This window comes from Pimephales promelas, chromosome 13 (assembly GCF_988280905.1).
Source record: "Pimephales promelas chromosome 13, fPimPro1.hap1.1, whole genome shotgun sequence".
In the NCBI taxonomy this organism is placed as follows: Eukaryota; Metazoa; Chordata; class Actinopteri; order Cypriniformes; family Leuciscidae; genus Pimephales; species Pimephales promelas.
Genome location: NC_142781.1, coordinates 16,640,867 through 16,785,045, shown reverse-complemented (window position 1 = coordinate 16,785,045; position 144,179 = coordinate 16,640,867). Strand labels below are relative to the sequence as shown.

Here is a 144,179-nt window from a genome sequence, read left to right as displayed (position 1 = left end):
ACATGACAAATCCAATGCAATGTAGCTTCTCCTATCAGTAGCTCCCCTGTCATAGTTCTGTGAATACGTGTTTAGCCTATATCTGGTGCGTTTTGCTCCACTTAGAATATGTTAGGGTCACTGCCACATGGAGTGGAAACATCCATGCAGGAATACTCGTGTTGTGTTCACTTATGATGAGTATGGCTCTCTTTGTGCTGATTGGATACTGATAATCTCTTATAAATACACTTCAATAATCTGATATTTTGGGGTCTCTTTATTTGGCCCAAATAAAAAAATTCTGACATTTCATGCACTTATGTCTTTTGAAACATGCATAACCATGTTTACAAGACGGGCTATTCCCCAGTGGTGACATCAAAAAGTAAGCATCCATGTATTTCACCCAGAGAATTGTATAAAGCATTAAATGAATAAGCCTAGAGTATTTTAAAACGTCATAAGGGAACTTGCAAAAACTCTTTCTCCTCTCATATTTGAAGTTTCTACAATTGTACCACTTTTCCTTTGGCTGCACAAATATCTGACTGACACAATACTTTACAATAGTAAATAATGCATTTCCAAGAACAAAACTTATCTGAAAATTTGACAAAATTGGTCCAAATGATTTCTTCACAAATCAAACCGATTCAGTTCTTGAGTTTAATTCAATCTCAATTCGACACATTTATGAAAGTTTGATGCAGCTTTTATGTCCTTTTTGAAGCTTGTAAACTCCAGACCTCATTTGAATTCCGATATTTGTCATTTTTCAAATACCTATCAATATTGGTTGATACGTTTTTCTGCGATTTAAAATAAAGGTATTAAAATTTTAAAATAGGGAGGGATGGAGAGGGGGGTCTATCAGACTAATCGAATAAATAATCGACAAATTAATGGACAAAATAATCATTAGTTTAGCAAAACTTTCAAAGGATGATTTTCAAAGAATAATAACTTGAAATATCTTCTGAACTTAGAAAATAGTGAGTGTTTTTTTTTTTTTTTTTTTTTTTTTTGTGAGTTTTACAATCCATGATCCCCATCCACTTTCATTGTGTGACAGCTTGGATATTATTTTAAACTTGTGCTTTTCCATGAAAGAAAATGGTTTAAACAACATAAGGGTGAGAAAACAATGACAGATTTTTAATTTCTGCGAGAATTATCCAGCTATAATAACCACGCTGCAAGCTCTGGTGATGAAAATATAAAATTAAAAGACCTCCAAACAGAAAACTGTTTAATTAGACTGAATAAGCTGGGATCAATTTATTTCACTATAAATGAAAACAAAGACTTTGAGGGCTAAGGAAGGCATTGATAGTAAACCCAAGCACTCCCTCATTGATATTCTTCAAAGTTTCAGTCAGAAAATAACCACTTTGAAGTATTAGCATAGCATGTTAGCATCAGAGTGCGAGGAGAACAATTTGTGTGGACAACATTAAAATGATCATTAAAAAATCATTGCAGGTTGAGAAGCTCTACCGCATGCCCTACCTTCACCGCAGTCATTATCACAACATTTATGCCACCCGCTAGCGCAAATGCTAATGCTTTTTAATTACGCTATTATCCATCAGGGAGACAGGCCATGCAGAACACAACTGAAGTCATTATCTGATCGAAACCTGGGAGCTAGACAAGTGTCCATCCATCACCTACCAAATACACACATGGCAGTCTGAAAAGGGCATTTATCTTAAAGATGAAACAAGCTAGAAATACCCAGCACACACATTTATACAGCTGTGTTAATGTATCTAAGAAACATTGTTAAATTGCAATCATCTCTCTCTCAAGCAGACAGAGATATTGATGAATGCCTTTATTACTAGACTTCTGCAATGCATGAATGCCAGAAGGAAGTCTAGGAGAGTTCACTTTACACTTTGTTTGTAGTCCCTTCAATGTCTTCCTAATCATTTTAGAATTAATTTGAAAAGTCTTTTTGTGGTGTTCAAACTCCACTCCATATATAATAGCAGCCATATCACCCTGTAGCCCAAGACTGGTTGCCCACTGAAGCTAAACAGGGCTGAGCCTTGTTAGTACCTCGATGGGAGACCTTCTGAGAAAACAAGGTTGCTGCTGGAAGATGTGTTAGTGAGGCCAGCAGGGGGTGCCAACCCTGTGGTCTGTGTGGGTCCGAACTACCCAGTACAGAGATGGGATACCATACTGTGAAAGAACAACGTCCTTCGGATAAGCCGTTAAACCGAGGTTCCTTACTCTCTGTGGTCACAAAAAAAAATCCCAGGATGTCTTTCGAAAGAGTAGAGGTGTAACCCCAGCATCCTTGTCAAATTTGCCCAGTGACCTCTGTCCATCATGGCCTCCTAATCATCCCCATGTATATATACCAATTGGCTTCTTCACTCTGTCTCCTCTTCACCAGTAAGCTGGTGTGTGGTGGGTGTTCTGGCACACTATGGCTGCCGTCGCATCATCCAGATGGATGCTGCACATTGATGGTGGTTGAGGAGATTCCCCCTTCCAAATGTAATAAATTATTATTATTATATCTACCCAAACTACGAGTGGCCTTATCCAAAAGTCAAAGGATTTATGGGAAACAGACTTTATTGCCTTTAGTCTTCACCAATAGGGCTAGCCTGACTTACTGCCGTCATTCTCATATTGTAGTTAGAATGTGAGTCTACTGCTCCATAGGGCTTTGATTATGAGGCTGGTCTTAACTGAACCAGGAAAAAAACAAAAAAAAAACAAACAAACAAAACCTCTCCACTCAATTGGATAGACCTACAACCAATCACAGCAACACAGTAAGTATGTTGAGCTACGCATGGAAGAAGTAGTAAAATAATGAGTGTTGATTCTTTTATTTGATCCTCCATGAGTGCGACCAAAGGAGAAACCACAACGACCACATCAGGGCTTTCATTGCGTGCCATCTTCTTAGTGACCATCGGAGCCAGCTGATAAATTAAACTTTGGCCGAATCCTGTAAGAAGGACAGAAAACGTATCTTTCCATCTTGCCTTGATTGCCGTTCTTTGTCTGCCTTCTAATATTAATGCGCTGTCGATTTCTTTTACAACAGACGAGATAGCGAAATCTATACATCTTAATTCTCCTGCAGTCATCTTTGAGGGAAACCAGTTCCTCCCAAGCGCTCTTTGATAACGTGAAGATTGCGTAACTGCAGATTGCAAAGGTTATATATTTTGTTCTTATCTAATGTAGATCACAAAAAAAGTGAGTTTTTGAAGAATATCTTTGCGTATGTGGTCACTTATTTTAATGTTGTGAAAGAGAAAGGGAGCTTTTAAGCTCTTACAATTTGACCTAATTCCTAAAAGAAACTATAAAAGTGTGTGTGAGTGTCTATTATGTATATTTTGTTTGTTTGTGTGTGTGTGTGTGTATATATATAATTAGCCAAAACAAATTCTTTACTTTTAAATACCTTAATGCAAATTATTCATTTACTGACTCACGTTCTTACCTGGAAGGCTCTGGGATTACCTTTCAATTGGCATCTAGGTTATCTCCGCCCCATAGACATCTTTAATGTACTCATTGATTGGACGAAACAGTAGAGACGGTAGAAAGCAAAGTAGCTCTTAACCTCCCGATCCCCTTCCTCCTCCTCCTCCTCCTTCCTATATCTCGCCCCGCTCTCTCCCTCATAACCAGCCATTCAGCCAAGGATAATCACTTTTGTACTCCAGACAGAAAATGATGTTCAGTAGAGAGCAAAAGCCTGCAAGAGGAAGAAGAGAGAACACTGATATTAGGTTCCTGCAGTGCATAGCAGGACACTCATCTCCTCAAGTGGAGAAGATGCAGTGGGAGTAGAGGTGTGCACTTCTACAGGAGAAATGGGGGATTTATTGACAGAGCTTTTGAGGACAAGTAGAAAAGGGGCGACTAGGGCAGGCAGGAGGGCTTCAGTGATGAGAAGCAGAAGTTTTGCTGTCGAGTACAGAGCTTGTCCCCATGGTTACAGTGCTTACGGCTTTAGAACGCCATGGGGAGTCATGAGTCCAATGGGACTAGATTACCCGGGCCTTCTTATTATTATCTGACCATTCATCTCGCTTTACACTCACACAGACACACACGACTTGAGCTTGTACCTGCCCTGAGAGTAACCCTCTGATCATTCTAACTATACAGTTACTGTACCATATAGGAAGATATACCTCACTTACTAGGGCCCATGTTCAGATTTGTTATGTGGACCTTCAGAAGGGATTAAGGAAGATGCTGAATTGTGGACCGTTTTATTTTCTCAGGAAAGGTATTAAGAGACGGACTCGACTGAACGATAAGTCTGCCAGAGGCTTATTTAAAAGGACAAGTGTAAGTGGGGCGACTTCATCTAGAATGCAGCCTGCACACACAACCGGAAACACGTATGCATGGACTTGAACAACATCAAATTTTGTCCACAATTAAACAGAACAAGGTTCTTAAGCACCCAGGTCATTGATCGGTATCTTTAAGCGCTTTGTTCTTTAGTAGTTTATGCCAGAATACTCATTTGATGGATTTTTTTTTTCTGAGCCTTGAAACTTAAGAGTCATGTGCTTTCCAGTTTAGTTAGTTGATGTTGGGAAAAAGGGGAGATTAGATCTGCCAAAAGCAACCCAGGCTCTTTGGAAAAGCATTTCTCTAAAATGACATTGCGTCTGTGATTGGCGCTAAAAGTGCGTCCAGTTTTATACCATGAATGTGAATCTGGCAACATTTTATTACTTTGGTTGTTGTACTATCATGGCAGTTCTGAAATGAAATGTCCAGTGAGTGGAGCTAAAAGGTTAATGCATTATTGTGTTTGAAAATAATGTACCACCCCAACCTAAACCTAAGGGTCGGGAACCTATGGCTCGCGAGCCATATGTGGCTCTTTTCAGGATTTTACATATCTCTCCAAATTTCAAATGTTGACTGAAAATACACCCTTAAACATGATGATGAAATTATTTTTAAACTATTACTGTAGCATACCTGATTAATGTATAATTATGAATGTGTAAAATTAAATAAAATGTGTTCAAAATATTCAAGTTAATCAACTAACTAGCTTGTTAAATTAAAAATCACCATTATTGAGAGCAAGATGGTGAAAAAGAAAAGAAAAATGTTTACTGTTCATTCCAACCGGAATGGACTGATCAATTTGCATTTGTGGAGAAGTCGGGGTGTGTCTCATTTGCAATGAACATATTGCATCGCTCAAAAAGTCAAATGTTAAGACACATTTTGAGACACACCATCCAGTATTCGCCGCAAAATATCCCGATAGGGAAAGCAGGAAAAAGGTTTGCACTGAGAATGGAGAATGAATCAGCAGAGAATGGAAACCAGACAGCAGCAGTACCAGATACTGCTAGAAACCAGCACTATGACGGTGAACAAAATTGTGCTTTTTATGTAGTATCGTGTGTAGTAGCCTACAGTTAACTTGGGTGTCACTGAGTGACATGTTATTGCCATGTTACACGTGTTGTTCTTGGTAAAAAGGTTCCTGACCCCTGAGTCTTGACCTAACCAATAGTGTTAACAAAAGCAATTTTATCCCTGAAATAAAGTTATTCTGCCTATTTCTTTAAAAAAAAAAAAAATAATAGGATGAAAACGCATTAATTAAAGCTACCATGCCATTTTAGCTTGCTTCTACAAGTCTTTAAACTCATTTATCGAGTGTTGTTTGTGTGAAATGTCTAGTGTTTGTCACTATAAGTGCTTTCAATGTTGTGTGAAACAATGATCGTGAATTTTCCAAAGTTTTATTGCGTTGGTTGTTGTACGTCTCGAGGCAGTTCGGAAATGAAATATCCAGTGAGTGGTGCTAAAATGTTGATTGTGTTTGGAAATAATGTACCATATACCCTAAACCCTAAATGAAAATACATTTGTTGAAGAGTCTTTGAGCTCTTTTACCATGAATCATGTTTCACAGGACTCGTATAAACGAGCACTTCACATCACAATGCTGTACCGGGTGAGCTACTGAGCAAAGTAGAAAATCTATACATAATAATTTGACTGTGTAATGCAAACCATGCACTGATAAAGTGTTTTAAAGTCAAAGCATTGTGCAAGGAACCATGCATGTGTAATTCTTTACTCTTTATTAATCGAAAATCTACCCCTGCAATCATGGTTTCAATTAAAAGAAATTAAACTTTTTGGTGTTTTACTATTACGGGTGTTAATTTTAGCTGTACACTGCAATGAATATATAATGAGTAAATGTATGAGTATGAATTTTTTTTTTTTTTTTTGGTGTAGTTCCAGCAAAAATCTAGGTAGAAACATGTCTTTCTAATTAGCCTATACAAGTTGGCCTAAAGAGTTTAAAGAAACAGCACACTGATCACCATGGAAATGTGAAAATAATGAGGGAAATACTACACACATAATGATACAAACAGAAAATACATAACTCAAGAGTGCAAGGAGAAAATAGTGTTTGCCAACAACTCATCAAAGCTTTCGAAGGAAAGCTTCCATGTTTGGGTTCGCAACTGGAAATAGTTTGATCACTTTCTGTCTTTTATTTATTAGTTATTTATTTCCCTTTTCTAGGTGATGAAAGCAATCAGGATCCCCTGTGATCGCAAGCATGCAGGTTAAGCATGCAGGTTACCCAAATCATGTAAGAAGCCCTGTGATGGCAAATAATTAAACCAGCCCTGCACTTCATAAAAGCCACAGTAATGAGATGCAGTCTCCTTGAGCTAACCAGATTATTAAGCAGTGGTGTAGCAATAATAGAAACCAGCAATCTACTCATGTTCTGGAGCTACTTTACATATTTGCAAAATTGCATTAGTCGACAGAATCATGCATGCCCTCCTATTAGCAGCAAAAGCACAAAGTACTTGGATGAAGTGTGAATTCTGTCTGTGGGGTAAAACAATGCTGTATCAAGATATATATAGTATTAGAGCAGTCAGCTCATTCCTGCTCAGGCATGAACACTCACAAGCATAAGTAAAAATAGTGTTTGGTGGGTTAATGGGATTGTCCGCCTGTTGGCTGGTAATTTGGAACTGCAAAATAGTAGTCACAATTGAAGTGGAGCAATTGAGCGATGAGCAAATGAGCGATTCAAATCAGTCTGGAGAAGTAAGTGAAGCAAACAAGCTTAGGGTACATTTACATGCCAACAATACTAAAACCAGAAATGTTTTTCCTTTGCATTTTTCTCACGTGCAGAAATCAAGGTTATCAAAATGACAATTTGATAATTGTCCCCCCCCCCCCCCCATCAAATGGATCCATCAAAATTATTAAAAACACTGTATTATGGTGACAGGCCAGTAGTTGGCGATGTCATTTTGTAAAGAAACACTATGTGCCTATAGACTGCGTGACGTTTTACATGCCAATAGCGGTATTATTTTCCAAAACTTGCACCTATTTCAAAAGTTTGCTTTTCAGGCCACCGAAATCGAAAATAACATGCACGGGATAATCAATCTTTTAAGCCTGATCTTTTTCTTCCGGTTTCATCCCTTTGAATGGAAACAAATACATAGATGTTGTTCAATTGTATATCGACAATGTACTGACAGTGTACATGAAATCTTTGAAATTCTTATCGATCATTAAATGTTTATCCTTAGACCCCACAAAAGCATGTTTTTAACTTGATAGATATGATTATAATTTAATCCAGATTAATATTGATTGCCAGATACGTGTTAAAGTGTTAAACTGCATGCATTAGTAATCATACAGACAGCATATTCTCATACAGTATAACCACCTGACACCAGGTTTTACAATTACCCTATACTTTTATATTTTGTGGAAACAATAAAAACAAAGTGTTCTGTTTTTGTCAAATAAAGAAAAGTAAACATGATGCAAATTTTGCCTTCTTTCTGTCAGTGAAGTTCTTTCTGAATTGCATCAGAAAATGAATTGTAACTCAGTAAATACTTGTCATACAGGCATGAACGATTTTTCGTTATGAAGCTGAAATTCTCTTATTTTAAATGAAGTATTTTATATAAAAAAACAAATATTATCTGTTTATGTGACCACGCCCACAGAAAGCACCTGTGTCTGTGTAAATGAATGAATGAATAAATGAATGAATGAACGAACGAACGGCACAGACACGCGCGCAATGTTGTTTAATATAGATGTCCATCGCATCTGTGCATTCATTCACCTTCACTCCTACATTAGTAAATGTTATTTTTACATGAACACATCTAAACTATATTGTATGGAAGCTCGTTTCCGCCAAAGTTGAGTAAAAAATATATAATTTTGTAAGTCATAATAATGAGAAACTTTCTCATGATTATGACTTAGTTTTGTCATTAACTGCTCGGTGGAAATAGACAGTGATCCAAATGCAGGCTTTACAATGCAGGGATTAGGCAAACGGTAAAAACAGATAGAGGCAGGGAGTCCAGGAAGTGTGAAACTTGAAAACACTCGGAGACACAAGGAAACAAGAAACTAGGAACTAGTAAAGCGCTTAGCATGCAGTATGACATTTACCACGCCATGGTACAAAGGGCCACCCAGGCTTAAGACAGGTGCACGAAACAAGATGATCAAACACAGGTGCACAAAATCAAAGGTAATGAGACCGGGTGGAGAATGAGAGAAAAGATGCAAATAATAAAACAGGGAAGAAATGTCCTCATGAGGCTCTCGAGGGCACTACAGCTGTCGATCGTCACAAGTTTCTACTTATACTGAGAAAGTTTCTCATAATAATGACTTAGTATCTCATCTCATTATGAGATGTTAAGTCATTATTACGAAAAAGTTTCTCATTATTACGAGATGCTAAGTCATTGTTACGGAAAAGTTTCTCATTATCACGAGATGTTAAGTCATTATTACGAGAAAGTTTCTCATTATTACGGCAAAGTTTCTTATTATTATTATGATTTAGTAACTCATTATTATGTGAAAGTTTCTCATTATTATGACTTAGATAATCTTTTTTTTTTTACTCAACTATGGTGGAAACGGGCTTCCATATGACACAGATAAACGTTGGGACACTCTAATTTCGTCAGCCTTAGGTAGGTCAAAACAAATTATTATTATTATTATTATTATTATTTTGGAGTATTCTGTGGGTGGGGATTACTTAAATGAGTAACATGGTGACTTCATAAAGCCCAGAAAAAAAGTGTTGTAGTTCAAACCAGCAGTTCATTGTAATTCTTGGAAAGCGAATTCTGTTCAATGAAATATCTTCCTTTGAGCTTTGCAACCTTGCAGATCTTTTTTATACTCAAACAGAAAAAAAGCAAGATAGGAGTCCTTTAAAGGGGAACAGTTTACCCAAATAATTTGTCATCATTTACTCACCATCATGTTGTGGCAGCAAGTTTTGGACAGACAAGCAACGTTCCAATTGTCTACAGAAAATGTAAAGAGCTAGTTCTACTAATGGCTTCCCTTTCACATTAATGTGTCATAATGTTTCCATTATTCAATTATGATACAGGCAGATCTATTAAGATATCAACATTTAATTCACTGAACTCACAGATTTAAACTTAAGCTTTATAAATCTTTGACTATCTTTGATAAGAGTGTTGAAAAAAAAACAGAGAATATAAGCTTTTTGCTCTCTCAAGTCAAGTCCAAGTCCAACACTCCTGCCTTTATATTCAATTCCATCTGAGAGAGAGAGAGAGAGAGAGAGAGAGAGAGAGAGAGAGAGAGAGAGAGAGAGAGAGAGAGAGAGAGAGAGAGAGAGAGAGAGAGAGAGAGTGAGAGAGAGAGAGAGAGAGAGAGAGAGGTGATTCTGACTGAGAGTTGGCTGTCTAAACGGCACACATGTGGGGCTTTACACATTTTTGGCAGGTTCAGATAGAGAAGAATGCACAGCTTGCAGTCCAGGTGTATGTTATAAATTTTGTTCTTTTTTTTTGTACCTTCCACAAACGTGCCAAATTTCTTCACAGATAAAAACCTGTGTCAGAAATGACAAATCCTCCAAAAAACCATGAAAGTATATGGAACAAATCCATCTTCCAGAAATATAAAATTTTTGATAGATAGATAGACAGACAGACATTAATACTATGGATATGTAGATATCAACATTTCTATTTAATAAAATGACATATATCTATCACAGTGTTTACAGTATGCTGTTTGTAGTTGGTGATCAATGAAATTCACAAATATGGAGTCTGATTGGGGTAAAGGTTTCACTGCCTCATTAGTGTTAAGGGCTTTTGAAGGAACATGCTTGTTAACATGAAAGTGTATTAGTGGTTCACTCTCAAACCAAGTAGCTGGACATCTGCACCATCAAAGGCAATCCATACACACATATGCAAACAAGGATGTAACCTGTGTACCTGTGCCAAACATGAATGGACTTCAAGGCAAGATCAATGAAATAACTTGTTTGCACTTGCGTAAGTGTGTGTATGTGTGTGTTTGTTTGTGAGATCTTTAAGGACCCTGTTGGTGAAGGCTGATTTCACCAGTAATGAGTTTGGTGTAGAGAACACATGCACACACGCATACACGGCACGCACACACACACTTGCTGCATCTGTCATTATATGAGGACATATAGGTGTAATGATTCTTACACAGTACAAACTGTATATTTTGTCCCCTTACACTAACTCTACCCGTAAACTACCCATCACACAAAATGTTCTGCATTTTACATTTCCAAAAAATATTGCTTAGCATGATTTATAAGCGGTTTTCTTCATGGGGACCAAAACATTTCCCCACAAGGACAAAGATTTTGTATATTGCCATCTTTGTAGGGACATTAGTAGTAGTAGCCATAATGTAGGGTTTACCAGGAGACACACACACACACACACACACAAAGCTTATAAAACTGGCATTCTGCTTTCTCACTAGAGATTTTGGTGTTGACTTGAGATCGATAAACTATAATGTTTTTGACCTTGGGTTTACACCAAAGAACCGCAGCATAGAGTTGTATACTTGTATGCTCAATGCTGATATAGAAAACAGGTGCCAAATATCTCAGTTTTGACTTTGGGCTGCACAATTGTTTTCTATCTATCTAACTACAAGTAACAAAATAAATAAATAATTAAATCTCTAAATAAAAAGCTAAATAAATAACAAAAACTAACTAAATAACTAACTTGCTAAATAAAACATTTAAATGCAAAGGAATTTATTTGATATCACAACTTATTATCAATGCATTAACCAAATATTTTTTTTTCTTTTTTCTATTATGGCTGCATGTTTATCCACTTTCTTCAATTTCCACTGGAAGCGGATTTTGGGATTTTAAGTTAAAGTGTCCCTATTAGGTTTTTTTTGTATATCACCTTTCATATAGCGTCTATATGCAAAATAATATATGCAAAGTTTCAAAGATCAAAGTGCTCGATAAATAGTTATTGTCTCCCAAAAGAAATAATTGATTCTGAACTGCTGAAATTAGTCATCAGTGATTCCAGTCTTACTTCCTGTTACCAACCTACAATACATAGCTACCAATTTGCATTATGCCGGCCAACGTCTGCTTTGACCCTCAAACCCTGTATTGTAGCTGAGGCTTGGAAGATTGGTTCATGTTGTCAACATGTTGAGAAGATGCTGTTTTCTGTGCTGTGAAAGCAAATTCACTTTGCACGCACTTCCAAAAAAGGAGGACTCGGGCTCAAATTGATACGGTAAAATCGACACCATTGTGACTGTTCGTATCACAGTGTATTTAAGTGCTGAGGAAGCCTCTGGAGCTGAAATTCAGATATGGTGATGAGCGGTTTGTTTACGACATGCACTGTAATCAGTCGACCAATCGAAAATGAGGGGTTTAAGAACAGAGTTGATGCTGCAATGTTTTTATGATAAAATGTAATTTTTTTTTTGTTTTAATTTGCACGCATGTAAACCTTTTGTGGAAGATTTTATAATAGGGGAGCTTTAAACTTTTGTCAACTTTGTTGCTGGCAAAAGTCCCTGTCGCTCATGTTGCAAGAAATTGCCAATGCTCATTGAAAATAAATGATTTTTTGGTGCTGGCAATGAAAATGTGCTTTTACTTTTCGATTTCAAGCTTTGATGCCTGATAATTGTGGCAAAAAGCTTTTGGCAGTACTCTCAATGGTACTGAAAGAGATTTGAAAATATTTTATCCCACAGATTGGAACACAACATTATAAAAGCAGATTAGCAAGGACAGAGGTGCCATTGAATTAGAGTTTGGATATTATAAAATCATGCACAGGCTTCACATAATATTTGAATAGGTCTAACCAGCTTGTTTAAACGGAGCTAAAAATGCTAAAAAACTGAGAAATATAAAAAGAATAGGATTTTGTATATATTCCTTCTGTTCATAAAGAAGACTGTAGGGCTATGAAAAAAATCTATTTCAGCCTTGATGATTGTACTTCATTTGCCATTCATATACAGTACCAGCTCAAAACCACTCAACTTCTGGAACTTTTATAGACATGGATGGTTGTTTATGAATGGTTGTGTAATGTTTTTTTTTTCTCCTTGTCCACATCAAGGTCACACACCAAAATGAAGAACAGACAAAATATTAGAAATATCTGCACCACCTCCACTGTCTGCTAAACCTTAGCTTCTTTTTTTACTCTTAAAGGGTTAGTTCACCAAAAAAATGAAAATGATGTCATTAACGACTCACCCTCCTGTCGTTCCAAGCCTGTGAGACCTTCGGAACTCAGTTTAGGATATTTTAGATTTAGTCCGAGAGTTTTCTGTCCCTCCATTGAAAATGTATGTATGATATACTGTCCTTGTCCAGAAAGGAAATAAAGACATCGTCAAAGTAGTCCATGTGACATCAGTGGGTTAGTTTGAATGTTTTGAAGCATCGAAAATACAGTTTGGTCCAAAAATAACAAAAACTACGACTTTATTCAGCATTGTATTCTCTTCCGTTTCTGTTGTCAATCCACGTTCACGAGTCTGCAGTGACACTGAAGGACGTAAGACGCTGCTGATGTGTTATCTGGTGCGTCCATGTATTCGGGTTTAAATAAATATGGCTGGGCAAAAAAAATTAAAAAATGCAAGTCTTCCTCTGTAAAAATCCATAGACATGTTTGCAAAGATTGTTTTGTTTACAGCGTGCATCTCCCTCACACTGTGAACGGAGCTGTTTCTCACCCGATAACACGTCAGCAGCGTCACTGAACTTGGATTGACAACAGAAACGGAAGACAATACAATGCTGAATAAAGTCATAGTTTCTGTTATTTTTCGACCAAAATGTATTTTCGATGCTTCAAAACATTCTAACTAATCCACTGATGTCACATGAATGACTTTGATGATGTCTTTATTTCCTTTCTGGACAAGTACAGTATACATTTTCAATGGAGGGACTCTCAGACTAAATCTAAAATATCTTAAACTGTGTTCTGAAGATGAACAGAGGTCTTACGGGCTTGGAACGACATGAGAGTGAGTCATTAATGACATAATCTTCATTTTGGGTGAACTAACCCTTTAAAAGCACAACAATGTGTACTTTTTCAATTAAAAACGTAATTAAAAGCTGTCTGCATTTTTTTAAATCAAGGTTACTGAGGGGGCAGCCGAAGCTTTTCTGCAGAAAGAACAGTGGCTTTAAGCTTTAAGTTTCTTTTTTTTTTTTCTTCATTGAAAAACCTTTTCTGCCTTTGGTTGGAAAAATAATTACTTTTTGTGAAGAGTGGCAAGTGTCAAGAGCTTGTTTTGATGCAACACTTCTGAAGGAAAGTTTCCTGCAGCCGTTTCAGCAGATTTACACACTCACGGTACACATGAACAAACATACACATTTCATACTGCAGGAAAAGGCAGAAGTGTTTGAAGGTGCTGCTTTTTGATAGGGCGACAAGAAGAGAAGATAAAATAGACAAAACCGTTTTCTTAGAGACACACACAAAGAGAGAGAGAGGATGTCATTGAATGACAATTTGATCCAGAAACATGTTCTTTCTTTTCTACGTTCTTAGAGATTACACAGCTACTGTTTGCCAACACAAACCTGTTGGAAGACAGTCATTATTTTTAGCAATTCGGTTGGTAAAGCACACAAAGCAAACAAAATATAGGCCTACAGTGGTGGAAATCTGAGAAGATGACAAAATAAGGATTTGTTATCCTTATTCTTTTTTGTAGTTTTACCTGTTGTTTTTTTAAGGCTCTTTCGGTTGTGTTGTTCATGACAATGGACTTTTTTGATGGTAAAAAACAAAATCAGCCCATTTTCACTCAGTTTCCTGTGCATTTCATTAGAGCAGTTTTTCATTTCATTGTTGCTTTGTTAAATAGTGTCAAGAGAAAAGCACTTAAATGTTGAACTGTGAGTCTGTTTATCTTGAAATGTTTACGGGCACCCAATACATGTGTTATAATGTGTCATGGTAGAAACTGAATTTATGTTTAGAGTGACATTAAAACTCATTTAATTTCAGCCTGCAACAGATGCAATGAAGCCGTATGTCACTACAAGCCAAAATCAAAGTGATTGCATCTCAAAAGCATTTTAGTATTTAATTCAATGAATAATTTAATTCAAACTTACTCAAACTTTGGAGATTTATTACATTTACACATCTATATTGCATACACCATTATTTTACACAAATGAGCACACACTCCTACACAGCTGAATCACTTGAAATTTGAGATTTCATTTCCTGCACGGAAAGAGTCAGAGTGAATATTCTGCATTCCCAATTCCATCACAAAGAAACTACAAACGAAGAAAGAAAGCAAAAAGGAGCGGCAGACTTCATTCCCATGTTTCCTGTTAAACAACACAATGATCAATGGAACTCGTCTCCTCTCCAATACCATGCTATCACACAGCTCCTTTCTTTTTTTCCCCTTTAACTCTGTCTTTCAACAGAGTAATTTCAAATCCTCTCTTGGTTGAAATGCACACATTCTCTCCGACTCCTGCTGTCTCTTCACGGCTGGTTCTTTCAGATTCGAAACCTGTTAGCTATCCATGATTTATTGAAATGAACAAGAAAGAGCATGCACACGTTCACAAGAGAAAAAAGCATTGTTTTTGAGCATGTAAATCATCGCCTCAGCATATGTGTACAGTCTATATGCATCTTAAAGTTCTTAAAAGGGAGATAAGCATAAGCGTAGGCATATCTGTTTGAGCACGTCCGTGCACCCGCATGCGAGATAAAACAGTTTGAAGTCGACACAACTTCAATGTTTTTTTTTTCTCCCCGCAGCAGCTCTTCACAGCTGATGGAACGGCACGATGAGACCATCAGTCTGACAGGCCGACCAATCAAAGCTCTTGTTTCAAGACCATCTGCTTCAGGAACATACTTGCTAGCACTTCACTTTTTTTTTTTCTCATGGAAAATATCAATATTTCATTCTCATTCATACAGGATTTTTATTCTAGCAACCTGTTCAGGTGTTCTTTGATCTGTTTGGCTCTAAGCCCTGTAAGTATTTTCCTCTGAGCCTTTGAAAAGACGCTATAAGTGATGCTAATTCCTTTAGCAGCGGTTTATAATTGAAATGAATCATATTTAATATCCCCATTAGCTCTCAATGGTCATCGCATCTACAGTGGAAGATTTTCGCACGTGGCTTGTGGAGTTGACTGCAGTCCAATTATCGCGATCTGTGTTCTGCTTGGTGTGAAGGTGCTGCCATGCTGGGTTTGTGGAGAACATTGCAGGGCATCTTGAAGTCTCATTAAAAGTACCTCACAGCAGATCCAGAAATAGACTGCCGTTACTTTTATAATACCAGTGCTAAGCTATATGTGAAATCTATATTCACAAATTGTGATATAGTTGCAATCGCTCATTTGATTCATTTATTTATATATTTATTTTTGTAAATGGTGGCCAAAGGACACCTAAGCCACATAAAAATGCATGGATTTATTGGCATTACCCTATATAACAAAATTTCAAACAAATTGGTATTTATTTTAAAGAAAACCAAAAAAAAAAAAACATGTTTGTAACCTTTGTTCATATTAGTTCAACATGTTCAACATTTTAAATATTTGATCTAACAGGAAATATCCAAGTTATAAAACATAAAGTCTTCACTTCATCAATTATAAATTAAATATAGATTTTTTTTTATTTAAGCTACAAACGTTATTCAGTTAAGAACAGTTAATGATTTCCTCTGTTTTTGTTCTTTGATCACCATTAATGACACAGAGCAGCAGGTTCATTTGGCTGCTGTCACTTTAAGATGACGCACGATGTACTAGAACTTCACTTTGGATTTGTCAATTGGGGATAAGGGTAACGTTTGAATGGGTTCTGGCACACGTGGGGGTAATGAATGCAGCTAAGACGCTGCTGACGTGTTCTCTGGTAACCAGTAACCAGAGAACAGTTTTGCAATATCTGAATTCGGTTTTTGCAATATCTGAATTCTATTCAGATATTGATGTTGCGTCAATGACGTTGCGTTGGTTGGTATACATAAAAAAACACAACAACCACAACATGGAGGGATTTGCAATAGAGTAGAGATTTTGTCTTATTTATTTATTTTTTATTTTTTTATTAAACAGTCAAACATACATACAACCAACGTAGTGCGGTAGTGAGCCATCTTGTTGCAATTCCAGAAGTTACAGAGTGATTTAAGTGTTTGATCTAAGTGTGTATGTGAATGGGTGTGAGTGTGGGTATGTGTATGTGTGTGTATGCGTAAACAAAGTATCCATTTATTATTTATTGCCATTGTCATTACCATCACCACCCCCACTCCCCACTACCACCATATTGCCAATATTGTATTAGTCGATTTTTATCCTTTCTGCCAATTGCCATTGTCAACCCTGTATAAAATAAAAGATGATATAATAAGATAATATATGATAACCTTCCCCCACATCTCTTCAGTCCCTAACTTCTCCTTTTTTGTGTGTGTGTGTGTTATGTGCAATGTCTAAAGTGCATTTAAAAAGGGTGTACAGTGCGAGAGTGTTGTAACCGCACATCTAACCGCATGTTGCCGTTTACATCGGGATATTGCAATTCCATGTATACAAGAGAAAGTCTCTCTGCTCACGCATGTAAACGTGTAATTCCTAACGTCTCAGAAACCCGAATAGTGACCTTAACCCAACCATAACCAGAAAATTGGCTGCATGTAAACGTAGTCATTGAAAATAGAAAGTGAGAAAGTCACATAAACCATGCAACATCCGGCCAGAGCTTTCAGATTGATACGGATTTCCAGAAATGTGCTTTGAATATTCAAGCCATATTTAAATTGATTTTTGCTTATTCACACTCAGTAAATCTGATCTAATTTCAATTGCACAAAAATGTGGAATTTGACTGACTGTCCAAACTACATCTGGTAAGATATGAGACAGTCTGAATGTATCCATACTCTAGTCTAGTGAGTCTGTATCCATAGTCTATATGCAATAAGAATCAAATGTCATCAGCATGCGCTAGTGATAAACAATTAGAGCAAATGGTAAATGCACTGCATTTGTGTGGCGCTTTCACAGACCCAGTGGCCACCAAAGCGCATTACATATTGCCTCACATCTCGTGAAGATGCAAGATGAGCAAGATGAATCGCACTTTGGCAAATGTGGTCTTTATGTGTGCTGAAGAAAAGAGCAGGAAGCCAAAGAGGAGAACATGGATGCGGTCATGGCTAGATAAAGAGGCTAACTTGGCATGCCAATTTTGTAAATGGAGCTTGAGGTAAGTAGTTTTAAGTTTTAGCACCATGTAACGTTGATCAGTATATACAGCAGCTATATATATATATATATATATATATATATATATATATATATATATATATAAAGTGTAATAGGATGTAAGAAAATCTCTAGTAGAATTTGTTTGCAGATGCCAATTGCTTTGACATTTTGGCATCTCATAAAATGAAAATCATACATTTTTCAGTGCAACTTGAGTGTCCCTAAGTGTCCAAATACTTTTGGGAAAACTGTCTTTGCTCTGTCCACATCGCCTCAGTTAAATGCCAGTCAACACATCAGTAAACATCCTCGTGACAAGAACGATTACATCACAGCTTTATAGCCAAATATAGCATCTCCGGTTTAACCCTGTCACATTACGGAGGTCAAAGAGCATATCAGTCAAATCCTTACGTCAGCTAACCCCTCATGACAGGACACATCCACACAAAGTTCTGTTTTTATGCCATACTTGCTCACACAAACAAGCGCAAGCACGCACACACACACACTTTGAGAACCGCGAACACCATCAATCACCTTGTATCAGTCATCAATCAAGCTTGGCGGGAGACATCCCTTTCAGACCAGTCTCCGTGGTTACGGTGAGGCATTATGCCTCCATATTTCTGGTGATAGGCAGCCTAGGAAGACTTGCAGTGATGCCTTTAAATGTGTTTTTTTATGCGTGCACACCTGTGTGTGTGTGTGCCTTGCTTTCTCTATCCCATGGTCCTCTTTCTCACCATCTATTCCCTGCAGTCCACATCCAGCTGTCACTCACAGTAAATGCACATCCATGTTTTAATCAAGCGCAGGCATGTTTTTAACTGCCTAGTCTTAGAACAAACAACTCAAGCTCAAACTTACTTTGTAAATCCGATGAGACTGGTGATTCTCCACCAGCAGTCGTGAGTGTGTGTGTGTGTGTCCAGGGGGATTGTGCGGCCCGATAACACAATTAAACGATTAAATGTCACTGATAGCTTGAAGGGCTTGTGCTTTACATACTACATTAATGCAGACATTGTCTCCATAACAAGTTTATATACGTAAATATTCATTAGGAGCAGCTGTTCGACATTATTTGCAGGATCTTCCTTTCGACCGTAAACACTATTAATGTTCAAATTGTTGGGAATTATAAAACCTATCGATGTGCTGTCATTTCTTTTAACATGCCGTAAAGGACAAACGGTCGCGATTGGATGGTGAGTATAAAAAATTCAGGCAGTTGTCGAAATTAATTAAGACATCTTGTGGGTGTCTGTGAGAATTATATTAACCCTCATGTTCTATCTGGGGTCTGAAAGAACCTAAGGCTGTTTTAATAGCTGAAAAATGAAAGCATCAACATTAAAGGATCTGCTTGATACTTTGAGTAAGATTTTAAAGAGGACCTATAATGACCTTTTACAAAGTCTTGATTTTGTTTTTGTGGTCTACAAGAATAGGTTTTCATGCGTGAATATTCAAAAAACATTATTTTCCCCATATTTTACTTTGTTGCAGCACCTTTCTTGCAGTCTCTCACTCTGGGGTGCATTTCCCGGAACAACGATGGAACCGGCTGATTAACTGATACAGTGCATTATATAACTAACCAACTAGTCAGGACTGTTTCCCGAAACCACAGTAACATGCTCGCCTCTCAACCATAGATATCATATAGAGACTAGATGTCCTATTGGCCACTAGGCACTGAGAATGGCATGGCAGCAGTAGATGCCAGAGCACTGTGCAGCCTATTCCTGCACAAATCGGCGGACTATCGTTCGGGAATTACTTTACACAAGTGAGTTGTGATTGGTCAACTGCTTCAAGCAAGGGTGTTTCAGAAATGTCACGACTCCTACCATAACCGAGAGATTCAAGACACTACTGACACAACTCAACCAGCCTCATCCCATTATTTGTGTATGGGACGGGAATTATTTAAATGAGGCATATTGTGATAAGTACGTTCCTAGAAGAAAACTCAAGACTACAATCGATGTGTTTCGGGGAGGTCAGAAACCATGCTTAGGTTATATAATAACTCCATTTGGAGTGAATAATGTTGCAAACAGCAACATTACAGACTAAAGAAAGAAATCTATAGCCTAATAATAATAGCCTAGGTACATATTAATTAGAGAGAAGAAATTACATAAAATAAAGTTGCCACTGTAACATAAAAGTAGCAATTTCAAGAAATATATTGCAATATCAAGATATAATATCCTATTTGTGAGCTTTAAAGTCACATTTTGATCTATAAATCACAATTACGATAAATAAAGTTGCATTTCCAAGATATAAAGTCTGATTGTAAGATATAAAGTTACATTTTAATATATAAAAGTAACAATTGCAAGACAAAGTTGTATTTTCAAGACATAGTCATATTGCGAGATGTAAAGTCACATTTTTAGATATAAAATTAAAATTATGATAAATAATTACCTATTTCACAATAGAAAGTCTCATTTGGCTGTATAAAGTAACAATTTGGAGATATAAAGTTACAATTAAGAGAAATTATTCTGTTGGATTGTAAGAAAATCCAAAAGGAGGACACAGATTCAATAATGTCTTTCTATTAAATGGGTTCTTCCTATTAGGTTCTGATTAGGTCAGAAAAATTTGTGTAAAGTACAAAAAGGGAAGAGAAAAAAAAGAGAACAATTTTGTATTTTCTACTACTACTACAAATCAGTGGGGTGGTCTCTGGGAATTCAATCTGAGAAAAACATGAGAGTAAATATTTGCTCTTTCAGAGATCTGTTCACTATACTCCTGTTCAAAATTTGGCCTGGAGTAGAGGTCAAAGGTCAAGGTTAGGGCATGAGCTACTGCTGCCAGTAATTTATTTATAATAGTTAATAATGAACTGCTGAGCCCGTTCTCATCCCAAAGCGCCATATAGGACGCTTTTGCAAAAGCGTAAATATCCAACGCACATGGCACCCTTTAACGTGAAATGAGACGCATATATATTTGGGCAGAAGGCGCCCCCTAGTGGTCTAACCCTTACCCTACACCATACCTAAACTTAACCATTAACCGAAGCGTCTCATTAGACGTTAAAGGGTGCCATGTGCGTTGGATATTTACGCTTTTGCAAAAGCGTCCTATATGGCGCTTTGGGATGAGAATGCGTTGAACTGCTCTGAGTGCTGAGTGTCCTGATTACGCAAGTCCTAATAAATGAGGAGAGTTTAAACTGAGGCAAAAACTCACTCAAACTCATTTCCAACACTTTAACCCAATAAAAAATCTGTTCATAGCTCCATTAAAAAAAAATCAGCCTTCCTCATCCCTCAAATCCCACAGCTAAAGGAGTGAGTAGAAACTTTACAAACTCACTCTCTCTGTCGCTTCACTTCTGTCTATCTCCCTCTACGGGGAGTATCGGCAAAGAGATGAAGCAGCATATAAAGTAAATGTGATTGTCCTCCTCTCTTCTAGAACTTGTTAAAACCTCAAACATTTTACATTTTGTGCTTAATCCTGTGGGACAGAGCTGTACCAATGGAGATAAGGTAAATGTATCTGATTGTGTTCCGAGAACAACTATAGGGTTATCTGGTTGGCAGAGAGCAGCTGCACATAATTCTGTTTGGTGTTTGTTTGTTTTTTTTGTTTTTTTTTTTGTTTTGTTTTTTTGTGCACCTGGTCTCTTGAACCTGTCCGTTGCCATTTAAAGCAAACTGAGCTTCTGGTGGCACACACAAAGGTTGTACTACATGGAGAACATTAAGCATTTAACACCCACCTGACAACAAATGCTGCTGCATTTAATGCTGTCACTTTTGGGTTGAGCATAAAGTTTGGGTTGAGTTTTGGATAAAACTAACGAAAAGTTTGCTTGAAAACTTCTCTTTTGCTTCTCTCTTTATACTAAGGGACTAAGATGAACTGGCCATCATGAGAAGTGGAAGCTGATTGGTTGTGATGCATTCTCCACATCCTTTGATTGGTTAGGACCAAGCGGCAACCTCCCCGTCTCTCTCTTGAAACAAACACGGAAGTGAATTAAACTGCATCGACTAAAATTCATCGACTGGCCGCATCTCCCCCATGTTAAAATGGCCAACTTCACAGTAAAAAAATGTGTTTACAGCCTGGTGGCAAAGTTGTTTTGGTCTATATAGGTAATTTTGACCTTGCCTTTTCATGACGACTGTGAGGGGGGTGAATTTTTTTTAACTCATCTGTTTAAATTACATTAAGCCTTAAAGTTCTGCATAATTAAGGGCATGGCCACTTGAATGACAGCTGCTGTCACTGCTAGTCTTTTGTCTGCTGTCTGTTAGCGTCACCCTCAGCTGTGTTTGTGCTTTTTTCGGGATTATTTCATACAATTTAATAACGCATTATACCTTCGCCCATGCACGCCGTTGGATTCCGTCTTTGTCGTGTATGAAGAGAAAAGCCAGCGCTGTATTTCCAATTGTTTCCCTCGCATGCACTAATGGATGTCCAAAGTTACGACATCACTCTATAGGCCAAAACGCAGAAGTGAGTTAGCATTTTAGCACTACCGGTGGGTTTTTGCTAAATCGCCTGAAATAAGGTCTGTGGTGAACAAAGCCTCTAAATATTTTCATGTTTTGACCTATGACATAGAACACACAGTTAGTTTTGATCTATGACATTGAACACACAGTTATAACCTGCTTGTGTTTTTTTTTCAACTTTATTGTGTCTGCTTATGTTTTTAAAGGACTTTATATAAGCTTCAAAATGTATACATTTTGGATTAACTTGTAAAAATTATCTTGATAGACAAAACGTAAAAGGGTCACAACTCTTTGTTAAAAACAGATCTTATTTTTTGCAATTTTCCGAAAGTCTATGGGGAAAATGCATAGCTTTTCGATCGAGGCAACCCATGTGCCGCTGGCTTCCGAGTTGTCCTACAAAGTGACGTCATCACTTTGGCACACTATATTGTACAATTTTAAATAGCATAATAATAATGCATCACGATACACATAGTTGACTGCTTGTATGCTGTGAGAAATGACTAATTGCTGCTCATAACTAATTGCCCCCTGTGGGATAAAGTTGATAAAAAAAGTAAAGTAAATAGTCTCACTTTCGAATGGTTAAACATTATCTTTAACTATTAGCTTTACTTCTTCAAACAGCTGTCACTTTAACACGAGGCCAGTAGCACCTCAGCTCCACCCACGTCTCGCCTCTTTGCCCATTTTAATTTATTCGTGAGTGACGAGAGGTGACACTCTGCCAAGATGGCGACGGCCGACCACGCCCACTTTAGGCTTCATTTTTTTTTTTTTTTACTTTAGGCTTCAAAAACGCTCTTTAGAAACCTACAGCTGATGTCATGGATACTACATCCATATTTTTTACAGTCTATGGTTGGGACCCAACTGTTTAGCATGGCAAAGTAGTCCCTGGTATAGATGCTGTAACTGCAGTTTTTACAGATGAATAGGATCTTCCTCCATTGACAACCTAAATAAATTAATAGCTGCGTATTCTAACAAAATACATTTGTCTGCATGCTACATATACATTAAATAATTGTATTATATTAAAGGTTACGGATTATAATTTAAGTAGGCCTGCCCCCTATAATAATCTAAATACTAAATAAAAAAAGAACCAATTCTAATCGAAAACTCTCTGGTTGTGTAATCTGTATGAGAGGTGCTTCTCCAGGTGAATCAGACAGGACCCATTCAAACCATTCTTGGTTTCTAGAGCTCAATCTCTGCAATATTTCCCTTAAACCCTCTATTAAGTTATTTTATTATTGAGCAAACACAATAATCAAGCTAAAACTGAAAAACCTTGGTGGATTTAGAGGTCCTCCATCTGATTTACATACTGAATATAAATCACTTCCAAGAGCATATTTCCACTTATTAACATCTTTGATGTACGAAGCAAGCACAGTATGAACGGAGGTGGGATGCGTAAACACTCAATAATTTAAAAAAGCTTCTCTCTCTCTTCCTCTTATTATTTCTTATCTCCCCCTCATTGGATGTGAAGTTTCAGGATGATAGTTGGATCGCAGCTGTCACCACTGAACCTCTGTAACATCTGTGAAAGCTGAGATTGTGGATCCATTTGAATTAAAAACACTCGCAAATTGTCCAATTCTTATGAATTTGTATAAATGACCTACCCCTGACTCCGCCCCTAAACCTACCCATCACTGGGGTTTAGACAAATGTTAGACAAGTTCGTACAAATTAGCCACCTCGTACTCACTCGTACGCATTGGTCGTGAGATATTGTTGGCTTGAGCTAGTCCAAGACAGTTTGCTGGTCGGGCTGGTGTATTTTGCTACTGGTTCTGGGGCCTCATTTATAACCCTTGCGTACGCACAAAACAGGCCCTGAAAGAAGCGTACGCTACTTCTGACGCATAAATGGTGATTTATAAAAATAAACTTGACTGGACAATTTGTGCACCTGCACACAAACTCTGACACATGCATATGAACGTTTTGGAGATCAAGGAGTTTGGCGACACCGATGGTGAGCTACAGTTAAATGTCTTTTAGGTCTGAATGGGGATCAACCATTGAACACGCCACTAAAGCTGCCACATTCCAGTATCTAGTCAAAAAGCCTCCTTATCCCCCCGCAATATAAGGCGGAGAAGGGACAGGGCTTTAGGAAGTCACTGCTGTTCCTACAGGCTCACTGGTAAAGTGTTCCCTGTACATGGAAGGAAGCGACGCTGCAGAAGCCACATTCTGCCCGAAGGGAGGTAACGTGGAGCACACACATGAACTGGGCAGAGACCAGGCAGTAAAACATATGGAAGGTCACTGGGGTGGCTCCAGCCTATGACGGGGGGGGGGGGGGGGAGACTCAACCGGCCAATGAGGGAAGACACGGGCTCACCGTAGGGAGCCGTACCGTGGACGAATACACATATGGGACCACCATGGGGCAGCAAGCCAACACTTCGAACCGGGCTCACAGTGAAACTGGCTTCATGAGAAGGGAGCCCGTGGTAAGTCACGGTTCGACTAAGGTGTTGCCCAGCCCCCGACTCTAGAATATCTGTCAGCGAAGCACTCTGTGTCAATGCCTAGCCGGGAGCACACACATTTAAGAGGAGCTCACCACCTAAGTGGACATGTGCATCTCGGGACCAAGATGAAGGCAACCACATTCAGTGGGCCAACCTTGCTTGGAAACAGCCTTCCCTCTCTGCTGACTTAACAGATAAGAGCTGGTCTGAGGTCCCATGGCTTGCGCACATATAACCGCAATGAAGCAGACAGACAGAGAAAGTCAGGGCTGAGCTCACCACCTGTTCCTGGCTTAAGGGAGAGGTAGGAACCTAGGGTACATATCCAGACCGGGATCTCAATAGTGAGAGTTAGCCAGTCCAAATTCCAGGCACAAGTCATTGACCGAGAGCGAGCAAGTCCCTACCCTTTAGTAGAGACCATGCGAGCAGGACAACTGTTTAAAAACAGAATTTTTAACTCACTGCCAGCCGTGGCTCAGGGGCGGTCTCTGCAGTGCACTGGCACCAAACAAAAGGCCCAAGAGGATAAAGAGGGGAGCAAGGCTATTGTAATATCCTTGTTCCCTCAGGAACCTGATGGTCAGGACGTGCTTCCAATGCTTCTGCATCATAATGTGCATCAAGTAATAACTGTGGCACATCACTTTGAGCTTGGAGGAAAACAGCTTACTCCAACCCATCTTGCAGGAAAGAGAGCAATTAAATGCTCTCAGGATCTTCTCAGTGGAAAGAAAAGACTCACTCAATGAATAGGTACCACTTCTATTTGGGCGTAAGCACAACTTTCTATTTTCAGGGATTGCTCGCTGAAATGATGGTAACTACCACATATTCCTGCGGTAGCCACCTGAACCTCTGCGTCCAGTTAGGACCGGCTTGGAATCTCTCCAGAGGAATCTCTCTCCAGGGGAATCTCTCCATCCCTGAAATGTACTCAGGGCAAGTCAGGAAGGCTGTCGAGGGGAATTAGGTCTGGTTGGTATCAAGACCTGTTCCACTCCTGACTTAGCACAGTAGGTGTAAGCAACATGCACACACAAGACAGGAGCACTGCTCAACACTACATGTGAAGATCACTGAGCTTCAGGAGCATCTCTGCTCAACACTTGAGTGTGATAAGTTTACTGAGCTCAGGAGCATCTCTGCTCAACACCTAAGTGTGATAGTTCACTGAGTTTCTGGAGAATTTCTGCTCAACACCCGAGTGTGATGAAATTCACTTAACTTGAGCCTGCACACAGTGATAATAAACCGCATAGACGATTTCTTAGAAGGCTCACAGGGGAACGCATTTCTGCGGGGCCCCCGGGCCAGCTGGGAGTCAGCGTCAGGGGATGGAGTCTCCACTCTCACTAGCCATAGTTGTCATGAGGCTAGTTGGCCGCATGAATGAGGAGAATGGAACAGTGGGAGAAGCGACCTCAGATGCTTCTGACTCCAAGGAGAAGGGGACGGTGAGTTGTGACATGCGAGGGAAGCTTAGCGCAATGCAAGGTGGACTGCAACAACTCAATGCACGAATACCCATGCAGTTGGAGGTCGCCTAGGAGGTCTGTTAAAGCAAGCCCTTTATAGGGGATTTGTGAGAAGGCGGATGACCGAGACCTCGATCTGGCAACCAAGAGGGGGCCGAGGGGTGCAAGGCTGTCCTACAGGGTTGCACACCATCAGCCTCGCCCTCTTGGGACCCAGGGACAGAGGTCTGCCTTGTCTGTATCTGCCATCTCAACCAGGCTGAACCAAGGATGGCGCTCCTGAACCACTAATGTGGATATTGCTAGATCCACCACGCACGATGCAAGTCATGCAACAATTGTGCCCCAGAGGGAAGGTCAGTAGCAGTGCGGAGGTCACTCATGAGTGCACGGTCTAGCCCACCCTCGTACATATCCATGTGTGTTTTGGCCTGATAGACCAGCAACAATGCCATGGTATGCAAAGAGGAGGTGGCTTGCCTGCAGGCTTTGCAAGCTCTGACCGCCAAACCTGACGAGAGCTTACAGGCCTGCAAGTGGAGAGAAGGATCCTCCAGATGCAGCGACCGTCGGGCACAGGTGCACCTGTGTCGCGACAGACTGCTGCACTGGAGGGACAGCCTCATAACGCTTCACCGCTCCTCCCTCAAGGGTAGCGAGGGGCAAAAGCTATTCAGGCAGTTTCTGGCAGAGAAAGGTGCTGTCCACAACCTGGTAAGCTCTCTATGCACTTCGGGAAAGAAAGGCACTGGGGCGGCGAGCTGAGAACCAGCACGGCCCACCCTGAGATGGCAATCCTGGACACAGACACAGCCCAGCAGCCTCGGTAGCCCATTTCAGCATAGCTGACATTTCTGGATCTGGCTAAGGCAATTTTACACTTCCAAAGGGCGATAACACAGCCGAGTCGTCATCTCCAGAGGCCAGCTCACCCTCCGATGCTGCTGTCGACATCTTATCCTCCTCAATCTCAACACCGCGACAGTCCTATTTCCGCAATGGGAACATGAACCACACACAAAAGCTGCTTCAGCGTGCTGTAAGCCCAAACACGTGATGCAACAATTGTGACCTTCAGAGAGGAAAAGGGAACAACCTCATCCAGAAACGCACAGGTGGAATGACATCTTGAAAAAGATGTGAACGCACCCGTGTTGCTCTTTTGCTGGAGCACACAGGAAAATGACCACGTGACCAAGTGAAACATTTTTATATTTAATAAATATAAATATTTGTTGTGGATGCAATGCTTTTTAACACTTTTCATCTGGCATGCTGTGTTTTAATGTTTTAACAACATAGATAATTGCTTACCATGATATAGCAAATTGTCTGAGAATATAGTTTCATGCAAATAATGCACAACACGCTCTATATTTATATTTCCATTAAAATATAAATCAATTAAAAATACTATTTCGGCCAGTGGAAAAGAGTGAGAAAAACTTTCTCTGAAGTGTATTTTACACTATTTAATTTATTTATCCAAAAACAAGGCAAGGATATGCTACTTATTTTTTTTATTAATGAAATGACGGCACATATTTTATATTTTCCTAATGTCTGGTACAGTTAAACATTTTATCACGTGAATAATCATATGCAAATGATATGCAGATAAGGATATTTTCGTCATATCTCAAAAACACATAGTGCACACAATCTTACGCTGCCTTGGATTTATAAAGTGAAATCTGTGCAGGTTGTGGTGTATGCATGGTTTTATAAGTCTGAATATTTTTTTTGCCTACCTCATTTTTGGCCTTCGGGCGCACAAACACTTTTAGTCAGGATCCTACGCACAGTTTTATGAGACCCCTGGTTTCGATTATGCACAGGATATATACATAACCAATATAACTAAATATTACTTTTTTGGGGATAAATAACCCTGACATTTCACAACCTGACCTAACCTTGCGTCATAAAAAAAGTCTAATTACATTCTTAATAATAAATGTTCCAAAGGAAGGTTTTTACAGTGATTCCATAGAAGAACCATTTTTGGTTCCCCAAAGAATCTTTCAATGAACAGTTCACCATTTTATTTTATTAGTATTTTTTTAATCTAAATAACTTTTTTCCACTTTTGTGCAATGAAACAGTTCCATGGATGGTAAATGTTCTCCATGCCAATAAAAATCTTTATTTTTTGTATCTGATGATTTAAGGGATATTTTTAAGGTGCATGTTCCTGCATATTGGCACACCATATGATTTTGATTTGGAAAACAGAGGTTTATCAAATATAAATAAGCAGCTCATCAGTTTTGTCATACGTTTTCCCTTTTGGTGCACAGTTATATCACCCTGACATTTTTACTATATGCCCCCCTCCTAATATTTTAAAAGAGATTTTTGGGGAAAAAATAAATAAACACAACTCAGCTAAGACCAGAAAGCCAGCTTACTGTTTCAGCAAGGAATGCCTACACAGACATATTCACTATTTCAGACGTCTGTTCAGGCTCCGTTCTCTTTGAATGCAATTTGAACATTATTCAAATGGCTTCTGATGAGACAGCTGGGGTGATCATGTGAAAGCCACCCATTGTGTCACTGCAGGACAGTACATGCTTGACAGAAGCAGTCTCCATTCTGTCTCTCGGGTCGGCTATGAAGGGTCAGCAGTGTGTCTCATACCACAAAAATAACCAAAAGAGGAACCAAGTCCTTTTTATATATTTTGCGCATGTACTGTTCTTGAACCATCTGGAGTGTTCACTGTGGCAAAAAATAAACAAACCACTTCCCCAGATCTCCTTCAGAGTAAAACACACATTATGACCGCACTGCAGATTGGGTGTTCGGATTTTCCCCCAGTACAAGCCACGGCACCAGGAATTCATTTCCTGTTCTTGTCCCTCAAAAAGACTATCACAGCCTCAGGGCCAGCAGACGTCCACACACACACACACACACATACAACACAAAAGAACATGCATACTCATATATGTAAGGCTCAGGGGACACAATGATGGTTATTAATTTCAGTCCCTGAATAATGAAATCCAGAGCAAGAGAATGGGTTAGCAGGAACGTTCTAGGAGGTTGTTGAGGTCACCGCTGGAGTGAATAAATTACCGCTTTGTGAAAAAGTGACCCTCACACCTTAGTATCTGACAGTGGAGTCCATCACTAAGGGGGTTATTTCAGCTCAAACTAGAGCAAAAGAGTGTCGAGAGACAGCAAAAACAGTGCAGCGGGATTCTTTTTGGAGTCACCATTGCTTGGTACCCTGCAGGCATTGTGGGTATTTGACAGCTATGATGGATAGTGGTAGAGGCAGAGTGTACTGTCATGACTAGAAGTGACACAATCCATAATGTTTCAATCCTGACAACCCACAAAATGGACCTTTTCAGCATTGTAAATGGGAAATCGCTGGCGAAACTTGTATGCTGCCTTGTAAACCCGAACAATGTGTAATCACTGTTTAATTTTCATGGTCAGCAGAAGCTTCTAAAAGAACGGCCGGATTGTCAGAGGGTGAAAAATTGGGCATTGACGAATCACTTGTTGGAGAGGAAAAAAAAAAGAGCTTCTTTTGTAGCCTTGTCCTTGCAAATTTATTAAAAACACTGCAGTACTTATGATGAATGCAATGAATATTTTCAGAGGTCAGAGTGTTATTGTAGCGCTTATGAAAGACGTTTCTCAAAATCTCATTTCGTGAAAGTAAACATAATTATGGAAGCAAGTCAAGTGAAGAGGTCATTCCGCAGTCTACCTTGTAATGTATTGGATAAATTGAAGCAAAAATATTATCATTCTGCATTTATGTAAATTGTGGAATGATCATAAACATACATATCAGCATAAACATCGAAAGAAAGAAATAGTTGAGAAAAGATTGAAAAAACATCAACAAGGCATAGCGATTCTGGAGTTCTTTCCACAACAGTCGTAATAATTGTTCTCGGTCTATTTAGTCTTGAATATGTTTGTTTACTATATTCAAAATGTCTTGCTCAGCCAATAAATTCTTGTTAAGGCAACTGTTATCTTGATTGAGACATTTTCAATAAGTAACAAGAAATTGGCATTCTTATATGTGGTTTCACATTACTTTTAAAACAAGCCTTTCATTCTTACTATTCAATGACTTTCAGATGTATGTTGTGTTTTTTCTTGTCCGACCCAAACATTTCCATCACTAGCAGAGTTAAGTAGTGGCCACATTAACAACATTTTGTAGACAAAAAAAAGTTTCTTTGTCTATTTTGAAAATTGCAAAATTAACACCCTTTTTTATTTTAACACAAGAAATCTTACACCCAAAATTTCTCTCAATGAAAGTAATACGTTAAAGTGGATACGAGATGCCACGGGTAACCAGTGAAGGTCATGAAGCACCAGAGTAATGTGAGCAGAACGCCTGGTGGAGGTGAGAAGTCTTGATGTAGAGTTTTGGACGTACTGTAATCCTGCAATACGTTTTTTTGGGAAGGCCAAGAAATAAAGCATTGCAATAATCCAGACGTGATGTGATTAATGCATGAATTAAGAGTTCAGCGTCAGCTAAAGTGAGAGATGGTCTTAGTCGAGCAATATTTCGAAGATGAAAGAAAGAGTTTTTAATAAATGGAAGAAATATGAGAGCCAAAAGATATAGTTGAGTCAAATAAGACACAGAGATCATGAGTCAGTGATGAAGGCTTACTATGTAAACCATCAATATGGAAGGACTGGTCCATCCTTTTGACTGAGGCTGGAGAGCCAATCACTAATATCTCAGTTTTATTATCATTTGATCTGAGGAAGTTAAGGGACATCCAATGCTTGATGTCCCTGATTCATGCAGTGAGTGAGTCAGGCAGGGATGGCCTATCGGAGCTGGTGGTTAAATAAATTTGGATGCCATCTGCATAGCAATGGAATTGAAGTCCATGCCTGCGTATGATGTTACCAAGTGGGTGTATAGATGATGAACAATAGTGGACCAAGAACCGAACCTTGAGGAACACCCCATGTAAGTAAATTGGAGGCAGAATTATGACCTTGTATGGTGAAATAAGGCAACATTCTATCAAAATAAGAATTGTTTGATTCCGTAGTGACAGAATCAAACGTAATAAGCAACATAAGCCCCTTTCACACAGAGATTCCGGAAAATACACAGAATGTGACCCAGCATTTCTCCCGGGATTGTACAAATACACACAACCCGTAAAAATCCCAAGAAGACACATGACGTCAGGATGAAAACATGTACACGCGCATAGCATACCGTTCCACAAAGCTGGTGAACGATCTCAGGTTCAGCGAGGATAGTGAGGAGCTTCTGGTCTCTGCTTCGTTCCAGTTTGCAGACATTTGTTCGTCCTTTCTTTGTTGATGACGAACACAAACTTTCTTCTAAGAGCAACAGAGTCGCGCGATGGCACGAGCGTCATCACTATGGCACACCCCTTACGGCATTGGTCCTGGCTTTTGTTCATCCAGCGCGCGTTCCCGGGACTGATTCCGGCAATGTTACTAGGTCCCCAACCCGGCATCGATGCCGGTATCAATCCCGGGTCTTGTCTGCGTTCACACAGAAGCCGTTCTGGAAATTTCACTGCAATTTCCCGGGATCAACGATCAACGAAAAGTAGTTTACATTTCTTAGTATTTATAACTGAGAAAATCTGTGATCTAGTAAAAGCTTTTACAGATAGTTTAATATGCACTAATAATAATGATAACCAAAACATATTTTTTAATGGTCGCCATTCAACAAAATTGGATTCTTTAAAACGGTGTGCATGTTCTTTCATCTTTCTGTTTGTGTCTCTCATATCCCAGTATAGATTCATTGCCTTCCATCACTTCACTCGGCTTCTTTAAAACCCTATTCTAGGATCCCATCACACATGTGCGTGAGACTGAGTGCGAGATTGTGAGGCAGTGGTATGAGAGCGAGGGTGGGTTCTTCTTTGGAAGATTAACCCTCTTCAAATTCCTCATGATAAGCTGAATGATTAGTAGACACTTTCTGCAGAAACACGCAAGTGTTCTGTTTTTCCTCACCGCCCACAACAGAACTAGAAAGAAACACCCACATGTTAAAGCTGTTAATGGATTCTTCTGAAGTGACCCCAACCAACAATCTCCAGACAGGCAAGGAGGCTCATAACAAATACACAACCTTCTATATACACTCACTCGCAATATTCCAGACCCTGTTAGCTATTCTGCCTTTCCTAGCCTCGGGTGAACAGAGTAGAAGAAAACATTGATTATAAGTGAACCTTTTGTGATTATAGTTGTAGTTGAATGTCTTTGTCTCCAACTCCATGCTAACAGTCTCTCCCTCTCTCTTGCTGTGTTTGAAATGGAACGATATCATACTAAAATTTGAAAGGAAATCAGCATGTGGTAATTTCCAGATGATATATAATGACACTTGCTATAGTGGCTTGCTCTATACTAGCAGAGCTCTCAAGCAGCGGTGCTATTCCCCGAAATGCAATGTATTTTCTTAAATTTCTGGGTTACCTTTAATAAAAGAGTTGAAATACTGCAGCAATATTATACTATAATTTAAACCATTTATGGTTTGATATTGCCATTTGATACTGCTATTTACTGCTATTACATGCCAATGTCTCTTTTCCCCAACATTCTTACAGTCTTTATGGAAGACCAGGGTTTTTTTGAGCCTCAAATATGATGAGCTCTCTTGTTAGGGACCCCCAGTCTAAAATGTTAAGGAATATATTATAAAAATTCATAAGGGCATATATTTACATGTATGAAGGCCAATTTGTGTCAATACTGTGAAAAAGTGTATAATAATATTATAAATATGTATAATGTTACAAGCAAAATATTATCAGGAAAATATGGTAACACTTTACTTGAAGGGGTGTGCATAAGACTAGCATGACACCTTCATAATCATGACATGACATATGTTATGAATATGAAGGAAGTTTTATGCATGTTTGTGACAACTGCCATTAAGTCTCATTCGCTCAGTTATGACATTTCCAATGCAAAAATGACATTGTTTGAGATGTCTTTGTTATGACACCTTGACATAAACCATAACATCATAACCTGTCAATGTCCTTGTCATGACAACTTGACATCACTAAGACAACACAGCAGATGAATTATCAAACTTAAGAAACCACCTAGCTTTACACTATCAGGTGGTTGGTTTTGACATTGGCTGTCATGAAGCCAGTATAACTTTTTAATGAAAAATTCAATTAGTACCACTGTAGTTGAGGTCACGAAAAATATTCATGACACAGTTATAATGGCTTCATGACGGCCGGGCCAATGGCAAAGCCAACCACATGACAGTTTAAGTCAAGTCGTCATGAAAAAGACACTGACAGGGACAGGTTATGATGTTATGGTTTATGTCAAGATGTCATAACAAAGACAGCTTAAACATATTTAAACTTAAATGTCATATTTGCATTCAAAATGTCATTATTAAGCAAAAGACACTTAATGACAGGTGTCATAAACATGCATAAACCCTACTTCATATTCAAGACATAATGTCATGATTATGAAGGTGTCATGTTAGTCTTATGCACACCCCTTCAAGTAAAGTGTTACCAAAAATATTTATTTTCTATTAATCTTTTTAACCCAGCATTAAAAAAACCACTACGCCTGTCAATATAATACAATAATTGTGATTTTAAAGCAGAATGAAACAGTAACAATGTAAAATTCTGTAAATTGCAGGTTATTTTTATTTATTTATTTACTATTATTATTATTATCAGCAGTAGTATTTTTATTCATGTATTTTTTAACATTATTTTTCTCTGAATTTGAAAACCCCTGTGCTAGATTATCGTTGCAAACCACTTCGAAAACACAAAAGATACAGCGAATAATGTTAAATAACAAATATCTCAAAGTCAAGAGTGTCATGCCTCTATTTTCTGTTGAGAGATAAGCCATTATTATAAAACCGCTACAACGACCCTGCAACAACCAACAACCTTAAACGGTTGTTGACTGTCAAGTATGCAGCATTTTATTCCAAACAGAATCATGCTTTTTCTGTCTTCGCATGTGCCAGGCTAACATTTTAGAAGATTACAAATGAAAAAGAAGAAATGACACAAGTGGAACAAAGGAGGCAGATACAGTATCTCATCATCTAGTGTGTGTGTGTGTATCATCTCATGTCTTAATAATTCAAAATAGGGTAATCAGACTTTAGAACTTCTTTGTTCCTCTAATTCCATAGCAACCACATGCCAGAACGTTACGCAGGGCAGAGAGAAAGTCTGATAAATTAACTATAGAGAACTGTGAAGCGCTCTCACACATGCAACCTCTCGAGAATGTGTGAAAGAATCGTGCTTCATTTCAATTCATTCTTCAGCCTCAAAATGAGATTAGTGTTTTATTTCTTTGTGAATATGAATGTGTTTGGAATTGCATAAGTGAGTGAGCGCGTGTGTATACAAAAATCATATTTTACACCAGAATATACCCATAGCATCACCACTTGAACAAAGAATGAATTAGTTCTGCCACTGTAAAACGATGATACGTTCAACATCTCGTGAACTCTCATGCAACTGTGTTTGTGCATGTCAGCTTAATTGGCTGTGATCTCTACTGCCTAAAAATTGATTGGCTTTGATAAGATCAAGTTCTTATCTGCATATCGTTCTAAAACCGTGACACGTACGTTGTCAGAATGTTGCAAGCTGGTGTCGTGCAGTCTGCACAAGGGACAAAATGGATTTTTCTTCAATCACTCTCTTTTGTCTTACTTGAAGCATTTCCATGCATGAGTGAGAAATAAAAAGGCCTTCATGTTAAAGACAGGTTTAATTAAGAAATGAAGGACAAAGACTTGAAAACTCCTCCTGTGATGAATGCATGCCTAGAACTCAATGTGCAGCAACATAGCAGAATAAATAGGATAAACGAATGTTATCAACTTAATTAATTCATGTTATAAATGTTATTAACATTTAATAATCATGCATACGGGGGTCTAATAGATCTGTGTATTTTCAAACATTATATATGTAGATGACATCATATTACTGCAATGTTATAGACCGTACGTCATTCGTTATTTTTGATGCCAACAATGGAACTGCATCACAAGGAAGTAAAAGCTATGAACTATCCAACCCAGTATTTTAAACAGACAAATATACAGTAATTATATGGATAGTTCACCCCATTTTTTCTTTTTTTTTTGTTTTGTTATTTACTCACCTATTTTTAGATTCAACTCTTCTGCTATAAACACAAAGTGAGAGATTTTGAATGATATACTGCTCATTCATGAAGATTAATGAAGACTGCAGTTATTAAACTTCAAAAAGGACACAAACATACTATAAAATATCCTAAAGGTTAAAAAAAAGATACAAATGTGCTGGTATTCTCTGAAAATCTTGATCTCTGTTTCTGAATGAATCACTCATTTTTTCAGTGAACAGCATTTCATTTAAAAGGTCAGACTCAAAATTAAATAGTTAATTCACGCTAAATTTAAAATTCTGTCATCTCGCCCTCATATCGTTCCTAACAAGTCATCTTCGAAACACAAATGAAGATATTTTACTATTCGATCATCATTTGTCCATCCACTAAAAAGTCCACGCAACCAAAATTTTCAAAAAACACTAAAATTATGCATATGAATATAGCAGGACTATGCAAGTCTTCTGAAGAAACACAATAAATGATTGAATTTAGGCTTATATTTATCAATACACATAATATAAGGTAAACTGAAGATCAACCATATTGATGTGCGAGAACAAACTTCATTGGGTCTCATGTTTCTAGCAAGTAGCCTATGGTTGAGCTTCTGTCTCACCATATGTGATGTGCTTTATGTATGTGCGTTCAACAATATTGAACAAAAAAAGGCAACACATTCTCATCCCAAGACGTCATCTAACTGACGCTTTTGACCATACGTCAACATCCGACGTTTTAGGATACCCTTTAACGTCAGTTAGATGACGATCCTAGGGCATCATCCAACTGACGCTTTACCTTTAGCGTCAGTTAGATGATGCGGGTAGGTTTAGGTCTGGGATAGGGTTAGAGTTAGATAGCGTCATCTAACTGACGTTAAAGGGATACTCCACTTTTTTTGGAAATAGGCTCATTTTACAACTCCCTCAGAGTTAAACTGTTGAGTTTTACCGTTTTCGAATCCATTCAGCCGATTTTCTGATATTTAGAATAATAGTAACCAGACAGTTTCTGGTCTCATTGACTTCCATAGTAGGAAAAAATATATACTATGGAAGTCAATGAGACCAGAAACTGTTTGGTTACTGATATTCTTCTAAATATCAGAAAATCAGTTGAATGCATTTGAAAACGGTGAAACTCAACTGTTTAACTATTTCCATAAAAAGTGGAGTATCCCTTTAAAGGGTGCCCTAAAACGTCGGATGTTGACATATGGTCAAAAGAGTCAGTTAGATGACGTCTTGGGATGAGAACGGGCTGAACACTGTAAAAAATATTGATGGTTTAACTTAAAAAAGTAAGTAACCTGGTTGCCTTAAAATTTTAAGTTCATTGAACTGGAAAAAGTGAGTTAATACAATAAAGGAGATTAATTTAACCATCAGAAACTCAAAATTACTGTATATGTTATCTGAACTAAATAAATTATTTAAGTTGATTTGACAAAAGAAAAAATGTTGTGATTAAAAAAATATTGTTGGTTTAACTTAAAAAAGTAAGTAACATGGGTTGCTTTAAAATTTTAAGTTGATTGAACTGTAAAAAGTGAGTTAATACAATGAAGAAGATTAATTTAACCATCAGAAACTCAAAATAATAAGTTATCTCAACTAAATAAATTATTATAAAGTTGATTTGACAAAAGAAAATATGTTGTGATAACAAATCTTGAAAATATTTTTTACAGTGAAAACGGATGACAGAATTTTTATTGTTGTACTGTATAAACTAACCCAAATTATTAAGTCTCTAAAAGGTAACAGGGTTTCTAGTTTTACAGTATGTGATTTGACATGGTGACAAAGTAATTTTTTTTGAAAGCTTAGGCTTTTTAATTCCAATGCTTTCCAAATATCTACTTTTCAATTACTGATTGTTTACTCTCCAGTAATGGCTCCCTAAGACCATTCAATACTGACAAACATTAAAAGATAAAGTGATAAAAAGAAGAGATTTACTTGCTTGTCCTTGAAGTGCTCTCTTTTTAAAAGAACGCTGGTGTCCGTCTGTCGTTTATCAAAATGTGCATGCTTGTGTATCAAGGAGAACTACTACTGGATTGTGTTGATGCATTTAGACAATGTCCACATTAACACAGTATAAACTGTCATCACTTTTTTACACACATGACTGACACAAATGGCACTCGTTCTGTAGAAACTGTCGTTTAGTAGGAAAAAATCTTTCCAACCGCATGAGTATGTCATTGAAGAGATATAACCGATTTTGACATCTGACAAAAATATGGCTTTCATCTATGGACCAGAGTGTGTCTCATGAACACACGAAAGACATCACACATAGACACGCACTCTCTGTGAGAACTAATCCTATTTTCGGCACATGAATACATGTGTGCTGAGACATGAAGGACACAGGATCAGTCCTCTTCAGCTGTTAGTGCTGCCCATGTGATCAGACAGACTGTTGCCATGGGGTGCCACCAACAATCACACAAATCGCTGCAGTCAGAAAGAATGAGATCGACGGTTGGTTAGTTAAGACATGTCTTCTCATGGACACGCAACTAATGCAAGCTTATTGTCAACACACTAGAGGATTTGATGGAGCAAGAGACGAGGAGCGATTTATTAGCCTTTGCAGATGGTGCAGAACTCTCCAGAAACACAACCCTGCCATCTTTACCACAGACAAAAATGTGAAAAGTCCCAACAGTTCATTAACTGGTTTGGGAAAAATGTAAAAGAATATAGTTTATTTCCATTAATAATTCTCACATTTGACTCCACAAACCACTACATACAGTAATCTACAATAGCACCACCAATAAAGTCTGATTACAAACTAAATGACTTTTGGGATTTATTTTTCTCGATTCAAAAACATACAGTGCAATTAGTGTAGTTGAATGAACTCTTGAATGAATGACTCTTAAGAGCCGGTTCTTTTAGTGAATCAAAAGCATGCAAAGAAACCAGGGACAGGGTAGTCTGGATCTAATGAGCTGATTCTTTTTAGTGATTCAAACACATCAAACTGTGATGTTTAGATCAGTTTAGGCTAGTTGTTGAATAGTTGTTCATATGATGTGTAGTTAAGATGCTAAATATTCATTTTTATTACTTCATAAAAATACTTTATAAAAAAATGACTACCATGATTTGTTTATTTAATGTTATTGTTTAAAGCGTAACTAAACCCCTGGTCAGAGCCTGACTCCACCCACTGGCAATATTTGAAAAATGCTGAAAAAGTGGGCAGACCCCAGTGGAGATAGAAGGGACGAAATAGATGCTAAAACACTCTATCCTGATCGTTTTCAATACTCGCAATTCCAACTCCTGAATCCCTACAGTGGTTTTGACGAAACAAGCTGGTTTTAATACTGCCAAGGGCGGAGCTCGCGTGGTGACCTGAAACCTGCGTACGTCACAAAGTGCGGAACATCCACTAGGAAAATTCAACTGCAGTAGCCACCGTTCAACCTGAAGAGGGCAGCACTAAGACGACTTTTACACCAAACACTTTATACACAAATGTCAAAAAAGTTACTGAAATCAATGACTGGTATTAATAAAGATCCATTATACAGATCATTAACTAAAAAAAGTTGGTTTAGTGTTTAGTTACTCTTTAATTGTTGCGGGGGCTTGGCTGTCTATAAAAAGATATTTAAAAACTGTGTAAACGCATTTGTTGTGCAAGAATTGTTGATTATTATGATCATTGTGCAATGCAGTTTGCTTTTCTATTTGCATTTATCAAAATTTTATTGTTTTTCTAAAACAGTACCAAAATAATTGTACGTAAAGCCTTTATGAATAATGCATTATAAAGGTTATCATAATGTACATCATAATGTATTATTTTTTTCATAAATATTTGTAGCCAAAGTGAAAATTGAAATGAAATGAAAATTATAATATTCAAAATATTCACAGATTCCTTGTTCTCATCTGAAACTGGTTGTTTGTTGAGTTTTAAAGCATTATACTTTCTAAATGTGTATTATAATGTATTATAACTGTGGCTACAATAATTCATGAGACCATTCAATGCATTATAAGATGCATGACAAGACACAATTAATGCATTAAAATACTTTTATAATGCATTACACATAAAGGCTTAAAAAAAAAAAAAAAAAAAAAAAAAAACTTTAGCAAACTGTTCAAAGGGCTTTAAACTATTCCAGACGATGAATCATGTCTTATCAAGCGAAATGATCGCTCATTTAAAAAAATAAAAAAATAAATAAAAAACAGTTCTATAAGCTCAAATGGTCGCCTTGCTATGTTCTGTGATGCGCGTTCGTGACTCTCCTGTTAGAACTCGTTCATCAAAATGAACAAATCTTTTTCCGAGTCAATTCGCTCATTTCGTTCGTTGAATGAACCGTTTGAACCGTTTGGTTACCAGTGAAGTGCATTATATGGAGAAAAATCCTGGAATGTTTTCATCAAAAACCATAATTTCTTTTCGACTGAAGAAAGAATGACATGGACATCTTGGATGACATGGGAGTGAGTAAATTATAAGCAAATGTTTTTTTTTTTTTTTTTAAGTGAACTAACGTCTTGAACTAGAGTCAAACATTTTAAAGTTAGTTCTATGTTTTTAAGAGCCCTCCAAACAAGGATCACTGACAAAAAAAGAACAAAAAAATATACTGAAATAACATATCTCCAGTTTAAAAAGCATATGTTTCCAAGCAAAATCATTAAAGTCAGAATACTGTACATACACAGCTATATTTGAAAGGCTGTCATGAACTAAGAAAGATGCAGTTACACCATCTACCAGCAGGGGCTTACAGGCTATGCAAGCCACTCACACCTGAACTCTTGTTAAGGGACATTTAAAAAAGGAAAAGAGGGCAAAGGAACAGCAAGCAGAGGAGATGAAGAAAATTAGCCCAATGTCTCTCTAACTAATGATGCATCCCAGCCCATTCTCACTCCCAAGGCGTCACCTAACTGACGCCTTGGGAAGCATTTGGACATGCTTCAATATCTGACGCTTTAGGCGCCCTTTAGCGTCAGTTAGATGACGCCCTAGGATCGCGTGTACCCTACCCCCACCCCACACCTAAACCTAACCGCGTCCTCTAACTGACGCTTTCCTTTAGCGTCAGTTAGATGACGCCGTAGGATCGCGTCATGTAAGTGACGCTAAAGGGCGCCTAAAACGTCAAATATTGAAGCATGGTCAAAGGTGACGCCTTGGGGTGAGAATGCGTTGTGCATCCTTAAACACACAACTGGAGCAGATGTGCCTCAAATTGCAACTCTGCAGCAAGTGGTTTGTGAATGTGCACATGTGCAAGTGTTGGCATGTGTTACCTTTGGACCCTAACTGTGGTTGTTTTAGATTGATGTTTGAAAGTAGAGTCCAAATTGGCCAACTACGCCAAACTAGATGATGAAGTGCGTAACCCTCAAGGTCCGATCAAATTAACCCATCAAAGTCTCTTCTGATAAGAAGCTGGACTAGCACTGTGTGTGTGTGTGTGTGTGTGTGTGTGTGTGTGTGTGTGTGTGTGTGTGTGTGTGTGTGTGTGTGTGTGGTTAGTGTCCGTTCTGCCCTAGGTATCACAAAGTGATAGCGCAGAGCGGGAGCATTCCCACAGGATTTTAAATCCTGTTCACGGTCTTGGTGCAGAACTGAGCTCTTACTCCCTCTCTCTCTCTCTCTCTCTCTCTCTCTCTCTCTCTCTCTCTGATAATTTCAAGTCATGACCACAACCTTCAAACAAAAACATATTTTCAAAACTCCTGTAATACTATCGCAATAGCAGACAAATATTCAGAAAACTTTCCCCAGTAGCATATGCACATTTGACAACCCACGCACCCACCACACGCTGAGGCTGTTTTCTTCTAGACTATTTGTCCTTTTATTCAGAGATCTGCAGTGTTGCATCGGTCCTTGATGCTCTTCTCACCTCCCTTTTTCTGTCTTTTTTTACAGAAAAGGAAGAAACAACTTGATACACTGAAGCTGACACAACCTCCCCAAGTTAATCTTCTCCCATCTACCATGTACTTATCTGAGGGGAAAAAAACAGAGGACATCTCAGAGGAGTTTTATCAAGAGGATGTATACAGAAAGGCAAAGCTGTGATAATAACAATGGTAGTTTGTTTTGAGATATATCCATTCAGATTCACTGATGCAGCATATAATCAAGGAGAGATGGTTGTGGGCTGTGATTTACAGTTTGGGATTGAAACAAAGAACCAAAGAAATGTATAAAGATGATGTTAAATACTAAATAAAAATTCTGTTAATTATCATCGCATGTGCATTCTTCTGTAAAATTCTTCTTCATCAGTGCAACTAGTGCAATCCGATTCCCAAACGAACGACTCGGTTCTTGTTAGTGAACCAAACATATAGAGCTTACAAAATAAATAAATAAATAAATGTTAGGAATCAAATATGTTTAGATACAGATGAATTGTTCAAATGACAGTTTGTAGTTAAAGATACATTTTGTCAATTTACAATTTACTAAAATAAATTATTTAACAATACTTTGTTGCTAGCTAAGGCTAATTAACATTACATTTGTACCACCACCAAATTAACTGTGAAAAGTCATTAAAAATGTTTACATAAATTGTTTTAAAGCAGCATTATGAAATTTTTTTTAAATTTTGCTCTCGGGGTCCCCCTACAGTTGGGAAACAGTATTGTCTTCTATTACTGTCGTAAAATCTGCCATGGTTACACAAGCAATACCCTTGAACTCTGCAGAAGGAAGGAGTTCCCACACCTTGGGCAGACTCCATTGTTGTGTGTGAAATGTCTTCATCCCATTGGCATATATTTCAGCATGTCTTATGAATATAGTTTCATGGGCCTTATTTTTTTCAAACGTCAAAAGATCGCGTAACTCACGTTTAAAAGCCAGCGTCTTTATAGTAACGTTAACCTATTGGCTATCGGCTCTTGTTTTACATAATGGATATGCTAATTCAATGTTTGTGTGGTAGATAATAGCCATATCGTCAATATTATAATATCAAGCTGCAATGAATCTGCAAATTTAAAAAATTGATTTGCATAATAGCCTGAGGCAAGACACTTTCACCAGAAAAATAAATAACAAACATGACTATCAGTCTGCAGACGGATAGTTATCCTGACCGATTATTTTGTCCGTCTAATCATGTATTAATTACTTGCAAGAATGTAGCCCCTACCAAACTCAGTAATCAGTGTATTTTCACGTCTCGTGCTGGCGCGAGCTGCCTGCCCAGGCTCTACGGGGATGCTTGAGTGTGTTAAGTGCCCTCAAAAGAAAGCAATGCAGTCTACATTGGATGCAGCGAGGGACAAAACTACACAACACATTACCAAACTGATCACCGCGCATGTTCTGTTTCTGACGCACTTCACGTTTGCTAGGCGGGGGAAGATTGATACACCGGACCGGAGTCGGGGGACTTAGTTAAGTTTTTGTTGAGTAGTATAACAAATTAATGTTTTTAAAATAGTATTAGTATAAAAAAAAAAAATCACTCGTTCGCTCATTTTGGCGTACCCCAAAAATTTTACCTTTAGGAGCGAGGACCTCTTGGATCGGTCAGGCACCCCTCCTCCTCCTTTGGCTCACGACCAATGACCAATTTGATATTGATCTTAGTCCAGCCTTTTATTTTGCCACTCTCCCTTTTTCGCTTTCTACTGTCCTCCGACAAAACCTTTGGCTTCTTGGCTTTACTTGCTGCTTTAGCCATGACAACACATAGAGGGGAAAAAAAAAAACGCTTGTTGGGCTCTCTAGCGTCGGAATTTGAGGAAGTGAAGGAAGTGACGTATGCCATCAAGCAGTCGAATTTTGTAGTTCTTTTTGTGCTCGGGTTTCTACCCGCACCTCGAAGTTACAGAGTGCCAGTAAAAGCGAAACAGACCACGTCAGGCTGTGGCAGACCTGTCATTCAACCTATTGTAAGTCGATGTACCATCTCAAGGGTTTTGGAAAAATATTGTAAAGGTTGAAAAAGTTGCATAGTGCTGCTTTAAATGTATTATTTTTCAATAGTGTCACAGGCTAACCTGGTGACTCTATAAAGTTTCATTGATACTGAGCATTGCTGGCCATATTAACATTTCTTTTATCCAAATGATAATTTTTTTTCCCCTTGAAAGCACTCGCTCGGAACCAATAAAGGAACTATTAATGAACCGTAATAGGATGTGGAATAGTTACATTTGTATAATTCTCATCAGTGTTTACGCTTGGGAACTGACTACTTGTCCTCACTACTTTTGCGGACCGATTCTGTCCCCACATTTTTATGATAAAACAAATGTTTTGGTTATTTTTAAAGTAAAAATGAAACCAATTAACTACATTCCAACATTTTAGTTGTGCATTTATTCACTGACCTACAAAATACAAATCAGACAGTGGCCCACTTAAAATGTTCTGCAAAAACAAATTCTCCCTGTAATAGAAGTTTTATGTTGAAAAATGCTGTAACCCGCTATAAAAATTATTGTTTAAATCGGACATTTCCAAACAGTTTAAATTTGAGATTTAACTTGGAAACAGATATACTCTAAAATGTATTGATCAAAACAGTAAACAGGTCGTGTTAATTTATTTGAGAATACCAGCTTTTGCACCATCTACCCCCTGCCCATGTGGTATGATGGGACTTCCAATGTTATCATGACATGACTTTCCGATATCCTTACTGTACCATAGTACCGCCAGAGTACTTCTTGGGTTCCATATAATCTCTTGGAGAGGAAGAGGGTGTGAGAGAAAAAGTGGGAGCAGTGTTGATTATGGCAGTATATAATGGTAATTATCGTCACACTTCAGTGCTGGAATGGATCCACAGGCTTGAGACTCAAATGAGATAACTAGAGTCAAGGGCTTAGAGATCACAGCTGAGAGCTAGCGGAGCACATTAGCAAGCAAATGTACAGGAACTAACAAATTGACATGTTCACAATCTGTAACATTAAGACAGTTCCTGTGCAAGGATTGGAAAAAGAAAAAAGAAACAGATACACTCAAAGATAATGAGAGACTGTATTGTGAAAAGAAACCCAAATATAGTATTCATATATGAGTGCATCCACTATATTTTATATGAGTGCTCAAAGATAGTGGGACAGAGTGAGGGATTCACAGAATAAATTGCCCTGCTGTTGTTGTTTATTTGCACATGCTATCTATGTTGTTTCCATTTGCAAAAAGAATCAAGAAATGTCAAAATATTATTAAATTAGTGCTGGAAGAAATTAAAACAGTTACCAGGTTAAGTGCTATGCTGTAAAAAAAAAAAAAAAAAAAAAAAACCTGTATTAGATTATAAATAATTCTGGGGTAAATACACAGTTAAAACAGCCACAATGTTTCAAGGCATTATGGGATGGAATTTTAATGCCTGTATATTTTACAACTTACAATCAGTGTAGCACACAGGACAAAATAATTTTATTTAGTTATAAATATATGAAAGGACATTTTAAAAAGGTTTCCCCTGGGATCATTTAAAAATGTATATCATATAGTAAAATAAAAGATTCTGTAAATGTGATTATTACTGTTTGCTTTTGGTGTCTTTTAGACACATTTCTAAAATTTCTTTTGTCTCATTTCTTTAAGACAAAATTGTAAGATTATTGTAAACAATGTATTGAAGTGATATTGTAATCATTATTATTATTTTTTTAATTGAAATACTGTTGTTTGTCATAAATATAGCCATTTCTGCTGATATGGCATTCAATCATAAATGCACTAACATTAAACATAACAGAGCAGCACCCTAATGCAGATAAGTTTCAACTCGTTAAAATAACAAGACAAAACAAGACGGTTTAAAAATACATATTCATGCAGAGACTTCAATTAATGTTTAATTTGAATAATTCTGTTATTTTTTTGAAAAATTTACTGGAAAAGTACTATACAGATTATACAGTAAACTAAATTATACGGTAATTCATACTTTCCACTTGCAAAACCCTTACATTTCACTATAATTTATTGTAAAATGACAATGCAGTGAGAAATCATTTAAAAGTGTTCACCGTATATAGTGGAGTAACTTACTGTAAACCTTACAAATGAACAAGTTTTTACTTCATAATGTTTTCAATAAAACATTACGGTATGGATGATGCGTCAGACTAACATGATCAAGCTGTAACCATAAGATTGCACCACTGCGATAAATCGACTCTTTACAATACAGAAACTACACTTGACTGTGTCTAGAATATATATGCGCATTATAATGCTCATACTGCAACCATTGAAACTGCATCCAAACATCTCTTTTAAATAAAATTCTTACTCTACAGGCAGTAATCGCACAAGTTAATTACAAGGCAAATAGCACAGCATCTAAGTGTAATTATCTAGAATAAGCCCCATTTCCATAGACCATGTATGTTATCTTAAAAGATGATGAATTCTTCATTTAAATAGCGCTGCTCTTCCACATTTAGCAGCTGATTACACTGTTTTGCGGTTGGTTAGTGAATAAGATGCAGGAGTTTGCGCTAAAATACAGCATGCCACAACTGTTTAATGAATCCACCCTAGTGTTGGAATGTAATGGAACTCCCCCCCTTACGAAATGTATTTTTTTTTTAGCAAAGAACGCAAGGGTGTTGGAGGCACACTAACAAGCAGTTCATCTAATGAGGGTTTCTGAGACGGCGACCCACTGCAGAGAACATTAAGAGAGATATGAGCAATTTGAGCACATCAGTTAAATTGAGGAAACAATGGTGAGATCCAGACCAGAAATGATGCAACCGTGCCTTTGGAGAGTTACAATGTTCTGACAGGAGTTTCATTATAGATTTTATTCTGTAGAGTCATCCTCGTGTCTTACAACAATGATAGGGTGATATACATCACTTATGATAGGTTACCAGAGGGCAAAAAGCCGTCTAGCTTTATGACAGCTGATGCTGTACTGCAGCCTGACTGAAACTCGTTGAAGCCTAGTAAACTGGTCAACCAGAAGCATTCTCGAACTCCCCATTGCAAAGCACATCAAAATCATGGCACAAAAGATGGTAAGCAATCAAATTGAAAGGTCTGGCTCCACATTTAACGTCAGAAATGCCCTTGTTCTAGCTTGCTCACATCTAGCGCTTTCAAACGGAATAAAATGACCTCCACCATACGAACTGCCTCCAAGAACTGCTGTTCAAAGTTTCAACATCAAAAAGAGCTCCAAAACTGGCTGAAGTGTGTGTGATTGGAAGATAAAGCGCAGCCCATGTCAAATATTGCGTTTATAATTTAGATGTTTCTCCTGTCTTCCAGCTAGCGTGGAAAGTGTTCAAAGTTTTATGCGGGCTTGGAACATTTCTCACTGTTATATCTAGCATTTTGAGTAGAGACATTGGAAGTGTGAAATATACAACCATGGCTCAATGAAAAAATTTGCCATTTCTGCTTCTTGCATGTTTCGCAACACTTTCGAAGTGAAATGTCCAGTAAAAGAGCATTCCGTTTTATACAAATTAGATGAACGTGAAATTGGAAACATGCATTGCGTTTTGGAAATGAGATGTTAAGTTAGTGGGGCTAAAAGGTTAACCGATTTTGAAAACAATGGACATACGGCTGATAGTGTTAACTAGCAGGCAAAACATATGCTGAAGTAACAATGTCATTTCAGCTTGTTTCCACAAGTCTTTGAGCTCTTTTATTGACAGTTGAACTACCAAGTTTACCTTGCCAGAAAAACCATACAATATGCAACTGAATGTGTGATGCAAACATTTTTTTTTTTAAAGTATTACTTTAAATATCATGCACTATAGTAAAAATGTTGAATGTCTTTGTCAATCAATAACCTGCCCTGTAATCATAACGAGACAATGCATAAAAGTTGCTGGTGTTTTTCAGCCTCCATTTCAGCTGGAAACTTCAGTGAATTGAATGTATAGTATACGTTTTTGGTGTTTTGCAATACTGTAGGCTGAGGCACATTTTTCTAATGAGTTAGCTCTTTTCGCTAATGCTACATAGTAAAGCTAAAGCTAACTCGAACAACTTGCCAATTTTCTGTAAAAGCCTGCTGTGTTGTGGATTGTTTATTCAAGAGGATTATGTGCAATTTTGGGATGAAATTATATTTCTTCATCTGTGTGTGACCGATTGTGTGATTGCGCTAGTCAGGCATTGTGCTCATGTGTATGTTTGATGCCCAGTGCCCATTAGTTAGATGCAAAGGCCTGGTTATTAGCACTCATCCCATGATGATTTCAGTCTCCTGCAGCTTTATTCCCCCTCACTGGCTAAATAAATGCTAAAGCTAAAATCTCTCAATAACACTAGCGCAGTCGTAGCAGTGTCTGCTCACAGGCAACTGTTCAATTAGCCTCTCGCAAGGGTTTCTCTTATGGAAGCTAATGACATGCAAAGCTGCTCTCTTAAAAGTTTTCCCCTGATTAGGGAATGCACAGCAAATGCTTCTTTAATTAGTTTTTGTGGCAGCAATCAATGCTCTCTCCAGTGGTCGAGAAGTTAATGCAAGAGTGCTTGTCTGAGGTTAGCGTTCCCTGATGCATATTTTCAATTGTTTTTATAACACTGCTCGCGTGTAGTGAGGGGTTACGCAGTCATACACACACAGATCAGCACACACTGCTTTCTCACAATCTTATTTGTTCTCTGAAAAGGTTAGCGCCTTCCGCTAGAACCAATTACTCGCGAACGCTGCTGTTAACAGAGGCAATCATTAAAACATAACCTTCTGCATTCCAACATTTTTATACATTACAGGCTGTTTTCAAATGATGGATGCAATTGTACTGATTTCTTTTTTTAAGATTGTGGAGTTCCAGAAACACAATCCAGGCAGTAGGCTATACCCTCTTTTGGGAGCTCAGTATTTACTATCTGAAAGGAACTGAGATGAAAGCAAGCATTGGCCAAGCTTTCCTCAGGCTAGAATAGCAAATGTGGAAGGATCTGAATGCCTCCAGAGCACATGCGCTTTCAGGACAGCGGTTTGCGTGACAAAGGTCAAACCCATCTCATTAGAATAACAGTTTGCGCTGTGGGGCAAGACAGGAAATTTCAAAACGCTTTTTTAATAATGAGATACATGCAGTCCCATTGGTGATACTTTTATCTTTAACTCCGCTGATTAGAGAACCGGCACACTGACCAGGGTTTGAAGAGCGCCCATGGTCACGGTGACCTGGGAGGGGGTCAAGCAAGACTAGCACATGCACTACAGCACTGTTAGGACACGATTCGTTTTATAAAAGATGTTATATTTATGGACAATGGACATTTGTGATTTCATTTGATGAATCAGGCAGGAAGGGGATCTCCGTAGTTTGGCATTTATTTAATTTTCTAAACATTGTCAAACTTTTTGTCAGTTGGCAGGAAATGAAAGTTGCAATAGTCATTTCTTCCCTATTGTGACATATTCTTAGTTAAATGGCTTCTTGAACAAAAAATTATGTAGGGCAGGAATGAAAGCGTAAGTTCTATCGCAAAGACTCCACTGCCACTTCATTTATAAATAATTTTGCGCAGCCAATCACAGCTTGACATCAGACATGATATTACATGTTTCCTTTTGGTGTCGTAGCAAAGTTCCCCTCCATCCTCCCAAACACCACCAAGGATGGCTCCCGTCCACTCGTTTGGGGGTAGGCTCCGCCCCTGCCTCCATCATCGGCCAGGACCTACCAGTTAACTTCCAGACCGGGACGGAGGACGGGGCCAACGCCAAAGAACTTCGAGATGAACCTCGTTGAGAGTTTACTTTTATTTTTGTCTGTAAAATCATTTTTATGAAATTAAATCCATTTCATATGAGAATCCTCTTTTTGAATCCAAATTTGTGAAAATGGTGACATTATGCATATGCGTATTATGTGTTCAGTCAATAGGGGCGTGTTGTTTCTTTACAAAGTTGCATCGCCAACTACTGGCCTGGCATTAGTAATTATATTAGTCATTTTCGTGGATCCATGTGAATGGGGTTCTTATTGACAACGTTGACAACGTACCCTTACTTTTGATCTTAAACTAATATTACCTATTATAAAATCAGGAATTATTATGTAGTGAAACCAAAAAAATATATCTAAATAAATAAGTGAAATTATGTAAGCTTTTCAATGCTTATTGCGAAAATAGCTTGGATGCCAGCCGAACCCCGCCCACAACATTTTTTGGTCAGGAAGTTCGGTCTGGACTCGATCCATTGAGGAGAAATTATGATCAGACAAGAAAAGTTCGGGCCAATCAAATTGCCAGGGCGGGCTTTATACGATGATGGACAGGTGATCTGCAAGGACGTAATCATCACGTTATCAAAGAGCGCTTAACTGGTTTCCCTCAAAGATGACTGCAGCTGGAGAATTGAGATGTATAGATTCCGTTGTCGCATCTGTTGCATATTAATTTGATGACGTTTCCACACAGGTTTAAACAACAATCACCAGTGACAACAGATTCACCCGCTGTAAAATGCAAAAGACTACGTTCGGACTTCAGAGTGGCTACAGAAAAAAAAGAGACTACAACCGGACCCATGCGAAAACAAGGATAAATAACGGAAGGGCATTGCATGTAGCCACGCAATGCTGATGTTGTCAACATTAACAATTTGAGAACAAAGTTTAATTTGGATGGTTTGACGTGATATGATAAACTATTTTTAGATTTAATAAGCGCGATTTACTGCAATGTCAGAACCGGAACCAAAGTGGATTTTACTTACTTGTTCAGATTACATTTTCCGGTGAAAATTCTTATGTTGGTCATACTTCCAAAAAGAAAAATCTGTGATTCTGAATGCCAGTGGTATCCACATCGGCGTGGCGGCAGCTGCACACTCTCCTCAAAACATTGTGTTCATCCAAAGCGGCAACAAACTAATCTGAAAAATTAAGCGCACCCGGAAGTGCGATAAACTGTAATACATCGAAAATCTCGGCCATAATCTGACACAACACATCATACCACCTCTGTATCGTTTCTGAACATTTGTATTGAAATATTGTACATAAAATGGGTTGCTCTGCTATAAACTGCTCTAACAAACACTCCATTTTTCCGGTAAATGACATTCCACTATTATTTCATGCAATTAGAACTATTTAGCATCAAGGTTTGTGGGCAGTGGCAATGCAACAGTTAGCATTAAATTGCCTCAGATAAGTTAGCCTCAATATTTGGTATTTTACCTATGGTTATATAACCGGTTATAACTGACGTTTGAAACACTGTATGCGTCTGCCAAATAAATGTAACATAAGAATAGACTGATATGTCCCACATTGGAGTGTTAATAAATTTAATGGGTTGTACTCTTCAGTAGCTTTGCAGTGAATGCCATAAACTGTAAAAAGCCAATCGATCTTGTAACATTACAGATAGCCGAGGCTGCTTGGCTGAAGAGGCACATTCCCGGCCAGCTCAGTCTCACACAAAGCCCGCACTTTTAACCATATATGGATTGAAAAGATACAAAAGATACACCGCCCATACCCCCTATAAAAGGCCTCAAAACTGTTTTTCCGAAACTCTATAGGTGACGTCACAGATGCTTTGTCCATTTTATTTAGTTTATGGTTCATCCGCGCTGTTGTGTTGAAGTAACTCGTAAAGTTTATGATTAAGCGAATGACTGCAATTGCAGATTTCAAACAGAGATGGCAACAAAGAGGAAAAATTGCAGACCTATAAATGAATAGTAATAAAAAAATGGATTCAAAAAGGCTAGCTATGAATTGCAATATAATTATAGTATTTTGAATATAATTATGCAAAGGAATTAAGTCGATAAACACTATGTAATGGGCTCTATGCACGGCGGTATTTCCGGTGAAGGTGTAAGGATGCTCGATAACTTCCGCCGATCGTAGAGTCCAATGCAATACCGAGAATTTATATTGAATTTTATACTCCATGGTTATACTAAAGAAACGTTAGTCACAAAAACGGATAAAACAGACACCCCTCGTTGTGTTTATGCTTCTTTTTAATATATATACATATATTAAATAAACTAATCTAAACGTATGTACGTTTCATTTCAAAGACTGGAGGAGAGTAAATTTTGAAGACTCTGCCATAATCCTGTTTTCCTCCGCTTTCCTCCGCTTTAATCTCCACAACCGGAAATGGACAAGCATCCTTGCGTCAAATGCCAAATTTATGCGTGCATATAGCCCATTAGCTCTGTAATTTTTTACAATGGCTGTATAATAGCAGCTCTGACATTATGTTTGTGAAATACCATATTCACCTGACCTCCTCAGGGAAAATTTGTCCCATCCAGATACGGCTTAGGTGTGACAAACACTTCCACACCATTGTTGTGTGCTTTAAGCACTTTAAATGCACAAACTCACCCACATGCTCACATGAGAGCACATATTGACATCCACTTAGTCTCTCCAATAACTCATCAGGATATCAAGCAAATGAGTGAAACTTTTCTCCCCACTGTGTGATTTTGTGTGTGGTGAGTCAGATGGTAGCAGAATGTACGCGATTCCTGGACTAGATCCAAATGGCTGGCTGCTGGGTCAGGGAGGATACTCTCCAGATGGTCAGGTAAGTCAACACACACACACACACACACACACACAAGCTGAAAACTGCAAAAATACGAGGAACAAAACAAGGCCTAACAGTGGCTAATTTTCAGGAATTAGGACATTTTATAAGTATCAAACATCAGGCAATTAGACAGAAGCGAGGTTTTGAGTAGCATATTGTGATGTTAATGCACAGACACACCATTAAACCTGTCATCCGTGTCTAGCCCTCGGCTCCTGTTGTGCTCTTCAGACATACTGTCTCCCAGCAGGAGATCCTCTGCAGTATTCTCCCCACAGCCAGATCTCCCATAATCACACTCTGAGCTCTAACCCCTTAACACTCCAGCAAATGGAGTTTCACATTACCACAAAACAATACATCAGTTTATGTCATGATTTAGCTTAAGAGACGAAACGGCAATTCAAACCTATAGTGACTACACTGCGTACGGACAAAACATCTTTACAAGGAACAGCCTTCTAAGACAGCATCTTAACATAGGAGGCATAGAGGTGCCTGTTAGCATGTTTCAGACGGATTACATGATCTGAGAATATTTGTTTTCCACTTGAATTGGTTGACAATCACCTGACATTACAAGCTGTCTATAGATATATTTATCATGTCTGTGAAATATAAAGTTTTGGTTTATTTTTTGACGCAGTCAAGTTCACAGAGACAAAGACAGCAGAAAGCGGAACCCTGTTGGTTCTCTTTATTTTAGAACTTTTTCTTGTTATTGTGAGTTCTCACAAACAGAAGTAGACCCTTCACATTCACCCTTCTTTCAAATGACGCATTACTCTTATCTGTATGACCAAAAAATAACTTAAACGTATTTTAAGTTGTTTTCACTGTTATCAGGAAAAAGTGATGTCATGCAGAAAGAGTGTTGTACTTTAGCTTCCACAGTCCGCACAACACTTGGATATGTGCCTAATAATAGCACACATTTATCTCGGTTAACATTAGAGTGAGTGGCTAAGTTTCTAATGATAAGCCATATTCGTGGTCGATGGATGATAGGCGAACATTTGGATTTCCTGCCCGACACACTGTAGCTATGTCCCAATTCAGGGAATGCATCCTTTGAATTGGCCTTCAGAGGACGCACCAAGACTCATTTTTTTTTTTTAAAGTATAGCTGATTCACCGTCACCGCGGAGCAACGAAGGCTGTCCCGTCCCAATTTTAAGGTCCTTCAAAGGCTCCTTCAATATGCGTCCTGCAAATGCGTCCTTCTTTTCCCATGTATGCAGGATACATATGAAAGATCCTTCGCAGCCTAACCTATCCCAGAATTCATTGCACACTGAAGACGAAATTGCCAGATTAGACTTTTAAATGTAAGCATTGAGTTTCAATTTAATCGAATAATCCAATATATCTAATGATTCAAATGAAAAAAATAAAAATAATAATAAATACAATAAATGTTCAAATGTTGACTTATAGGTTACAAGTATGTTATTTTTCATAGGCTAGTTTATACACATTAGACTTTATTATGTACATCCATTTAACATGGTGAGCATTTTCGAATTAGGTTTAATTATAAATAACTATATATTTATGTATATAACTTATGCCGCGTTCCAGGCAACCTGTAACCCGTGTTTTTCCAACCTTATACCCGTGAAAGCGCACTGGAACGGCAGTCAAACCCGTGACTTCACACCCGTGAACTCGTACTAGATCCATGTACTCCCAGTTACGAGTTCTGACGTCACATAGACAGCGAACCTATACAAAACTACAATGACACCCGGATGCAGTGTTTCTGCAGGCGGTACACGGTGAGAATACACTTTAGGGCAATATAACGTTAACTAGTTTTCAGTCCATTGAGTGCAAGAATAAATTAATACCAAATACATTTCCAAATATATAAATAAAGTAAAATAATAGGTATAACAGCTTATCTTGCCTCATGCGCTATGTTTCCTCCTCAGTTTCCCACAAATAAACAAGGAGTAAGCACCTTTGGCGTTAGAAATTATTACAAATGCGCATGAGCCCCGTAAGGTTCGTCATGCTGGTTTGTTTACATCTAGCTACCACAATTCCTCGCGCACAGGTAGTTTGGCGTGAATGACCAGGAATGCTACAAAGTCGTAAGTCGTTATTTACGTGCTCAAAAACCTGCCTGAAATGCAGCATTATATAAAGTTTTATAAAGTTCAGTAAATGTGATACCGCCGTGTGTCACAATGGCTGTCACAGTTGCTAGGTGACAAAACCAGACAAATTGAACAACTCCATGCAGCGTTCCAGTCCACTTTTAGACAAGCACTTGCGAAACTTCCTTAAGCACTTCCTCCTCGAGGGAATCTCTGCTGCCATTTTGAAGTGCGTTCCACTTCATGGAAGTTTATATGGACGGACCCTCGCTTCCTTGTTTTTGACTGAGGGTCTAGAGTCTACATCATATGTACACTTCAGGCAGCTCCATATACCGCAATGCAACACGATTTGCATTTAATTTACCCCACAACAAACAACTCTATGATATATTCTTTTTTTTCTTTTTTTTAATTAAACAACTCAAACACACATATATACATAGGCTATAGAATCCTGCATTAAACTATTTTGTAAGGGGAATATGATAATGGATTCTAAGGCTGCATTTACACTGCAGGTCTTGATGCACAAATCCGACTTTCTGACTATATCCGATTTTTTTTGACGACCTGCTTACATCATCTTTTAAAAGTGACCCATATCCGATTTTTGCATTTACACTATACACTGCTGAAACTACCAAATGCAGACGTTCTGACCCAGGAATTTAAGCAAAACAGCACGAAATTCAATGGATGCAGATGCGAATAAAATTTTCCGGTGTTTTCTTTCCACTATATTTCAATAAGTCATCAAAACATTGGTCTCGTACAGCGGAGAAAAAAAAAGAGGAGAGGCACTGTAGCCACGAGCACTTAAAACGATGCCTCATATCTCGTGAAATGTCTTCAAAAACAGATTTATTTCTGTAACAACCCTGCATTTTTGCCTGCACTCTTCACCTCAAACACTCAAAAGACAAGAAACCTCCGCATTGCTCCACTGTGTGTATCCTTTCTTCCATCGCACCTATAATCGCGCACGTTTTAATGAAGTACGACTCGCATTACCAGGGAATATCCAACCCGATCTCACGACCAAATTGTACGAATTCGACGCATGATTAAAAAGTGTCTAATTCGTACTAATTCATACGACCTCACTCGTACAAATTAGTAAGATTTTGCCAAATCGTACATATTTTACGAATTGGCCTACCCCTTACCCCGCCCCTAAACCTAACCATCACGTGGGTTTAGACAAATCGTACAAATTCGTACGAGTGAGGTCGTACGAATTAGACACTTTTAATCATGCGTCGAATTCGTACAAATTGGTCGTGAGATAGCGTAGGAATATCCGATTTGTCTGCTTACATGGCACACACAAATGCACGCATCCGATTCATATCCGATTTATTACCACATATGAATGAGGCCTGAATCCGATCTGAGAAAATCGGAATCCATGCGTTTTTTTTTCTCTCCTGATAACACGTTCACTGGTCATATACGATCTGTGCCACATGAGAGGAAAAAAAATCGGATTTGGGTCACTTGAACCATGCAGTTTAAACAAGACCTAAGTGATCAACGCAAGCAATGACGAATATCCGAGTGAACGAGATGAAGAAAAGTCAGCGAGTGAAAGGCATGACAATATTGGACTTGACCGCAGTCCATTGAATTCGTTAATGTGACAATAGATTTTGTTAGTTTCATTTTCCAAATAACCAGTGGTGGAATGTAACGACAAACATTTACTCTGGATTAAAGTATACATTTGAAATACTTTATTCAAACTTAGAGGCAAACATTGTACTTTTTATGAAAAACTGACTTTTTACACATGGATATTCGATTTTGATATTAGCTATTGTTTAAAAAAATATGAACAAAAATAATAGAAACACTAAAAATATGTCTTATAGATCAGGGATAGGCAATGCCGCCGGTCCCGGAGCGCCGCTGTCCTGAGTTTAGCTCATAGAACTTTTTTTTTTTTCATGTTAACATATTTATGGTTTGATTTGAGTATGTGAGTTAATTTGACTTATGCTTCCCTTTTTCTAAAAACATCTTAGTGACATGGCAGCCCATGCCTGAGTCAACCCAGCAAACTTGTTAGTGGACAGTGGAAATATGCACTCACCCCAGATGATGTCCCTCCAGCAGAGGCCTTACCAGCTCTATTGTGCAGCTCATCCCAGGCTCAATAAAAGTCTACAGAAAAAAATGTTTTCTTCCAATCTGTTTTACTGTTCATTTAAACTTGTATTTTGTTTTTCTTAAGCCTATCTTTAACGTAACTTATCTTGTAAATACTGAAAGTACTGCAAGTAAAAAATGTAGCCTGTCGAACAAATTATTTTGTTTCATTACAAATTAATTAACATGACAAAAATAAATATACAGAATAATTTATTACAAGTTATAACTTGCATTACAAAAATAAACAATGCACAATCATTTTTTTGATTCATTTACAAATATAACATGTACTGTATGTATTTGATTGTTTCATTTTATTTGGTTAAATATGCAGATGATACAGTGTTGTTTTCCTTGCTTTCACACTCAGATCAGGAATATGACTCTGTTTTGTACAATTGTACAATTTCTTGGTGTAGTAATATGAAACTAGATCTGAATGTTTCAAAAACTAAAGAGACGATAATTAATTTTAGTAGGAGAACATTGGCACTTCAACCTATTGTCATTAATGGCATACATGTGGAGGAAATAGAGCAAAGTATTTGGAAAAGGTTTTTGATAAGAAGTTAAAGTTTGACCAAAATTCTGAAGCTATTGTCAAAAAGTCACACCAAAGACTGTTCGTGCTGAGAAAACCTAATTCTTTTAATGTACAGAGAGTTGTTCTTAAGTCATTTTATAATTCATTTGTTGAAAGTATCTTGTCTTTTTCTTTTATCTGTTGGTTTTCATCATTATTTATAAAGAACAAAAATCGGTTGCAGGGTATTGTTAACAAGTGCTCTAAAATGATGGGTGTTCCCTTGCGAAGCCTTACATCTTATTATGAACAGCAGGTGCTGAGGATGGCTCATAAAATAATAGGCGATAGTACACACCCGTTGCATTCGGACTTTGAGTGGTTGACCCTTGGATGACATCTAAGGGCAATTAAATACTCAACAAATCACTACAAATTTACTTTTGTGCCTGAAGCAATACGTCAATGTACTAAACTTAGGTGATGTTTTGTTTATTTATTTTCTTTATGTATTGAATGTATGTGCTAAGTGTTTTATGTGAGGCACCATGTGAGCTCAAACTAATTGCCGCATGGGGATTAATGAGGCTCTGAACTAAACGCTTTTTAATTCACATAACCAAAAGTTTATTTCTCTACCAATCTGTTAAGAAAAACAATCCGTGCATTCTCTCCCTGCTCTCCTGTGATCTCCTCTCTCTATCTTCATGTCCTAAGCCCTAAATATCTCGATCATCTCATCCTCTAAGTCTCGTTTTCTCTTTGGCTGCTGCTGGTTCCTCGTTCTATATCCTTCGAGGTCAGGGGAAAGAAGGATGGCAGGCAGGGTTGCCAGGTCTGTGCAACAAAAAGAAGCCCAAAAAGCCCATCGGCTCTTCTCCATCGGGCTGCCGGATTCTGCCCTGGATTTGTAAGTCTCAGCTGAGGGTGTCAAAATCATACTTAAAGGGGTGTTTACCCACGGCAACAAATTATAAGTAGCCCAATTCCGAGGGAAAACCTCAGACTTGGCAACATCGACGCTAGGCTGCATTAGAAGGATCCTTCCACTTGGGACAGCATTCATTGTGCCGCTATAACGCAATCGGTCTTCAAATGCAGCCTTTAGAGGATGCAGCCACTCTATTGGAACACATCTGCTAATTACCACAAGGATTTAACGATCTTTCCCTTTTCAGAATCGAACCCATAACCTTCGGGTTAGAAGTCTCACTCTCTAACCATTAGGCCACGACTGACCCTAAAAGTGTCCTACAACCAAGGGGGTAATCCATCGACCGAAAGTTGAAGCCTCGCGGGAGCTGACATCTTGTAGCAGAACTTCACTTGCGTTAGCATTCCCATTGACTCCCATTCATTTTGGCGTCACTTTGACAGCAAATAACTTTACATCTGAGGCGTTTGAAGACCCCATTTGTCCTTTATTTATTTCTAAAGAAACACGACAATGTATAAATTGCTCCATTACCTTGCAGCTTATGTTATGGCCCCATAGAAGCAGTTTTAGTAAAAGTAGGCTAACGATTGCATCATACCCACGCGACTCTCTGTCGCACAGTTGAGAGATTACCGTATGGATATGAGAAGATGCTTGCGCGCAATCGGGGAAACATGGAGGCAAAATGACAAAATAATTCATCAGAATACCTAGCAAAAAATGTCTCCTTCTCCTAGCTCATGGACAGCTCCTATTCACAGTCTCCGCCTCTGCATGTTTCGGAAGGGAATGATTCAGATTTCTCATGCCACAGCACTAGAAGACAGACGGGTCACTCACGTCCAACTACATAGTCAAGCTCTGTTTGAGTCTGGGTGTCAGGGACGGAAGTGCTAAAAAAAAAATTGCCAAAAACGGGCTCAATCGTCTCAATGGAGTTCCAATGAGATTCACAAGCAACTTGTGCTCTTTGTGCAACTAAATCTGTCATATATATATATATATATATATATATATATATACTGTATATATGTCATACACATATACACATAAATATTCAGTGATTAAATGTAATAAATCTAAACATGGATTTTTTGCAATTGAGGTTGCAGAATAAATTCAGAAAAAAAACAATTTTGAATTATTACTTACATTAGAAGATTCACTATTTTATCTTTTAATAATCTTGAGATAATCATTGAGCTATCAGCCACATCATCACAGAAATAGAAACCATTCAAAAACAGAATTACCCAATCACTTGCAGTGTATGGCTGGTTAGGACAAAGGGTGAAAACATGAACATCCTTTTTGTCCAAATCTTGTGAAAATACCCAAGCCTGCGTAAAGAATAAAGACAAACCATATATTGTCACAATCTTGTTTTGACTGGATTCAATCCATATATCTGTCAGTGCGGTTCTTACCATTTTCTGTTATGCAGCACTAATAAAAATATGCAATATTTCCCTGTCAATTTGCATTTAAGCCCATGCGCCAATTGTTGAGAGCCCCACCCAAATGCCTCTAATTTTGTTTTGGTTGGTGATGAACTTGTGTGAGAGCGGGGACTGTTGGTGCAGCAGTGGAAGGCAAGTGAGTGATGCTAAAGCTAGCGGTGCAGAGAAGTGAAGGTATGCTCCATAATGCATGGTCCACCAACCACCCTCTGGGATTTGCTGCAAGATGGAGTCCAACTTCATTGTCTTCTAACTCAAATCCCAGTTTTCCAAAGCCCACAATCAAGAGGAGAGAAAACCCCCCAGGGCAACGAGAGAACAGAGATGGATAGTGTGAATGAAATAGAAAAGAGAAGGGAGCGGGAGATAGACAATGAAACATGGAGAAAGCAAATTCTATTAGCCTACGTTAATTAAAAGAGTTATTAGACAGTTGCACTGGTCTGTATTGAAGTATTAAATATTCAATGTCCTTCCGTGTATCTGGCTTGCTTCATTATTTGGTCCTTTCTGTTTTCATTGTCTGACAAGCTGCAGGGTGTGACTGGATGTGTCCATGTCTAGAGAGTGTTTCAGACCTGGAAACTGTTTTGCTGTAGCAAGAGGCGTTTATGGAAGACAGAGTGGAATGAAAGTAAGAAATACACGGTGTATAAACCCGTACATAGGCACACAAATCCAGACAAACAGAAAACTGCAACAGTGATTGTAATGTAATGTTGGAACATTACGAACCTCCTCCCCCATATCTCAGTGGAATAAAGCTATGGATAACATGACTAGAGGCTATACTCTAATAGAGAAAGAGAGAGAGAGAGACATTACAGCCGGGCTTTACTGGGCGGCATTGTACCTTGAAACGGGGGATGAAGAAAAAGGAAAATGGTGCTGCATGAGACTTTCATAAAGCCATGAATTTTCATTAACTGTTCAAAGAGGCATTTAGCAGTTCAAAAAAGGCCATTTAGGTTCTTCTTTAGAATCTGACTCAACGTGAATTGCAGTAAAAAAATATATGCAATGACAAAAAAAAACGTAGGGTGGGATGGTGGATGTTTATTTGGGATGGTAGGAATGAAAGACATTTTAGAGGAAAACATTCTTTGTTTGTTTTTTTAATTACTATATTCCTTGAAGTTCACTTTGTTGAGAAAAAAGAAAAGGAAAACATATTCAGTTATTTAAACATGACCATATTCCACTTTGTCTTTGATCCTTTGGCTGAAATGTCCCTTTTTGGGCTACTTGCCTTTTAAAGACACACAATGTAACAGAAGTAGCAACATATCATGTTTTCCGTATTGTGACGTAGGCTATATCCGAGTTAAAGGTTCTCTGAGCGATCCTGGGTGTTGACGTTCGGAATATTTTCAAACAAATCGGAGGCTAGCTAGACCCTCCCTCCTCCACATCTCATCTCCCCCCCTCCCTTCCGTCCTTCCTGAAATAATTGTGAACGTGCATTTCTAGCTAATTATATCCTTGTGTGGGTTTGGCGAACATAAGCGTCAATTTAGAAGAAAAAAAACAATTAAACGTTACCCACCTGTCAAGCAAAAACAGAGCAACCTGAATGTCGGACTGTAAGCCCTTCTGCCGCCGGAGTTCTCGCCATCGTTCAAAAGCTTTGCTACCGATGTAAATTCGGAACTTCGCACGTTCTTTATCCGACTCCTTCTTCTTTTTAATTTGTTCCTCAGAACGACGTCTCTTTGGTCGTGTTTCGGCCATTTTTCAAACTTCCCTCTTATGCTTCTCTCTCCTTCACACACACACCCCCTTCATGTGCACGCGCACTAACCCCCCAGACCCACCCTCAAATACTTCTTGCCAATGATTGGCTGGAACACTGTTTGTTAGGTTTCATGGTCCGGGTGAGACATGATTGTTTTTGTTGCCGTTTGTGGAGCCTGTGGTGTCTACAGAGACCGCGTTTTTTTACAGTGTGTTTAGGGGACAGGCAGCTAGCCGATAGTGAGGAGACATTTGATGTATGTGACAAAAAATGTTTTGGCCTCACATCGCTTAGAGAACCTTTAAATGAATTATTGAAAAAAAAAAGAGAGAAAAGGACGGGGGACATACAGTCACATACAAAGTCATGACTACAAAGACTTACCAAACATGCGAATAGACGCATCATTCGCGCCAGACGTCGTGAATGACGTGAATTGGGCAGCGCGTTAGCCGCTAACGTCTTTCGCGCAAGTTGAAAAATTTGAACTCGAGCGGAAGATTCAAGCATCTAACTAGACACGATCCACGCATATTTGACGCTCTATTTCCGTTCGGTGTGAACACACCATAAGTGTGTATCACTTTCTTTTTTCAGACTGATACATCGAGCGGAAGATTCAAGCATCTAACTAGACACGATCGACGCATATTTGACGCTCTATATGCGTTCGGTGTGAACACACCATAAGTGTGTATCACTTTCTTTTTTCAGACTGATACAATCAGAGTTTGTAACACAGTATGCTGTTTTGGGAAGGAGATTTAAAGATTTTAATAATGTAAAATAGCCAAACAACAAAACGAAAGTAAAGATGGCAGTCACCACACATAATAAAACAAAACATCAAATAAAACAGTCCAGGCTTGGTCCTCTCTCTATCTTCACTGTCGTCGCTCCTCATTTTATGCTTTTGCTCCTCCGTGAGAGATACGAAAAGTATCAGTAGAATGTTCAGTACCTATTTTTGCCTTGTTTTAAAAAGTAAAAGCAAACAAAATTATTAAATCAAGATACATTTATTTTAGTTTTAGTTAATCTGTATTTAGTTTTCCAAACACATTTACATATTCTTGTTTTAAGTAAACTCATGCACTTAATTTTGTTGAATATTTCAAGGCTTAATTTTACATTTGCATTAAGTAAATGTATCCTGATGTAGATGGTTAGAGGACAATATTATATATATTGCAATGTATGCAACATTTAATGCCATGAGAGAAAGCATTTAGCATTTAAGACTTTTTGCTCTGATTTAAGGCCTTCATTTGTGCAAGTTGTGATTTTTTAGGCCTTAATTTGTCTAAGGATGAATTTAAACTTTTTAAGGCCCCCTGAAACCTGTCTTTACTGTCACTTTTAGTCAGTTTAATATATACAAAAGTTTTGAAAGGCAGTGTTCATGTTAAAATATCATAGAATATTTGATTCTTTAGTTATTCCTACTTGATTAAAGATTACAAACAATTCTGACATGCACCGATAAATCATCCACAATAAAACTATCAATGTGCATTAAGAAAGCAAATAATGTTGGCCTACTGCTTTTAATATTATTCTCTGTTGTAATACAATGAGGGACAACACACAGAGAGGAAGAAAACAACAAAGGAACAGAGAGAAAGACGTGTCATGGGTAATGAAAACAGACCATCTCTAAGCTAAAGAGGAGAAACGGGAGGAAAAGGCACCAGCGAGCATTCAGCGTCTCTGACTGAATTATTCAAACACAAACAAATAAGCATTTCGAAATATGTAGAACCACAAACATGCTCTTTGTCTCGGCTAGGACAATAGCATCTCGGAATCTTTCTTGTCTGAAAGCAAAATCTTGCTTTCGAGGTATCTTAAGTGGTATCTTTTGCACCATGGTATATCCCTTTTTAAAAGTCCATTATTCTCCAGGAGTATTTACAGACACAAGGCCTTTATTTCCGCCTGTTAGTTTTATGCAGGTCTGCTTTCTCTCCTTTCGTCTGCCTTAGGTCTGCTTAATGTAATGCTCCCATTGCTGGATTATATCATTATGAGCAGTAAGCCACATTTCCCGACCCAGTAGTTTGCTGTAACATGCACACCCCATAAAATTATTCAGCTGTTCATTCACACATTTATACGTGATGTGTTAGCCAGAGTAAAATTGTACTGCTCAGAAGTTTCTTTTAATAGCTCATTAGACTTCACTTTATGCAGTATTTTGAATTCTCGATTTCTCCAAAAATTCCTTATAAGGACTAAAAATAGACACAAGCTAGTACAGCCAGATTAAAAGTCTGCCATTTTTTTTATTTTAAGAAAAACATTTGAATTTATACTGAATTTTTGGGCGCCGATTTCGTGATCTCTGCATATCTGAGTACAGTTTTAGATCTTGTTGAGATCACGTCTGAGATTGTGGGGTGTTTTCTTGGGACACAAATCTGAGAAGCAGCAGTATGGCCACTAAACAAGTCTCTATTTGTTCTTTATTTAATCTCTTTGCTGTTTAAACCATGAAACCGATTAATTTGTAAGTCTTTTCTTCTCTCTTGTTAAGTATATCCGAGTAAAACGGCTTCTGGAGCAAGAAGGAAATGTAGGGTGGAACTTGATTTTGTCCATTGGGGATTTATTGGATGGTTGTGGTTTTCTATTGCTGTGATGTCATGTGAGTGACAGGTTGTCCCGCCCTCGCACCAGTAAACATGTCATCAGAGAAAAGATGTCTGCGATTGGGAGGGGAAGCCATTTTGTTTAAAGATCACGAGTGAACATGAATATTTTTTTTAAATGACATTCACAAATAAATCATTTATAATAAATACCTCAATATTCCATTACAAAAAAAAATAATAATAATTTTGATTTCATGGTCACTTTTTTGTTGTCATTTTCCTTCCAATATTCACAATCACAAGCATGCGGTTTAAGATATTCTGTTGAAAGATTTCAAGATTTCCAGAAGCATCTAAACCACCTGAAAACAGCTAGTATTTAACGTCAAAGGACATTTGTCTAAAGCAGTCTCTTTTTGTGACACAGCAGCATGGCAAAGTCCTCTGATTTACTTAGCATTCCAGCACACTGCATCCAAAACAGGACTGAATGCATTATGTGAATGACTCTCTCTCTTCCCCAGAGCTGTGAACAAACCCTGTCAGTACAATGATATAGCTGGCCCGATCTCCCTCTCATGTCTACTCACATCAACACAGACAAGAAGAGAGAAGCTCTTGTTGACTCTTCAGGCCATTTGTGGACATTAACAAGCCAAAGTCCTGCTTCATTCCCTTTGTCATGTGTTCTGGGATGTCCTATAGCATGTGGAGGTAACATAACATGTATGCTGATATCCACAAATATAATCAGATTTAAATATAGGAGATTAAGGGTACATTATGACTCTACTACACATCAATCCTGGACTGAATATAGCTAAAGTACAGAATATGGGGGTGCCAGATCCCACTCAACTAATAATGACATTTCATTATTAGTTGTCATTTATTAACCTGAGAGTCATCACACAAATGGAGAATTTTTGAAGAATGGTGCTTTTCCATTACCAGTCCCAGCTCGACTCTACTCAACTCTTTTCTGTTTTCTATTGCAGACAGTACAGCCACAAACAGTACCCGGTCGTCATAGCGACGCCTTTCGTTCCTCGTTGCCCAATCAAGCTCTCACTGGATCGTCAGTCGGCATTGTTTTCACGTCACATTTTAGTACCGACTCAGCTAGCCTTAGCTCGCTCAGAACCTCGCCGGAGGTGATACAAAAAAAACAGTTCCCGAAAGCAGGTACAGGTACAACTTTTAAACATTGGGAAACCAAACAAAGGCGAGCCGAGTTGAGTTGAGCTGGTACTGTGTAGTGGAAAAGCTACAAAAATAACAAACAAGCACCAAGCAACATTAAAGCAGTTCAAATAACTTATACACTATGGGCAATCCCTGTTCCCCACTGAAGGGGATGCAGAACATGACCAAAAATTATTCAATGAATTATATGAAGTGACCATTGCATGATCTTTTTGCTAACAGGCTTGTGGAAGGGCCCTTAGTGAAGGGATTCAGTTGTTCACTTTCATTTGGAACGATCCTTCAAATGGTATCTCCTTATTAAAGTGACTATAATGCAGTTTGAAATTCGCCTTATGTCTTCTGAAGCTGTATAATAATTTTGTGGGGAACAAACTAAAATTACAGTGATTTTTCAACCCGACCTCATGAGAAAACTATTTTTAAAGGTGGCGATTTCGTGTTCCTTTTTACGATGTGATTTGTGGAGAAACAATTTTTAAGGGAAAAGTATGACAGCCCAACTCTAAACATAACCATCAGTGGGATATAAGCGGATCATATATAAACCATGTGAGTTTGTACAAATGCAGATTTGCCACAAGTTTGTCAAAACATAATTACAAAATTCCATGAGGGTGTGTGTTGGATTTGTCACTGAAATTCTTCCCTTCTGGCTCTGCCATAGCTCTCGAATCACAGTTTGGTTGTGTCAAATTGTGTGTTTTGTGTACTACGAAGAAACTTAGAGGTTTGGAATCCCACAAGGGTGAGGATATTTTATTAACCTTTTTATATTGTTATTTGTTAATTCTGCCTTTCACAATGAGTCATAAACAAATGTTTTGGTTTGGATTGAGGCATAAAAGAAAATCTGAGTGAGACACACCAAACTCGTACATGTGGAGGAGTGAGTTTGACCCTGACAGCAATGGAAAAGCAGGAATGTAAAAGGCAGAGTTAAGACCTCGGGAAAGAGAGAGAGAGAGAGAGAGAGAGAGAGAGAGAGAGAGAGAGAGAGATGGGGGGGTGAGAGTTGTTCCCTCTGTATCAGTTGATCAATGTCATCTCCATCCTCCAGCCAGCACAAAGTACTATTTTTAGAGCCTCAGACTCAAACTCCCCTTCACATCCAGTCCTCCCTTTCACTTTACTGGTCCGACTCCTTTACAAATATGCAGTTCATAAATCTACATAGCCTCCCTTGCAGAATCCCTATTTGTTAAAAATAGAAAAGGACATAAAACTGTGTTTCCTGCGACGCTTTTCAGCACCAGGCCAAAATAAACCATATTTAGCCTACCTGAGTAACTTGTGAATTCGTTGCAGTCTATTGCGTTGAGTTTTCCTTACGGGCTGCTGCACGTGTAACGCCGTTTGACGATGAAATGGCTCCCATTGTGACCAGTGTGGCACGACATAGGGACTCGACGCTCAAAACGAATGACTTTTATGAGCCTGATTCCTGAATTAAGCAGAAAGGGTACGTCGGCTTTTACCCCATGGCTAAGTCAAACGCACAGCCTTGCAAAATATACTTCTTTTGACTCGTACACAGGCGTTCAACACATGCGCAGTTTCGAGTTTCAACCCAAATAAATATCTTTGAATTATTTAATGTTACAGTTAGTTGTACAAATATAACCTCAAAGATAGGGCGGTCCGCGAACTCTTCTTCAGATGAAATTCGTGTCACGCGTAACGTAATCTACTGACCCTAGCGTAGGCTACAAAACTGATGCATTAGCTATATTTTGGCCTTTAGCCAGATAGTTCAAAAACACGTTAACCTACCGTTTGAATCAGTAACGAATCATACTTAATCGACTACAGGTAACCAACTGAACTGTTGGTCCCTGTGGGCATGTTTATTATTTTGTCTTTATGTTTTTCAATCAGGAAATTTCTGTCAAGTAAAATCATCTAGAAGAACTGTAACTTTGTTCCATGGACAGCAGTTCTAGATGATTTCTAGTTTCTAGAAATCTTTCTTCAGTCTCTGTGATTAGTAATTATTTTATATCGTGGAATATCAGTTATGTCAAAAAACTTCCTCTGGGCAGTATAGCCTACTAAAATTAGATTTTCTTTTTTTAATGATCAGTCAAGATTTGTGTCTATACAAACAAAACAAAAAAATTCTGTTTTAATTTTTAAGTACAATAAACTTGGTTTTTAAGCCACAAATAATTAAATTAAACTGACTAAAAATGAGCTGAATCTTTTATAACAAAAAAAGTTACAAATTGCTTATTTTAATAATAGTAAAAACATATTTTATTATAACTTATTGATCATATAATTTTTTAGTGAAAAAAAAACAACAGAAATGTATATCTCAACGTAGGCTATTCCTTTTATATTAAGTAAATCCCTGCAGCACCCACTGCACTTTCTCTTACACACAGAGAGAAAGAGAGAGAGAGAGAGAGAGAGAGAGAGAGAGAGAGAGAGAGAGAGAGAGAGAGAGAGAGAGAGAGAGAGAGAGAGAGAGGTATCCCTTTGGCGTAACAAAGGATCAAGTGTTCCACTGGACTGGCCAAACCATTACTGACAAAACGAGAAAAAAAAAAAAAACTGAAACAAAGGACAGAGAAAGAGTGTGATGGAACATGAAGTATAAAAGGACATAGGAAAAGAACTCTAAATATAAAACGCAGGAATAAGTTTTATATGTTTATATGTATGTAGGGAGTGTGGAATGAAGGAGATAGCAGCACAGAGAAAAGCTTATTCCCCATCCTTCGTGTGACCTTAAGCAACAAGACTTCCACTTTTTAGCTCTCTCATTCTCTCAGTCACACACAATGGGACGTGGGGAGGCCAGGCTTTGATGTTGGCACAATAATCTCAGCCCCCGGAGAACGTTAGATAGAGAAGGAGGAGCAAAGGATAGCCCTGGAGGGAGTATAGAAATACACAAGATTATGTGCGTCAGTGCGTGTGTGTGTGGACTGTAGACTGACTCAAATGATGGAGGCAGGCACACACAGACCCAGATAATGACCCAGCTGCCAGTAAATACTTTTAAGGTCAAGGTATGCAATGGCATTTCCTTTTCCCATTTAATGGAGCCCATTTAGCATGCATATATACAATTATCTCATTCCAAAACCTAGTGAACTGCATATGCAGGCAACATTTAAAGGCATTACAGGCACACTGACTAAAAATTAAAAAAAAAGGCTGCTATAATAAGATATCTAATTTTATTAAAATTCAATGGCAGCAGCAGGTGATCCATAAAGCAGAAGAAGCGGCTCCGAGCTCAGTGAAAAATGAATCTAAAATAGTGTTTAAGGTGAGATAAAAATTACTTATAGATTCAATTCAGTTCTGAAAAATATAAAAATGTGTTATTTTACATGTGAAAATGTATGCATTTTTTGTTCAATGTATTTTATAAGTGTTGCATTGAAATAATTTCTTTTTAAAGAAACAGAAAATTAGTTTACATTAAGACGAAAAATTAATAGATAAAATTTTCTGTAATGAAATTTGGGTAAATGGAAAACTAAACCTGGTATGATGTTGGTGTGAAAAATTAAAGCAGTGGTAGTGAAATTATTGATATTTCAGCAGAGCAAATCTTACGTTAGTATTAGTCATTTTTAAGTACGTCTGTCCATGATGCACCGTTTGTCCATGTTGTGTGCATGAAATAGCTATTCGATCAACAATTTTTTTTAATAATTAAAAAAAAAAAAAAATCTTAAACCAAATCTAGTTTTTGCTGTTTCAGCATTTTTAGTTGCTGAAATTTCAGTGCATCACTAATTTTTGATTGTTAAGAGAATAAAGCTTTTAGCTCAGCAATATAATCACAATCTAAATCAATTGCAAGTCAAGTCTCTCATGTGGAGTGCTATTAGTGATTTGTTACCCATGTAGAGCGTTCTAAATCGGTCACTCACTGGTGAGCTCCCATGATGCTTAAAAGACAGCTGCTAATGCTACAAAGTAGCAAAGAAAACCAACAAATCAACATTTCCAAAATTAGACTTTTATTGGTCATTTGGGCTGCAATGGGTCATAATATCAACAAGTAATTGCAAACAGAGCCCGCAGAAGTCTGGACAGCCATCGTCCATTAAAAAGCTGTTAATCATCTTATGGCTGTGAGCCTCATGAGTGGACTGGCCACGTACTTCCATCCTGCTCTTTTAAATGGCCCTCTCTGACGGTATCCAGTGATACACACACACACACACGCACACGCACACACACCATTACGGTTCTCTAACAGGCAGAGACAGTTATGATGAGGGCTTAGGTCCACCATTACAGTTTAGTTCAAACGTGAAGATCCCGAAGGATCGTGCATTTAGGAATATGGCCTCGGAGCCTCGAACGTCAGCCGACCTCTTTGATCCATGAGAGTGGCCCGGGGGAGAAGACAATGGAAATGCAGAACGTAGCAGAGAAGAACAAAGGAAGCGCAAGGTGGTCAACATGGAATCCTTGACGAAGGACGTCAAGCAATGAAATTAGAGAACGGGCGAATGGAAGGTCATTAACTGGGCCAAAAAGGGCGAAATGAAAAAGGAATGTTAGGTCATGAATGGGCAGGGATGAAAACAACAGGTATCTGGACCAAACTTCTGTCTCACTTATTCACTTTAGTCTCATTCAAGGTGGGCATTTCTTTATTTGTGTGTAAATCAATTTCAGAAAGACCGTTTTTTACGTAAAAGATAAAAACATGCAAAAATCCTTTTGTCTGTAGTCCAAATTATACATTTACAAGTTCTTCACGCCCTGTTCTTCTTGGTAGACTACATTAAAAGAGGAAAAACAAAACAAAAAACTATGTACACGCCATTTAATTTACAGTGGAGTAAAAAATGAAAGAATACCAGGCATGAAAGAATACCAGGATGACTAAGGCAGATGACATTTCAAAAAACAGAATGTTTTCATTTGCAAAATACTAAATCACTTCAAAAAATGCAGAGAGAGAGAGAGAAAATAAATGAACGAAACGAAGAGTTCTGCTACCAAATAATAATGCTCGTCTTCTATTTTGCAACCGGCTGCATAAGTTAACGTTCTGGTGGAAAAACAGTGAATATACTTTTTTAAAATAAAGAAAAGAAAAAAAAAGAAACTAAAATCTATTTTCTAGCATACTGTACAAAGCTGTTCCCTCTGTCTTGCTCTCATTCTTCCAAAGCTTTCGTTTTGATACGTGACGTGAGACGAACAGCGTGACGGTGAGAAACGCAAGCAGAAGCATAAACGTTATAAACAGGCTCACGACATAAACACTCCAAAACTCTGAGCCACCAAAGCCATTGAACAGAAAAACAACATCATCAGATCAAATGACCAAAGGCCGAAAAGAAAAATGTAAAAATGAAAAAAACAAAAAAAATGTACAAAAAGGCACGTAATATCCCAGTGCTTCTGTACTGTGAGATTCAAGTGTAACTTAGCATTCATTTAACGTTCTTTAAGCGTTCCTTCATACGTTTCGTACCGATGATCCTTCAAACTTAGGCGAAAAAATCCTGGACTGAACCAAATCTAGGCAGTTTTCCTTCATAAGACCCCCTTCCGTCAACAACAGAGGGCCTCGGAGAGACCTGGTTTTGTTTCCATGGTGATCTTCCTTCCACTTTCTCGTCTCTTCATTCTCTGTCTCTTTAGGGTATATTGGTTTCTTCATTGTTTTGATTCTGCTCACTGTCCTCGTCCTGCAATTAAAAAAAAAGTGCCACACTGTTTTTTTTTTTGATGTTGTTTCTTTTAATTTTCCTCCTCCTCCGGTTCTTCCTTCTCTTTTTTGTGGTCCTGCGGTGATGGTTCAAGCTAGTCGTCGTTGCCTCCGTACATGTCGGCGAGTTTGCGGAAGCGAGGGCCCCAGTCGTTGAGGTAGTCATAGTCCTGGTCGCCTCCGCTGCTGGAGGAGTGAAGGGAGCTGAGCGATCCGGCCGTGGAGCCGCTGCCCTCGTAGTCGAACACCAGCAGGGAGTCGTACGGAGGGGCCGTGGGATCGGTGTCGGCCGCCTTCAGGCCCTAGGGAACATGACCACAACGGATGTGCTTTTAAAATAGACACGCTTCAAATATAGCACATGATCATTGTTTAGTACAAGCATTTTCTTGTCTGGTACAACGTATTGCTGTTTAACTGAAGAAGAGGGGGATGGGATGGAGAAATAGAAGGAACAAACAGAGGAGGAGGGGGAGATGGGAGGAGAGGGAAGCGGAGAAGGATTGGGGTCGCCGTGCAAACAGATGCTGGGCTCTGGAACAGGCTAAAGCGTTTATTTATAAGCGGCTAGCTGCGTTCCGGTAACGCCGCAGTCTGAGCTCGCACAATTAAACAATGAAACACTGAATACACTGTCAGGGCACTGGATGAGAAACAACTAAAGTGAGAAGAGGAAGGAAGGAAGGAGTGACAATAGAACTGAAACCCATTAAGTAAAAACTGTGTGTGAGAGCCATTTCACATGCACTATTCTGCACTATTCTCTACTGTTTTGTAAAATGTGCAGGTGAATCCAAAATTGAAATGAACACAAAGACCACTGTGTCCTGGCCATTATTCCCTGCTATGAAATAATGTGTCACGGCTCTCAGGAAATCTGCAGTCTCTCCATTAACATTTAAAATGATCCTCTGAAGTTTAACCTATGAACTTCCTTAGAAAATAAGAATATGGTAATCTTTAAACATTATAAATACTAACATATTAACCTTTTTTATTTCATTTTCATCAGGTCCCGACAGGTCGTAATAAACACAATTCTACAGTTATATTTAGCACAAAAGATTGTGTTTTCCGGGGTTTTTCTTTCTTTTATTTTTGCACTATGACCAATTTGTATTTTAAGTAAATCAAACCAATGATGGTGAAAGGGGCATCCAATGAAAGAAACATGAATCCTATACATGTTTTGTGTATGATGTACTTTTTCAGCCAAGCAAAAAAGCTTGAGGAAAAGATAGCATTCGAACCGTAGTAGTGAAAACGAGTGGTAGTAAGTATGTAATACAGCATTTCCAACGTAACTTTAGATCGATAATACAACATTTTGGGGTAGATTCAAATGTTTGATTTACATGTGCCCAAACAATGTTAGTAGTGAATCGAGCATCCGAACGTTTAAAATGCCTCTGGTGCCCAAAAATGCGTCTAGGTAGGCAGCTCACTTGGTTTTGAAACGCCGCCATATTGTCCAAATAAAGTTCTATTCTTAGCATAACACTATCCAGACAGAGTGCTAACATAGACTAAACACTGTATAGACGTTCAGCTGACATAATTCTGAATCCTTAAGTCGCTTGTCTAAACAAATCTTTCTGCAGACATAAAACGCCTATAAACAAAACTTTTCTAAAAACAATTTCTTTTCACGTTCGAATGCTTAAAAAATAAAAAAAAACTGACAGTTTTCTTTAAAATACGATTTGGTCGAAACGATTGGCAAATGCTGATGTATAAAAAGCCTGTCTGTCTTTTAAGTGAGGCTGCTTACATTTAGCAGTAATGTTTAATTCATTACCTGATTTAAGCAGTTTCTTGCTAATCTCACCCTGCTATGAGTGCAGTCGCACTGCTTAGAGCGTGTGAGGTCTGCATGTGAGGACGCGCATCCACAGACTGGAGCATGAGTTATTGGATCCCTGAGACTGGCTAATGATCAACAAAACCTAAAAGGACCTTGGTCCAATTAACCAATCAATCACCATTAAGTCTTATCACTGGTGCCATCGAGCCGTTTTATATGGCGCGACTTCAGAAGAGAGGACACACAGCGTACCTCGTGGATGAACTCTCCTATGTCTCCGGGATGGGGTGCGGCCGAGCGGATAGGATAGTTCGGATGCTCAGAGTGCATCGGTCGCTCGTCCATCCGGCGGATCCCGACGGGCTTGATCATGTCTGGCTCCAGAGTATCGGGCTGCTGCAGCTGGCTCAGATCATAGTCCTGAAGAAACACAGATATACAATCACAAACAGGGTTAGAGGTCTGCTTAAAAGCCCTTGCTTTTCTGGAAACATCTGCATGCAAAACAAGGAACGTTTGGACTATAGTAACGCAATTTAAATTCACTTTGTTCCACACGAAGGACATTCATGTGTATTTTCTTCTCAGAAGTTAGCTAAATTTGATAAAACCTTCCTATGGGAAAATTTGGAACAGTCCATATTTGGAATGGAAATACTTAAAGTATAACTCCAAATCTTGATGTAAAATAAATGTATTCTTTATTCATACTGATAAATAATTTCTTTTAGGTTAGAGAGTAGTCTTTGTATCGATAGCTTAGACTTCTCATCAGTCACATTAAAATAATGTGACAAAAACAAAAAACAAAAAACAATTTGCAATGTCAAGCCACATTTTTATATTACAGAAATAACTGGAAGGAGATTTAATTTACAAATGGTGATGCCTGCTGTTATGTTAAATATAAGGTGGATAAAAACAAATCGAACTCTATAGTATTTCCTCATTTACATAGATAGCCGATAGCTGAAAGTATGTTTCGATTTGCCGCTACATTTTGAAATCAGCAGAGTCGGTGTAATACAAACTTTGTATGGCGCACACACACATGCCTGTGATTGACTGCACTAATTGGTTGGTCCACTATGTGGCAATACTCACAGTTGGCTCGCTGTTTTCAAGAACTACTTGAAGAAGATGATGGAAAATGCCATTAAAAATAACCAAAGAAGAAGGTGGAAACAACAAAAATGGATATGCAAAGGTTAGAACATACCCACGACAAGTTTGAAAGATGACATGTCTGTAAGTGCTCATGGTCCATGGGGTATTGAAAAGAAGGAACACTCGGCCATGCACAAGATGTAGAGGCAGGTGGAAAAAATACAGTGTACCCCAATTTAATGTTTTAATTAAAATCGAAAAATGCCAAATGGTTTCTCCATTGATGGGGGTTCAGAGAGTAGAAAATATCATTACTGTAACTCATAAAACCAAGTTTTCAAAATGATAAAACTGAATGCGTGTGTGTGAGAGCATTGAGAGACTTTACAAAAAGCAAAGTTTGCCTCAAATGCAAATGCAAAAATATGTGCTCACAAAAGCAGGCAAAGCAGGAATGGTTTCATCCATTTAAAAATGAGTCTCTAGCATACTATGACTTGTAATCAGCATAACTTGCAAAATAAGTGTTGAAAATGTGTCATCGTGATTTCAAACCGCACTACGCAGCTCAAATTAAAATCGTGAAGATTTTTAACATGATTTTATTAAACAAGCTCGATGATCTCAAGTTATTCTGAGCTGAAATAATTGTGTATGCCCAGGCCAGCAGCAATAGCAGTAGAGAGGGAGCGCATGTACCTGGTCTTCCTCTCCGCCACCCTCCTCGTCGTATTTGAGTATGTTGTCTCGCACGTCGTCCTCTGGATCGATCAGCAGCTGCTTGGCCTGTCTTTCTTTATCCCGTCTCTTCATCCACATCACAAACATCAACACCAGCACTACAGAGAGACAGAAAGTGAGAAAGAGATCAATATAAAACAAGCGCTTGAGATCAGACAGTAATAGGTGCAGTGTAACATTTTTAGCACCACCAAGCAAAATTTACATTTGTCCTAACTCCACCCCCTCAGTTTCTGTTGCTTCCTCAGACAAGCTTCAGAGATTTCCACGAGGGGTGTGATTTTTCAGAAATTGGATTGATATTATTCAGTTATTCTGTGACACTGCAATGTATTTCATCAAGTAAATTAACACAAGTAACGTGATTTAAAACTAGAGATGAGGAATCAGAATTGTGCAAGAGATAATCATAAGCTACCGTGTTTCCATCCACGCTCCAAATTTAATTTAACCTGAAAACAGTTTCTACATCCCATGTGTTTGAGAACAAAGTTTTCACTTACATAGGAGTTTGAGCAAAATAGAAATGGAAGTTGTGGCCATTGGGAAGCTACTGTGGCTCTTTTATTAAATGTAATAAATTACTTTAGAGTGCCGAGACATTCTGACAAAAATGTCATCGCTAGTGAATGGAGGTAGATGCCTTATTTTTGAGAGGCGACAGTTTTGATGGTGACAGTAGCCAATCATTTTGATGACAGGCTTTGGCAGCGTTTCATTAAGAAGAGATTGGCCCAATGTGAATTATTCACAATACGTTTTTTATGTGCCTCTAGAAATTTATTCTATAATTTTTTCCATTGTAGTTAGTGTTTATGTCTTCTTACTGAACAAAGCATTTATCCACCTCAAGTGTGCTTATAAGTTCTTAAAGGGGTCATCGAATGCAAAATTCCCTTTATATGGTGTTTGCATATAAATGTGTCTTTGCAGTATATGGCTACAACCACCATACAATGAACAAAATCGAACACTTCTTGGTGTGTTCATCCAACATTTAAAAAAAAAAATATGTATAAAAATACATGGACAGAACCCAGATAAAGTCAACCGAAAAGAGAAAAGCATCATTTGATTCTGATTCAACTGATAACATTGGTGTAAGAGAACAGAACGGTTGCTATCATTTCCACAACAGTCTCGCTATTAAATCTTTTGTGACTATATCGCCTCTGTGACCAAAAGCAGATCACATGTGCCCGACAGAAATGTGACCAACTGATAAGAACTCCACTGCCTGGAAGAAACAATCTCTGCCTAGTGTGCGTCTTACCCAGCAGGATGATGATGCAGATAAGAATGGCGATGATGGCTCCGGTGCCCAGCCCGGCTGCCATGATGCGCTCCATGTCCACGCAGTCGCCGTGGTGATCGCACTGGCACACTTTGATGCGCAGGTAGGTGGTGTTGGACATGGGCAGGTTACCCGAGTCTGTGATGCTGATGGGCAGCTCGTAAATCCCACTTTCCAAGTAACTAATTTTCAGACTTAACTGAGCATAATCGCCTACAAACCAACGACAAGTATGACAAAAAACGGGCGTCAGATAAATAAAAACATAATTGAGAAAAGTGTTTTGATATGGCGTTTTGGCGTACCACTGATTCGAGTCAGTGTCCAGTTCCTGCGGATGTCAGATGGTCGGTTGGGCAGCTCGAAAGCATAGGGCCCAGCGTTGGGGTTGAGGTCTCCGTCTACAGCCGTGATGTTGATGGCGTTGGGCTCAGGACGCTCGCACACTTCTGCTTCTTGCGGGAAGACTCGAGGTGCGTTATCGTTTATGTCCAGCAGGTAGATCTGCAGAGTTCCCGTCCCACTCGCAGGGGGGATACCTGACAATGGACAGAAGAGAAAAAGGAGGGAAAGTCAATACAAACATTGTCTCACGTCGCCTGGCTTTTGACTAAGAATAGTCAACTGATCACATTTTAAAACTTTTAAACACTATTTTCAACACATCTAATAAAACATAACCTACGTGGTGAGATGTTTAAAAACAAAAGATGCAATAAACTTGCTGCATATTGACCCTTAAAAGAAGAATCCATACAGCCCTTGCTGTATATAGCACAAGTTTTTGTATGCAATATGCTTTGTGACTGTGAAAGTGTCGTGGGCGTGACATCCGAGCCCGAGACTAATAGTTGAAAACTGACAATACAGATGAACTACAGCAGTTAATGACTTTAACTTCCACTCATCTGGGTCGGTTGGCATGATAACTCATTTATAAACCATAATGCACAGTCTATAAGATCCAATCAAACCAGAGCCCTTATAACCACCACTGGATCTCCACTCCTTAGAAAAGAGCTTAGTTTCTATTCCAACAAGAGTAACAAGACCTTTCGACTTCACTGATCATTAAACAAAGAACAAGAGACAGGCAGAGCAGCGCAGGCAGGCTGACGGAGATGAGGCTTTCTGTTCTACTCCTGCTGACATTCACAACACACTTTTTAATCCGTTCCAGCCTGAAAACAACTAAGTCAAGTACGCCTAAGTATCCTTAATTTATTGAATCAGGTGTGCAAATCAGCATTGAACTAGATACGAAAAGGCTTCTTTGTGGCAAAGGGTTTTTTTTTTCTTTTTGCTTACACAAAAAGATTTAACTGAGTCGAGGCAGGAATTCGATAAGAACGCTAAGTTAGCATTGTGTATTTGCACCCACTGTCTTAGCAAATTGCTTTAACAAGTTTACAAATTTAAACTACGCAACAATGCAATTCTGATGAACTACCATAGTACGATGCCTCCTTGGAGAAATTAACTAGCTAGTCACAAGTGTTTCCCAACTTTGTCAACCATGTAAACCATGTTGGTACACAGGAGATGGAGTAATAACGTCTGCTATTTACTCGGTTTAGGGATCGAATTAATGTCAGATTGTTTGTATCTGAAGATTACTTTGCTATGTTTGTTCTATATTGTTTAGCTTTGCTTACTCCAACCACACAACTTTGTGAATATTCATTGGAACTATAGTTTCGGGAAACACAGAATCACTGAATTATTTAGGTAATGGTGGAACTCGTGACTGTAGTTGGTACTACAATCTACCTTTAAAATGCCAAAAGTGCACTTTACTGCACTTTCTAACACTAACACTCTTCTCCATAATTTCATCAATTACTGATTGCAAGAAAATGTACACAAACATCCCTTTTAAATAAAGATGTATTTAAATTAAATGCAATTAAATAAAATTGCTTGATAACATTACCATTTGATGTTGTGCTAAACATTACAAGCCTAAAAACAATCTAAAACAAGCCTAAATTGCAAAGAAGGGTGCGTTTGTGCTAAAAAGAATCAGAATGACTTCATTTACATACAGTGCCTAGCTATTTCAGTGCATTTAAACTCCATAACAGGTGGGGTTTTGCACTGAAATACCACATACAAAAATGGCACAACTGTTCAGTGAGTGTTTCAGGAGACAAGCTTTCAAATTTACAGCGTGTGTGTGTGTGTGAGAGAGAGAGGGGGTTTGTTTCAGAGCTCTGATGCAGCGAGAATGTTAAACACCACAGCAGAATAGGGCCTAGCAGACTTCAGTAGACTCTTTCACACTGCGGGTAGTGTATGTGCATATGTGTGTGTTAGGAAGAGAGAGAGAGAGCCTGCTTCAAAGAACAACCCAGAGAAAGTGAGTGCATAGACATTCATAATGAGTTTGCATATGTTGTTGGTGAGATCATTAACATGGATGTGTGGGCATGTGTGTATCTCTGTTCGGTTGCAATTCCTCCCTAGAGCTAAAATCAATAGAATCACTAGATCTCAAAAATTTGTACATATACACAAACACAGCTGCTCCTACCATTGTCAGAGGCCATAAATGTGGCATTGTAGAGATTGTTTTTAACATAGGGAGACTCTCGGTCCAAAACAGCAATTGTGGAAATTCGTCCATTGTTGGGGTCGATCTCCAGCCAGTTGGCAGGGTCAAACAATTTAGAGTACCTTTAAAACACAAATACACCAAACACAAATGGTTAACAACTTGACCTTCCATTTCCAGTGTGACCAGTGTTGTTCTGGTTAACTAAAACTTTTTTTTTTTTTTCAATTGGTAATTGAAATAAAAAAATAAAATCCTTTTCCACATTACTTTTAGACCATATTCATGACCATCCACTTTACATGACTATGACATATTCTGTTTGCTCCTGCACCTTTAAGACTTCTGTATGTAAATAACCTCTGACATGAATGACTGAGCGACAATTTCTGAGTGAATCATTTTTCCAGCTTAGTTTCCATAAATGTTCTGGCTGGACTAGCAAGAAAGCCCTGCTTAGTTCTTCACAGTGCATTAAATTCTCCTATTTCAAAAAATCCTTTTCAAACATGTGTGTGTGTAAATGGATGTGTGTGTGTGTTTTAATACCTAATACTCTGCTGCACAAATCTGTCTGGATCATGAGCAGTAAAAGTCGTTAGCATCGACCACTGCGGGAGCCCCTCCTCCAGTTTGATCTGTTTGGGGTTTGGGTCAAAGTTTGGGCTTTCGTTCACGTCGATGACGCGTATGGACACGCTGGCTGTAGACTGGCGGGTGCGATGGATCCCGCTTACCAGCGGCACCTCATTTTCAGCGACAACAGTCAGCATGAATGATCGATTCAACTCAAAATCAATTGGCTGTACACAAGGACACACACACACACACACACACACAATCAAGTTAACAGAGCTGTTAGGGAAAATAATCTAAATTATACAATGAATGGATTGTGTTGCAATCAAATACACAGAGGAGAAATGCTTGAATAATAATTAATGAATGACTCATTCTCAATTAAGAGACATATAAACCATTAACTCAGCTGAACAGCAGGTGGAAGCTGTTTCCATGGAGACAGTCCTTTACTCTGTATTTGAACCCGCGCCTATAAGACTCTAGTGAGATTCTAGCGAGTGGCAACACAACCCAATTACAGTGTTTATACAACAGTTAGTTCTGCTCCACGGATCTGATTGGCTGGGCAAAGTGCTGAGACTTTTCACTGTTTGTATCACTCTGCTTGACTGTGTATGCAGCATCGCAGACCAAAGTATGTGAGCGGTGTCGACTTCAAGTAGACGGACGTTGTGCGATTTTCTCCCATGAGTGAGCAGAAAGTGTAAAACCCAAAGTGGTTCTGAAGCAGAATCGTTCACATCAGTTCCAGACCATCTGTCGGTATGTTTATTCCTCAGTAAGTTTGTGAGTGTTACCTTGACAACGGTGACAAGGCCTTCATTGGTAATGGGGTCAGTGGGGATGGAAAAGTGTCCACTTGAATCCCCAGATATGATCCGGTACACAGCATTCCACGAAGTAGTCCCCGGTTCATCTTTGTCAGTCACGGTGAGATTCGTCACTATCACATTCACACGGTTCTCTGGGACCTCACCATGGAACTAGAGAGACAGACAGAGAGAGATCGATTTTCAGCAAAGATGGCTTTCGCGAGACACGTGTTCAAGTGTCTGTGTGTATGTGCCACTCACAGTCTCTCGGGTGAACTCCGGAGCGTTGTCATTGACATCCAGCAGGCGTATGACAGCAGTGGCGGTGTTGGACAGACCATATGTGGGGTTTCCCTCCATATCGGTAGCCTGAATGATCAGGGTGTATTGAGGGACCTTCTGCTCAAAACAAAAAACAAGAAAAATTGGGTTAAAAACAAAAGATGGAAATAGTTTACAGCAGTGGGTCTCAACTGGGTGTGGAATATGGGAAGTGTTATGTTCGCAGGGCTGACAACTGACGCAATTGTCACTGTTCTCAGGCTCTCACGCCACACAAGACTATACACTGACAGAAAAGGTTAGTTTTGATTTGAAATAGTCTCAGCTTTCAAATGATGTCAATTTTTTTTTTACGAAATTCAAACAATAAATATTGTTTTCGCACTCCTAAATGTGACGTAACGTAACGTAAGTTCAAGTGGATGTGAACTGATCATCTCTTCCTCTTTACTATTAGTTAATAGTAAATAAAAACAAATGAACATTAGAAAGTATGTTAAAAGATGCAGTATAACTTATATGAATAACTTATTATATGAAATGTCTCATGTAATCTCTCAATCATTGTTTAAACTGCAGTAAGAGGTCTATAATAAAGCTGGAGAACAATGTCACGTAACGTTACGTTTACCTCAGGAAAGCCATTTAATGACCACAGCATTTTAGTTAGGAAGAAAAATTAACTATAGAGAGGAATAATATATGCACTATATTACATATATATTTTGCTAAATATATGCACTATATTATATGCACTATATTACTAATTTTACTCGTATTAGTAAAATTATTATAACGTTATTATTCTAAAAACGTTATATTATACATTACATTATTATACATTATATTAATTTGATATTGTATTGCCTTTAATAATAATACCAGCTGACAGGGCTCCCTGTATGTTTACAGCATTAGTTGAGAGATTTTTTTTCCTTAAGAAAAAAATTGCATGTAGCTAGTGTACTGACATTTATACAAATCTCAATTGTAGGTCGTGAAATTTGTCAAGGACTAATAAAAACAGTAGCCTACCAGTCATTGTACCATGCAAACATTGTAATGTTGTCACTAAATGTATTGAAATTATATTTAGTTACCACGTTTTGAAAATATATGTTTGTATAACACCCCGAATCCCAAAACCATCCCCCTCCATAATTCTCACTCCAAGGTAAACTCAAAAGTTGGCAGCCCTGTGTTTGCATCTTATTATTTAACCGCATTAGACCAGATAAGCGGCCCATTGTTTTTGGGTTCCAACCCACCAGATGAAAACAATGTTGTTACTGTTAACTAAACCTATTAAAATAATTTTCAGTAATTGAAATTAAGCTAAAATAAAATTATATAAGCTATATTTGATGAAAAACAAACTTTAAAAAAATGCTGTTAATGCTAAAAAGAAATAGTTTAAAGAGAAAAAAGCACACAATTACTTAAACTTGAATAAAAAAAAAAAGTAAAAGATAATTTAAGACATTTAGAAATACTACATTAATAATAAAACTGGTTGTAGTATATTTTTGACTTTCCACTAGAACAAATTTCCTCGTACCTCACGGTCCAAGCCAGCAGCTACAGTGATGATTTTGCCGGTCTTGTTGTTGATAGTGAACATATTGGAGGAGGGGCTCTCCGGGGTCTGGGAGAGGATCTTGTATCTGAGCATCCCATTGGCTGTATTTGGGTCATCCTTATCCTGGGAGGTCACCGTCATTACAAATGTACCTAGAACCGTGCAATAAATGTCAGTTTTCACTTCATTGGTGAAGGCATGTCATAAACTGTGTCAAAGGCGTGAATGCGTGTGTCTGTGTGTGTGTGTGTGTGTACCTGGTTTGGCGCCCTCATCCACGGTTCCGTTCCAGATCTGGTGTGCGAACTCGGGCCGGTTGTCGTTCATATCGATGACATTGATGATGATGTCAATGGGGTTCTCCATCTGGTTCCCATTGGAGTCCACAGCATGAGCACGTAGCTGTGAACGCAAACACACATTTAAAGTCACAGTTTACATGGAAACTCTTCATGAAAGCAAAAGCTGAACCAATCAACACACAAGTCTACATCTGAGCAGCTATAAAAACAACTACTTTCACTGTTATTTTCATAATGAATATACACCACAGTTCAAAATTTGGGGATTGGTAAGATTCACCAAGGCTGCATTTATTTGACAAAATGAAGTAAAAACAGAACTATTGCGATTGTGAATTATGATTAGAATTTAAAGGGTTAGTTCCCATATGGTAGTCAATGGGGAATGAGATCTGTTTGATTAAAACATTCTTCCAAATATCTTCCTTTGTGTTCAGCAGAAAAAAATAAACACATAGAGGTTTGGAATAACATAATGGTGAGTAAATACTGACAGAATTTTCATTTTTGGGTGAACAAACCCTTTAAAAGGTGATATTTTCTATTTCAATATATTTTAAAATGTCATTAATTCCCGTGATGGTAAAGCTGAATTATCAGCATCATTACTCCAGTCTTCAGTGTCACATGATCCTTCAGAAATCACTATAATATGATGATGTGCGTTAACTTTGATCCTTTGAATATGTACTTGCTGAATAAAAGCATCTGAATCTTACTAACTAACTAACTATGCTATGGGATGCATGAAGTTAATTAGCCTCTGAATCACGTTTGCATTCTAACGAGTTTTGACACTGAACCTCCACAGTATTTTCAGTGTCTTTATGCCATTTTGAGCCAGAGAAGACATTTACAGTACTCAATTCACACATTTTCAGCAGCCAACTGAGCAAAACTGTAACATCAATGGCAGTACAGACACACTGTCAGTGTAAAAGAGGCTAATAACCGCCACACTCATTTTCAGCGGTTATTGGAGTTAACCAACTGCTGTAGCTGACTTGGTTGCAGTTTGTGTGCTAGAGCAGTTTTAAGTCTGCTGTATGCATGAGCTATCCGAAGTAAGCCTGATGCTCCACCTTTGGCACCATTAGGAAGCAAATAATTTCATATTCATGTAATCTCTGCATAATTTGAATCTGAATGTGGATTAGGTAGACACTGGGGGAGGTTAACAGCCTCTCGGGTCCAGTAGTAAAGTGAAAGGGTATTGAAACCAGGCAGAAAAAGTTTGAAACTACTTCCAGGGGAGATTGAGGTTTTTTCTTAGATAAAAAAAGCCAGATTTAGGGAATGCCCCCCTACGAGCACAATGAATGAATGTGTGTGTGTGACTTAGTGTTAAGATAAGCTCCTCCAGAGTTTAATTTTGCCTGCTCTCCTCTTCACGGTACAGTGGATTAGAGGGATGTCAAAGGTCACATTCTCAGACTGGCTGCCATGGTAACTATGACACATGTAATTTATTGGGAGTTTTAGAGGGCTTCTCTCTGTCCTGGATGGAATACACAGATCTAAAGACCAAAGGCCTGATGTTTAAACATTGTGTATGCAAGAAACGGCATTGAAAAGTGCACAAACTTTACAGTGAATTTTAATAATAAATCCACTTTTTTACCGGGCAATTTGGCGACTCCTGTGGCCAAATAATGAACTGAACAATTGAGCTTAATTCATATTTAAATGCTTATTATTATGGTTTAGAATTTTTCTCTAATGTAGAACAATTCTATATTGTTTATTCTCAACCCTGAATCTGAAACCATATTCATAGGTTTTTAAGTACTTAAATTAATATGATAAATGCCGGACTAATCGACTAATGGCTTAAATAACCGAATAATAGTCAACTACAATATTCTTTAGTCGGTGGCAGCCTTACATATTTATAAAAGGAAATCTTGTACAATCATTCATACGGTTTGATTAATCTGAATAATTTTGTTTGTTTGCATAATCAATTTTCTTTTTTTAGGATGAAATCTACTCAAAAGTTTGACATGACATCTCAGGACATGGAGTCATGAACACACACACACACACACACACACACACACACACTTACATAGAAGTTGGGGATGTGTTCTCTGTCCAGTGGTTTGGTGACGGACAGGATTCCTGAAATGGGGTCGATGATAAACAGGCCGGTGGGGTTTTGGTCGGCTCCTGGTCCGGTCACGCTATAGCGCAGTGCGTTACTCTTGCCCTTATCCGACTGGATCTGAAAAACACACACGCAAGATAAACATAAAATTGAATTCCATGCACGATAGCAACTCAATAAATAGCAAGCAATGAATGAATTACCGTTTATTTTTATCATACTTTTTCGACTACACTTCACATGATGAACCAATGATGTTTTTCATCGTGTACACACTCACTTTCACAAGCTCTTCAGGGAATTGTTTTCTGGAGTTCTCAAGCACGTTGACAGGAGGAATGACCCAGTCTCTTTTCACACGATTCACACTGCCGTCGTCCTTGACAACCTCACTGTGCCGCGGAAACAGTATCACTGGCACCTGGCAAAGGAAAAAAAAATACGACGAAAAGAACAACAGTTAGATTCAAAAACACCCACACGGTCAATGTATATCAGTTGATGCGCACACACCCACACACACTGCAGCACATGCAACACTTTTGCCCCGGCCCCGAATAATTACAGAATTAATTTTACCCTCTATAATGGGGTCATAAATATCACTGCTGCTCCATCGTTAACTCCCAGAGCAGTAACACCCACATAGTGAATATGAAAGTGTGTGTCGAGCTTGCAGTATTGTTCCACTTCATTTCTCCATGAGCCTTGTTATTCAGAGCCGAAGGCTGCCCGAGATGTGCTTGACCAGACATTTGCCCTGATCTTATTGTTAAACAGAACAAAAACCCCTGAGTGTTCAATTAAGAGTTTATTTCCAACTAACAACACAATACAACGACTAATTTCTTTACGCAAATACAAAATCTCACAGGGCGTTAGCTTATAAAGCGACTCAGTTGATATCAACTAAGCCTCCCTTTCTCTTGACCTATCTTCTTACTTTTCCTCCCGGTGGTGAAATATTGCCAGTAATGACAGTGCCATGGGGCGGGCGGCAGTTCGGTGTTGAAGGAGGGAGACAGATTCTCTCGTTTTTCTCTCTCGCTGCTATGACTCAGGTAATGATGAGTTAACTCATTACACTTGTATCTACTCACAGTCTCACAATCTCTCCAAATGAACAAACCGACAACATAAACATTGCCAGAACTGATGGAAAAACATCTTTCACCCCAGTTCGTTCTCGTTTATTTTTCATATCTCCTATTTTCCCTCTCATTCCACATTAATCGCCTTTCTATCTGTTATCTCTAGCTGTATAAACTAGGGCTGGGCTTTTAATCATATTCAATGAAAATCCAAATGTTTAATGAGAGTAAAAACAATAAATATCTACTTTAAAAATAAGGCATGCTTTTTGAGTTTTATTTTTTAACTAAATCAACACAGAAGTGATGGATAAAGTGTTCCTATTCTTTCTGCACATTGAATTTCTATGACTTATCCATGAATTAGCAATTTGTATGAATACTTGATAGGATTTCTATTGAGTTTGCACTTTATCGAGCCATCTGTAGCTGAAATACATGACCATAACTATAAATAATTATATTGTCACAGCGTTTTAAGATTTGATTAATTTGTATTTATTGGCATGATTTATAGAGGCCTGGAAAGACTTTAGATTTTTGGGGAATATTAAATTCTTGATATTTCCATGTTTTTCAGGATCATTGGAACCCTGAATGTAATCATTTTCATTCAAATCTACCAATAAATGAATACATAGTGTAATAGAAAATTTTATTGAAACATATATTTGTTTGTGTGTTCTTTAAAATATAAAGATGCTAAAGAAACTGCAAGATGCATTATTCCTTATACAAATGGGACATTTGTAAAAGGACAGAATGTTCTGTTCTTCTCAAAAATAGATACGCTTGCTTGCACCAAGAGCAAAACATGTATTTAGTTGTTTTTGAAGTGACATCTGTGTTTAACGTGTGGGTATACATAGATGAGAGGTGTTAGAATATACGGAACTGAGAACTGTGCGGAACTGGGCCTTGGTCTGAAGATAAGAAGGGGAGCGGTACATTTTGGAGGATGATCCATCCTATATAAGGTCTGTAAAATGAGAAGATCGTGGCCCTTCTCATATCAGACTCTGTCTGTGTGTGAACTGCCTTTCTTGCAAGAAATAAATACACTTTTGACTTTCGAGATCTTCATTTGTCTTTTAATTGTTATTTAAGATCTAGGTGCAGAATTTCCACAACAATGATGATAAACAGCTATATTTATCTACATCACCTATTTAAAAGTTTGGGGTCAGTAAGATTATTATTAAAAAAATAAAATAAATGAATACTTTTATTCAACAAGGATGCATTAAAGCACAACTGCTTTCAACGTTGATAATAAGAAATGTTTCTTGAGCATCAGATCAGCATATTATAATGATTTCTGAAGGATCATGTGACACTGAAGACTAGAGTAATGATGCTGAAAATTCAGTTTTGAACACACTAATACATTACATTTAAATAAACATTAAAAAAATATATATAGTTGTTAAATGGGCGTCACCAAAGGACGTAGCTTAAATGCTTTTGGGCGCAATTGGATAGACCTAAATCCAATCAGAGCAATAAAGGAGATGACGTATGCAGAGCGACGTTTGTCTGTTATAGAACAACTTAGTTTGAATAAACGAGCAGACACTGATTAGCTACTTGCTCAACGTTTATTTAAAATTAACAGCAAGACAACTAAAAGTGAATGTGCTTTCCATTAAATAAATAAACAGTAAACACAACCTTAGCAAAAAAATCTTTGCAATGAACTTAGCAATTTAGCTGTGTGCCGGTGCACGTAAAGCTACGTGCTCGGGCAGATTTGGCTTGAAGTTGTTCATACTCGGACGCGGCGCTGTGCGCACTGTTACAAAAAAACCTGTGCACACAAGCGAAATGGGGTTTTGCACACCGAATATGTCATTTTTGCTGCACGCATTTTCGCCCTCTTGCGGATGCGTCAAGTATTAACAATACTTCCGACTTCAGACCTCTGTTTATTAAGAAGATCTCCAAGATTTCTCTTCCTGTGAGGGGGTGCATAGACCTCTATTGAATCATCTCCAAAAGTAGCAGGCTCCAAAGCACCACTAACTCCGCTTCCCTTGTAAGCTGATATTAGTATTTAAACATTTTCTATGATAAAAAATGTTTGTGAAAAAAATATTTTAATAACATGGTTTTGCCAGTAATAGAGTTCTAACGACGGTGTTCAACTATAACCGTCACACCCCTAGTTCTGTCGGTGTGCTGTCGTCATCGTGTAAAGCCCACTCCAACGTTTCTGATTGGTGCCGCGATATCGTCGGATTAGAAATGGGCTTGCTGGACTAACTTGCAGAGCAAATCTAAATTTGCCGGAAGTTGTCTGAGTTTTTCCAGGCTAGCATCCTTGAAACGCATAAGAATCATTACAAAAATTGTACAAACCCCAATATTTTGAATGGTAATTCGAATTTATTAAAACAAACATGAATCAACCGCCACGCTGTGGCAATATAATTATTTATAGTTATGGTCATGTATTTCAGGTACAGATGGTACCTTTTTCTACTTTCTTTAAATCAGAGATGTAATTAAACCATCTTACAAGATAAGGAGGAAGGCTAGTTGCAAAACTGGTTCAATGACACCTTCTTTAGAAAACGTAATGGCCAAATTAAAAGCTCTTTAAAATGACCGTATTTCCAGTGTTGCTTGGTTTTAACATCACCAGCAAACTCATGGGTAATATATTATGACTGCCCGCCCTTCACCCTCTCCTCCTTTGCCTCCTCGACCATCTTGGCCTTTATCCGCTCTCATCCTCCTTCCCAAAAGGCAAAAGCAAAGATGGCTTTCGCGAGACACGTGTTCAAGTGTCTGTGTGTATGTGCCACTCACAGTCTCTCGGGTGAACTCCGGAGCGTTGTCATTGACATCCAGCAGGCGTATGACAGCAGTGGCGGTGTTGGACAGACCATATGTGGGGTTTCCCTCCATATCGGTAGCCTGAATGATCAGGGTGTATTGAGGGACCTTCTGCTCAAAACAAAAAACAAGAAAAATTGGGTTAAAAACAAAAGAAGGAAATGGTTCACAGCAGTGGGTCTCAACAGGGTGTGGAATATGGGAAGTGTTATGTTCGCAGGGCAGACAACTGATGCAATTGTCACTGTTTTCAGGCCTCTTCGCAGGTACCGTCTGTTTCGTTCGGCGCTCCAGAGGATGATGCGATGTCGATCGCAGCATCACAAGGCGGGCTTGATTCCTCGGGAGATGAGGATGCGGCTGCGTTGCCTCCCTCGGGAGTGCCAGCATTGCCCGTGTCTGATCCCGAGTTAACGGCCATGCTATCTCGGGCCGCCGTGAGTATCGGGTTAGAGTGGAACCCTCCGCCCTGCCCCGATCTCTCACGGATGGATAATTGGTTTTTGGGCAAGGCTGCCGCCGCAAGGCCACAGCCGACCCCAATACCCTTTTTCCCCGAGCTGCATGCGGAGCTGACGCGCACTTGGAAGGCTCCTTTGTCCTCCCGAGAGCGCGCTCTAGCCTCCCCCGCCTTTCCTCCCCTCGATGGTGGGGCCGCCCGTGGGTACACTTGGATGCACCCGGTGGAGCGCTCTGTTGCGATGCAGCTGTGTCCACAGAGCGCCTCCTACCGTGGTCCTCCTAAGCACCCATCCAAAGCCTGTAGGTTCTCGTCTGCTATGGCGACGCGTTCCTATAGAGCGGCGGGACAGGCGGCCTCCGCCCTGCACGCGATGAGCACTTTGCAGGTTTTCCAAGCCAAACTGCTCAGAGATATGCACGAGGGGGGGACTGACCAAACAGCCTTTAATGAACTGCGAGCCGCCACAGACCTTGCCCTCCGGGCGACGAAGGTGGCCGCTCGCTCCGTTGGTCAGGTGATGGCCACTAGCGTGGTCCAGGAGCGCCATCTCTGGCTTAACCTGGCAGACACACGGGATGCCGAGCGGACTCGTCTGCTCGACGCCCCGCTCTCCCAGGTTGGCCTTTTCGGCGGTGCAGTCGAGGACTTTGCCCAGCAGTTCTCAACTGCCCAGAAGCAGACGGAGGCGATCAAACATATTCTGCCCCGACGGACAGCTGCTGCCTCCACCCAGCCGTCGGTACAGACGCCTCCCCCTGCTCGCCGCCGAGGACGCCCCCTGCAGCTCCCCTCCCTCCCACGCGGCCCCAGCAGCAGCCTTCATCCGGGTCGCGGCGTGGAGGAGGCCGCAGGCAGGCGTCTCAGGCCCCTCAGGCCGCACGCCCCGCTAAACGCCAGGCTAAGCGACGCTCCTGAGACGGGCTGCTCAGTGATGAAGTCGAGTGTTTCCCAGGAGGTGGTAGCAGGCCCCCTCCTTCCCCCGGTGGAGGGCCGGGGGAGAATCTTTTGTTCTCAGCTCCCCGCTGCTCACCCACGGGTGGGCAGTACCCTGAGTTGGTTAAAGAAAGACTTGACATAATCACTGAGCACACAGACAGGAATGAGTGCGCTCGACGTCCCAGTGCATAAGCCCACTCATTCCTCTCTGTCTCTGAGGGTGCGGAAGGGAGCGTGTGGTTAGCTCTGTCCCCTCGCGTCTTCACAAAGATCGTCGAGGCAGCCCTTGTTCCCCTTCGCGAACACGGGGTTCGCATCCTGAACTATCTCAACAACTGGCTGATACTGGCACATTCTTGAGAACAGGTTTGCGAACACAGAGACCTGGTGCTCCGGCACCTAGCCCGTCTGGGCCTTCGGGTCAACCGGGAAAAGAGCAAACTTTGCCCCGTGCAGAGGATCTCTTTTCTCGGCATGGAGATAGACTCTGTCGCCATGTCCGCGCAGCTCACGAGCGAGCGCGTGCACTCACTGCTGACTTGTCTTCGACAGTTCGAGGGCAAGAGTGCGGTTCCACTGAAACTGTTTCAGAGGCTCCTGGGGCATATGGCATCTGTGGCAACGCCGCTCGGTTTGGTTCATATGAGACCGCTTCAGCTGTGGCTTCGCGATCGAGTCCCGAGGTGGGCATGGCATCGCGGCTCGCTCCGAGTTCCAGTGACTCCAGCGTGCCGCCGAACCTTCTTCCCGTGGTCGAACCTCAGCTTTTTACGGGCCGGTGTCCCTCTTCAGCGAGTTTCCAGGCATCTCGTTGTCTCCACGGATGCATCTACCACAGGTTGGGGTGCCATGTGCAATGGGCATGCAGCCGCGGGTTCTTGGACAGGACCCCAGCGCCTCATGCACATCAATTGCCTCGAGCTGCTGGCAGTACGCCTGGCCCTGCACCGCTTTTGAGCGCTGCTCAGGGGTCAACATGTACTTGTCCGTTCAGACAACACCACTGCAGTAGCGTACATCAACCACCAGGGGGGTCTACGCTCACGCCGGTTGTCGCAGCTCGCCCGACACCTCTTGCTATGGAGTCAGAAGCACCTGAGGTCCCTTCGTGCAGTGTACATTCCAGGAGACCAGAACCTGGCAGCCGACGAGCTGTCACGGGTCCGCCTTACCTCCGGCGAATGGCGACTCCATCCCCAGACGGTCCAGCTGATTTGGGACCAGTTCGGTGAGGCAAAGATAGATCTGTTCGCCTCCCGGGACTCATCCCACTGCGCCCAGTTTTATTCCCTGACCGAGGGTACGCTCGGCACAGATGCACTGGCGCAGAGCTGGCCGCGGGGCCCACGCAAGCATGCGTTTCCCCCAGTGAGCCTCCTTGCACGGGTGTTGTGCAAGATCAAGGAGGACGAGGAGCAGGTCTTGCTGGTAGCCCCCTATTGGCCCACCAAGACGTGGTTCTCCGAACTCATGCTCCTCGCGACAGCACCTCCTTGGCCTATTCCTCTGAGACAAGATCTACTCACTCAGAGACAGGGCACTCTGTGGCAGGTTTGAGTTCGCTGCCACCTGCGGTGCCGGCAACCATCACTTCCGTTAGAGCGTCGTCCACGAGACACCTTTACGCGTTGAAGTGGAACCTCTTCGTCAGCTGGTGCTCTTCTCGCGGAGAAGACCCCCGGAGATGTTCGATCAGTGTCGTGCTTTCCTTCCTGCAAGAAGGGTTGGAGCGCAGGCTGTCGCCCTCCACCCTTAAGGTTTACGTCGCGGCCAGTGCCGCCTCTCATGAAGCAGTAGAAGGTAAGTCCTTAGGGAAGCACGACCTGGTCATCAGGTTCCTGAGGGGAGCGAGGAGGCTGCATCCGCCTCGTCCTCCCCTCGTACCCTCTTGGGACCTCTCAGTAGTTCTAAGTGCTCTGCAGAGGCCCCCCTTTGAGCCTTTGCAATCGGTAGAGTTAAAGTTTCTGTCCATGAAGACGGCACTCCTGGTTGCACTGGCCTCCTTCAAGAGGGTGGGGGACCTGCACGCATTCTCCGTTGACGAAGCGTGCCTGGAGTTCGGGCCAGCTTACTCTCACGTGATCCTGAGACCCCGGCCTGGATACGTACCCAAGGTTCCCACCACTCCCTTCCGGGACCAGGTGGTGAACCTGCAAGCGCTGCCCTTGGAGGAGGCAGACCCAGCCTTGGCACTGCTCTGTCCGGTACGTGCTCTCCGCACCTACGTTGACAGAACGCGGTGTTTCAGGACCTCAGACCAGCTCTTTGTCTGTCATGGGGGGAGCCAGAAGGGAAGGGCTCTCTCAAAGCAACGGCTGTCTCACTGGATAGTGGACGCCATTGCTTTGCCTTACCAGCAGCAAGGCCATCCGTGCCCCCTTGGTGTGACGGCCGATTCCACTCAGAGTGTGGCCTCCTCTTGGGCTCTAGCGCACGGCGCCTCGCAAACAGACATTTGCAGAGCTGCAGGCTGGGCGACACCAAACACCTTCGCGAGATTCTATAATCTGCGAATTGAGCCGGTGTCCTCTCACGTACTCGCTTCCGCCAGTACTGGACCCGCTTAGGTGTCTTCGCTTGCTTGCCATTCCACTCCTCGGATTGGATAAGTGCGATTTTCCTCAGTGTCTTCCGTTGAAGCCTTGAGTCCTCCAGCACCGACGATGCGGGCACCACTGCTGTTGCTCTGGATGCTGGCTAGGTGCCTCCATGTGCACGGTTCCCTATGGTAACTGTCTCATGTGTATTATCCACTGTAAGCCTCTCTGAGCATGTGTCTTCCCTTGGCAAGCCATCTGCCACCCCTGGAGTTAAAATTCTAGTAGCCACCTGCGGTTGGTGCTCCAGTGATTTCCATATGCGTCCCTATGCGACCATATGTGTATTCGTAAGTCCTCCCTATGGTAGGCATCTGGTAGCATGTCCCTCCCGGGTTATGTTTCCCAGTGTACCTTGGTATTCCTGTGTCAAAGTGGGTTCCCTGGTTAAAAAAAAAAAAAAAAAAAAAAGGGTTCAGGGGTCCAGACTTTCGCAGGGCACTGGAAGTCAGCTTGAAGATGGCGTGATGGCACTGACCCCCATTCTCCGTCACTTCTGACGTAACTCGAAGTGACTACGAAAGGGAACGTCTCGGTTACGGATGTAACCCTCGTTCCCTGAGTAGGGAACGGAGACGTTACGTCTCCCTGCCACTTCGGCTGTATCGCTGGCTAGACGCTGGAGTTCAGCCTTGGCTCCTCAGCGAAGACATACTGCGGTTGCGTTCACTTCCTCCTTTTATACCCATACGCTATGCAAATTCCGCAGCCCCAAGGCATTTAAACTTAAATTAAAATAAACAAGTAAAAGATAATTTAAGAGATTTATAAATACTACATTAATAATAAAACTGGTTAGAGTATATTTTTTGACTTTCCACTAGAACAAATTTCCTCGTACCTCACGGTCCAGGCCAGCAGCTACAGTGATGATTTCGCCGGTCTTGTCGTTGATAGTGAACATATTGGAGGAGGGGCTCTCCGGGGTCTGGGAGAGGATCTTGTATCTGAGCATCCCATTGGCTGTATTTGGGTCATCCTTATCCTGGGAGGTCACCGTCATTACAAATGTACCTAGAACCGTGCAATAAATGTCAGTTTTCACATCATTGAGGAAGGCGTGTCATAAACTGTGTCAAAGGCATGAATGCGTGCGTGTGTGTGTACCTGGTTTGGTGCCCTCATCCACGGTTCCGTTCCAGATCTGGTGTGCGAACTCGGGCCGGTTGTCATTCATATCGATGACTTTGATGATGATGTCAATGGGGTTCTCCATCTGGTTCCCATTGATGTCCACGACATGAGCACGTAGCTGTGAACGCAAACACACATTTAAAGTCACAGTTTACATGGAAACTCTTCATGAAAGCAAAAGCTGAACCAATCAACACACAAGTCTACATCTGAGCAGCTATGAAAACAACTACTTTCACTGTTATTTTTTTTATATAATGAATATACACCACAGTTCAAAATTTGGGGATTGGTAAGATTCACCAAGGCTGCATTTATTTGACAAAATGAAGTAAAAACAGAACTATTGCGATTGTGAATTATGATTAGAATTTAAAGGGTTAGTTCACCCAAAAATGAAAATTCTGTCAGCATTTACTCACCCTCATGTTGTTCCAAACCAAATCATTTTTGGGTGAACAAACCCTTTAAAAGGTGATATTTTCTATTTCAATATATTTTAAAATGTCATTAATTCCCGTGATGGCAAAGCTGAATTATCAGCATCATTACTCCAGTCTTCAGTGTCACATGATCCTTCAGAAATCATCACTATAATATGATGATGTGCGTTAACTTTGATCCTTTGAATATGTACTTGCTGAATAAAAGCATCTGAATCTTACTAACTAACTAGCTATGCTATGGGATGCATGAAGTTAATTAGCCTCTGAATCAGTGTTTGCATTCTAACGAGTTTTGACACTGAACCTCCACAGTATTTTCAGTGTCTTTATGCCATTTTGAGACAGAGAAGACATTTACAGTACTCAATTCACACATTTTCGGCAGCCAACTGAGCAAAACTGTAACATCAATGGCAGTACAGACACACTGTCAGTGTAAAAGAGGCTAATAACCGCCACACTCATTTTCAGCGGTTATTGGAGTTAACCAACTGCTGTAGCTGACTTGGTTGCAGTTTGTGTGCTAGAGCAGTTTTAAGTCTGCTGTATGCATGAGCTATCCGAAGGAAGCCTGATGCTCCACCTTTGGCACCATTAGGAAGCAAATCATTTCATATTCATGTAATCTCTGCATAATTTGAATCTGAATGTGGATTAGGTAGACACTGGGGGAGGTTAACAGCCTCTTGGGTCCAGTAGTAAAGTGAAAGGGTATTGAAACCAGGCAGAAAAAGTTTGAAACTACTTCCAGGGGAGATTGAGGATTGTTCTTACTAAGATAAAAAAAGCCAGATTTAGGGAATGCCCCCCTAGTGTTAAGATAAGCTCCTCCAGAGTTTAATTTTGCCTGCTCTCCTCTTCACGGTACAGTGGATTAGAGGGAAGTCAAAGGTCACATTCTCAGACTGGCTGCCATGGTAACTATGACACATGTAATTTATTGGGAGTTTTAGAGGGCTTCTCTCTGTCCTGGATGGAATACACAGATCTAAAGACCAAAGGCCTGATGTTTAAACATTGTGTATGCAAGAAACGGCATTGAAAAGTGCACAAACTTTACAGTGAATTTTAATAATAAATCCACTTTTTTACCGGGCAATTTGGCGACTCCTGTGGCCAAATAATGAACTGAACAATTGTGCTTAATTCATATTTAAATGCTCATTATTATGGTTTAGAATTTTTCTCTAATGTAGAACAATTCTATATTGTTTATTCTCAACCCTGAATCTGAAACCATATTCATACATTTTTAAGTACTTAAATTAATATGATAAATGCCTGACTAATCGACTAATGGCTTAAATAACCGACTAATAGTCAACTAGAATATTCTTTTGTCGGTGGCAGCCTTACATATTTATAAAGGAAATCTTGTACAATCATTCATACGGTTTGATTAATCTGAATAATTTTGTTTGTTTGCATAATCAATTTTTTTTTTTAGGATGAAATCTACTCAAAAGTTTGACATGACATCTCAGGACATGGAGTCATGAACACACACACACTTACATTGAAGTAGGGGGTGTGTTCTCTGTCCAGTGGTTTGGTGACGGACAGGATTCCTGAAATGGCGTCGATGATAAACAGGCCGGTGGGGTTTTGGTCGGCTCCTGGTCCGGTCACGCAATAGCGCAGTGCGTTACTCTTGCCCTTATCCGACCAGATCTGAAAAACACACACACAAGATAAACATAAAATTAAATTCCATGCACGATAGCAACTCAATGAATAGCAAGCAATGAATGAATTACCGTTTATTTTTATCATACTTTTTCGAATACACTTCACATGATGAACCAATGTTGTTTTTCATCGTGTACACACTCACTTTCACAAGCTCTTCAGGGAATTGTTTTCTGGAGTTCTCAAGCACGTTGACAGGAGGAATGACCCAGTCTCTTTTCACGCGATTCACACTGCCGTCATCCTTGACAACCACACTGTGCCGCGGAAACGGTATCACTGGCACCTGGCAAAGGAAAAAAAAAAAACGACGAAAAGAACAACAGTTAGATTCAAAAACACCCACACGGTCAATGTATATCAGGTGATGCGTACACACCCACACACACTGCAGCACATGCAACACTTTTGCCCCAGCCCCGAATAATTACAGAATTAATTTTACCCTCTGTAATGGGGTCATAAATATCACTGCTGCTCCATCGTTAACTCCCAGAGCAGTAACACCCACATAGTGAATATGAAAGTGTGTGTCGAGCTTGCAGTATTGTTCCACTTCATTTCTCCATGAGCCTTGTTATTCAGAGCCGAAGGCTGCCCGAGATGTGCTTGACCAGACATTTGCCCTGATCTTATTGTTAAACAGAACAAAAACCCCTGAGTGTTCAATTAAGAGTTTATTTCCAACTAACAACACAATACAACGACTAATTTCTTTACGCAAGTACAAAATCTCACAGGGCGTTAGCTTATAAAGCGACTCAGTTGATATCAACTAAGCCTCCCTTTCTCTTGACCTATCTTCTTACTTTTCCTCCCGGTGGTGAAATATTGCCAGTAATGACAGTGCCATGGGGCGGGCGGCAGTTCGGTGTTGAAGGAGGGAGAAAGATTCTCTCGTTTTTCTCTCTCGCTGCTATGACTCAGGTAATTATGAGTTAACTCATTACACTTGTATCTACTCACAGTCTCACAATCTCTCCAAATGAACAAACCGACAACATAAACATTGCCAGAACTGATGGAAAAACATCTTTCATCCCAGTTCGTTCTCGTTTATTTTTCATATCTCCTATTTTCCCTCTCATTCCACATTAATCGCCTTTCTATCTGTTATCTCTAGCTGTATAAACTAGGGCTGGGCTTTTAATCATATTCAATGAAAATCCAAATGTTTAATGAGAGTAAAAACAATAAATATCTACTTTAAAAATAAGGCATGCTTTTTGAGTTTTATTTTTTAACTAAATCAACACAGAAGTGATGGATAAAGTGTTCCTATTCTTTCTGGACATTGAATTTCTATGACTTATCCATGAATTAGCAATTTGTATGAATACTTGATAGGATTTCTATTGAGTTTGCACTTTATCGAGCCATCTGTAGCTGAAATACATGTCCATAACTATAAATAATTATATTGTCACAGCGTTTTAAGATTTGATTAATTTGTATTTATTGGCATGATTTATAGAGGCCTGGAAAGACTTTAGATTTTTGGGGAATATTAAATTCTTGATATTTCCATGTTTTTCAGGATCATTGGAACCCTGAATGTAATCATTTTCATTCAAATCTACCAATAAATGAATACATAGTGTAATAGAAAATTTTATTGAAACATATATTTGTTTGTGTGTTCTTTAAAATATAAAGATGCTAAAGAAACTGCAAGATGCATTATTCCTTATACAAATGGGACATTTGTAAAAGGACAGAATGTTCTGTTCTTCTCAAAAATAGATAAGCTTGCTTGCACCAAGAGCAAAACATGTATTTAGTTGTTTTTGAAGTGACATCTGTGTTTAACGTGTGGGTATACATAGATGAGAGGTGTTAGAATATACGGAACTGAGAACTGTGCGGAACTGGGCCTTGGTCTGAAGATAAGAAGGGGAGCGGTACATTTTGGAGGATGATCCATCCTATATAAGGTCTGTAAAATGAGAAGATCTTGGCCCTTCTCATATCAGGGTCTTTCTTGCAAGAAATAAATACATACACTTTTGACTTTCGAGATCTTCATTTGTCCTTTAATTGTTATTTAAGATCTAGGTGCAGAATTTCCACAACAATGATGATAAACAGCTATATTTATCTACATCACCTATTTAAAAGTTTGGGGTCAGTAAGATTATTATTAAAAAAAATACATAAATGAATACTTTTATTCAACAAGGATGCATTAAAGCACAACTGCTTTCAACGTTGATAATAAGAAATGTTTCTTGAGCATCAAATCAGCATATTATAATGATTTCTGAAGGATCATGTGACACTGAAGACTAGAGTAATGATGCTGAAAATTCAGCTTTGAACACGCTAATACATTACATTTAAATAAACATTAAAATAGAAAACAGTTGTTTAAAATTGTAATAATATTTCACAATATTACTGCTTATACTGTATTTATCAAATAAATGCATCCTTGTAGCCTGGTTCAAACCAGACCATTCTCAGTCAGTTGTAACTCAGTTAAGGTCTGGGAAAGCTTCCTAGACAAATCATTTCAAAGGGGCGTCACCAAAGGACGTAGCTTAAATGCTTTTGGGCGCAATTGGATAGACCTAAATCCAATCAGAGCAATAAAGGAGATGACGTATGCAGAGCGACGTTTGTCTGTTATAGAACAAATTAGTTTGAATAAACGAGCAGACACTGATTAGCTACTTGCTCAACGTTAATTTAAAATGAACAGCAAGACAACTAAAAGTGAATGTGCTTTCCATTAAATAAATCACACACAGTAAACACAACCTTAGCAAAAAAATCTTTGCAATGAACTTTCCAATATAGCTAACTGTTAGCCGGTGCACGTAAAGCTACGTGCTCGGGCAGATTTGGCTTGAAGTCGTTCATACTCGGACGCGGCGCCACGCCCACTGTTACAAATAAACCTGTGCACACAAGCGAAATGGGGTTTTGCACACCGAATATGTCATTTTTGCGGCACGCATTTTCACCCTCGTGCGGATGCGTCAAGTATAAACAATACTTCAGACTTCAGACCTCTGTTTATTAAGGAGATCTCCAAGATTTCTCTTCTTGTGAGGGGGTGCATAGACCTCTATTGAATCATCTCCAAAAGTAGCACCACTAACTCCGCCTCCCTCGTAAGCTGATATTAGTATTTAAACATTTTCTATGATAAAAAATGTTTGTGAAAAAAATAGAGCCGGCAATAGAGTTCTAATGACGGTGTTCAACTATAACCGTCACACGCCTAGTTCTGTCGGTGTGCTGTCGTCATCGTGTAAAGCCCGCTCCAACGTTTCTGATTGGTGCCGCGATATCGTCGGATTAGAAATGGGCTTGCTGGACTAACTTGCAGAGCAAATCTAAATTTGCCGGAAGTTGTCTGAGTTTTTCCAGGCTAGCATCCTTGAAACGCATAAGAATCATTACAAAAATTGTACAAACCCCAACATTTTGAATGGTAATTCGAATTCATTAAAACAAACATGAATCTACCGCCACGCTGTGAAAATATAATAATTTATAGTTATGGTCATGTATTTCAGCTACAGATAGTACCTTTTTTTGGATGGTTTCCAGCAGGCGTATGACAGCAGTGGCGGTGTTGGACAGACCATATGTGGGGTTTCCCTCCATATCGGTAGCCTGAATGATCAGGGTGTATTGAGGGACCTTCTGCTCAAAACAAAAAACAAGAAAAATTTGGTTAAAAACAAAAGAAGGAAATGGTTTACAGCAGTGGGTCTCAACTGGCTGTGGAATATGGGAAGTGTTATGTTCGCAGGGCTGACAACTGGTGCAATTGTCACTGTTCTCAGGCTCTCACGCCACACAAGACTATACACTGACAGAAAAGGTTAGTTTTGATTTGAAATAGTCTCAGCTTTCAAATGATGTCAATTTTTTTTACGAAATTCAAACAATAAATATTGTTTTGGTACTCCTAAATGTGACGTGACAGATCACTAAGTTCAAGTGGATGTGAACTGATCATCTCTTCCTCTTTACTATTAGTTAATAGTAAATAAAAACAAATGAACATTAGAAAGTATGTTAAAAGATGCAGTATAACTTACTGAAATGTCTCATGTAATCACTCAATCATTGTTTAAACTGCAGAAAGAGGTCTATAATAAAGCTGGAGAACAATGTCACGTAACGTTACATTTACCTCAGGAAAGCCATTTAATGACCATAGCATAAGTAAAATTATTCTAACGTTATTATTATTATAAAAAAACCGCATTATATTAATTTGACATTGTATTGCCTCTAATAATAATAGCAGCTGACAGGGCTCCCTGCATGTTTACAGCATTAGTTGAGAGATTTTTTCCTTAAAAAAAAAAAAAAAAAAAATTGCATATAGCTAGTGTACTGATTTATATAAATCCCAATTGTATGAATTGAAATCATGAAATTTGTCAAGGACTAATAAAAACAGTAGCCTACCAGTCATTGTACCATGTAAACATTGTAATGTTGTCACTAAATGTATTGAAATTATATTTAGTTACCACGTTTTGAAAATATATGTTTGTATAACACCCCGAATCCCAAAACCATCCCCCTCCATAATTCTCACTCCAAGCTAAACTCAAAAGTTGGCAGCCCTGTGTTTGCATCTTATTATTTAACCGCATTAGACCAGATAAGCGGCCCATTGTTTTTGGGTTCCAACCCACCAGATGAAAACAATGTTGTTACTGTTAATTAAACCTATTAAAAATAATTTTCAGTAATTGAAATTAAGCTAAAATAAAATTATATAAGCTATATTTGATGAAAAACAAACTTTAAAAAAATGCTGTTTCAACAACTACCTGAAATAAAAAAAGTACTAGAATTACTAACAAAACTGAAATAAAAAAATTCATTACAGCTAAAAAGAAATAGTTTAAAGAGAAAAAAGCACACAATTACTTAAACTTGAATAAAAAAAAATTAGAAATACTACATTAATAATAAAACTGGTTGTAGTATATTTTTGACTTTCCACTAGAACAAATTTCCTTGTACCTCACGATCCAAGCCAGCAGCTACAGTGATGATTTCGCCGGTCTTGTCGTTGATAGTGAACATATTGGAGGAGGGGCTCTCCGGGGTCTGGGAGAGGATCTTGTATCTGAGCATTCCATTGGCTGTATTTGGGTCATCCTCATCCTGGGAGGTCACCGTCATTACAAATGTACCTAGAGCCGTGCAATAAATGTCAGTTTTCACTTCATTGGTGAAGGCATGTCATAAACTGTGTCAAAAGCGTGAATGGTGTGTGTGTGTGTGTGTGTGTACCTGGTTTGGCGCCCTCATCCACGGTTCCGTTCCAGATCTGGTGTGTGAACTCGGGCCGGTTGTCGTTCATATCGATGACATTGATGATGATGTCAATGGGGTTCTCCATCTGGTTCCCATTGGAGTCCACGGCATGAGCACGTAGCTGTGAACGCAAACACACATTTAAAGTCACAGTTTACATGGAAACTCTTCATGAAAGCAAAAGCTGAACCAATCAACACACAAGTCTACATCTGAGCAGCTATGAAAACAACTACTTTCACTGTTATTTTCATAATGAATATACACCACAGTTCAAAATTTGGGAATTGGTAAGATTCACCAAGGCTGCATTTATTTGACAAAACGAAATAAAAACAGAACTATTGCGATTGTGAAATATGATTACAATTGAAGGGTTAGTTCACCCAAAAATTCTGTCAGTATTTACTCACCCTCATGTCACCCTTAATCAAACAGATCTCATTCCCCATCGACTACCATAGTAAAAAATACATACTATGGTAGTCAATGGGGAATGAGATCTGTTTGATTAAAAAATTCTTCCAAATATCTTCCTTTGTGTATAACAGAACAAATAAACACATAGAGGTTTGGAACAACATGAAGGTGAGTAAATACTGACAGAATTTTCACCCTTTAAAAGGTGATATTTTCTATTTCAATATATTTTAAAATGTCATTAATTCCCGTGATGGCAAAGCTGAATTATCAGACATTACTCCAGTCTTCAGTGTCACATGATCCTTCAGAAATCACTATAATATGATGATGTGCATTTAATTTTTTTTAACATTATTGTTAACTTTGATCATTTGAATATGTACTTGCTGAATAAAAGCATCTGAATCTTACTAACTAACTAACTATGCTATGGGATGCATGAAGTTAATTAGCCTCTGAATCACGTTTGCATTCTAACGAGTTTTGACACTGAACCTCCACAGTATTTTCAGTGTCTTTATGCCATTTTGAGCCAGAGAAGACATTTACAGTACTCAATTCACACATTTTCAGCAGCCAACTGAGCAAAACTGTAACATCAATGGCAGTACAGACACACTGTCAGTGTAAAAGAGGCTAATAACCGCCACACTCATTTTCAGCGGTTATTGGAGTTAACCAACTGCTGTAGCTGACTTGGTTGCAGTTTGTGTGCTAGAGCAGTTTTAAGTCTGCTGTATGCATGAGCTATCCGAAGGAAGCCTGATGCTCCACCTTTGGCACCATTAGGAAGCAAATCATTTCATATTCATGTAATCTCTGCATAATTTGAATCTGAATGTGGATTAGGTAGACACTGGGGGAGGTTAACAGCCTCTCGGGTCCAGTAGTAAAGTGAAAGGGTATTGAAACCAGGCAGAAAAAGTTTGAAACTACTTCCAGGGGAGATTGAGGATTGTTCTTACTTAGGAAAAGCCAGATTTAGGGAATGCCCTGAATAAAAAATTGAATAATTTAGTTTGTTTGAATAATCTGTTTTTTTTTTAGGATGAAATCTACTCAAAAGTTTGACATGACATCTCAGGACATGGAGTCATGAACACACACACACACACACACACACACACACACACACACACACACACACACACACACACACTTACATTGAAGTAGGGGGTGTGTTCTCTGTCCAGTGGTTTGGTGACGGACAGGATTCCTGAAATGGCGTCGATGATAAACAGGCCGGTGGGGTTTTGGTCGGCTCCTGGTCCGGTCACGCTATAGCGCAGTGCGTTACTCTTGCCCTTATCCGACTGGATCTGAAAAACACACACACAAGATAAACATAAAATTAAATTCCATGCATGATAGAAACTCAATAAATAGCAAGCAATGAATGAATTATCGTTTATTTTTATCATACTTTTTCGACTACACTTCACATGATGAACCAATGATGTTTTTCATCGTGTACACACTCACTTTCACAAGCTCTTCAGGGAATTGTTTTTTGGCGTTCTCAAGCACGTTGACAGGAGGAATGACCCAGTCTCTTTTCACGCGATTCACACTGCCGTCGTCCTTGACAACCACACTGTGCCGCGGAAACAGTATCACTGGCACCTGGCAAAGGAAAAAAAAAAAACGACGAAAAGAACAACAGTTAGATTCAAAAACACCCACGCGGTCAATGTATATTAGGTGATGCGCACACACCCACACACACTGCAGCACATGCAACTTTTGCCCCGGCCCCGGGGCAACTTGCTTGCTCAACGTTTTTTTCAAAGACAACTAGAAGTGAATGTGCTTTCCATTAAATAAATCACACACAGTAAACACAACCTTAGCAAAAAAATCTTTGCAATGAACTTAGCAATTTAGCTAACTGTGTGCCGGTGCACGTAAAGCTACGGGCTCGGGCAGATTTGGCTTGAAGTCGTTCATACTCGTTGTTCATACACGGACGCGGCGCCGCGCGCACTGTTACAAATAAACCTGTGCACACAAGCGAAATGGGGTTTTGCACACCGACTGTGTCATTTTTGCTGCACGCATTTTCGCCCTCGTGCGGATGCATCAAGTATTAACAATACTTCAGACTTCAGACCAAGATTTCTCTTCTTGTGAGGGGGTGCATAGACCTCTATTGAATCATCTCCAAAAGTAGCACCACTAACTCCGCCTCCCTCGTAAGCTGATATTAGTATTTAAACATTTTCTATGATAAAAAATGTTTGTGAAAAAAATATTTTAATAACATGGTTTTGCCAGTAATAGAGTTCTAACGACGGTGTTCAACTATAACCGTCACACGCCTAGTTCTGTCGGTGTGCTGTCGTCATCGTGTAAAGCCCGCTCCAACGTTTCTGATTGGTGCCGCGATATCGTCGGATTAGAAATGGGCTTGAATGGGCTTGCTGGACTAACTTGCAGAGCAAATCTAAATTTGCCGGAAGTTGTCTGGGTTTTTCCAGGCTAGCATCCTTGAAAAGCATAAGAAACATTACAAAAATTGTACAAACCCCAACATTTTGAATGGTAATTCAAATTCATTAAAACAAACATGAATCAACCGCCACGCCGTGACAATATAATAATTTATAGTTATGGTCATGTATTTCAGCTACAGATGGTACCTTTTTCTACTTTCTTTAAATCAGAGATGTAATTAAACCATCTTACAAGATAAGGAGGGAAACTAGTTGCAAAACTAGTTCAATGACACCTTCTTTAGAAAACGTAATGGCCAAATTAAAAGCTCATTAAAATGACCGTATTTCCAGTGTTGCTTGGTTTTAACATCACCAGCAAACTCATGGGTAATATATTATGACTGCCCACCCTTCACCCTCTCCTCCTTTGCCTCCTCGACCATCTTGGCCTTTATCCGCTCTCATCCTCCTTCCCCTTGGCGGCAGTGTGTGTGCATGTGTGAGTCAGTAATAAAGAGTAAATTCTCCCTGTCTCTGAGCAGAAGGCAGGGGTATGAGACATATGGTTAGTGTTCCCAAGCTGAGGGTCCAGATCCACACTGTCTAATGTATCCTCCAGCCTTAATGTCTCTTTAGCATCGTTAAACATTAATTACAGCCCTACTACCAACGTGTTAGTGCTCTGCTAATTTTCTAATATAGTTTTATTAGTGCTTTGGCTTTATCGCAGAGGCCCTCGGATGAAGAGAGACATTTTTGTGAGCTCACATTCGTACGATGGCATTTTGATGGTGTAATTGCAGCGTGAGGCTAGTTTAGAAACACCATGCGCTGTTAGCGATCTGACACAGTTGTAATTACTGTGATTTTTGCAGTCACGTAGTTGCCGTTCCCTGTGTTAACATGCGAGTGCACCTTACTTCCTACCTGCTTGGGCTGGGTGAAGTGAACGTGTACCAGCCAATGTTCTTGAGACTTCACGTCCTTGGCCTTAATCTCCAAGCTCCGCCCCTTCCCGTCAGAGAGCTGCAGTGTTCGCGCTGCGAAAACCATCCCGTCGGCCTCTATCCGGAAATCCGCAGGGTCTCCGCTCTCGAAGCGCAAGCCAGAACCTCTGCCACAGTCCACAAAATCCACTGCAGAAGAGAGAGACACAGAGAGAATGGACTGAGTGCAAGCCTGTTTTTGTTTTTAAACTGCAAACAGGATTTTTTTTTTTTTTTTTGCAAAAAACAAGCACACAGGAAATCACATTCCCACTTCCCCACAAGGGAGTAATGGTTTTACTTGGTTTTAAAAGTGAGGACAAGGAGAGTGAGACAGAAAGTGCGCACTGACACAGCGAGAGAGAGAGAGAGAGAGAGAGAGAGTGAGAGAGAGAGAGAGAGAGAGAGAGAGATGGAAGGAAATGAGAGCAGGTACAACTTCTGAAGCTCGTCTGCATTATTCATGCTGAGACATCCCCTGCAGGCCCCCAGGTGTGCTGAGGAGTGGAGGAACAGGAGGACGAGGAGACAAAGAGAGAGAGAGAGAGAGAGGGGAATGAGGGAGGGAGAAAGAGAGAAAACTGAGAAAAAGCCGAGTTGAGAGATATCTGCGGAACAGCACTGGAGGGAATCGCATTAGAAGTACAGACATAAACAAATGAACGTGCTTTATTTATTATGCCGCAATTAGAGAACACAGACAGACAATTACACGCCCAGAACTGAGGGAGACGCAGGGATGCTCTCCTATCAGGACGCATTTGTTTGCAAGAAGCCTCGTATTGACTGGGCTCATTTGTCTGACATTTTTCATCTTTCAAGCAGAACGCCAGATCTCATTATCCAGCCCAGTTGGACGACGCGCGTAATTTCTCCTAGAACGCTAACGTGACACGGTATATAGCTCTAGTGGACACACGGATTCATTTTACTGTTCATTAGTCCTGTCAGGACATGAACAATTCATAAAAACACATGTATGCACATTAGGGGTGGTGACGTCATACTAAACTTTTGGCCACCTCGATGCAAACATGCACAGATAGTTGAACATGCATGCTCAATTTGCATATAATTATATTTGCATATCAGTATCTGCTATTCATTATATCACAGTACATTTTTCAAATTTACTTTAAAATTGGAGATTCTCCAAATATTTCAGAGAAACGCATGTTTCCTCAAATAGAAATGAACTTTTCAATGTAGTCCATTTCTAAAACAAATTACTTTTATGAACCAAATCTTTATAGTGGATCAAAAACGTACAATACGGCAATTGTAGCCTGATTCTCCGAATTAAAGAGTCGGATCAGATCATTTCTTTAGTATGCAAGCAAAATGGACATCATGATGATCAAAAACGACATCCAAATCTGTAACTACATTTGTGCCTTACCACAACTTACACACTGTAACACACTGAACCATGATTCTCATGCAGGAAAAGTTCAGCTCATGTCACTTCCTGACCACTTCCTGTCCTTTCTCTACTATCAGTGTCCATAAAAATGGAGCAAAAGCCAATTTTCCATCTCCATGGAAATTTCCATCCTTTCTCTCACAGAGAAACACACACCAGCGAGAACAGGCTACATTTCCTCATCACAGATGAATTTCTCTCTCACTGGTGGCTTTCTATCAATCTGCTCTCAGTGTGTGTGTGTGTGTGTGTGTGTGTGCGTGTCTTACCTTGTTTTTCGCGATTCTTTGCTCTCATGCATAAGTGCAAGAAAAAAGCAGATTTTCCGTATACCAATTACGCACGTCCGTAGGTAAATTACACCTTTCACTCTTGTTAATCACCATTTATTATGCGAAGACCTCTCAGGCTATTACAGTAGGCTAAAATAATCACTCACTATTATTAGACATGGCAACCAATGAGACCTTATTCCTGATTATTAGATAAAGACCTGCTGAAGGGGGCGAGCAATTATTGCGTTTATCAGATTGTTAATATTGGTAGTCCCGGCGTCCTTGCGCATTACTTGCGTGAAGAGCCTCCTATGTTGTTTAATTTTCGTTTTTCAAAATTAAAAGACTCGTCTTCATGGCCCCTGGCACACTGGTAACCATCACAGAGTAATGCGTTTAATGTAACGCGATTGCCCTGGTGGCACAAGATCTGCTGCTCGGCAGGTGCGATGTAGGTGCTTCTGGTGTGTGTGTGTGTGTGTGTGTCAGTCTAGTTTGACGAAGTGCACCGAATACGTTTTATTAGATGGCTGCACCAGTTTTGCCTGCAGCTGCATTTTCTTGTGCAGTTTTCATGAGGATGGGGGGAGGGTGTAGCGCTATATGTCTACCGCGCTGTCTCCTTCCATTACCGAATGCTGCTCTTCTAACGGATGAAACAGAGAAAACAGTGTATTTGAGTCTTTCTTCTTGTCTGCAGTCTCTTTACACATCCCTGCAAACTCGGCTTAATGCAGCGACTAAAAGCCGCATTACTCATCACGTCTCGCGAGTAAACACGGTTACGGCAAAACAGTGGAAATTGATTTAATTATCAGGGTGATTTAATGCAAGACAGAGGTAAATGACTCAATTATTTTAAGCAAACTCTGAGGTAGCTTGTGTGTGTTTTCTCAAAGCCCTCAACAAATGAGTGCATGTATGGGTCTTCAAACCGCAATATGATTAGGATAAATAGAACAGCATAGATTTTACTCTACAAAACCAGGTTCTCTAGTTACATTTTGTTTCATTATATTCTCGACCCAATGATATTAATCAACCTTGTCCACACCGAAGGGTCTGACATTTATGTCTGGTGTTATTTGTACGGTATTGATAATGTAGGATGTATGACATACAATATTCAATCCTTTAGCTACAAAATCGAGGCACAAACAAGTTTTTGATTTATCTGTAATAAACTGATACAATCTAAATAAGAGGCAATTAAAAACCACAATCCATTTTCTGTCACCTTGACCAATGAGATGGAAAATAATTTGTCAAAGTGCTAAATTCAAGCTGGAGATTTAAGAGGCTTGATATGCGCATGCATGCGTATCTATGAATTTTCATCTATGTGTGTGAGAAGGTGATCAGGCACCACAGACGTGTTTGAGAAGCAAGACGAGTGTCGGTTGCCCTTCACCATGTCTCTTCAAAATCACCAGAAGGATTTCTAAGAGGCAGATTGAAGGGGGACAGAGAATTTAAAGCAATTCTGCCATTATTTACTCACCAATCATGTCATTTCAAACCTGCATGCTGTTATTTCATCAAAAAAAGTAGAAATTTTTGAAGAACTGTCATACAATTCTTGTCCAGCACGATACACTGTAATCAGAGGCTGTCAAGCTCCAAAAAGGACAAAAAACCTGTGCTCTATATTCCAGCTCATCTTAAAATCCCCCTAAAGTCATTCATTTTATCACTTAAAACTAATCTTTGAACACCAAAATTACATTTACATATTTTTTTTTCCTTGAGTTGAGTTTTTCACGCCTTAGAATAGATTGAATGCAACTAGTATATTTAGTATATGCGGCTCTATGAATATGCAAATTAGTCCCGCCTACAAATACAATCACACGTTGACTTGATTGGTTACAAGGTGTTTTGTGACGGCAGAAACACAAGCGATTTCAAACATCGTTTTTGAGATTATCTTTGGTTCACTGCTGTTTTAAAGGGAAAATATTCAGCAATGGTGCTGAGTCTGACTTGGTTTGTGTCGAAGCACATTAAAAACACCATATACACATATAAACAAATTTCAGCCTATTCATCACATCATTATTCAATAATTTCCCTAAAGCTCTCACCAACTTCGTGGACATGGCTAAAACACAACTTTCAGTTATTAACAACTATAATTTGACTTGTCACTTGGACTACTTTTATTACTTTTTTGTCCTTTCTATTGAGTTTACAGCTGAACTACTGTAGTATGACAAGAGTAGCATAACAATAATGTCCAAATACAGTTTTGAAATGACATAAGGATGAGTAAATAAAGACATAATTTTCTTTTTAAGATGAGCTATCTTGTATACTTTTGCAAATGAGGGCCCGAACACACACGCACATTCAAGCTGAAGTGCTGATTTGGCGAGCCAGCAGAGGTGTGATGTGCTCTGTAAGCAATCTCTTTCATCTATTAGCATTTAGCATTCAACACCAACTACACATCTTTACCGCTCAAAATGTCCCCGCTATTCCCTCCCAATGGGACTCTTAGCTCATTTTAATACGAGCCGGCTACAACTGGTGTAGCAGCAAGACATAAATGAGGAAAGTAATGGAAAAATAGTTTTGTTTAGCCACCACCCCCATGAGAGAGCATAAAATAGCTGTCTTAATGTCGTCGTTTGGGGTTTCATGGTCTCCGAGACATACTGAGCCTTCCTGTGAAAGAATTCAGATGGATGTGGCACTTAGGACCCTACTCTGCACCGAGCTGAGCTGTCTTTTGTACCGCCTGCCTATAATTGCCCTTTTTCCATGACTTTTCTAAGGGTGAGCTTCCTCTAATGGCCACATCGCTCAGCCACATCCCTCGGTGGGCATGGCAACTTAGGTTTAACTCGTACACACTTCCACGGCCAAAAACACACAAAAAGGCAGACACATTCACATATACACCTAAATGCAGACTGGGAAAATGCACCAATGGGACCTAGATCAATTTGAAAACCAAAGTGCACATTAAACTGTTGGAGCTTTTCAGCTCATAAAGGGATTCATTATCTCTTTTTGAAACCAGCACAATATGTAGCTCCTAAAATGCGCCAATGGCTATTGATTAGTTGCCAAAATGTTATAATGGTGAGTAACAGCTGCTTTTATGTGTTCCTCTGTTAATGTGAATCATCTTAAGCCTTTGATCCAAAAGTACAACTAACAACACACCGTATCTACTCGCCTCATGATGTTTCTCCTTAAACAAAGCGAGTAAAACATAGACAGATAATATGACATTCCCTCTTAAAATATCCTCTCTTCTCTTTCCTGATTTGTTCAGATTTAAACTTTAGATCAAAAGAACATTGTGAATCTCACGGCTGATTAAGCTCAATCTCAACCTGCTAAATGGCTTGATCACATGCAAATGCATGCGCGCTCGGATAAATAAATTTAGAGAGAACAGCGACATTAAACTCATTTTCTACCTCGTACCTTTTTCTCACACTATTGTGATGTCCGTTGTGAATTTTGCTGATTTAAAGTACAGTTTCATTGTGAGAATGAGTTGTGATCATCTTTTGTAATAATTTCCTGCAAGAGTGTTTATGAATTTATCAAGTGGTAGGCCCTATAATAAACAATACAATTATTTTATTTTAATAAAATCTTAACATTTAATAGAGTTACATACACCTTGGATAATATATAATATAGCTGCTATTGTTTTAATCCTACACATATTTTAATGAAAACATTTTACAAGTATGTTGTTAAATGTATAATGTACAATAGTGGAGAGTACAAATATTCAAGTAAAAATCTAAACTATGATTCCCTACTGTTGGATCTACTAATGATTAAAAAAAAAAATTCTGTGATTCCTGTGATTAAATAAAGAATGATTAACATTTTAAAGCACAAAACATTTACACAAGTGCAAAATATCATGACAATACATCATTATTGTTGTGCCCTGGACATGTCCTACCATGGTATTTTGAAGCACCACAGTATATTTTTCTATGGGTCATTTGGTTACTCCCTGCTAACAAGTCGGACATCTTCATTTGAATATTTTGGATTTGCATGCAAATTTTGAGTTTCTGCAAATGCTTTGCACTAGAAGGTGTGTAGTAATGTTTTGTCTATAACCTGCTGGATGCTAAATGCTAAAAAAAATATACCACAATGCAGAATACAACAATGCACAGCCACATTTCACATGCAGAGAATTTGTCAGCTTCTAACCATTAATGCTGATACAGCTGACACCTCCAAAACAGACACAAACAAAATGTACAATACTGAATGCAGAGGGGGATTCTTCTGCATTTTTTTTTTCTGGCATTCACTAGATAATCTCTGTCGCAGACAAACTCAATTATTCATTCAGCATCATAATAGCACTAAGGGCCTTCAGGTTATTTTTTCAATCATAATATTTTTATAGCGACACTTCAGTTCTGCATGTGTGTTTGTGTATGTACGCATGCGTGCAGTGCCATTTTAACCTCTGACCTCGCTAGATTGGTGGTGTCTGCAAGGACTTAGGATTTATGACCGTGCACAGAGCCACACACACATAAACACACACTAAAGCACACACACATGCAGCATATGGCAGAGGCTCCACTCCAGAGCCCGATCCTGAGCACCTAAAGCGGGCAGCGCATTCCACTGTCTGTCCTCCTCACACACAAAAAAACACTTCTAACTGCTGTTTTACAAAACATAAACCAATATTTACAGCCTCTGACTAATTGTCAAGCACGTCTTGAGCCTTTATAAATGCAGTCCAGCAGTTAAACTCAATATTCCTGCTAGAACATTAGACACATTTCAATACCTAAATCTCATACCATTAACCAGAAATTGTTTTAAACACACCAGACTGTCACAGCAAATGGCTCCATCTTTTCTGCGCTAATTCACATGAAGACATTTAAACAAACTAATTGCACTAGCATTCATTACAAACTACATAATTCCATATTACATGTTGTTCATGACTTTCTTTTTATATATTTTCTCATATAATTGCACTCTAACATGGAGCCTATTATAATGTGTGACCAAACGTTCACGACAATTACTATTATTTGGGTTTGAAAACCCGGAAAATTGCTTTTGTGACAACGTTGCCTGTGGGGACGCTGACTGGGTCACAAAATTTGCCGCGTCAATGGACAGACATTACAGTAGCAACTCTTTTACGTTCTCGTGTCTCATACACATACTACACAGATAAAGTACTCACATTTAAGACAGCATGAATATGTGAGGAACATGACTCTTATTGGGGTTTCAGAAAGGCATACTTAAACATCACAAAACACCATTCACAACATATTTAAGTGTGGTAATAAGGGTAATTCAGGCCAGGGTGAACCAGAACATTCAGCAGGCAGTAATGTAGGAAATAATTTTATCTATTAGAATTTGATTGGATGTGAAGTGAAAACATGTCAAGTTATGAGTTAATATTCTTTTGCACATGGCCTTGGTTATGTTTCAGAAGCCAACAATTAGATGAAAGCGCACACATTTCTTTAATATAAATATAAAAGTCAAGTTTGATTTAATGTTGTATTTAAAGCATCTCTCTGATGCTGTTATTTCTTAAATGTGGACTGTGGTATGATCTGAAGCAAGAACTGAATCCAAACTGGAGTGAATTGACAAGTTCATTGAAACGATATTGATCCGAATATCAATGTATCCCTCTCAATGTCTTTTGTGGACAAAGCCTGATTCACTTTAAAGATTAGAAGAGTAGTGAGAGAACCATGTCTGACAGCTACACAACAGAAAAACACTGACCTATACTGCATTATACCAGGACAAAGCAGTGCAGTGTCATGAATGGACAACACTACAAAGAAAGAACCAGTGCAGTCATTCTGGGAGAGGTTCTTTCATTATTGTACAGTAACAAAGGAGGAAATAAGTAAATGAAAAAAATGACATGTTGACTTAAAGCACAAGATCAACAAACAGCCACCCCCCTTCCCGTTCCCCTCCCCCTCCTTTTTGACCAATGAATTTCCATGACCTTTACAATATGGATTAATTCACTCACATTATTTAGATGATTTGATTCTTTGAATCCTGGAAAACAGAGAAAAATATATAGGCTATGGACCTGTAAACACACACTCTTGTGTAGCTCTTGTCAGCACAAGTGTTGAGGTTGATGTAAAATGGATGGTAAGCCACATGATTCATTAATTGAAGGTTGATGGAGGGAGGAGGGGATTATACAGGCTCAAGATTATGTGTGTGTGTGTGTGTGTGTGATTGAAGACTCCCTCGGGTCAGAAACGTTGACCACTGTAATTGCTCTTCATTGTGTCTCACAAAGACTGACAGGAAATAACAAACAGCAAATAATTGCAAACATCTGCACTCTCTCTCACAGCGCTGAACGCAGATGATACTGTAATTTACCAAGATTGCTCAACAAACCGAATTCCGTTTTGAGATTTTGAAACGGCAGTGTGTGTGTTTACAGATTTGACTGCCTGTGGTTATACACCTTGCTAACCGTCATTTTAATTTACAAATAGATTTTATAATCTTCCTCTTGTGAAACACATGCCAGTGTTTTTGTATGTACCTGCGTGACGGTTAAAACGCATGTTTTCATGACTTCTTTTAATCTGTATTTAGAAAGCACAGATTGAAAAAGCAAATTGCAAACAAATGAAGACAAAAGCAGGATTAGACTTTCTCAATCTTAAGTTCCCCGGAAAATAATAGTGATTTCAGCTCAAGCCCGATTACATTTTTTTTGTGTGTGTGTGTGTGTGTGTGTGCGTGGCATGTGTGCTGCCATCCCGGTGTTATTTGTTTAAGAGGTTCTTCGACTTTGATCTCTTCATCTGACACACAGCAGCCGAGGATAGACCGTGTCAATAAAGGTACATTCACACACACAAAAGCAAAAAGACGAGCTGTAAAACAAAACCAGAAAACATTGTTGTGGAGAATCACGGTAAACCCTGAGGGAACGATAGTTTCGTATGAAAAAATCTGCATAGCTCTCGGATGAGGCTCAAATACGATGCAAACGAAATTGTTAACGAACCACATTGTCTATTATGCACTCTCCCAATCACACTCGGATGTGGTGAGGGGGCAGAATTACAGATATTGATTTTTTTTTTCTTTTGACTAGTAGAAATCCATAACCTCATGTTCAGAACAGATGCCCATTAGATCCCGCAGTTCAGGATTAAATGACGTATAAAGATAGAGATACGGAGTGTTTCAGAAAAGGGTGTGTAAGGAAGTGAAGTACCTGTCCTCAGGTGTATCAACGATACAGACAGACCGTGTGAAACAGGACTCCAGCGAGCCTACAGAGGCTTCAAATACACTTGAGCGCACACACACACATAGTGCAAAATGAGCAATGGTGGATCGGCTTTCATTTATCGACGCTCCTCTGAGAGACACTCGATACCTTTTTAAAGGCAAAGGGAGGGTGTATACCTACTACAAATGCTAAGAGCAAATCTAATCTCATGCAGAAAGAAGTTAAAAAGTAATGTGTGTGCCTGATGCGTTGTTTCTAATACTAGGTCAGAACTACATTACCCATAATGCATCAGGACGGCAGACTCGAGTGTAATGAGATTTGTACAGGCACTGACCCAGATAACCAAGCCCGCAGTGTGTGTGCGTGAACGCATTGCCGATTTGTCTGTGAGTGCAGAAAAGCAAATGTCAAGAATAAAGTTACACATGCTTTGGGTTTAGTGGTCTTCCACGCATATTTAAATGTCTGTCAGAAGAAAGAACAAAAGCATTTTGTGTCTGTTAGCACAAGTGTGTCAGCTTCTGTGTGTGTGGGAATGGTGACAGCTGGGGAGACAGTGGGATACAGTATTGCGGACAAGGGCGGACTTAGTTCTTTGATATGTGTGCGAGTGCTGGGAGGTTTGTGTGTGTGCGCCTCAGGATTATCGCCAACTGAGCAGAAGAAAAATAAGCAAGAGATGTATTTCAGAATTCTCAAATTACATAACTATGTGCAGATGTAACACGCAGATAAAACTATCAAACATCCCTCCTGAACAAGCATACGCTTTTGATTTGTAGTGGACGCCAAAGATTCCTCCGGCTGTGAGGTCACGTTCGTGCCTGGCTAGTTTTTGTTGACTCAGGAACAATACTCCCTGCGCAACCACGCTCAGCCAAATGGGACGAATTAGGCCAGGTTGCCTAGCGCCATGCTGGTCGCCCCTGACAACCCCAAGGCCTCCAGCTCGGGAGCAAAAGGGAAGGCTTTTGCAAAGGGGCGGAATAGAGTTTCATTCGGCCTCACGCTCTTACAAAACACCTCCCCCCAGGCTCGCAAAACAATGTCGGCCGTGTCAAATCAATCGGCAACGCCTAAGGACATCAATATGGGGCCAATAAATCTCACTTGAGGGAAGGCCACTCTCTCACCTCTCCGGCCATATGGGAAAGATTGCAATAACGTAGCTGCGACGCTCGACCAGCATAGATATGCACATTAAAACATTGCAGGACATGGGCGGTGCCACATTAACCATGGCATTCGCACAGGTGATAGAGTATCGTCAAAATAAAAGACGGAAAGGTGATAGTGGAATAAAATTGGGGCTCAGAACAGGGGAGACGGAGAACGTAACAAAAGACACAAAAGCTTGTATCCTTTGAGGAACGGCTGAGTGTAAAAACCGCGAGAGCGTACGTACACTAGTAAACGATGCTTCAAAGGAAAGGCTGAGACAATACAACACAAAGACGGGAATATCATGATGAGACAGGCAGTGGGAGAGTGAGAAAGAGAGAGAGAAACACAGCGATCAAGGCGGAGGGAGACAGACCGAGATGATGTCAGCGCTGTAAGTTTTTGAGATGTCCCCTCTGAGTAAAGCCGTACAGATCCGTAGTTGTAAAGGGACAATTCTTTCAAAAATGATAATACAATCATCATTTCATTCTTTATTTCCCTCACTGTAACATATAAGATCATACAGTGAAAATGGATGTTGATTTATAAAGCCATACTCCCAAAAAAGTCATCTGACCTGTGCGCTATAAGTCTTATTCTGAAGCCATATGATTTGTGTGAGGAACAGACCGTTTAATTCACGAAAAATCTTCCCCTTCACCACAGGCTCACAAATCAAATACAGTCAGTCAGTTCATTCGGTGGCCATCTTGGAAAAGGTGCTTTCTCTATTTACTTTGATAATTATGAATCATATTTAAACTCAGGTATGAAACTGTGAAAGTGACAACTTTGGTATCAACTGACATCAGTGGTATCAATTATCGTTATTATTTTAAATCACATATAAAATACTTTGTATGCATCGCATTAAGTTTATTGCAGTAGTTTATGTTTAAAAACTGTGTAATCCAAATGGATGAACATTTTATATTCAATTCAAATGCATAAATCTTAAATTTAGGCCTAAATATGGCAGTATGCACCTTTTTACATTGGTTGGAACCCACCCTAAAATGAAAAAAAAAAAAATATTGCATGATCTCAGAATACTTTGAATTAGAGCTGGAGAATTAATCATTAAAAGAACCCAATCTAAAAAACCCAACCCATAGAGCCACTAGGGGTGGGCGATATAGCCTAAAAATTATATCACGATATTTCAAGAATATTTGCGATAATGATATTTATCACGATATAGAAAAAATATATATGAAACAATGTTTTATTGGTGATTGCAGCTGGCTGGCAGCAGCATTAGTGCAAAAAAAAGTATAACATAACTCCTTATCATTTTATTTTAACAATAACTACAGTAATACATTAACAATATTAACAATAACTTCAGAAGCCTGCACAATATAGTCACCTAATAAAATTTAAATTTTTTGTACTTCAAAGTTTAGGTAAACAAACAGCGGCAATCCAAACAAACCTTCAAAATGTAACAGTTGCCTTGCATCTCTTTTGGATTAGCATCAAATGAGGTATACAATACCTAATTTATACAATAATTGTATAAAATCTGAACATTTAGGGGAAAAACATTTAGTGGGGAATAAATAAGAGACAATTGTAACACTAAATCTGGTAAAACTTTACACATTGCTCTTTGTATTGTACATTCATGAAAAAAACAAGGTAACAAATCAAAAGGATTAATTATTATATAGCATAGTCTACTATAAAATCATGTTTAACATGAGGCATGTTGATATACATTTTAAACATGAGGCATGTTTAAAATGTATATCACAGCTGTTTAATGAGGCAGCAACATATGGTCGATAGGACAGAACAAAGGCTATTAATAATCTTTCATTGCGCAAAAGTATTATGTTATGAAAGGCTCCAATATATCGCACAGCGCTTATGCGCATCCCGAGCGCTGAATGATGCGCTTGAAGCAACACGGAGTCACAGCACGCACGCGCAGCGCGTCGAGTACTCCGCACTGAGCAGTTCAAAGCACAAAGGAAATGAATATTGATGCGTAGCGTTTTGTATAATATACAGTATCTAGCTATGCAATCGTTTATTGAGTCCTTTCTTTTAACACTTTTACATTTCAGTTACTGTGCGCGTGATGAACAATAGTGCTCTGACTCTAGTGTTGTGATCTAACAGACACCCGGCCGGTAGAAAGAAACATGATGATTTAGTTACAGCAATAAAGTCCAGCAAGATAAAGTTGTTTTATGCGAAACCATAGACCTTTTATTTACAGATCAAATATAATAATAGTAACATTGAATCATCTTAGAAAGAGTTTAATCGTGTTGTTGGCTGTTGTACCCGAACTGCGGAAACTCTGAAGGAAGATTAGGCGAATGCAAAATGTACGCTAGTAGGGAAGTGGTGAAACGAGTTTACATGCATATTTGACAAATAAAAAAAAAAATTGTGTTGTTGGAGATCTGACCTCTTGTACTCAAACAACTTCCATACTATTGAAGTAGCTCCCTTTTTAGGAACTAAATCTTGATCTGATCCGGAGGCTGACATGCTGCTGTGTTGTTGTGCGCGCGCTAAGTAACGTAAATACGCCATACGTCATCATATCATCAATATCGCGATATGACCATTTTTTATCATGTAAAATTTTATACCGGTATTATCGTGGACGGTATGATATGGCACAGCCCTAAGAGCCACTGTGGAGTACATTTATTTAACCTTACTGTGGTAAATAGCACTAACGCAGAGCGTCTCTGCACTCACGGCCTGATATACCCCTTCGAAGCAGATATATTAAGGTACAAATATTGCATAGGGTGCCTTTAAATAAGAGATGTGTTTTTGAACTCAACCTGACTATGGTTGCTATCAGTGGCATGGATACATAGTGTCTCTTGTGTCTCGTTGCCATACAACTTTGCTTTATTACCAGGATAACTCGCCCTGCTATGAGTTTGTGACCACTGAAATGACTTTGAAGCTGTTATATTAAGGTACAATTCTTACATAGTGTGCCTTTAAAAAATGTATAGTCATTGAATCATTCATTCAAGAGATTCGTTCAAAAAGGCAGTACATCCAGTAATGAAACAGGTGAAGCACTTATGAGTGAGGCATTGAATCATTCATTCAAACCAATTTTTAAAACAACATTCAAACATGTTTTCTTACAAATATAGATTTCAGCAATTAACATTTTGTCAGAACCTCTAGTAAAATATTATTTTTATTTTATAAATAATATTATTTATATTTAAAAAAAAAAATAAATAAATAAAACCATGAGATTTTCAATTTATCCAGAATTGTGCAACTCTACATAGAATGCAGTGATCAAGCAGTATGAACTACAATGATACTTTTCTGATGATTTTTTGTAAATGTGGAGTGTAACACGCACATTACAAACCACTATCCATATTCATTGTAAAGAGCTACTTGATTATTCTGCTTAACATCTGTTTTTGTGTTTCACCAAAGAAAGAATATAACACAGGCTTAAACCGTCACCGGGCTAAGTAAATTATTTTTGGGTGAACTATTCCTTTAAGCTGGAGAGCAGAAGTCACATGAGCCGGTCCAATTATCACCTCCTGCACCCGCTAACTCCAGTGCCAGCTAATGTCTTTTCTCATTAAACACTAGAGAAATCATTTTAATCGCCATTCCTTCCTCGCCTATTGTGCGTGTGTGCTTTTAAAAAAGTGGACCCATATCGGGTACAGCTGCGACCCATTGTCCTGTATTAAGGTCATGCTAGCTTTGCCCCGATCTAAATATATCCCTCCATCTTACGGGAAACGCAAGAATTCCACTTCACACTCTCTTCTCTTGCTTAGCTGCTGACACACCTAAATCAGGCGAGCGAGCTGATAGCAGAAGCAGAGGTGTGAGGAGAAGGGAAATGAGAGGAAGGGTGTAATAATGATGGGACTAGAGCGTTTATACTGCAGAAACCTGAGCGGCGATGGACACATGCCAGTCCAGCTGTCCCCTCTCTGATGTAGACTATCCTCCCTCCTGTAAAAACACACACACACTTACAGAGGGGGAAAAAATGACGCATTTGTCTGAGACATGCCGATCTTGGCTTATCCTGATTGTCGGGGGGCTGGAGGGTAGGGGTACTTACAGCTGTCGACCGGTGGGCTCTGGTGGAATTATTTGTCTTATATATTTACACACATGCATATGTGAAAAACGGAAATCCAGTGCTGTTGTCAGATGCCATCAGGACAAGATTAACCCGCCGTTCACCATTATCGAATAAACGGTCTTTAGATCTGAATAGCTCATACACTCATGCACAATTACGTCTACATCTGCAACCTTTTATGGATAAAGATTAGAATAACACAAATACCAGCCAGATTAGGGGTGAGGGGGAGGGTGTTTTGGAAGGGTGGCGAGACGGGGTAACGTCTGCTGGGTTTGCTGGAATGTGTGTGTCTCTCGACTCACATTCTTCTCGTCCGCGCCACAAGTCAAGGCAACATAAACACTAATAAAGCATTAAAAGAGCTCCTGCCAGGCATTTTAAACCATCCAACACACACACAACTGTACGTTAAGAGTGTGTGTCCCATATCTTCCCTCAGCAGGATGGGAGAAGGAGAGATTTGGCAGAGCATGAAATAGATCACGGCTATAGGAGCGCATTTATACACACACACACAAATAGGGAGGAAAGCATTGCTCCATTCAGTGGGCTGTTTTAGCACGGTGGTGTTTTGTTTATTCGCACACTGAATCATTGGGATGGTATTGATGACATCATAATTGGCCCTTCCATGTCAGTGCGACACACTAACTGGATTTAGGAATGATTCATAAATTCACAACCACCATCTAAAATGAACAAGAAAGACATAAAGTCCAGTCATTTGTTTATGTTCTTTTTTTCTATTGGGGCTGTTTTCTTTGTTCTAACTAGCTATGTGTAAAACTACCTAAATTTAAAAAAAAAAAAAAAAAAAACAGTTAAGCAATTGTTCTTAGGGTAGTTCTGTGTAATAATTTGCAAGATGTATGCACAATGACGTAAAGAGAGGATCTTAAAGTTAATAGCATGCTAATTATAGCCCTGTTTTATATATATATACACAGTATATGTATGACACTTAATGGTAATAAAAAAAAAAACATTTATTTGAATACCTATGAAAATGAAAACCATAAACCATTTAAAAAAACATATAAAATTCAGATAGATACAAATCGAAATACATAAGAGAGAGAGAGAGAGAGAGAGAACGTTATTTTTTGTGAATATAAAAAAATAAAATAATAAAATATATTATTATTTGTTATATATATATATATATATATATGTGTGTGTGTGTGTGTGTGTGTGTGCGCATACATAATAAAACACACAGATAATTATATACATATGAATATTACAACTTAACAGCTTTACCAAAACAATTAAAAAAAATAATAATATATATATAAATGTAGTATATACGAATATGTATAACATTATGTTCTCCACTCCACTACAACATTTGGATCTAACCTTTATATCTCTCAATCCTCCTCTCCCCAAAAGCCCCTGACTCGGTCTGATGATTGAAACCAGACTTCAGTGTAGTTCAGCCACCCCCGCATTCTCACAGCGCTCCAGAACACAGTCACCCAGGCATGCACCCAACCGCAAACTCCAGGCACGTAGAGGTCAGTGGTGCTGACCAGTGTGTGTGGGAGATTGTGAGCAGTGGGCTTCTAAACCGCGGGCTCTGTTTAGCAGCGGTCAGCCTACGATGACACAGTGAGGCCCAAACACACAAAAACTGCCTTTTACAGCCAGTGCTGCATAAACACGCTCAGAAACAGAGCTCGGGTCTGCGATCCGAAAGGGAACTCTTAGTCTCACCGAGTAACCACGCGGTGATTAGCATACATGCCACATAATTACCCGTTTCCTGCAGTTAAACACCATTACTGCCTAAATGATGTCTAAAATGCCTTCTGTTCAACGATCAATAATCCTCCGAGTATGAAAACTCAAACCACACCCATATTTCCCTCTTTTCTCCTCTCTTTCTTTCTTTTTCTCTCTCCACCCCTCCTCTTGAACCAATATGGCTAGCACAGTGGGAAGAAATCCATCATTACAACGGAAACTAGGGCATCCCATATTAACTTGCGTAGTGGGTTTGTAAGCATGCGCGTGAGTGCGCGTGTATGCGTGTGACAGTCAAGCGCTAAATTAGAGACAACGGTGTTTTTGGGTCACCTGACCTCTGATAACAAAAAGCCTGAGAGAATGGAATCAGACAGTTGCCATGACACCAAAGCACCTGATAATAATCCCGCAACAGTCAAAAGGGGCTTACACGTGCACATGAGAGACAGATAGAGAAGGACAGAAAGACTTGGTGTTGTCTTTGCTTAGTAATATTCCAACAGCCTCAAGCAGTCTCGAAAAGCGGTTCAACAATAAAGACGGCCCAGGAGGACCCAGTGGGAGAGCGTTTCGGGCCAGTGGACAGGGCAGTCTCTTGCTCTTTTGGGCCACTGTTGCGCTGTCACTACATTTACGTTCATTAATCAAATGTTGTTATGCCTTGCAAATATTTGTGTGACATACTGAACATGATTGTTGAATTCTGCTCATTTAAATGTCACACCAATACAAATGCTATGACTTAATTAATGCTATGAAATTAAAATAGACAAGTAAACAGATCAAGCTGTTAGCTTTCAATTAATGTTCTGCATTTCCTTTATGTCATCAGAACAATATTTGCATTTGATTTAAATATGTTTAAAAAGTATTTATAGTATATACTATATTATTTTATGTACCATGTTATATATTAATATTGTATAGTACATTTACATTTCATTATTTATATTCTATATTGCATGAATATTTTTTCTAAAACCAAGGTTAAACTTTGACTTGTGATCGACTTCTAAAAGTCACAGTTGATTAAAAATAATAAACAAATCAGTAATGTTTTAATTCAGTAATTATTATTTTACAACAAATATAAAAATAAAAAATAAAACATATATTTCATATACTTGCTCATATTTTATATTTTATAGTAGTTTTAATTTTAATTATAAAAGTACAGATTTTTTTTATTACTTTTTTCGCTAACAGATTTTAAAATGCTACTAAAATCAATCTTATTTGCAGTGGGACCAGTGAAAACGTTGGCAGGGCAAGTGCAAATCTGATCGACTGGGACACCACCAACCAAAAAAGAAAAAAAGAAAAAGAGAAAAATCTTTATTGTTGATCCCTGCGTAATCTTTGCCAAATCTACAATCCAGCTCCATGAGCAGCCAATGACAAGCATTGAACACAGCCTGAGTACAGCTGTCTGATGTCATTCTTTACTCTTCGAAAATACAGCTTATGTGTTAGTGCAAAGTACTACTCTAGAAATATCAGTCGAAATGGCTGATGTCACACTGGACAGGTTCCACGCCTCCCCCTGCGGCACCAAACCTTGAGACCAGCTGACTAAAGAAACACTGTGAGATTTTTACTGCGATTTAACGCAACATTAACAGGTGCACATACACACAGACACTAATGAGAGAGTGCCGGATCTCGTGGTCCGCAGTAATCCTGGTATGTCTGGTAGAGACCACCCGAAATTTACATTGAAATACAACGTTCAAAGGTCTAGTTTTTTTCTTTGTCTTTCCCAGGTTCACAACCCAATCCGTTCTTTCTCTACCTTATTCCTTTTCTTTCTTTTCCCACATGCATCAACTCTCTCACATATGCATGCTCTGATCAATACTCGTTGGGTCTTTGTTTTGCCAGATCGATTTAGGGTAATGAAGTCCATGTGACTAAATCCTACACGGAAAAAGAGAGAAGGATTGTCAAGCTCAGAGGTTTGACCGTATGCGGATCAGGGGTTGAGGCTTTAGAGAGGTTAGGTTTTATTCTCATCCCTTCTTCTTTACCTCTTTAACATAGACTACCTCTTCACAGGGTCATTAATTAAGCACGTCCGTCCTCCTGTTACGTAAAGAATTGTGAAGATGCATGTGTGTGTGTGTGTGTGCACATTTCTCCAGCCTTAAAGAGATAGTTTACCTAAAAATGAAAATCCTGTCACCATTAATTCACCCTCATGTAGTTCCAAACCTGTATCAATCTTCTTCAGATCCACTGACTTTTAATACCAATTTTTTTTTTGTGTGTGTGTGTGTGTGTGTGTTCCACAAAAAAATAAAAGAATGATTTAGGGTTAGGGTTAGGTTGGGTGAAGCATCTCTTTAAATGAAGAAAGAAAGCGCAGTTGTTGGCGATGTGATCTTTAAAAACTATGACAGCAAAGGCCAAACTGGGTGACTCGCGCTGTCACTCAAGTAAAAGGGGTGAATTAGGACTGAACAGCACTCTGGCACTCTGATTTTTGTGGTGAACTAAGTAGAGAGCAATCCATTCCCGTAAATCATCCTCTCAGCCGGGGTTTTATGTTTTTGGTGTCCTTTTTTTTTCTTGGTTAATTAAAAATGTCAGCTCATTATCACATGTATATGAACACAACAAAGAATTTTGGTGCCTGAACAAATAAGACAATGGCACGCTTGGTAATCTTTAGACAGCTCATTAGGTACTTCATATTAAATTTAAAAACACTGAAAGGACAAAGCACCAGGAGTGCCCACCCCCCTCTCTCCCAGTTTTTTCACTCTCAGCCCTTGTTCTCTGTTTTCCCGTAACAGTTCTTTAATTCCACCTCAGTCAGCCCATTGAGGGGCAGTGAACCGCATGCTGATGACCTCACTGCCGCACTCTTATTGGTCAATCTCAGTGACCAACAGCCCCAACATGGGCCAGACAAAAAAGCCACTCTGTCTCTGTCACACTCTCTCCCCCTCTCCGTGTTGACTCATTAATGTTTTTCAGCTCTTTTCTTTTACTTGTTCACGGAAGAAAGGCAGAGCCGAAAGTTGCGTTTTGTTCGCTCTGATCGGAAGAGTTCAAAAACAAACACCGCCTTCTGGCTTGGTGTGATCTGTGCGCTACAATACGGTAATCACCTCTCACCCACTGCATCTTCCTCTGATCATTTGCTCTCTCCTGTTTTAAAACCGATCAAACAAGGTACAAAACGAGTTCCTGTGAACATAAGGAAGACACAGATTGAGAGAGAAATTCGTGGAGTACACATACTCAGGGGTTAAAAGGGGCTTGAGTAAGGTAATTCATGTGGAAAAAAAGTTACAAAAAGACTCCTCCAAGTTAAACAAGTTAGTCTTAAACTCCAAAGCGTTATCTCTGTTCAGAAGAGATAGGAGATGATATGAGGAAGAGAAAAACAGATGAGAGCTTGAGAAGAGGCTTGGGAGACCTAAAAGGGAAAAAATAGTTTACTGGCATGTAGGGCTGTGCAACACCATGAATATTCATGATTTTTTTTTTTTTTCCAATGGATGAATATTTCCATGGATAACACAATGATTTTCCTAAAAGAAAAAGTGAATGTGACTATTTAAAAACTGAATTTCCATGAATCAGTTCAAACTGTCCATTCAATATATATAAGACAATAATAAGAAACGTTTCTTGAGCATCAAATCAGCATATTGGAATGATTTTTGTAGAATCATGTGATACTAATGATGCTGAAAATTCAGCTTTGCCATCACATGTAAATAGTTTACATTTTACACTATATATTAAAATGTAAAACAGTTATTTAAATTTGCAACTTATTGTTTTTAGTGTATCTTTGAACAAAATAAATGTAGCTTTAGTGAGCATATAAGAACTCTAAACGTTATTATTAACTATAATGTAATAAATGTCTATAAATGTGTATATGTAAATATTGCTGATTACTACTATCCATATTTGTGTGTACAAATGAAAATGAGTAGGCCTTAATAACTCACTTGAGTTCATTTAATGCAAAATAAGTAGGGAAAAACATGCCTTGATTTTTTTCTTACTTAGCAACAACGGCTGTTTTCAATTGACATGTATAAATATATATATATACACATGATAAATAGTCAAGAGGGAAAAAAGTACTTCTGTTTTACTTTTATTATCAACATTTCCAGGAAGGAAATTAAAATCCTTCAGAGCAGCAAAGACTGCATAAACACATTTTTTGGGGTACGAATCACCAAGTGGGCTCAGTGAGACAGCACTAACTGTAAATTCCTCTGCCCCACTTAAAAAGAAAAGGAGGGACCGAGGGGGAGAGAGAGTGAAAGAGAGGCTGCAGGGGAGAAGAGAAAGTCTTCATTCCTAAGTCATTTGCCTAAAAAGGACGTGATGAATGAATGTCAGCGACACAAAACATCCACCTCATGTTTAACAAGAGACTCACCCAGTCCTCGCTCAGGAGGGGTGAGATGGAGAAAGAGTGAAGGGGGAGGGAGGAAGATAGAAAGCAAAATTCTTGTGTCCACTGGTGAAAGGCACTGTGCGTAACAGAGTTCACATTGACTTGCTAACCGTACAGGCCGGAATGGAAATGAAACAAGAGCCGCTTTTGTGTTTGTGTGGTCAATGCGATACAGCTCACCTTTCTACTGAAAAGGACAAAGGAAGTGAATCAGTGAGTCAACTGTGAGATCAAATGACCGGTCTATGTGAACGCAACACAACTCGGCCATCAGCAGTTCCTGACTCACGCTCACACACTTGGGAAATTCCACGGGGTGTGATATGTCGACTCTCAGTGTGAAATTTAAAGCTGGTGTTATCACTTTTATTGTAATTGTCACAGGTCTGTGCGTGTGTTTGTCCCACAGTTCACAAATAGACCTCAAGAGGCACAAAGCTACAGCTTGCAACCGTCTGTTCGTATTCCGCAACCCGCCCTTCCACGGTAACCCATGAATAAGTCAACGATATGGAAATGTAAAAAGAATATGTCACTTTTTAGAAGTCAAGTAATAAGAACAACTCCCAGACTCTTTGGGACAAAAATATTTTGCTTAGTGATGCAACCAAAACTATTCTCCCGACACAGCAAAAAATTCGGATTTTTCGGATTCGGCCAAAAATAAAAAATATTTTTATTTCGGATAAAAATTTTCAGATTCGGCCAAAATAGTTTTTGAGGGACTAAACATTTAATTAGACGCTTTTTGACTGTTTCAGCATTTGACATATTTCATCCACACAACTATAATCTCTAAATATATGGATAAGCTATAACAGGTAAACAAGTAGGCAGTGTGGATGCACTTTACCACGACTGAAAAATGATGCCAGAGAAGCAATATGTCAAATTTGTTCGGCTGAAATATTGCGGAACGGCTCTACAATGACGGGTTTAATTAACAACATTCCAAATTCAGTTGCTCTCATTTTCGGCGAAATGAAAACTAATTTTGGTAACACTTTATTTTGACATTAGTACTTACTATAGTAATAACAATAACCAAAACCATACCCTAACCTAATATTACTCATTACTTATTTGAGTAAGTAAAATGTACGACACCTTAAAATAAAGTGCTTTTGGTGTTTCAGCAACAAACAAATACAATTTGGTGCATCACAAATTTTGCTATAAAATATTTAGACTGAATTATTAGCCATAGCTGTAACTGGTGGATTAGATTTGTTTATCTACTGGAAATGTAAAACATGTTGTTATGGCCTTTTTTACGACATCATAATTAAACAGGACGCAGGGATGTTATAAGGCCAAGTTTACAACCGCAGCACAAATGTGGCCCCTGCCGGATTGGCAGATTGTATTGAGATGGCTGACTGGGATCTGTGCCATCGACTGACTGTATGGATACGGACTGGTCTAATCAATGCTATCGATCACAACAGGGGGGTTTCAACCATGGCGGAGGAGGGTGATTCAGCCCCCCCAAATATTTCACACTGTGACCCTTCAAAACACATTCCACCAAAACACTGAGCTCCCTCTCAAGCTCATTTCTTTCACTCACACACATATCCCCCTCTATAAACACCCCTTGCTAAATCAACCCTAACACTTAACCCCCTCCCCCTTCTCGTTCTTCACATACACACATAAAGCACACCCTTCCCCCATCCTCCCCTCTCTCTTTCTCTTCCCAACAGAATCAGGGTGGAAACCGAAGCATGGTGAGGGAGCGTTTTGCTGCACATGTTCGAACTGCGTGTTTTTTTTTTTTTTTTTATGACAATAAATGCAAAGAAAACATCATTGTTTACCTTTAAGAAGAAATTGTCCCTCGGTGATGACGTCGGCAGTCATGACGTTGTACTCGTTCTCTGTGAAGCCTGGTTGACATGGCATTGCCCCTGTGCCCTGGACTGCCACCTGCCAAAAAACACAAAAGCACCAGACAAATTAATCCCCCGATTAATGGTGATTCATAAACAGCAAGAGCCAACCTCCACCGCGGCGGGAGCCAAATATCCAGAATCCCGAGAGGAATCGATGGACATAACGATCACGCTCTTTCACCATAAACAGAGGAAATGAGGCAGAACTCACCTCAAGAAAAGCACAGCAATGAGACTTTCCAGACCCGCCGAGTCCATCGATCAAGCTCCAAATGAACTCTTTAAATTAGCAATGCTATTGTATTTTTCACCGATTACTCGCTAATTTGGAGCAGATCGGCGAAATTAAATAAGGTTCAATGCATGACGATTTACCGGGGTGCTTTTCTATTATGCCATTTTTCTTCATTCTGCTTTCCCCAAAGGATAGCGAGGGGTTTTCTTTCTATCTCCCCTCCTCCCCCCCTCCGGCACCAGGGCATCTGTTATTTTGAGGTGGGTGTAATTAGACTGATGAGGTCAGGAGGGTGAGACGTTAGAAAAGCAGAGCTGACCAGGCTACGCATACTCTGCCTTGAATGGCGTGGTCTGGTGGAGCACTTATCACATAAAAACACAAACACACACTTGTGCAGCTGCCGTAAGCACTCCGGCGACAAGTCACAAACCCATTCTTTATGGCTTACGTTTAAAACAGGCACGCACACCTAGCCTTTAACAGCCAGGACAAAGACTTATTCATACTTGACTGGTCTTATGAGAAAATAAACCACCAGCATTGAGTCATTAGCATGAGCTGATATGACACACAAAGTCTGAATCTAAGTGTAAGCAAATTTGGCTTTTAATGGATGCTTGAGAAGATCAAAGGTGATGTCCACTGTGAAACAGCCTCTTTGTGTTGGAATAAGATCAGAGGCTTGAAGAAGATGGCTGGCTGTGTTTGTTAATGGCCCCATAGTCAATTCATCAAACATGTTAATTACTTGTTAGCTCGGTTGATGCTGACTTAATGCCCTACACACAACGGCCAATCAAGCATTTGCTTTTATGCTAACAAAATCATCATCAACCGTGAGCTATAACTGCTCAGTTTTTTTTAATGTCGTCATCTGGCGCTGCCTGATGTATCTGCAGAGCCCCTATATAAAGCTGGCACTACATGGGGTGTGTTTGAAAATCTGACTTTAAACTGTCCTGTCAGCAATTGCTTAGCAATATGCTGCCTCTGCACATCCACACAGAGCGAATGATTCTAGATGGAGCCGCACCAGCAGCCCTGCTGACATGAAGAATCAGAGGCAGCACACGCTATAAAGCCAATGGTGATCATGTAAAGACACTGTCAGTATAGGACTTTATAGTACCTGAGATAAAGTACCTAAATAAACCTCTTTAAAATGTGCAGTGATTGGTTTTAGTTTGTTTGTTTTGCAAAGAATTAGAATTGCTTTTAGAAGTGATTCTTTTACGTCACCACTTGGTTCTTGACATAGCAGCGTGGTATTAAGCTCGAAACATTCGTGTAACATTCGTTTTTTTTCATAACTCATAAGTCTGTTTATTACAAGTTTATGTCTTGAGTTTGCTGCAGTCATGATTCAAAACATTTAGAACCAAACTATACTTTTTATTTAACTATACAAACATCATTCGTATATCTATTAGCTGAAAACGTCTATAAAAAAATGCTATTTTAACCAATTCTGTTTGTGAATTTACTAAACTGTCATTTAATTAATTCGTAAACATCTTTCCAGTCCGTTTAATTTTTTAACAGGATCGTGAAGATTCAATAAATCATTCAGTTGGTCGCTTTAGAACAATTCAGCTCAGTTCGCTCACGGAATCGGTTCAAATGATACACTTGAAAGATACGACTCAAATGAATGATTCGTTCACCGAACGGACATCGCTATCAAACAGCAGAGGGGTTTTAAGCATGTGGGACCGTTATAACACGCACACAAACAACAGTAAAATGCGACATTGATGTTAAACTTTAGATAATACATTTACGAGGTCAGGACTGCAACTTCTGCTCCTGCAGACCACAAATACAATAAAAAACATTGAAACCCGGACCAAATGGCTTATGGCCAAATGTTAACTTTATTGCCATGCAGAATTCAAGCGTTTGGATCCATCATAACTTAACAATTTGCTGTAGTAATTCTTAATTTGAGTGTGATGGAACTATAGCCTACACGACATTCAAAATTGTATTAATTCTGCTGGACTCTGCAATTTCAGCAATTCCCTGACAGCACGACTCATTTCACCGCTCGAAGATTCGGGTCAGAGTGATTTGTCATATTTGGGTTACGCACAGACCCGTTGTTCGCCGTGAGATTTCGCATCTAAAAAAGACCGAGTCCGCGGAAGAGGACAGTCGCCTCGCGGCCGCCTAAATAGGCTGCTCATTAACTGATTATTGTAACATTTGTCTCATCATTCGGAAACGGACCATTGTGACCTAATCACCTCCCCGAGGGCAACTTTTCAATCTCGTGCCAAAAGAACCAAAAGCGCGTTTGAAAACCCGCATTCAACTGCGACTGGCTCCGGTTCAGCACGGGACGGTTTGAACGGGGCTGCTAGTACAATCCAACGGCTATACAACATGGAAAAAAAAACATCGCACAAGGAGTCTAAACCTCTTGTGAATAACTGGGGGGCACGGATAACAGAATAAAGACTATCTAGAATTGCATTCGAAGAAAATTAGATGCGACATTAAGTCTTTAACCCTTCGAGACCATCAGAAAACCGTTAGTATCGAATTTGATCTAACGTAGGCACTGACGCCCTTAAATATCCTGGCACTAACATAAAGCGTTCATTTGTATTTGGACTGCTAACTGTTACATGCACACAAATAATTGCTCTACAGTTTAGCCTACATCTAGAGTAGGCTATGAATAATAGCAATTGCGGACACGCCAAACCCCAAACATGAAGCAGCATCGCTACAACGCACAGCTCGTGCCCGAGCGCACATCGCTTGTCGGACCCTTCATTTTACCTGCAGAGCGGCGAGAAGCCCCAGCATCACGCCTCCCGAACGGTACATCGTTTAAATTCCGTCCTTTAAGAAGAAACCGATAGAGTTTGGCCGTTTCCCGCTGCGTTATAATGTTCCGTAAGGTAGCGGCGGCATGTAGCGACAGAATCTTTCCTCCGTCTCTCTCTGGCACTGATCCGTGCTGCTCTCGGTCTGGTACTGACGCTCCACTCGCTCGCGCACTTCTACGGTAGAGACGCGCGCTCTGTGGCGCCCTCTAGCTAAGCTCAGTGGTACTGCGTCGGAGATGGGGCTCCTTTCCTTATGTCACCCCGTTCAGCCTCCGGAAGACACAGGGAAGAAGACAAGACCCCGCCTCCTTCACTACAACAAAAGGAAGATCTTCTTTTCTTTAACCCCACCCCAACCCCTTAATGCCTCCTAAACCGGCAAGAGGGACTGAGAATTCCTAGATTTAAAGTACATGTCTCCTGCTGGTGGGCTACTTTGAAAATCTAATGTTGTGGTAGTACTTCTAAGGCATTGTTAAAAAAAAAAAAATCATGTAAGAGATAATGTACAGTTAGCGTGTCATGAGGACAGGACCCCTAAGAAGGGTAACATTCTCAACAATAACTAACTATTAACTATGATTTTTGCCTCAATAAATTCATAATTACTGCTTATTCATAGTTAGATGTCAAGTTTATGTATTGGGATTAAAGGTCATGCAGAATAAGCCATTAATATGTGCTTTATAAGTATATTAATGAGCAGTGAATAGCCACATGCTAATAGCAAAAGTTAATGGAGAATTGGACCCTATTGCCACAATGACTGTAATCCTGAAACATTATTTGTTGAATCCGCAGAGATAGTAAACACTGGTTTTTGAGATGAATGGTCAGTTACACAGAATATTTGATCACTGAATGACCAATTAGAATCAAGTATTCTAGAGACCTGTGCAATAAATCCTGACAAAGTAACTCAATGTAGGCCAATTTGGCTTTAGTTATGCCAGCAATCTCATGAGTATCAGATGAGGAAAATTATGCCTGTTTTATGCTGTGAATCTTAAATAGTGTGAATTGACAATGTAAATGGATTTTATGACAGTGCTGAAAGTTGACTAGGGGATTTGCTCAGGTGATGTCTTATTCCTCTGCCGTCTTGTGGGCATGACTGCGTCTCTAGTCGTGACAGGCAGGGACAGGGACAGGGAAACTGGCACTTGGAGTGCCTGTGACAGCAGCGGATGTCTATGGAGCAGATGTCCTGTGCGCTCTGAGAGAGTCTCCGGTCATCAGCGCGCACCACCATCTGCTCATCATTACCGGCCCGGCCGAAACTCAAACACACAAACACACACACACACACACACCAACCGTGGAGCCGCTGGTCTGTCTCAGTGACATCAGAGAGGTTGGCCTTGACAGAGAGTGAGAGAGATAAGCGATAAAGAGGGGGGAACGGTCGGGAACCCGTAGTACAAACATCATTTTTTAAAGGGATATTTCAACCAAAAAATTAACACCGCACCATTTACATTTTCACCTACATGGGTTTTTGAAGAATATTGACTACTTTTATTTTACTTATATGGTGGATTTTGTTTTGTCACATTACATTGACAGTGCCCGTCCTCATTCACTTTCATTATGAAAAAGTAAAAATATGAACCTAAAAAAAAGGAGAGAGATTTGAATGACACAAAGGATTAAATGACAGAATTTTAAAAACATGCATCCACAAAGTCTATATCTTTTTACCTGGGAATTTCATCAAATTCGTATGTTTCAGGATTGTGTATTGTCTTTGGCACTCTCTAAATTGTATACAAACTGAACTTGACAAGTGATTCCTTGTGTTCTCAATATACGATGGCTTAAGAAGGTTTCCAAAGTTCCCTGGATTGCAAACTAAATTATCTGTTGTACCTTTCCTTCCATCTTATTAAGGTCCTGGAACTGCTTCATATATCCTTATATCATTCTATCAGCTTGTACAAATTTATACTAAAAAAGCTAATAAGAAGTGCTATCGTGCAGAACTGGGCAACATTCACTTTAAGAACAGGCTCCTATGCATATAATGAGTGTGAATTTGGATTCAAATGGTTTCAGTTCACAGGATGTTGGAACTGGAATTCAATACACAAAACATACAATCCTTAATTTACAAATAATGCAAATATTTACAAGTCTCTTCTGCTTGCCAAGGCTGCATTTATTTAATCGAAAGTACAGTAAAAACAGTATTATCGCAAAATATAAAAAATAGCCGTTGTCTATATTTTAAATTGTGTTTGATTTCTGTGTTTCTTGAGCCCAAATAAGCATGAATGATTTCTGAAGGCTAATGTGAAACTGACTGTGTAGGCCTAATGATGCCAAAAATTCTGCTTTCTATCATAAGAATAACTTACATTTTAAAATTAATCAAAGAATAAAACAAGTATTTTACTGTAAATATATATATATATATATATATATATATATATATATATATATATATATATATATATTTTCAAGATTTGTTATCACAACATTTTTTCTTTTGTCAAATCAACTTAAAAATAATTTATTTAGTTGAGATAACTTATTATTTTGAGTTTCTGATGATTAAATGAATCTCCTTCATTGCATTAACTCACGTTTCCCAGTTCAATGAACTTAAAATTTTAAGGCAACCAGGTTACTTACTTTTTTAAGTTAAATCAACAATATTGTTTTACAGTGTATTTTATTATATTACTGTTTTTACTGTATCACTCTAAAAAATGCTGGGATGTTTTAATCCAATTGTGGGTCAAATATGGACAAACTTAAACATGGGTTAAAAATGTAATTTAAAAGTATAACTCAATGGGTTTGTCCATATTTGACCCAAAATTGGGTTAAAACAACCCAGTGTTTTTTTGATTAAATAAATGCAGCCTCTGTGAGCAGAAGAGACTTCTTTAAAAAAAAAACATTATGATAAGTCTCCAAACTTCTGACAGGTACTGTGTGTGTACGTGTGTGTGAAAAAAATAGAAAGATAGAAAAAATAGGTTTGGTTCATAAAGATTTTTTTTTTTAAAGCCGCAGCTTTAAACATATTTACCAAGGGGGCAAATAATTCAGAGCAACATTGTATATATCAAATTAAACTAAATTGAAGTTAATTTGTTTTTATTTAAAGTATCAAGTTCCATTTTTTTTTTTTTCAGTAAGATTCCATTTTAATTGCACTTGTTTAAATTCAATTTGCAATTGTGCATCGGTCCATCCTGTTCGTTTCAAATTCAGGAAGTGAACTGGAATTTAACATTCATTCTTAATTCAATTCTCATGCCATGCAATTCTACCTTGTGCCTTACTTGATCGTTATGGTAACAGCAATTCATTGAGGTTGAAATGTTGATTGGCCCATTACGATCAACTAATAGCAGCTATTACTTAATAGTCACACATATTTAGCTGCTTAATGAATTATTTGGGAGCAAATGGTCAGCGAGTTCCTCTCAAAATCTTTAGACACAGTCCACTACTCTTGCAATGCTAAAAGCATTATGGTCAGAACAGCACATTTTAGTCAACTAGCCATCGCTTCTCATGGGAGGCAGCTCCACATTTGAGCTTCAGACTCCCTGCAGACTTGAGAAATAATTTGTTTTCCTCCAGACTACATTTTCTAAGCCCTGAACCATATTTCAACCATACATGTTTTTCATGCCCTGACGTCCCTTTGAGTCACGAGTCATGCTGAATTGCAGCATCTGCTATATGAATAAAATTAAATTGTGCAGATATTACACTGTCCCAAAAGGATATATGGAGATTCAGTAAGTCTTCATATGGGCCAGAAGTGTTTCGAATCCAAGCATGACTGATGCAGGAGACATGCAGGAAACTGTAGCTCATTATTAATTTACTGCACAGTGATTGGCTTTTGAATGGGGACGCAAAGTCTCATTGGTCCACTGAGAGATGATATGGATGCATTAGAGTACTTTAACATTTATTATGGTTAAATGTTGCACTGAGAGTTTTTTTTTTTTTTTTTTTTTTTTTGAGTTCATTGCTGATATGCTTATATGAGATGTGTTTTCCATATTCAGGTTATGTCATAGAGGACAGTCTTAAAGGGTTAGTTCACGCAAAATATAAATATTGTCATCATTACAGGCCTGGGGCCTGTACCATGATGGTAGTTGAACAAACTCAGGGTTGCAAGACTAGTTTCGAGTTGACAAAACCAAACCAATCCAACCAGGCTTTGTTGGTAATGCTGATCATCAACTTTCTCTGTCAACTCAGGCTTTGATCCTGAGTTAAGAAGTTTAGGTGTGACATCAGTAGCGAACAGCCAATCACATGCTGAGAAAGAGTGAAACTCATTCAAAACTCATTTAAATTAATTTCATTTTCAATTCATGTATAAAATAAAAGTATTAAAATATTAAGAATTTAAACAAATTTACACAGCAAGAAGAAAATAGCTGTCTATGAAAGAGGACAACTAAAAGAAAGTCTCGCTACTGTATATCAGTGCAAGAAAAAGTTGTGAAGTTAGTTTATGTTGATACAGGTATAGAGAGAAATGAACATTTAAGCTCACATGTAGTCATTTTATAGCTTCATTTATTGATTCTAAAGCGTATTTATATTGCCTTTATATACGTATTCATTTAAAATCTGCGTAATAATAATTGATGAACTTAAATTAGATTGTTAAAGGATATAATAATTACAGAAATAATTTCTAAATCATACAAATTTATTTACTAAAAGCCATGATTTTGTCTTTTAAAATTATTTGCCGTGGAGTGACTTTATCGTGTCATACATGTGTCACTTTGCTCACAGCTGATTGGTCCAAGTTCGGTTTGCAACCTCTTACCTGGAACATAACCTGCCCCGGACCAGGTTAGCCGTGGAGTGTAAGTTACTATGGCGATGAACAGTGCTTAAAGCCAAACTAATTTCATGGTACCTAAAACCCAGGGTTGGCACAAACTAAACTGAAACATATCGGGCTAGCCACCTAAACCGGCTTCATGGTATAGGCCCCTGATATACTTAAAGTGAAACAACTCGTGTGATGTCAATGTGAACAAAAAGTTTATTTAGGAAGTTTTTGGATGGTTCAATCTACGTTTGTGACAATGATGTTAATTTCTCATGTTAAGTCCATTGAGCCAATCCGATCTCACGGGAATTCCAACCCGATCTCACGAGAATTCGTACGAATTTTACGAGGTGGCCAATTCGTAACAATTCATACGACCTCACTCGTACGAATTAGTACGTTTTTGCTAAATCGTACATATTTTACGAATTGGCCAATTCGTATGAATTCGAACGAATGACCCCTGACCCCGTCCCTAAACCTACCCATCACGTGGGTTTGGAGAAATCGTACGAATTCGTACAATTGAGGTCGTATGAATTAGCACGAATTAGCCACTTTTTAATCACTCGTCCGAATTCGTACGAATTGGTTGTGAGATAGCATAGGGAGTTCATACGTATTTTACGAAGTGGCTAATTCATATGAATTCATAAAATCTCACTTGTACGAATTTGTACAATGTTTGCTAAATCATACGTATTTTTGCTAAATCGTAAACCACGTACTCACTCGTACAAATTCGTATGAATTGGTCGATAGATAGCGTTGGATGAGCTCAGATGGGAGTAAAAACATGAGCGCACTGGAGAGCTGCTTTATAGTATGAATTGAAGTTGCAATTCTAATAGAAAGACACTGTTATTTTGTTTCATGTTTATTGCTGTAAAGCTGCTTGTTTTAAGCAATATATTGTATAAAGTGCTATATAAGTAGCATGACTTGACTGTGCCGAATTGCAGAATTTGTTCAAACATATCTACGTCACTCAGATATTTTCTGAACTGTCATGTTTATTGTCACTGAGAGGAAAGCGTCCTGCAAACACTTACATATTCCTCAAACAACACTCGTGGTAGTGTTTGTCGGGATGTTCGCTAACAATATATCGCTGCAAAGGTTTTTCAAACATATTTTTACCATTTTTTAACGTTAAAAAAAAACAAACGTGAATATATCATCGGTATATTTACTCACTCTCTATTCAAAACAAATGTCTGTGTCCACAATGAAAGTCACTGGGGTCCGAAATAAAATAACGACATCAGTGTGAGTAAATGATGACAGAATTTTCATTTGTGTGTGTGTGTGTGTGCTGGCTGTCCTTTTAAGACTAAATGCAATTATGTACGGTCAATGACTTCAGTTTCATTCTCAATCTCTCTTTTTCTGTAGTGATTGTTCCCTGAGGGAGTCAAGTTATGAGAAAGCTCTGATCCTATCTCTTACTTATCCCATTAGCATGCCACTGTGTGTTTTCTAGTGAGTTTGAGATACTCTGCATGTTGTGTGTCTGTGTGTGTGTACGCGCTTTGAGCTAAGTGGGGTCACATTCTCATGCACTTCACTATAGTGCGTCTAATAGTCCACATTCTAAATCCATCCCTTCTTTCATGAAAGCATCTTTCCTTTTTTCTTGTCATAATCTTTCACCTCGAAGCACTAAGAAACCTGGAAAAGACAATCCACTTTGAAAGGCTTCATGACAATCTTCTAAAAGTCATAGTCAAAAAGTATCAAACCATATCAAGTGTAAAAAAACAACAATGGTGCTGCGTGAACGGTTCTGATGTAAATGTCAGCTGCCACAACAGGTTTCTATGTATGAGTGTGCTGCAGAATTTGCATTCAATACTCTGCTCTTCGTAACCATTTGTAAACCATCATCTTACAAGCTCAAATGAAATGCACACTCTAACGTGCCTTTAAGATTCTCTTTGCATCTTGGTTTAATAAACACGAAGAAGACATGCTTTATCTGACACATTTTGTGCAATAATGGTCTGTCACATCCAGGTTGTGAAAGTGAAATCTGTCGTAGTTGCTGGAAATATCATCAAACACTTTTTTTTATTTTCTTATGCCGTAGGAGAATCTTATTATGCTCGGTTGCACGACAAAAAACCATCTGGGTTGTTCAGGGAAAGCAGGAATGTTTTATATTTCCATTAACAGAAGATACTTAAAACAAATACTAAGCATGCGGTGCACTAATCTTAGAACACAGACACATAGGCACATTTACTTAGCTAAATGGGGTCAAGTTACATAGGCTTATTTAATGGAATTTACACAAACTTTACATGGAATTAATGGAATTTTACAAACTGTATATACAGACTGATCGCAAAAGTCATGATGTCATGTTGGTATATACAACTTTTACCTAAAGGGAGGTTTTTGGTAATTTCTCTCTCACACACATTTTTTTAAGTGTCGGCAAAAGGTCAATTAAAGTGAAAGCAAACTTTTAGACAAAAATAAATATGATTTCACACAAAAAGTGCCCAAAATGCACAGAATAAGCATGTCTAGTGAGTTATAACAAGAACTTGAGTAGGCAAATACAACTAAATAAAGACTCAGGAGATTTAGGCTACCAGCTAAAAACTTGTTTTTAATTTTTCAGTTTGGGTGAAAGTTGTGTATTATAGCAGCCCATTCTCACTCCCAAGGCGTCACCTAACTGACGCCTTGGGAAGCATTTGGACATGCTTCAATATCTGACGCTTTGGGCGCCCTTTAGCGTCAGTTAGATGACGCCCTAGGATCGCGTGTACCCTACCCCCACCCCACACCTAAACCTAACCGCGTCCTCTAACAGACGCTTTCCTTTAGCGTCAGTTAGATGACGCCGTAGGATCGCGTCATGTAAGTGACGCTAAAGGGCGCCTAAAACGTCAAATATTGAAGCATGGTCAAAGGTGACGCCTTGGGGTGAGAATGCGTTGATTATAGCCTGGTCAGTAGCGGAGTGGCAATCGGGAGAGTCGGGAGTTTTCCCGGTGGGCCGGTAGTTTTACGAGGCCGCGAGGGCCGGCCCGGTCTGATAAAATGTATTTATTGGAAGTTCGCCATGGCCCAAGCTAAGGGAAGAAAACAATTTTTTTTTTATAACGGAGCATATATTTGCACTAAATGCCTGTCTTTACAGCAAAACGACCCCCCTTATAGAACAGCCTCAGTGGCGTAGGTCGTAGGGCGTGAAGTGTTTGAATGCAGCTTTTTGATAAGCTGCTGAACGCGAGTTCGAATCCGCCTTGCCGAACTCTCTCTTCTCCCTTTTCCTAACACAGATATGTAAAGATGTAAATTGTAAAACCTAACATTAAGGTCTCTAGCATTATATTTTGCCAACGAACTAAAATTGAAACCATATGGCGTTGCGCCATTATAATAACTAACATTAGAATAGCATCCAGTTTGTTCTGCGTGATTACTTTGCTCTCGCGATCATCATGGTCTGGTGTTTTCTCCTAAATAAAAGCTCAAGGGTTTATTTCTTGCAAGTGAAGAAATTAGGACAAAAGTATTTTAATTTTCCTATATTATAGTGTAATGTAGGTTAAAATATACTTTTGAAATACTCATTTTCATTTACACATTTATAGGCTATAAATGGATTTTACAGTACGTCATAGGACTAAATAAATCATTATTACATTATTATAATAATTGTTTGGCATCCTAAAACACCATTGATAATGTAATGCAAACTGAGACTCTCATAACTAAAAAAATATTTGAGCCCTCTTTATTGTCCTGGTACAAATTAATGTTTTTTCTTTGTTCAACGAGCAGTTCATGGGTCTTAATTTCGATCTCTCAGAGAGCATGAGATTGATGCATTATAACCTTAAAATGTCCAAAATTTTCATGCGGGGGAGCATGCCCCCGAACCCCCCTAGAGGCACAGAGTCCACCCAACTAGATTTAGAAAGTACTATGGGAAAGAACGACCATTTATGAACTTTACTCCAGCATACTAGTACAACAAAGTTCTCTTTAAATCAGTAAAACTGTAAATGCTATTGGCTAATCGTGCCGGCGACGAGGGCCGGTGGTCTACGAAATTTCCCGGTAGATTTTTTGGTCCCACTCCGCCCCTGAGCCTGGTAATACCAAACTCCACTACTTCGCTTTGCTTCATAGACAAAATCTAGAGTGGCATCATTGAAAAGTGTTTTCTTTGTCGCGAGGGGGCGCTTGTCTGAAGTATAAAATCATTGGTTACCCATAAGCCAATCACATAACGTTTGATTATGTGCAAGCTCAGCAGCATCGAACTAAACCAGTAATCACATTAGTTATATGATGCGAAAACGAAAGCATCGAGCGAAATACCGGAGTGCACATGGCTGTGAACGACTTTTATATATATGTGAAGTAAATCTACGCATCCACGGCACAATCGGGGCCTCTAAACTAATATTTGACAGTAGAGAGAAACAGGAAAATATTTGCAGCCAACTGTCAAAGTACACACAGCTCTTTGTTAATTTCGAGTCTTTCGGAAATGCTGCAACTTAATTGCAAGATTACAGCATGACATGGCAATATTTAAGAACTGGAAAAGAAAGGAGACACTGACCTGTCAAAAGGGTGCTAGTTCGAGCACGACAGATAAAAGAGACCGAGAGACTCCCTCTGTCGGAAGTACGGCCACAACATCCACTCCATTACTAACTTCGCAACTGCTGCCATGTTGGATCCATAGGTATAAACAAACTGCTTCGGTGTATCGCATAGATAGTTCCCTAGATGAGGGGAAGATTTGGTCCATGGTATCCAGACTACTTAGCTGCGTGAATAAAATGGCGCTGCGGCAAGGCAGCGTGGGGAAACCCAGGCTAACAAATACATACAGGTGCAACGGCTTGGTTCAGTAGCATATGAGAGTAATAATAATATTTGTCACTCACTCACTCTTAGATATAATCTTATTCCTGAAGGCTGCTGGTTAAAGATGTTTATCCCCAAGGTAACTCATCTAGCCTCCAGCAATATGAACCGTGCTTGTGTATATCTGTGCTGTTTCATTGCTTAGCTCAATGAAGCCCCCTGAGCTCATTTCTAAAGCTCTCAAATCACAGAGCAACCATTCACCTGAACAATGAACCTCAGATATTAGCCTTAAATAAGTTCACATCCAATTTTGAGTCTTTCACAGATTGTCTTTTCTCCATGTTTAGAGTTGTTCCATGTCTCAGAGAGAAGCTGACATAAAATGAACGGCTCAGGCGAGGGAGATGTGAGAATCCTTTGCCGAACCTCAAAGCTATACTGATAATTAGGCTGAAGAAAGGATTGTGTAAAGTGAAGAGGAGAAAACGAGGGATCTGTTCCTTTTCTTCTCAGCTCTTTTCTTGTTCTTCACTGCTCCGGTGTAATTATCTCCTCAGCACCCCATGCCACCTAACCTCGTGTGAGCTAGAGAGTGTGCGCCACTGTACACACACTTATGTATATGAGAGCTCACCGACCTCTAAAAAACAAGTCACCTCATAGTGAACTGAACTCCTTTGCACAAAGGTAATTTGGCTCATTATGAGAGTGAGAGATGTGGGCTGGGGTAGAACGCATGGGATAATGTCATTAGAGAGTGCGACAGAGAGGAACAAGTGTGTATAATGAACAGTATTTCTGCCTTAACATGATGCACATCATGTGCATACCAATATCTGAGACATTTCAAATGGAATTGAAAATGTAACCTCAAAAAGCACATTTCACATTAGTATGCCTATATATTAAAATACAACAAAATTTGCTTTTTCTTCTTTTTCTTTTTACCCTGAAATGCTAAACTATAATGTTAAAAGCGCCCCATTATGATTTTTCAGATATTACTTTTCATAAAGTGTGTTATATCAACACATTTTCATCCTTTAGCGTCATATAGGACAAAACGGTGCTATACTACGCACATGGCACCCATTATCGTTAATATAACGCACTGTGATGGGTAGGTTTAGGTGTGGGGTAGGGTTAGGGTAGTCTCATTTTAAGCTAAAGGATTTATGATGCATTGGGTTCGCGCGTTATATTAACAATAAAGGGTGCCATGTGCGTAGTATAGCGCCGTTTTGTCATATAACGTTCTATGTGACGCTAAAGGACGAGAACGGGCTGGTTATATACTGTAGTTGTTTGTGAATGTAAAAGTTCTGCAAGGTTACAAAGATCAAAGTGCATTTTGAATGGAGTTAATGTCTCTCAAGAAAGAGATGATTCTGAACTGCCTGAAACGAATTATCAGTAATTCCAGTCTTACTTCCCACTCCAAAAAATTTGCATAACACCAGCCTATGGTCTTCATTTGTCGCCCTCGAACAACGTCTAATTTGACCCACTGCCCTTGTAGCCGAGGCTTGGAAGTTTTTGGTTTGTGTTGTCGACATGTTTAGAAGATGTGGTTTTCTGAGCTGTGAAATCCAAAAATACACTTTGCATGCACTTTGATATGCTGAAACTTCATTATTGTTTATATCACTGTGTATACAAGTGCTGAGGAAGACTCCAGAGATGAAATTCAGATGAGCATTTCGTTTTCTGACATGTGCTGTATTCACTAAACCAATCACAACAGACTGGGCCATCTGACCAATCAGAGCTCTCAGAAAAGGAAGGGTTTAGAGAGACTGAATCCTTTATTGAACTGTTTCAGACAGGGGAGATGCTGCAATGAGAATATTAAAGTATTTTTTGAACTTGGATGCATGGTCTAGGAGACCTCAAAAACTAGGAACCTTTAAAGGTTCTATATGTAACTTTTTTTATTAAATGAATCCTTTTTTTATTGCTTGTGTTTGAAGGGGTTGTAATCACACATTGCAATGATCCACTTTTCGGGTTTTGCTATTACCTCTGAAGGCCAATATTCATATTTATATGTAAGGTCTCCGGGTCGGATTTCCTGCGAAATCCATCAGATGTGACGTGCATGCGCGCTCCCGAGCCTCTCTATCCAGTCAACCATGTGTCTATCCAGTCTCTACAGTCAACCATGCGACTAACGGTACTTCAGCTGACGACATAGAGTCTGATCACAGCCACAAAACGTCCTGCCTCCAGCACAACACAGACTCCAACACAAACTCCACATAAATATAAAAACAAAAAAGTTTTATCTGCCCAAGCTCGTCGGGCAAAACGTGAATCTGATAGACTCCGGATGAAAACGCGGATCAACGTAAACTCAAGTGAAATAGCAAGGTAAACTACGTGAAACATGACATGAATACAAAAGAATGTTCCAGGATAACAAAAAGTCGGTGCTTTAGGATGTAACTTATTTTATTTACTAGATTTACTACTGACTAACGTTGTCATCCCACTACTATCATATTGTTTATACACATTTCCAGACACGTTCAGTACAGTAATGCTACTTCCTACTATCTTACTGATACACTGAAACTGTTCAGTTTAGTTCACTAACCGTTTTCGTTATCATATTATACATTTACCTATGTTGACTTTGCTGATTGTGAAAGATACACGAAAATAGTTAGTGAAATAGCTTACAACATCACATGTCGGCTAAATGCAGTTTATTGTAACATTATCATGGTACGAGCACAGAGCATTAGTTCAACGTCAAGCTGATAAAAGTAGGCGATTATTGTACCTTCAGTGGGAGTTTACATTAGTTTCCAGCATGTTGTGTGATTATTTCGCCGTTGCGTTGAAAGTCTCCGTGTGGCCGGTAATGACTGCTCGCTCTTGAGATGTAGCGCGCACACGAGCACGAGCGCTCTCGTTGCATTCTGAAACATCACCGCTAGAGGCCGCTAAAAATCGCATACAGCACCTTTAAAATAGCATAACAGAAAAATAAGCATTTTGACTTTGAAATTACATTCTTTAATGAAACTTAATTAAGCAGAAAACTGCCTTATCACGACACACTGATGTACCGAGTTCTTGAGTTGGCTTAGTAGTTTTTTTGTTTTTTTTTGAGATTGAAAAGTTTATACATTATATCAGCATATTTGTGAGGTTGAACAATGCCACTTATTCATCTTTTCAGGTACAATCAAAATAAATAATGCTATTAAACAGATTTTTTTTTGTGTGATTTATGAGGATATAATAGGTTAGTCATTTAACATTAAGGATTACATTTATTAATAATTAGAACATTATCAAATCAACTACATTTATACAAAAGGTCAAACAACATAAAACCAGTTAGCCTTTCATAGATATCACATTCAGCTTTGTCATTTTTTATTATTATTTATTGAACCAGGTGGTCTGCCTGATACAGTCATTGATTATTTTTTTTATTTATTTATTTAACAGTCAGACAAACAAACCAAGATGTGCAGTAGCGAACAATCTATTTATTCCATATTTCCAGAAATTAAATAAAAGTGGGTAAGTATATGTGTGTGTGTATGTGTAAACAAAGTAACCATTTATTATTTATCACTATCGTCATTACTATAACTACTACCACTCCTCACTACCATCATACTGCCAATATTGCATTAGTCAATTTTTATTGTTATTTCCATCTTTCCTGTATCAATTGCCATTGTCAGCACTCTCCAAAAATAAAAGATACTACCCACATCTCTTCAGTCCCTTCAGTGTATGTTATGTGTAGCGTCTAAGATGCATTAAAACGAGGAGTACAGTGTGAGTGTCTGTTTAGCTTTGTCATTATTTAGTAGAGTGAAATAACTTCAGATGATGCTTCTTTTCACTGTCGTGACCTCTGGCAAGCCCTCTGTTTGAATGAGTGCTGTGAGTGTGACTGAACACTGTCTGGCTGCTTGTGCCTTTCAGCATTTCTGTGTCCAGACAAGCGGAAGAAGTTCCAATATACACAACTATTGTTCAATTCAATCCTCCTGGGAAGTCCATATTTATCAGTTGTAAAATTGAAATAATGCCTTTAGGTGCACTCAGATAACTTTGGTTGGAGCAAGATATTGGTAAAATTAAAGATCTTCAAAATGTGGAATGCGCTTCGGATTTGATTTTTCGCTTTTTTATGCATGTAAACTGAATCTTAATTCAATTGTACAACACTATGGTCTTTTAAAAAAATGCAACTTAAATAGTTTAATTGAGACAAAGTGAGCTGAAAGCCCTGTTTATTTTATTTATTTTACAAAAACACAAGGTTTTGATGTTAAGAAGAGTGTTCACAACAAAAAAAAGGAGACCCTCTATAGTTTATAATCATATATTGATTTTCTTTATTAGGACCATTAATGACGGAGTATTTTAAGTCTATGTTGCAGCTATGTGAAAAAGCGAGCTATGTGCGTTTGCCGACCTCAGAGGGTTAAAAAAAGAATAAAAAATTGTATTCATTTTAACAAATTTACTATGCTGCATCTGACGTTTTCTCACGACATGCCTCCAACTCTAAAACTCAGCTTAAAAAAAGATCTCAAGTTTCCCAGTCGTAATTACGATATTGTGGTGACGTTCATGTGCATTTAATTCTTAAATCTTTCCGACATAACTTATGCTGCCTTCACGTGCTATTGGAAATTTCCTACTCCTCACTTCTGGGGACGTGATTACGAGCTAATTTGACTTGAGAGGGCGTTCATGTCCAATTTGACCAATTCGTACGAGTGATTAAAACGTGGCTAATTTGTACTAATTCATTCAACCTCACTCGAACGATTTGTCTAAATCCACATGATGGGTAGGTTTAGGGGCGGGGTCAGGGGTAGGTAATTCGTACGAATTCATACGAATTGGCCAACTCGTAAAATATGTACGATTTAGCAAAAATTGTACTAATTCGTACGAGTGAGTGTTTCTCTTGTGCCCTATATTGAAAAAAAAAGAGAATTGTTTAGAGTTAAACTAGTTAACACGATGATGTGGTGATCAGGCTAAATTTCTGACAGTGTCAGAAAATGATCGCAGGCTCTCTTTGGTCTCAATGGCCATCTTTGAACCTCTTCCTTTGTAGGACATAGGACCACTATTTAGGAGCCATGACTATAGAAATTGCCACGATTGGTCATCTTTCACCTGGGACAGCCACAATTCGTACAATGTGTACCGCCAGTGTTGTCTCAATCGCAAAATCCTTCTAGCACACTAAAACATCAGCTCCTGAAAAACTGCTCCTTCCTAACTATGTTTCCTTAATGGAAAGTCTGAATCACAAAACATAAATTGTGCAAGC

At 39.1% G+C, this 144,179-nt stretch overlaps 1 protein-coding gene across 3 annotated transcripts; it reads right to left on the bottom strand.

Moving 5' to 3' along the window:
* Positions 1-68,565: 68,565 nt before the first annotated feature.
* Positions 68,566-129,388, bottom strand: cdh2 (cadherin 2, type 1, N-cadherin (neuronal)). 3 transcript variants are annotated; one of them, XM_089118536.1, is made up of 26 exons: positions 129,140-129,388; positions 126,040-126,148; positions 103,737-103,945; positions 101,857-101,997; positions 101,538-101,693; positions 99,928-100,072; positions 99,655-99,827; positions 98,194-98,310; positions 94,802-94,942; positions 94,483-94,638; positions 92,495-92,639; positions 92,229-92,401; positions 87,365-87,502; positions 83,743-83,883; positions 83,424-83,579; positions 81,311-81,455; positions 81,033-81,205; positions 79,454-79,591; positions 79,178-79,363; positions 78,348-78,601; positions 77,778-77,920; positions 75,550-75,783; positions 75,224-75,457; positions 73,909-74,048; positions 72,355-72,522; positions 68,566-70,600 (listed from the first exon to the last, which is right to left on the bottom strand). In XM_089118536.1, the coding sequence occupies exons 1-26, from the start codon at positions 129,185-129,187 to the stop codon at positions 70,394-70,396; spliced, it is 4,170 nt and encodes a 1,389-aa protein (XP_088974662.1). In that variant the 5' UTR covers positions 129,188-129,388; the 3' UTR covers positions 68,566-70,393. The 3 variants fall into 3 exon arrangements, with proteins under 3 accessions (XP_088974662.1, XP_088974663.1, XP_088974664.1); XM_089118537.1 differs by lacking the exons at positions 92,495-92,639; positions 94,483-94,638; positions 94,802-94,942; positions 98,194-98,310; positions 99,655-99,827 and having other exon boundaries at positions 129,140-129,386; XM_089118538.1 differs by lacking the exons at positions 87,365-87,502; positions 92,229-92,401; positions 92,495-92,639; positions 94,483-94,638; positions 94,802-94,942 and having other exon boundaries at positions 129,140-129,385.
* Positions 129,389-144,179: the final 14,791 nt, after the last annotated feature.

What these genes read in the sequence shown, in the direction of transcription:
- cdh2 (XM_089118536.1), bottom strand. Translation starts at nt 129,187, where the DNA reads ATGTACCGTTCGGGAGGCGTGATGCTGGGGCTTCTCGCCGCTCTGCAG. An exon ending in GCCTTGTCACCGTTGTCAAG is followed by an intron (nt 78,602 to 79,177) that starts GTAACACTCACA and finishes CCTTGTGTACAG; the next exon opens with CCAATTGATTTTGAGTTGAA. An exon ending in CTGCATCATCATCCTGCTGG is followed by an intron (nt 74,049 to 75,223) that starts GTAAGACGCACA and finishes GTCTCTCTGTAG; the next exon opens with TGCTGGTGTTGATGTTTGTG.